This window comes from Coregonus clupeaformis, unplaced genomic scaffold (genome assembly GCF_020615455.1).
Source record: "Coregonus clupeaformis isolate EN_2021a unplaced genomic scaffold, ASM2061545v1 scaf0341, whole genome shotgun sequence".
NCBI classification, from domain to species: domain Eukaryota; kingdom Metazoa; phylum Chordata; class Actinopteri; order Salmoniformes; family Salmonidae; genus Coregonus; species Coregonus clupeaformis.
This window is the reverse complement of record NW_025533796.1, coordinates 301306-417750: the sequence shown is the minus strand read 5'-3', so window position 1 is coordinate 417750 and position 116445 is coordinate 301306. Positions and strand designations below refer to the sequence as shown.

The window sequence follows — 116445 nt, the reverse complement described above, 5'->3', positions numbered from 1 at the left end:
TGGTTCGGGGCCCCACCACCAAGCGGGCAAACATTTTTCCCAAAACCTCCCAACATACAACCTATATACTTATTATGGACACAGTATGCTTACATTATTAGTTATCTTGTTATTATTTTGTTGTTAGTTGTTATTAGTCCCATCCTTCAGCTCCATTCAACACCTCCCATCTATCTCTTAACACCGTCCATATAGGATTTCTATTTGCCATATATATTTCAACTGTACTGTGATGTTTTACAAAAATTCTGAACCTTTCTATTCTCATTGTTTCTACAGATTGTGAATTAAAAATAAATATTTTGCTAAAAGTATTATTTTATTATTGATCGATTGACTATGACTTTTCAGATCACCCAGTAATGCTATCTGCAAGGTTAGCTCCAGGTAAATATTGCAATCCTTTAGCCATTCCTGGACCTGTGTCCAAAAACAAGCTACAAATGGACAGTACCAAAACAAATGATCTAATGATTCTGTTTCTTCGCAGCAAAATCTGCAGAGCTGGGAAGATTGTATCCCCCATATAAATAACATTCTATTGGTAGCAAGAATTTTATATAATAATTTAAATTGAAAGATTCTAAGTTTTGAATCCGTGTCGTTTTCGATCAGTTCATAAACACTATGCCATGGGATCGGGTACGTCAAAAATCTCTTCCCAACTATTTTGCAATCTATATGGGACGGCTGTCAATCCTTTGGTCCTTAAATGAAACTGATAAACTTTTTTATTTATCACAGTTTTCCTTAACCAATTATGTTCTTTAATGCAAGGCCGACAGACAAGTTCCTTACTTTCTCCCCCTTCCACTTTCCTCTTCCATTTTTGCGGTAAGGCTGCAATTATTTGGTTGTAATTTTGGGTAGACCAGACATTTCCATATGTTTTTATTAGCTGCATGTGCGACATAACTCCACCAGTCCTACCGATGATATCATTTACGAAGATTATACCTTTTTTAAACATTTTGTCAAAAAAATCGTTTTTTTTGTCAATTAGTATATTTGAGTTTAACCACAATATTTGTTGCATTATTTGTTCTGTCGTTTCTGGAGGATTAAATTGAAATTGCAACCAACCTTCTATGGCTTGTTTAAGAAATAGTGATATTTGGGAGATTATTTCCTTTTCAAATAACTGAAAGTGAGTGGTTGTAATCTGAATAAAGGGAAAAAGGCCATTCTTGAACATTGGGTGAGACAATCTTACAAATTTGCTAGAGAACCAGTTCGGATTTAAGTATAACTTTTGTATGACTGAAGCATTTAGTGATAGGTCTAATGCTTTAATATTTAATTATTTCTGTCCTCCGAATTCATATTCATTATATAAATAGGCTGGTTTAATTTTGTCTGGCTTGCCTTTCCAAATAAAATGGAATATTTCTTTCTCATATAATTTAAGAAACTGTTCGCTAGGCGTAGGCAAGACCATAAGGAAATAGGTAAACTGGGATAATACTAAAGAGTTAATTAGGGTGATTTTTCCACAAATTGACAGGTATTTACCTTTCCATGGTAGCAAGATCTTATCTATTTTTGCAAACTTTCTATTATAATTTATTGAAGTGAGATCATTTATTTCCTTTGGGATATGTATTCCGAGTATATTCCTGATATTATTGTTGGATCTGATTTTAATAGCTAACATCTCGATGGCCACAATAAATAGATATGCCGATAGTGGACAACCTTGTTTCACTCCTCTTGACAGTTTAAAACTTTCGGAGAAATAGCCATTATTTACTATTTTACACCTAGGGTTACTATACATGATTTTGACCCATTTTATAAGAGATTCTCCAAAATTGAAATGCTCCAGGCATTTATATATAAACCCCAGTCGTACTTTATCAAATGCCTTTTCGAAGTCTGCTATGAATAGCAGGCCTGGTTTCCCAGATTTTCCATAATGTTCTATTGTTTCCAATACTTGCCTTATATTATCTCCAATGTATCTTCCATGTAAAAAAACCTGTCTGATTAGAATGAATAATATCCGACAATACCTTTTTATTCTATGCGCTATACATTTTGCTAGAATTTTTGCATCGCAAACATTTTTAGTGGCCCTCCTCTTGACGGTGGAGACAAAAAAATATGTTTTAATAATATGTTTTGCCATGGGACATAGAGAAAATGTTGCAGTTTTAAAAGCAAGTTTTCTGCAGTTCTACACATTTGGCCATGGGGCGGAGATACATTTTTGCAGTTTTAAAACACATTTTCCTGCAATTCTACCCATTTTGCCATGGCGTGGAGATAAATGTTTGCAGTTTTAAAGCATGTTTTGCCCTGGCTTATGCCATGTTAATGATATCTGAGTGAGAGTGACTAACAAAATCAATGGGGGTGTCACGGTTTCGGCCGAGGCTGCCTCTCTTCCTTGCTCGGGCAGGCTTCGGCGTTCGTCGTCTCCGGAATACTAGCTGCCACCGTTGTATGTTTCTATGTTCGTTTGGTTTTGTCTGGATTATGTACACCTGTTGTCGTTTAGCGTCATTAGTGTCCTATAAGTTCTTGTTGTGTTTGTCAGGTGTTGTGTGTGATTGTTTTCGCTGTCGTGTTGGTGCGCTACTATTTACAGTGCGCTATTGTAGCTTGCCTCCTTTGTGTAGGAGAGTATTTTTCGCACATGTTTAGTGCGCCCTTTTGTTTACGCCTGTGTGCGCATTTCGCCTCCGGGCTGTTGGATCGTGTTTTGAGTGTGCATTACTAAAGTCTTTTGGACTTATCTTCTGCGTCCTGCGCCTGATTCCCACACCACACCCACCTACAGCACCGCTGACAGAATCACACACCATTCAGATGGAATCAGCAGGAGCCGCAGCAGCACAGGAGACTTTGGAGGATCGGGTCCGGGGAGCAGAATGACCAGATCCTTCGGATCGGGACCGCCCTGCAGGATGTTATTAACACACTTCAACGCTGGGAGACCCGAGGGACACCCCCCAACTCCACCTCCCTGCCATCACCATCAGCCAGTCAGCCCATTCCCGCTCCGGAACCCAGGGGAATTCGACTCTCGCTCCCGAGGGCCTACGATGGGACCGCTGCCGGGTGTCAGGGCTTCCTTCTCCAGGTGGAGCTATACCTGGCCACCGGTGCACCCGGCGCCCTCGGGACACGAGAGCGTGTCCGCCCTCATCTCCTGCCTTACCGGCAAGGCGTTGGAATGGGCCAACGCCGAGTGGAGGAGGATAGACGCTACCACCATCACATACGCTGAGTTCTCCCGCCGCTTCAGGGCGGTGTTTGACCATCCACCGGAGGGGAAAGCGGCGGGGGAGCGTCTGTTCTGCCTCTGGCAGGAGAGGAGGAGCGCCCAGGAGTTCGCGTTAGAATTCCGTACTCTAGCGGCGGATGCAGGGTGGAATGAGCGGGCCCTCATCGATCACTACCGCTGTAGTCTCACGAGAGGACGTCCGTCGGAGCTGGCCTGTAGGGACACCAGTCTCTCTTTCGACCAGTTAGTCGACATGTCCATCAGGCTGGACACCCTGCTGGCTACCCGCGGACGTTCCGAGGGGGGTCCGTCCATTTAACCCTCCAGCGCCTCCGAGCCGAGCCCTATGGAGCTTGGGGGCGCTGGCGCTAGAGAGAGGATGGGTCGGAGTACGAGGGGGCCCGTCTCCTGCACCAACTGTGGCCGTGGAGGACACACCGCGGCTAGGTGCTGGGGATGGCCTCCTAGGGGAGAAGACGACAGGCCCCGCACTGGGGAGTCCTTCCAGGTGAGTAGGCGCCCCACTCACCCAGAGCTCTCTGTTGCGCACTTCTGTATACCTGTGCATTTTCCACAGGTAGCACCTCATTCCCAGCATAAGGCGCTGGTAGATTCAGGCGCGGCTGGGAATTTTGTTGATAGGAAATTTTGTTTAGAATTAGGGATTCCCCTTCTTCCTGTTGACGTCCCATTCCCGTTCATGCCCTAGATAGCCGTCCGTTGGGATCGGGCTTGATCAGGAGGTCACGGCGCCACTTAGGATGTGTGCGCAGGGGGTCATAAGGAGATGATCCAGCTATTTCTGATCGACTCGCCTGCGTATCCGGTGGTGCTGGGCATGCCCTGGTTGAGTATCCATAACCAGTCTATTTCGTGGCAGGAGAGGGCTCTGATGGAGTGGTCTGCCCAGTGTGTGGGTCGATGTTTAGGCGTTTCCGTAGGGGCTACCTCGGTGGAGAGTCCAAACCAGGTGCCCGCATTGCACGTTCCCCCTGAGTATGAGGATTTGGCTATTGTGTTCAGTAAGTCGAGGGCGACGCAGTTGCCTCCCCATAGGCAGGGAGATTGTGCGATAGACCTCCAGGCAGGAGCTGCGCTCCCACGGAGCCATGTGTATCCTCTGTCTCAGGAGGAGAAGAGAGCTATGGAGACTTACATAGACGAATCTCTGAGACAAGGATACATACGGCCATCCACTTCCCCTGCGTCCTCGAGTTTCTTTTTGTGAAGAAAAAGGATGGAGGGTTACGCCCGTGCATTGATTACCGTAGTCTCAATCAGATCACGGTGAAGTACAGTTATCCACTTCCTCTGATTGCGACCATGACGGAGTCATTGCACGGGGCGCGTTTTTTCACTAAATTAGATCTCAGGAGCGCGTACAACTTGGTGTGCATTAGGGAGGGCGATGAATGAAAGACAGCCTTTAGTACCACCTCGGGCCATTACGAGTATCTTGTCATGCCATACGGGTTGATGAACGCTCCTTCAGTTTTCCAATCATTCGTGGATGAGATATTCAGGGACATGCAGGGGCAGGGGGTGATCGTGTACATAGATGACATTCTCGTGTACTCGTCTACCCGAGTCGAGCATGTGGCTCTGGTGCACCGAGTGTTGAGGAGGCTGTTGGAGCACGACCTGTATGTCAAGGCAGAGAAGTGTCTGTTTTTCCAGGAGTCGATCTCCTTTTTGGGTTATCAGTTGTCTGCGTCAGGGGTGAAGATGGAGGTTGACCGGGTGTCAGCCGTGCGTAATTGGCAAACGCCAACCACTGTGAAGGAGGTGCAGCAGTTTTGGGGGTTTGCGAATTGCTACCGGAGGTTTATCCGGGGTTTTGGACAGGTGGCAGCTCCCATAACGTCTCTTTTGAAGGGGGTCCGGTGCGTTTGCAGTGGTCAGCCGAGGCGGACAGGGCTTTTGGGAGGCTGAAGGACCTGTTTACCTCGGCTTCGGTGCTGGCGCATCCGGATCCCTCTTTACCATTTCAGGTAGAGGTGGACGCGTCAGAGGCCGGGTATAGGAGCCGTGGCTTTCGCAACGGTCCGGCACGCCACTTAAACTCCGCCCCTGTGCTTTTATTCCAAAAGCTCAGTCCGCGGAGCGAAATTATGACGTAGGGGACAGGGAGCTGTTAGCCGTGGTACAGGCCCTAAAGGTGTGGAGGCACTGGCTTGAGGGGGGCTCAACACCCTTTCCTCATTTTGACTGACCACCGTAACCTGGAGTACATCCGGGCAGCTAGGAGACTGAACCCTCGCCAGGCGCGGTGGAATATGTTTTTGACCCGGTTCATATTTAAGATCACGTACATCCCTGGGTCACAGAACGGTAAGGCAGACGCACTGTCTCGGCGGTATGACACGGAGGAGAGGTCCGTGGAGCCCACTCCCATACTGCCGGAGTCTTGTCTGGTGGCACCGGTAGTGTGGGAGGTCGATGCTGAACTCGAGCGGGCGTTGCGCACCGACCCTAGTCCTCCTCAATGCCCGGAGGGTCGGACGACGTTCCGCTCGAGGTTCGGGATCGATTGATCTATTGGGCTCACACGTCACCCCTCCTCTGGACATCCTGGTATAGGCCGGACAGTGCACTGCCTTAGTGCTAAGTACTGGTGGCCCACGTTGGCGAGGGATGTGAGGGTTTATGTCTCCTCCTGCTCGGTGTGCGCCCAGTGTAAGGCGCCTAGACATCTGCCTAGGGGTAAGTTACTACCCCTGCCCATTCCACAACGACCATGGTCTCACCTCTCGGTGGACTTCATCACTGACCTTCCTCCCTCACAGGGGAATACTACTATACTGGTCGTTGTGGACCGGTTCTCTAAGGCCTGTCGTTTGCTCCCTATGCCGGGCCTTCCTACTGCCCTACAGACCGCCAAAGCTCTATTCACCCATGTTTTCCGGCACTACGGGGTACCCGAGGATATTGTGTCTGATCGAGGTCCCCAATTCACCTCCAGAGTCTGGAGAGCCTTTATGGAGCGGTTGGGGGTCTCGGTGAGCCTCACCTCGGGTTACCATCCGAGAGTAATGGGCAGGTGGAACGTGTGAACCAGGATGTGGGTAGGTTTCTTAGATCATACTGCCAGGACCGGCCGGAGGAGTGGGCACGGATCGCTCCCTGGGCAGAAATGGCCCAGAATTCCCTACGCCATTCCTCCACTAACCTAACCCCTTTCCAATGTGTGTTAGGTTACCAGCCGGTTCTGTTACCTTGGCAGCAGAGCCAGATCGAGGCTCCTGCGGTGGATGAGTGGGTGCGGCGCTCGGAGGGGACGTGGAACGCTGCACACGTCCACCTGCAGCGGGCCCTCCGTCGTCAAAAGGCGAGCGCCGATCTCCACCGCAGTGAGGGACCGGTGTACGCACCTGGTGATCGAGTCTGGCTCTCTACCAGAGACCTGCCCCTCCGCCTGCCCTGTCGGAAACTGGGTCGGCGGTTTGTGGGGCCGTTTAAAGTCCTGAGAAGATTGAACGAGGTGTGTTACAGATTACAACTACCTATTGAGTATAAAAGTATTAACCCCTCGTTCCATGTGTCTCTTCTCAGGCCGGTGGTAGCTGGGCCCACTCCAGGAAAATGAGATCAAGGAGACTCCTCCGCCCCATTGGACATCGAGGGGGCACCGGCGTACTCGTGCGGTCCATCTTGGATTCGAGACGCCGGATGGGGGGTCTCCAATATCTGGTGGAATGGGAGGGCGGCCCGGAGGAACGGTGCTGGGTGCCGAGGAGAGCTGGGTGCCCGCCTCTCCTGACAGAATTCCACCGTAGTCACCCGACGCGCCCTGCTCCGCGTCCTCCTGGTCGCCCCCGAGGCCAGTCGGCGCACATCTGGAGCCGCGCGCGTCAAGGGGGGGTACTGTCACGGTTTCGGCCGAGGCTGCCTCTCTTCCTTGCTCGGGCAGGCTTCGGCGTTCGTCGTCTCCGGAATACTAGCTGCCACCGTTGTATGTTTCTATGTTCGTTTGGTTTTGTCTGGATTATGTACACCTGTTATCGTTTAGTCATTAGTGTCCTATAAGTTCTCGTTGTGTTTGTCAGGTGTTGTGTGTGATTGTTTTCGCTGTCGTGTTGGTGCGTACTATTTACAGTGCGCTATTGTAGCTTGGCCCCTTTGTGTAGGAGAGTATTTTTCGCACATGTTTAGGTGCGCCCTTTTGTTTACGCCTGTGTGCGCATTTTCTCGCCTCCGGGCTGTTGGATCGTGTTTTGAGTGTGCATTACTAAAGTCTTTTGGACTTATCTTCTGCGTCCTGCGCCTGATTCCCACACCACACCCACCTACAGCACCCGCTGACAGGGGGCCCCCTGGAGGTCAGTGCCCCTGGGCCCGGTCGGTATTCGGCCATTATTATTACAAGTATAGATAACTGTCTATACCAGGGGTGTCAAACGCATTCCAGTGTCTGCATGTTTTTGGTTTTTCCTTTCAATTAAGACTTAGACAACCAGGTGAAGGGAGTTTCTTACTAATTAGTGCCTTAATTCATCAATCAAGGGTGGAGCAAAAACCCTCAGACACTAGACCCTCTGTGGAATGAGTTAGCTGACATGGCTAATTGAGTGACTGTCAATGACTGACAAAACAAGAGAAAAACTGCTGTTGCACAACCAAATGTCGAACTTGCAACTTGTGTATTCTTATATTCTAACTCTCAACAGTAAGTTGAGACCCCATCTGTAACGATCCCGGCAGTCTGAGTCGGGTCCTGTCTGGTGACTAGTTTTTCTGTTCGTGATCTCCAGTTTCCCGAGGGTTCGGGAACGCTCCGGGGAGCTCTCTTGATTTCCGCACCTGCATCCCATCAGCAATCTGCACACCTGGTCCTGATCATCACCCTTCTTAGGCTCTGGCCTAACATCCAGTTCCTGCCGGATCGTTAGCCATGAACAGTATGTTTACCAGAGTATCAGTCTTTGAGCCTAGCGTTAGTTTTGTTGTTTTTGCACCGTGTTGGTTTGTTGCTTACTTACCCCCGTTTTGTTCCATCTGCAGTCACCCGTCCGGAACCTTCATCCAACCTCTGCCTGGTGGTCGGCGGCTGCCGACCCAGGATGGGATCAACCACTGCACCCCCAACAACTAATCAACGCCGCCCGCTCTGTTCCCCGGATTATTCAGCATCACTCTTGAATTTGTAATAAACACTCACCTTCGTTTCAACTTACCTTGTCCTGGTCTGCTTCTGGGTTCTGGCTTAGCAACTCGTGACACCATCTGAGTAAAAAAAACAAAAAAAATGTTTTATTTATTAATGTTGTTGAAAGTTCAACAGGTTCACTCCACAGCACTGATACTGAACTAAACAGCCTGATATGATGTAGATCAACTCAGGTGCACAAGACTGTAAGGCTGAGATTCAATCTGATCGTGGGTGACAGGCATTGTGGCTTTTAAAGGCAATTTCCGATTGAGCCGACATATGCAGCATTTACCGTGAATGTGATCTCCGCGAACATTGAATCCCAGCTTAAGTTGCTCTGTATAAGAGCCTCTGCTAAATTACTAATGTAATGTAAAATGAGTAGAGAGGGGGCGGGAGAAAAAAACAAACAGTAAGAGAGAAAGAGTAGCACAGAGAGGGAGAAAGGGCCTCACAGTAAAGATTGTCATCTAAAATGGAGGTGGGATTTAGAGTGCCTGTATTTGATTACTGACTCTCTCTCTCTCTCTCTCTCTCTCTCTCTCTCTCTCTCTCTCTCTCTCTCTCTCTCTCTCTCTCTCTCTCTCTCTCTCTCTCTCTCTCTCTCTCTCTCTCTCTCTCTCTCTCTCTCTCTCTCTCTCTCTCTCTCTCTCTCTACAGTGGTCAGGGCAGTTTATGCTGGAGACGATGATGTCATAACTGGACGTGCGGTCTGATTGGCTCTGGTGGGGCATTGGTGTGATTTGATTGGCTGTGGTGGTCTATGGTTTGGGGAATGGAGAATAGGGAAAACGTCATAAAACTGGCTGGCCACTGGACTGGCAGTACAACAGATATTCATTTTTACTAACACACAAACATGCAGATACACAACAATAACACAACAATAACACAACACAACACACACACACACACACACACGTAAAGCTTGCTAACACCATCTGTTGCCAAAGCCAACTCAGATGACCCCGAGGAGCCCCAGTACATGAGGTGAAAACATGTATCTCTTTCCAGACAGTCTACTGCCGCCCAGTGCTCACATACACAGGCTGTTAGTGTGCTACTGCATAGCTCAGCTAATGTCTGACATATGGGTCATTACAGACACTGTATCTGACACTTTACAGCTACCTGTTACCCCTATACCACAACTTCAGCACGTCTGACAGTAGTGCTCTCTCTCTCTCTCTCTCTCTCTCTCTCTCTCTCTCTCTCTCTCTCTCTCTCTCTCTCTCTCTCTCTCTCTCTCTCTCTCTCTCTCTCTCTCTCTCTCTCTCTCTCTCTCTCTCTCTCTCTCTCTCTCTCTCTCTCTCTCTCTCTCTCTCTCGCTCCCTCTCAATTTCAATTTCAATTTAAGGGCTTTATTGACTCTCTCTCTCTCTCTCTCTCTCTCTCTCTCTCTCTCTCTCTCTCTCTCTCTCTCTCTCTCTCTCTCTCTCTCTCTCTCTCTCTCTCTCTCTCTCTCTCTCTCCCTCTCCTGCATATCTTAGCTTTGTGAGGGACAGTATCATACTCCTACATAGTTTAGATAGTATCGATTCAATGTGTTACAATAGTTTCCTGTTGCATAACTTATGTTTATTGTGTGTGTGTGTGTGTGTGTATGTATGAGTGTGTGTGTGTGTGTGTGTGTGTGTGTGTGTGTGTGTCGTGTGAGTGTTTTTGGCTCACACACTAGTTATTCTATCCATTCCATGTCTATGGTCTGGCAGTTGCACTTTCTGACTGACAGTAATTTACTCTTGCATAGCTGAGCTTTATGTGTGACAATAGTTTGTGTCTGCATTGCTCCTGTCCAATAATTCTGTTTTTGGCTCTAACACTGGTTCTACCCATTCTATCACTTGGGCTTATAACAGTAGTTAGTAGTCATACCCAAGCTTAATGCTGGTTCTTTGGCTCTGAAAGAGGTTCTACCTACAGTGAGGGAAAAAAGTATTTGATCCCCTGCTGATTTTGTACGTTTGCCCACTGACAAAGACATGATCAGTCTATAATTTTAATGGTAGGTTTATTTGAACAGTGAGAGACAGAATAACAACAACAAAATAAAGAAAAACGCATGTCAAAAATGTTATAAATTGATTTGCATTTTAATGAGGGAAATAAGTATTTGACCCCTCTGCAAAACATGACTTAGTACTTGGTGGCAAAACCCTTGTTGGCAATCACAGAGGTCAGACGTTTCTTGTAGTTGGCCTCAGGAGGGATTTTGTCCCACAAAGCATAATATTTCCACCTCCATGTTTGACGGTGATGATGATATTCTTGGGGTCATAGGCAGCATTCCTCCTCCTCCAAACACGGCGAGTTGAGTTGATGCCAAAGAGCTCGATTTTGGTCTCATCTGACCACAACACTTTCACCCAGTTTTCCTCTGAATCATTCAGATGTTCATTGGCAAACTTCAGACGGGCCTGTATATGTGCTTTCTTGAGCAGGGGGACCTTGCGGGCGCTGCAGGATTTCAGTCCTTCACGGCGTAGTGTGTTACCAATTGTTTTCTTGGTGACTATTGTCCCAGCTGCCTTGAGATCATTGACAAGATCCTCCCATGTAGTCCTGGGCTGATTCCTCACCGTTCTCATGATCATTGCAACTCCACGAGGTGAGATCTTGCATGGAGCCCCAGGCCGAGGGAGATTGACAGTTCATTTGTATTTCTTCCATTTGCGAATAATCGCGCCAACTGTTGTCACCTTCTCACCAAGCTGCTTGGCGATGGTCTTGTAGCCATTCCAGCCTTGTGTAGGTCTACAATCTTGTCCCTGACATCCTTGGAGAGCTCTTTGGTCTTGGCCATGGTGGAGAGTTTGGAATATGATTGATTGATTGCTTCTGTGAACACGTGTCTTTTATACAGGTAACAAACTGAGATTAGGAGCACTCCCTTTAAGAGTGTGCTCCTAATCTCAGCTCGTTACCTGTATAAAAGACACCTGGGAGCCAGAAATCTTTCTGATTGAGAGGGGGTCAAATACTTATTTCCCTCATTAAAATGCAAATCAATTTATTACATTTTTGACATGCGTTTTTCTGGATTTTTTGGTTGTTATTCTGTCTCTCACTGTTCAAATAAACCTACCATTAAATTTATTGACTGATCATTTCTTTGTCAGTGGGCAAACGTACAAAATCAGCAGGGGATCAAATACTTTTTTCCCTCACTGTATATAGAATCTGTGGCTGTGTACTGGGAGGCTGGGAGACTGGTTGTGTGTGAGTGTGTGAGTGGGTGTGTGAGCTAACTCATCTGACTTAATTGCATAAGTATGGTGATCAAAGCCAGTATGCTGCCAGTCTAGTAAACTTAACACACACCTGTCAAACAATGCTAATATAGGTCATTGTGTGTGTGTGTGTGTGTGTGTGTGTGTGTGTGTGTGTGTTGTTTTGAGTTGCACAGAACTGTTACTTGATTATGATCACATGCCTCCACCATTCGATGTGGTCCCTGAGGCCTAAGGGAGAGAGAGAGAGAGCAGAGGAGACCCGAAGATAGAGGTAACAACATGAAGATTGAGGGAACAACAGGAGGAGAGATGGAACAACAGGAGGATAGAGGGATCAACAGGAGGAGAGAGGGAACAATAGGAGGATAGAGGGAACAACAGGAGGAGAGAGGGAACAGTAGGAGGAGAGAGGGAACAACAGGAGGATAGAGGGAACAGCAGGAGGAGAGAGGGAACAACAGGAGGATAGAGGGAACAACAGGAGGATAGAGGGAACAACAGGAGGAGAGAGGGAACAGTAGGAGGAGAGAGGGAACAACAGGAGGATAGAGGAAACAGCAGGAGGAGAGAGGGAACAACAGGAGGAGAGAGGGAACAACAGGAGTAGAGAGGGAACAGCAGGAGGAGAGAGGGAACAGCAGGAGTAGAGAGGGAACAGTAGGAGGAGAGAGCGAACAACAGGAGGATAGAGGGAACAGCAGAAGTAGAGAGGGAACAACAGGAGTAGAGAGGGAAGAACAGGAGGATAGAGGGAACAACAGGAGTAGAGAGGGAACAACAGGAGGAGAAAGGGAACAGCAGGAGGAGAGAGGGAACAACAGGAGTAGAGAGGGAACAACAGGAGTAGAGAGGGAAGAACAGGAGGATAGAGGGAACAACAGGAGTAGAGAGGGAACAACAGGAGTAGAGAGGGAACAACAGGAAGATAGAGGGAACAGCAGGAGTAGAGAGGGAACAACAGGAGTAGAGAGGGAACAGCAGGAGTAGAGAGGGAACAACAGGATTAGAGAGGGAACAGCATGAGTAGAGAGGGAACAGAAGGAGGAGAGAGGGAACAACAGGAGGATAGAGGGAACAACAGGAGTAGAGAGGGAACAACAGGAGTAGAGAGGGAACAGCAGGAGTAGAGAGGGAACAACAGGATTAGAGAGGGAACAGCATGAGTAGAGAGGGAACAGAAGGAGGAGAGAGGGAACAACAGGAGGATAGAGGGAACAACAGGAGTAGAGAGGGAACAACAGGAGTAGAGAGGGAACAGCAGGAGTAGAGAGGGAACAACAGGAGTAGAGAGGGAACAGCAGGAAGATAGAGGGAACAGCAGGAGGACAGAGGGAACAGCAGGAGGAGATAGGGAACAAAAGGAGTAGAGAGGGAACAACAGGAGGATAGAGGGAACAGCAGGAGTAGAGAGGGAACAACAGGAGGAGAGAGGGAACAGCAGGAGGAGAAAGGGAACCGCAGGAGGAGAGAGGGGACAACAGGAAGATAGAGGGAACAACAGGAGTAGAGAGGGAAAAACAGGAGGATAGAGGGAACAACAGGAGTAGAGAGGGAACAGCAGGAGTAGAGAGGGAACAGCAGGAGTAGAGAGGAAACAACATGAGTAGAGAGGGAACAACAGGAAGATAGAGGGAACAGCAGGAGTAGAGAGGGAACAGCAGGAGGATAGAGGGAACAGCAGGAGGAGAGAGGGAACAACAGGAGTAGAGATGGAACAACAGGAGTAGAGAGGGAACAGCAGGAGTAGAGAGGGAACAACAGGAGTAGAGAGGGAACAGCAGGAGTAGAGAGGGAACAACAGGAGTAGAGCGAGAACAACAGGAGTAGAGAGGGAACAACAGGAGTAGAGAGGGAACAACATGAGTAGAAAGGGAACAGCAGGAGTAGAGAGGGAACAACGGGAGGATAGAGGGAACAACAGGAGTAGAGAGGGAACAGCAGGAGGATAGAGGGAACAGCAGGAGGAGAGAGGGAACAACAGGAGTAGAGCAGGAACAACAGGAGTAGAGAGGAAACAACAGGAGGATAGAGGGAACAACAGGAGGAGAGAGGGAACAGCAGAAGGAGAGAGGGAACAGCAGGAGGAGAGAGGGAACAACAGGAGTAGAAAGGGAACAGCAGGAGTAGAGAGGGAACAACAGGAGTAGAGAGGGAACAACAGGTGGATAGAGGGAACAATAGGAGGATATAGGGAACAGCAGGAGGAGATAGGGAACAACAGGAGTAGAGAGGGAATACCAGGAGTAGAGAGGGAACAGCAGAAGGAGAGAGGGAACAGCAGGAGTATAGATGGAACAACAGGAGTAGAGAGGGAACAACAGGAGTAGAGAGGGAACAGCAGGAGTAGAGATGGAACAACAGGGGTAGAGAGGGAACAACAGGAGGATAGAGGGAACAATAGGAGGATAGAGGGAAAAACAGGAGTAGAGAGGGAACAACAGGAAGATAGAGGGAACAACAGGAGTAGAGAGGGAACAACAGGAGTAGAGAGGGAACAGCAGGAGGATAGAGGGAACAGCAGGAGTAGAGAGGGAAAAGCAGGAGTAGAGAGGGAACAACAGGAAGATAGAGGGAACAGCAGGAGTAGAGAGGGAACAGCAGAGGATAGAGGGAACAGCAGGAGGAGAGAGGGAACAACAGGAGTAGAGAGGGGAAAACAGGAGGATAGAGGGAACAGCAGGAGGAGAGAGGGAACAGCAGGAGGAGAGAGGGAACAACAGGAAGATAGAGGGAACAACAGGAGGATATAGGGAACAGCAGGAGTAGAGAGGGAACAACAGGAGTAGAGAGGGAACAGCAGGAGTAGAGAGGGAACAACAGGAAGATAGAGGGAACAGCAGGAGTAGAGAGGGAACAACATGAGTAGAGAGGGAACAGCAGGAGTAGAGAGGGAACAACAGGAGTAGAGAAAGAACAGCAGGAGTAGAGAGGGAACAACAGGAGTAGAGAGGAAACAACAGGAGGATAGAGGGAACAACAGGAGGAGAGAGGGAACAGCAGAAGGAGAGAGGGAACAGCAGGAGGAGAGAGGGAACAACAGGAGTAGAAAGGGAACAGCAGGAGTAGAGAGGGAACAACAGGAGTAGAGAGGGAACAACAGGTGGATAGAGGGAACAATAGGAGGATATAGGGAACAGCAGGAGGAGATAGGGAACAACAGGAGTAGAGAGGGAATACCAGGAGTAGAGAGGGAACAGCAGAAGGAGAGAGGGAACAGCAGGAGTATAGATGGAACAACAGGAGTAGAGAGGGAACAACAGGAGTAGAGAGGGAAACAGCAGGAGTAGAGATGGAACAACAGGGGTAGAGAGGGAACAACAGGAGGATAGAGGGAACAATAGGAGGATAGAGGGAAAAACAGGAGTAGAGAGGGAACAACAGGAAGATAGAGGGAACAACAGGAGTAGAGAGGGGAACAACAGGAGTAGAGAGGGAACAGCAGGAGGATAGAGGGAACAGCAGGAGTAGAGAGGGAAAAGCAGGAGTAGAGAGGGAACAACAGGAAGATAGAGGGAACAGCAGGAGTAGAGAGGGAACAGCAGAGGATAGAGGGAACAGCAGGAGGAGAGAGGGAACAACAGGAGTAGAGAGGGGAAAACAGGAGGATAGAGGGAACAGCAGGAGGAGAGAGGGAACAGCAGGAGGAGAGAGGGAACAACAGGAAGATAGAGGGAACAACAGGAGGATATAGGGAACAGCAGGAGTAGAGAGGGAACAACAGGAGTAGAGAGGGAACAGCAGGAGTAGAGAGGGAACAACAGGAAGATAGAGGGAACAGCAGGAGTAGAGAGGGAACAACATGAGTAGAGAGGGAACAGCAGGAGTAGAGAGGGAACAACAGGAGTAGAGAAAGAACAGCAGGAGTAGAGAGGGAACAACAGGAGGAGAGAGGGAACAACAGGAGCAGAGAGGGAACAACAGGAGTAGAGAGGGAACAACAGGAGGATAGAGGGAACAACAGGAAGAGAGATGGAACAACAGGAGTAGAGAGGGAACAGCAGGAGTAGAGAGGGAACAACAGGAGTAGAGAGGGAACAGCAGGAGTAGAGAGGGAACAACAGGAGTAGAGCGAGAACAACAGGAGTAGAGAGGGAACAACAGGAGGAGAGAGGGAACAACAGGAGTAGAGAGGGAACAACAGGAGGAGAGAGGGAACAACAGGAGTAGAGAGGGAACAACTGGAGGTTAGAGGGAACAACAGGAGTAGAGAGGGAACAGCAGGAGGATAGAGGGAACAGCAGGAGGAGAGAGGGAACAACAGGAGTAGAGCGGGAACAACAGGAGTAGAGAGGAAACAACAGGAGGATAGAGGGAACAACAGGAGGAGAGAGGGAACAGCAGAAGGAGAGAGGGAACAGCAGGAGGAGAGAGGGAACAACAGGAGGAGAGAGGGAACAACAGGAGTAGAAAGGGAACAGCAGGATTGGAGAGGGAACAACAGGAGTAGAGAGGGAACAACAGGAGGATAGAGGGAACAATAGGAGGATATAGGGAACAGCAGGAGGAGAGAGGGAACAGCAGGAGGAGAGAGGGAACAACAGGGGTAGAGAGGGAACAACAGGAGTAGAGAGGGAACAACAGGAGTAGAGAGGGAACAACAGGAGTAGAGAGGGAACAACAGGAGTAGAGAGGGAACAACAGGAGTAGAGAGGGAACAGCAGGAGGATAGAGGGAACAGCAGGAGTAGAGTGAGAACAACAGGAGTAGAGAGGGAACAGGAGGAGGATAGAGGGAACAGCAGGAGGAGAGAGGGAACAACAGGAGGAGAGAGGGAACAGCAGGAGAAGAGAGGGAACAACAGGAGTAGAGAGGAAACAACAGGAGGATAGAGGGAACAACAGGAGGAGAGAGGGAACAGCAGGAGTAGAGAGAAACAACATGAGTAGAGAGGGAACAACAGGAAGATAGAGGGAACAGCAGGAGTAGAGAGGGAACAGCAGGAGGATAGAGGGAACAGCAGGAGGAGAGAGGGAACAACAGGAGTAGAGATGGAACAACAGGAGTAGAGAGGGAACAGCAGGAGTAGAGAAGGAACAACAGGAGTAGAGAGGGAACAGCAGGAGTAGAGAGGGAACAACAGTAGTAGATTGAGAACAACAGGAGTAGAGAGGGAACAACAGGAGTAGAGAGGGAACAACAGGAGTAGAAAGGGAACAGCAGGAGTAGAGAGGGAACAACGGGAGGATAGAGGGAACAACAGGAGTAGAGAGGGAACAGCAGGAGGCTAGAGGGAACAGCAGGAGGAGAGAGGGAACAACAGGAGTAGAGCAGGAACAACAGGAGTAGAGAGGAAACAACAGGAGGAGAGAGGGAACAACAGGAGGAGAGAGGGAACAGCAGAAGGAGAGAGGGAACAGCAGGAGGAGAGAGGGAACAACAGGAGTAGAAAGGGAACAGCAGGAGTAGAGAGGGAACAACAGGAGTAGAGAGGGAACAACAGGTGGATAGAGGGAACAATAGGAGGTTATAGGGAACAGCAGGAGGAGATAGGGAACAACAGGAGTAGAGAGGGAATACCAGGAGTAGAGAGGGAACAGCAGAAGGAGAGAGGGAACAGCAGGAGTATAGATGGAACAACAGGAGTAGAGAGGGAACAACAGGAGTAGAGAGGGAACAGCAGGAGTAGAGAGGGAACAACAGGGGTAGAGAGGGAACAACAGGAGGATAGAGGGAACAATAGGAGGATAGAGGGAACAACAGGAGTAGAGAGGGAACAACAGGAAGATAGAGGGAACAACAGGAGTAGAGAGGGAACAACAGGAGTAGAGAGGGAACAGCAGGAGGATAGAGGGAACAGCAGGAGTAGAGAGGGAAAAGCACGAGTAGAGAGGGAACAACAGGAAGATAGAGGGAACAGCAGGAGTAGAGAGGGAACAGCAGAGGATAGAGGGAACAGCAGGAGGAGAGAGGGAACAACAGGAGTAGAGAGGGGAAAACAGGAGGATAGAGGGGACAGCAGGAGGAGAGAGGGAACAGCAGGAGGAGAGAGGGAACAACAGGAAGATAGAGGGAACAACAGGAGGATAGAGGGAACAGCAGGAGTAGAGTGAGAACAACAGGAGTAGAGAGGGAACAGGAGGAGGATAGAGGGAACAGCAGGAGGAGAGAGGGAACAACAGGAGGAGAGAGGGAACAGCAGGAGAAGAGAGGGAACAACAGGAGTAGAGAGGAAACAACAGGAGGATAGAGGGAACAACAGGAGGAGAGAGGGAACAGCAGGAGTAGAGAGGAAACAACATGAGTAGAGAGGGAACAACAGGAAGATAGAGGGAACAGCAGGAGTAGAGAGGGAACAGCAGGAGGATAGAGGGAACAGCAGGAGGAGAGAGGGAACAACAGGAGTAGAGATGGAACAACAGGAGTAGAGAGGGAACAGCAGGAGTAGAGAAGGAACAACAGGAGTAGAGAGGGAACAGCAGGAGTAGAGAGGGAACAACAGTAGTAGATTGAGAACAACAGGAGTAGAGAGGGAACAACAGGAGTAGAGAGGGAACAACAGGAGTAGAAAGGGAACAGCAGGAGTAGAGAGGGAACAACGGGAGGATAGAGGGAACAACAGGAGTAGAGAGGGAACAGCAGGAGGCTAGAGGGAACAGCAGGAGGAGAGAGGAACAACAGGAGTAGAGCAGGAACAACAGGAGTAGAGAGGAAACAACAGGAGGAGAGAGGGAACAACAGGAGGAGAGAGGGAACAGCAGAAGGAGAGAGGGAAACAGCAGGAGGAGAGAGGGAACAACAGGAGTAGAAAGGGAACAGCAGGAGTAGAGAGGGAACAACAGGAGTAGAGAGGGAACAACAGGTGGATAGAGGGAACAATAGGAGGTTATAGGGAACAGCAGGAGGAGATAGGGAACAACAGGAGTAGAGAGGGAATACCAGGAGTAGAGAGGGAACAGCAGAAGGAGAGAGGGAACAGCAGGAGTATAGATGGAACAACAGGAGTAGAGAGGGAACAACAGGAGTAGAGAGGGAACAGCAGGAGTAGAGAGGGAACAACAGGGGTAGAGAGGGAACAACAGGAGGATAGAGGGAACAATAGGAGGATAGAGGGAACAACAGGAGTAGAGAGGGAACAACAGGAAGATAGAGGGAACAACAGGAGTAGAGAGGGAACAACAGGAGTAGAGAGGGAACAGCAGGAGGATAGAGGGAACAGCAGGAGTAGAGAGGGAAAAGCACGAGTAGAGAGGGAACAACAGGAAGATAGAGGGAACAGCAGGAGTAGAGAGGGAACAGCAGAGGATAGAGGGAACAGCAGGAGGAGAGAGGGAACAACAGGAGTAGAGAGGGGAAAACAGGAGGATAGAGGGGACAGCAGGAGGAGAGAGGGAACAGCAGGAGGAGAGAGGGAACAACAGGAAGATAGAGGGAACAACAGGAGGATATAGGGAACAGCAGGAGTAGAGAGGGAACAACAGGAGTAGAGAGGGAACCGCAGGAGTAGAGAGGGAACAACAGGAAGATAGAGGGAACAGCAGGAGTAGAGAGGGAACAACAGGAGTAGAGAGGGAACAGCAGGAGTAGAGAGGGAACAACAGGAGTAGAGAAAGAACAGCAGGAGTAGAGAGGGAACAACAGGAGGAGAGAGGGAACAACAGGAGTAGAGAGGGAACAACAGGAGTAGAGAGGGAACAACAGGAGGATAGAGGGAACAACAGGAAGAGAGATGGAACAACAGGAGTAGAGAGGGAACAGCAGGAGTAGAGAGGGAACAACAGGAGTAGAGAGGGAACAACAGGAGTAGAGCGAGAACAACAGGAGTAGAGAGGGAACAACAGGAGGAGAGAGGGAACAACAGGAGTAGAGAGGGAACAACAGGAGGAGAGAGGGAACAACAGGAGTAGAGAGGGAACAACTGGAGGTTAGAGGGAACAACAGGAGTAGAGAGGGAACAGCAGGAGGATAGAGGGAACAGCAGGAGGAGAGAGGGAACAACAGGAGTAGAGCGGGAACAACAGGAGTAGAGAGGAAACAACAGGAGGATAGAGGGAACAACAGGAGGAGAGAGGGAACAGCAGAAGGAGAGAGGGAACAGCAGGAGGAGAGAGGGAACAACAGGAGTAGAAAGGGAACAGCAGGAGTAGAGAGGGAACAACAGGAGTAGAGAGGGAACAACAGGAGGATAGAGGGAACAATAGGAGGATATAGGGAACAGCAGGAGGAGAGAGGGAACAGCAGGAGGAGAGAGGGAACAACAGGAGTAGAGAGGGAACAACAGGAGTAGAGAGGGAACAACAGGAGTAGATAGGGAACAACAGGAGTAGAGAGGGAACAACAGGAGTAGAGAGGGAACAGCAGGAGGATAGAGGGAACAGCAGGAGTAGAGTGAGAACAACAGGAGTAGAGAGGGAACAGGAGGAGGATAGAGGGAACAGCAGGAGGAGAGAGGGAACAACAGGAGGAGAGAGGGAACAGCAGGAGAAGAGAGGGAACAACAGGAGTAGAGAGGAAACAACAGGAGGATAGAGGGAACAACAGGAGGAGAGAGGGAACAACAGGAGGAGAGAGGAAACAACAGAAGGATAGAGGAAACAACAGGAGGAGAGAGGGAACAGCAGGAGGAGAGAGGGAACAGCAGGAGGAGAGAGGGAACAACAGGAGTAGAAAAGAGAAAAAGAGAGGAGGGGAGGCATAGTTCCTTATCCACAATCACTAGAGTAGGATGAAGTTGTTCTACCTAACAAATAGAGTAGGATGAAATTTCACTAAACACAGATTTGTGATCTGCCATATGGTAGAGATAGGATTTGGGGAGGATAAACTGATCCTAGATCTGGTCAGCTTCTACTACTGTAGGAACCACGTGGTTGACAGAGTTGATTTACGAGAAAAAACAAAGATGCTTATTTACCACCAACAACGACCTTAGGCACAGATGTAGGATCAGCTTACCCTCCCCAAATCTTTTCTTTAGCCATAAGGGGAAAATGGCAAAAGTGGCTTTAGACCAGTGTGAGGGCTCAACTTCATCCTAATCCCAGAATTAGGAACGCTATTAGAGAACAGCGACATCCACTGGTGCAACAGTTGTACTGACTTATTAAAGGTGCTCTGCCTATGTATGCAACAGTTCCACCTGCAGAGGCCTTAATGTCTTTGTTTGTAGCTGTAAAGGAATACAAATCTATAAAGGAAAAATTGAATTTCACAAACCATGAGGATCGAGGAATTTTATAAATAGTTGCATAGAGCACTTTTAAGTGTGATCTAGTGGGTCAAACCTACAGTGCATCTCAATAGTCTAATGAAGTGGCTTGCTCTCACAACATTTGGGAGACTGAATTAGTGATGCACTGGCGTGAGCCTGTGGACGTTGACTGAACTACATCCGCAACTCTCAACCAGGAGACCAGAGACCTCTAGGTGGCCTCAGAGAGCTTTCTAGTGGTCTCTAGCACTGATTCATTATCATCCACAAGTTTAATGTCATATGACAGTTATGTGGAGACAGAGAGACTGACTGACTGACTGACAGGCAGACAGACAAAGACACAGAGAGAAAGAGTGTGTGTGTGTGTGAGAGAGAGAGAGAGAGAGAGAGAGAGAGAGAGAGAGAGAGAGAGAGAGAGAGAGAGAGAGAGAGAGAGAGAGAGAGAGAGAGAGAGAGAGAGAGAGAGAGAGAGAGAGAGAGGAGCGAGAGAGAGGGGGGTAACTTCCACAAAGCTGTGAACCATCTGAGAGACAAGGCAAGAAGGGCCTTCTATGCCATCAAAAGAAACATACAATTTGACATACCAATTAGGATCTGGCTAAAAATACTTGAATCAGTTGTAGAACCCATTGCCCTTTATAGTTGTGTGGTCTGGAGTCCGCTCACCAACCAAGAATTCACAAAATGGGACAAACATCAAATTGCAGAATTCTGCTAAACTATCCTTTGTGTACAACTTAAAACACCAAATAATGCATGCAGAGCAGAATTAGGCCGATACCCGATAATGATCAAAATCCAGAAAAGAGCCGTTAAATTCTACAACCACCTAAAAGGAAGCGATTCCCAAACCTTCCATAACAAAGCCATCACCAACAGAGAGATTAGCCTGGAGAAGAGTCCCCTAAGCAAGCTGGTCCTGGGGCTCTGTTCACAAACACAAACAGACCCTGCGAAGCCCCAGGACAGCAACACAATTAGACCCAACCAAATCATGAGAAAACAAAAATATAATTACTTGACACATTGTAAAAACAGCGCAAACTAGAATGCTATTTGGCCCTAAACAGAGAGTACACAGTGGCAGAATACCTGACCACTGTGACTGACCCAAACTTAAGGAAAGCTTTGACTATGTACAGACTCAGTGAGCATAGCCTTGCTATTGAGAAAGGCCGCCATAGGCAGACCTGGCTCTCAAGAGAAGACAGGCTATGTGCACACTGCCCACAAAATGAGGTGGAAACTGAGCTGCACTTCCTAACCTCCTGCCAAATGTATGACCATATTAGAGACACATATTTCCCTCAGATTACAGAGATCCACAAAGAATTAGAAAACAAACCCAGTTTTGATAAACTCCCTTATCTACTGGGTGAAAAACCACAGTGTGCCATCACAGCAGCAAGATTTGTGACCTGTTGCTCCAAGAAAAGGGCAACCAGTGAAGAACAAACACCATTGTAAATACAACCCATATTATTTATTTTCCCATTTGTAATATTTGCACATTGTTACAACACTGTATATAGCCATAATATGACATTTGAAATGTCTTTATTATTTTGGAACTTCTGAGTGTAATGTTCATTGTTAATATTTATTGTTTATTTCACTTTTGTTTACTATCTACTTCACTTGCTTTGGCAATGTAAACATATGTTTCCCATGCCAATAAAGCCCTTCAATTGAAATTGAATTGAAATTGAAATTGAGTTGAGAGAGAGAGACAGAGAGAAATATTGAATTGAGAGAGAGAGAGAGTGAGAGATTTAATTGAGAGAGAGAAAGACAGAGAGACACAGACAGACACACAGAGAGAGAGAGAGAGAGAGTGAGAGAGAGAGAGAGAGAGAGAGAGAAACGGTTTGGGGTTTTCAAAATGCGAACCAGACGCGCGCTGAGAGAGAAGTCGAGTTGAGGAACGAGAGAGGGAAGAAAGGTCTCCTAGCGCTAGAATAAAAGCGCTCTTTTATTTACCCGTGTGTGTTTTGCAGTGGGACTCCACTATTCAGAGAGGGATAAAACCGCTATAAATGAGGAAAAACAACGAAAAAGAGGGATACAACCAACCAGAAGAGTGAAAATGTTAACATAAAAGTTGTCAAGAGAACCTAAACATTGATCTCCCTCAAACGGTTGGGTTGAAAGATGAATATGGGTACTTTCTTCTGATAATTTTTGGAGTGTCGAGCCAGGAGGAACATTCAGCAGTAGAAAAGTAGACTATCTGACTGACAGCTTGGCCTATAGTTTTGCTTTCTTGGAAGCAATTAAACATGCATGTGTGATACTGTTACGCATTAGTGACGGTTTAACGACACCAAATGGGACTCTTCATCGGGACAGGTGTTGGTTTTGAGCTTGAATCCGTTGTTTAGTTGTTTTTTACTAGTTGTTTAGACATTTGAGGTGTAGTTGCGCACAAGTTAAGGTAATAATTTATGGCACATATTCAGGCCTAACTGTTGTTACTGCCCTAAAATATTTAGATACTTTAGGCTACTGTTTGTCAAAAAGAAAATAAACCTAGAACAACCTCTGTTTAATTCATGAAAAAGCTGTCAACATGGGCAAAACCTGATAGTTATTACAGAAACAGATCGTTAAACCTGATAGCTGTTACAGCAACAGACCATAACTAAGTAGTCTGTTTTCCCCTCAATAACATGTGAAGTAGAGCTGTCAGAAGCAACACAACACGGTTACCGTACCACGCGCCCGAGCAATGCCACTGGAACTGTGTTTTTACGGTTTTCACGGATCCCTGGGGAATACGGCGAGTTGAAAGATCGCGTGTGTATGCGCTCTGTTATGCTGGAGCACGGAATTTAAACGAACTCTAGGGAAATTAAAGCCCAAGTCCCGAACAGAAACAGAAACGACACGAAGCTCTTCCATCCTTTACACAATGGAGCTGCACAAATACCTGCTGCTCTTCAAGTTCATAGTTCTCCTCAAAGGTACGTTTGCAACCAGTGTGAGTTTTCACGTTGTCTATAGAGTCATCTCAACATTTCTAGAGCTGTCTAGAGGGTCATGCTCTGTGCTGAGACTTGGCCCAGCTCTTTACTGTGTTGGCATACAGCTGTTTCCCTGGTTCCCCACTGCTGCTGCTCCCCTGTCCAACTGGATGATATGGTACTCAAGTTACCTACTGGAGCTCCCTCAGTGGACTCACTCCTTATCTTCAAACAACCATGAATAATGAATAATGCATTATATTTATACACAATATGGCTTTTCTCTAGGTCTCAAAGCTCCAAGAACTTGACGTTTAAGTGATTCACCAAAACAACTGCAGGTATCATTCTCTAAGGTACAAAGGCTGAGGCAGGGATATTTAGAAAGCAACATATAGCCTCCCTGTAGGCCTACATCATGTGAGAGATAATGCCCAGCCACTGTCATGGGGTCTAGACCTTTATGGCACGAGAGGTTTTCCACTTTCACCTCTAACCACAGGGTTGCTGGTTCAAACCCCATTTTGACTGCCATCTTAATCACTACATTGGTGGCAGAAGTGGTATCCTGCAGTCTGGCCTTTTTTGCCCTCCTGTCGGGTCTAACTGTACAATATGGTAATTAACTTACATAGCATCCTCAGTGTGTAGGGCTATCTTCTCCCCTGCTGGTTGCTGGTTCAAACCCTGCCCACTCCCATCAATTGCTACACTGGTGCCAGTGGGAGGTTAGACCTCCTAAATTCTATCAGTAATATCCATCTCTCCGGAATTCACCTAGAAGCTGGAGTTATAGTAATACAGTATTTCCATCAGAAGAACCACACTAATTTCCAAGCTTGTTAATGTCGACTCCCCACCTCCCATGTTACCTCTACCATAACACACCTCACTCACTGACTTCTGTTAGACGGCGAATAGAGAAAATACTATTATAGTTTCACCAGAAATGAGTGTTGACACAGTCGATAAGCAGGGAGTAAATTGCTACATTGCTGTGCAGTAAGTGGCCATGAAAAGAATGACGATATGGTATTATTAGACAGGGCAGAATCCCGGTTATCTATTGCAAGGCATGATACAGTACAGATAGGCCCTGTAAGATGTCTTGCTGCTGTTAGCAACCTCCATCCTACTCTAGTAGAGCATGTTGAGCTCCATGGTGATCCTGGAGTGTTCATAAGTATGTCCACAGTGTATAACACTGTAATAAGTAGGCAGTAGCCATCGTACTTAAAGGTGGGGTATTTAGAAGTAGCTTTTTGGATCTATGTATCCATACACTGAGTGTACAAAACATTAGGAACATCTGCTCTTTCCATGACATAGACAGACCAGGTGAATCCAGGTGAAAGCTATGATCCCTTATTGATGTCACTTGTTAAATCCACTTCAATCAGTGTAGATGAAGGGGAGGAGGCAGGTTAAATAAGGATTTTTAGGCCTTGAGACAATTGAGACATGGATGGTGTATGGATTGTGTATGTGTGCCATTCAGAGGTTGAATGGGCAAGACAAAATATTTAAGTGCCTTTGAACGGGGTAGGGTAGTAGGTGCCAGGCACACCGGTTTGAGTGTCAAGAACTGCAATGATGCTGGGTTTTTCACACTCAACAGTTTCCTGTGTGTATCAAGAATGTTCCACCACCCAAAGGACATCCAGCCAACTTGACACAACTGTGGGACGCATTGGAGTCAACATGGACCAGCATCACTGTGGAACGCTTTCGACACCTTGTAGAGTCCATGCCCTAACGAATTGAGGCTGTTCTGAGGGCAAAAGCGTGTGTAACTCAATATTAGGAAGGTGTTCCTAATGTTTTGTACACTCAGTGTTATTTATAAACCCGGTTGAACTATTCTGTATAGGATCCCTGTATGATGTCTAACATGATCTGAGTGAGACCATGTACCAGTCCAGCACAACACAACACTGCTGTCTGTTCAGGCCATGTCTCTGTCTCCTCCTGCTGATCCTGAGGAATGAATGAGGAAGGAATGCATTGAAGTCACCGTAGTCAGACGCTGTTTGTGGTTAGCCATGCATGTAGTGACTGTGTGTGTGTGATGTTGATGGTTTGAGCAGGCCTCCCCAGTGTGTTAACCAGGCATCCCAGGACTGTTAGCTGCTGTGTTATGCTTTACTGAGATGTAGAACACAGGTGTGTGTATGGGGGTACTGGGGAATTCATTCTCCTCTCTCTCTCGCTCTCTCTCTCTCTCTCCTCTACCAATTTCTTCCCAGTCCTTCTCCTACACACTCTCTCTTCTCCCAATTTCTCTTTCTGTTTCTCTCATTGTCCCCTCTCTCTTTCCCTCCCTCTTGCTGTCCATTATATCTCTTTCCTTCTCTGTCTTTCTTTCTTACTCCCACTCTCTTCCACCCCCACACCCCACTAGGGACTGATAGAGATGGGAACAGATAATGATGGAGGTGAGTCAGAGAACGAGAGAGCGAGAGGGGGGGGATAGAGAGAGAAGCCTTGTAATTAAATGAATACTAGAGAAACAGAGAGGCAGACACCTACTGTGGTCATCATAACACGGTCGACCAGAGACGACCAAAGTATGCCAAGATGCCACTGCAGACGTGAAGACAACAAGAGAGTAAGAGGAGAGAAGCAGATGAACAAGAGGACAAAATAAAATGATGGGAGTGAGTGGTAGAATTTAGGTAGATAGTTGAAAGTAGAATATGTGTGTGTGTGTGTGTGTGTGAGAGAGAGAGAGAGAGAGAGAGAGAGAGAGAGAGAGAGAGAGAGAGAGAGAGAGAGAGAGAGAGAGAGAGAGAGAGAGAGAGAGAGAGAGAGAGAGAGAGAGAGAGAGAGAGAGAGAGAAAGAGAGAGAGAGAGAGAGAGGTAGAAAGAGAGAGAGAAAGAGAGAGAGTGTCACACACATCTGTGGTCAGGCTGCCATTCCTCTGTAACACACGTAACACTGTACTGTCAACTCCACTGACCTGTCATCCCCGAATACATCATTCAGTAGCAGTACACACAAACGCACACACACACACACACATAGCAGCAGCAAGAGCATCGCGAGCCGATCGTGTGGTTGAACAGAGAGAGGAATCTGAATCTGGACAGGGTTTGGCTGCATAAATGTTTACAGTCAGTTGTCATGACGATCCATGGTCAGACAGGCTGTGGTACAAACACATATAAACCAGCTGAAAATGGGAGCGGAGGAGAGGAGCAGGAGAGGAGGAGAGGAGGGTGGTTTGGTGGTGAGGGTGAAGAGCCGGGGAGGGGGATGAAAATTGGATGATTTGAGTGGAGAGTGGGGGGTTAAGGTGGCGGGGGGTTAGGAGAGAGGGGTGGAAGGGGCTTGGTGGGACAGACAGTCTTTAAAACATACGAGAGACAAGTGTGTGAGAGAGAGAGAGAGAGAGAGAGAGAGAGAGAGAGAGAGAGAGAGAGAGAGAGAGAGAGAGATGCCCGGCCACAATTAAAGAGAGTTGAAGTGATTAAACAGTAGAGATGAGTTATGATGTCACATCAATGGAAGAGAGGAGCATGATCATGATGACTGTATGGGAGAGGCCTGGCTCCTATAACCAAGGGAATTCATCTGGATGGAGAAAGAGGAGGAGGATGAAGAATAAGATGGAGGGAGCAAGCTGTGAGAAGGAGTGAACATATCCAGTTACTTCTCAGAACCCTGCGGAATCACCCTCTGTTGGTGGTGTGTGTGTGTGGTAGGATTGTATGTGTGTGTGTGTGTGTGTGTGCGCGCGTGTATGTATGCAAGACTTTGTGTATCTGTGTGTGTGTGTGTTGGCGGTTTTTGGTAGCGTGTTTTGTTCGGCAGTGTCTGTCTGCTGGTGAGCTCTGCACTGTAAAAAAAAGTATAGTTGTTTTGTCTAGTAACTGGTTCCACTGCCTTTTTAAGTTTACTAAACTTTTTGATCAAAGTGTTACCTGAACTTAACATTTTTAGTTGGCCCAAACTTAGCTCCAACTTACACAAAAATGTACGCAAAAATTCTGTCAACTTAAAATGACGTGTTTGCTCAAATTGTCTCATGTTCATTCAACTACAAATTGTTATTTGGGCATCTTAACTAAAAAAGGGCTGTGCAACTGGTTACACAAAGACCTTTAACATACAACGTTTTAAACATACATATTTGACATACATGATTACATTGTGCATGTTCATTTATACAGTAATTAATATTCAACATGTCCTCATCTGGGATTTGAACTCACAACCTTTTGGTTCACAGCATGCCAAGCTTCCTGCAACGCCACCATGTCTGTGTCCGTTATCAGCTAATCTGATTATTCTCTCATCATTGATTTGATGTAGGGTTTTCTGTATACTTGTTTCATCTTGTGGTTCACCGGATTCGTCATCATCCTCGAGGGACAGACGAACGACCTGCTAGCTATCCAAGCTAGTCGGTACAGCTAGCTAAGCTAGCTACTCTTTACCAGCAGCATCCTAGTTATCCTAGCTACCACTACATCATCACCGGCTGCCTGCATTTCTTGTGGACCGATGGAGCTCCCTGGTTGTTTCTTCCACCTGTTAAATACCGTGGAGGGCTTCTCCCTCTCTCGTTGACGGATGCTGGCTACGCTCCCTCTGTCCGGTTCTCCTCTCTTCACTAGATGGACGGTAACTTTAGTGTTTAACCCCTCTGTGTCAAAGGACTGAACTTTTGAATATTATTTTCGGGGCGCCTCAAGTGACCTTTTTTACAACATTTATTTCTGATAAAAACTAGTTAATTGCATCCGCAATGGAGCCCAGTTTCATAATATTACCTTACGTCCCTGGTTATGAAGTAATCGCGAAACAACAGGCCTTAATTTAGGGTATTTTTGACCCTACCAGCTCCTATTAGTTCTATTGAGCTCCGTGACACCGACTCGCCTTCAGAACGTTCTATTCCCAGCCCATTGTTCTGCGTCACAATGCCAGCTTCACTATTGTTATCAATGAGACCTGCCTGCGTTAACCCTGTAGGTTTACCTCAGGTAACTTATTATTAACAAGGTTACGGCTACTTGGTGAGCATTAACCCTGTAGGTTTACCTCAGGTAACTTATTATTAACAAGGTCACGGCTACTTGGTGAGCGTTAACCCTGTAGGTTTACCTCAGGTAACTGATTATTAACAAGGTTACAGCTACTTGGTGAGCGTTAACCCTGTAGGTTTACCTCAGGTAACTGATTATTAACAAGGTTACGGCTACTTGGTGAGCGCGCACTCTGTTCACCTGAGTACATGTTGTGGTCACCAATAGTGAGGTGAGATATAGTTTAAGAGGCGATGGCTGGCGGATAGCCATCAAACATTAAACATTTTCTGGTCATGGTTAAACATATTTGTTTTAAGAGAAAAGTGTACAATCTAAACAAAACGCATGTCCCTATCGTCTTTTTCAAGATGTGGCCGATTTAAACAGCCAGAATACATTTTTAAATTAAGAAATAACCATTTTTTGGACGACTTGTTGTTTCTAAATGGCTGCTGGGTAATTTTATATGCATCGAAATCTTTGTTCGTAGGCATCAAATTGAGCGAATGATGCGCAGGTTCACTGAGTTGCAAACCAAATGGGTATAATGGGGTGATTGTTGTCTAATCGGGTGGTCTAGCTAATGGATTTGTAGATCTGATGCAGTTTCTATCTCAGATTATGAGCCTAGCAAGTGTCATGAAGTGTCAGGTCTCCCGAGTGGTGCAGTGGTCTAGAGATCCTGGTTCGAATCCAGGCTCTGTCGTAGCCGGCCGCGACAGGGAGACCCATGGGGTCGGCAGGGATGTAGCTCAGTTGGTAGAGCATGGCGTTTGCAACGCCAGGGTTGTGTGTTTGCTTCCCACTGGGGGCCAGTATGAAAAAATAAATAAATAATGTATGCACTCACTAACTGTAAGTCGCTCTGGGTAAGAGCGTCTGCTAAATGACTAAAATGTAAATGTAATGTAAATGTATACAATGGGGGGAAAAAGTATTTAGTCAGCCACCAATTGTGCAAGTTCTCCCACTTAAAAAGATGAGAGAGGCCTGTAATTTTCATCATAGGTACACGTCAACTATGACAGACAAATTGAGAATTTTCTTTCCAGAAAATCACATTGTAGGATTTTTAATGAATTTATTTGCAAATTATGGTGGAAAATAAGTATTTGGTCACCTACAAACAAGCAAGATTTCTGGCTCTCACAGACCTGTAACTTCTTCTTTAAGAGGCTCCTCTGTCCTCCACTCGTTACCTGTATTAATGGCACCTGTTTGAACTTGTTATCAGTATAAAAGACACCTGTCCACAACCTCAAACAGTCACACTCCAAACTCCACTATGGCCAAGACCAAAGAGCTGTCAAAGGACACCAGAAACAAAATTGTAGACCTGCACCAGGCTGGGGAAGACTGAATCTGCAATAGGTAAGCAGCTTGGTTTGAAGAAATCAACTGTGGGAGCAATTATTAGGAAATGGAAGACATACAAGACCACTGATAATCTCCCTCGATCTGGGGGCTCCACGCAAGATCTCACCCCGTGGGGTCAAAATGATCACAAGAACGGTGAGCAAAAATCCCAGAACCACACGGGGGGACCTAGTGAATGACCTGCAGAGAGCTGGGACCAAAGTAACAAAGCCTACCATCAGTAACACACTACGCCGCCATGGACTCAAATCCTGCAGTGCCAGACGTGTCCCCCTGCTTAAGCCAGTACATGTCCAGGCCCGTCTGAAGTTTGCTAGAGTGCATTTGGATGATCCAGAAGAGGATTGGGAGAATGTCATATGGTCAGATGAAACCAAAATATAACTTTTTGGTAAAAACTCAACTCGTCGTGTTTGGAGGACAAAGAATGCTGAGTTGCATCCAAAGAACACCATACCTACTGTGAAGTGTGGGGGTGGAAACATCATGCTTTGGGGCTGTTTTTCTGCAAAGGGACCAGGACGACTGATCCGTGAAAAGGAAAGAATGAATGGGGCCATGTATCGTGAGATTTTGAGTGAAAACCTCCTTCCATCAGCAAGGGCATTGAAGATGAAACGTGGCTGGGTCTTTCAGCATGACAATGATCCCAAACACACCGCCCGGGCAACGAAGGAGTGGCTTCGTAAGAAGCATTTCAAGGTCCTGGAGTGGCCTAGCCAGTCTCCAGATCTCAACCCCATAGAAAATCTTTGGAGGGAGTTGAAAGTCCGTGTTGCCCAGCGACAGCCCCAAAACATCACTGCTCTAGAGGAGATCTGCATGGAGGAATGGGCCAAAATACCAGCAACAGTGTGTGAAAACCTTGTGAAGACTTACAGAAAACGTTTGACCTGTATCATTGCCAACAAATGGTATATAACAAAGTATTGAGAAACTTTTGTTATTGACCAAATACTTATTTTCCACCATAATTTGCAAATAAATTCATAAAAAATCCTGAAAATTACAGGCCTCTCTCATCTTTTTAAGTGGGAGAACTTGCACAATTGGTGGCTGACTAAATACTTTTTTCCCCACTGTAGTAGTTTAATGTTGGTGGGGCATATTACTCATTTTTTATGTTTCTCCTTAATCGCTATGATAAATAAAATATTTTTACTTGAGTGTACTTTTAACAGAGCTGAGATTTACTTTGAAGTGCAAAGTGTAGCAATACAGATTAAATCAGTCGTTGACATAGACACGGTGGCATAGCAGGAAGATTTGTGTGCTGTGAACTAAGAGATTGTGAGTTCAAATCCAAGGTGAGGACATGTTGAATAATAATTACTGTGTATATGAACATGCACAATGTAATCGTGTGTCAAATATGTAAGTTGAAAACATTGTATGTCAAAAGCATTGTTTGTGTGTGTGTAACTAGTTTCACAGCCTTTTTTAGTTAAGATGTCAAATAATAATTTCTAGTTGAATAAACATATGAGGTAAGTTGAGCAAACACATAACTTTAAATTGATAACATTTTGGTGTACATTTTCTGAAGTTGGAGCTATGTTTTAAACCAACTAAAAATGTTAAGTTCAGGTAACACCTTGATCGAGAAGTTGAGTAAACTTCAAAAGGCTGTGGAACCAGTTACTTAAAGATGACTATGCAGAAATCGCTCTGCCATTTACTGGTTGCTAAAATTCTAATAGTTTGCCAATTTTCAGTTTATGTGACAAAACAAGCAAGTATAGCGTAGAAAATCATTCTACCATCCATAACCAAAAATATTGTATTTTCAGCTGTTTGAAGCTGGTGTACAAAGCCGAAAGTAAAAGATGCAAAAACGAAACTTAAGAATGGGAAGCATAGAAATAGCGCACATAGAACAGATCTACCGCTTTTTAGACTTGCTTTCAATGAGAATGACAGATCTATAACTCATATTTCTATGTGAATTTGGTCAGGTCTCACAACAAGTAAAATATTGCAGCTATAATCATTTTTTACAGTGTGTTGGTTAGGCCTGTATGTACACTATGTTTGTGGTTCTAGCATGGGTTAGGTCCTGTATGTACACTCTGTTTGGGGTTCTAGCCTGGGTAACCGTTAGGCCTGTATCTTCATTGCATTTATATGCATTACAGTTGGGGGTGCTTGCTAAAGTGTACTGGTGTCTGTGAGTCTATTTTAGTGTGAAGGCACTCCACAGGTCTCCTCTCTTTAAATTAAATCATCATAAAGAGTGTAGTGTGGCTTTTATTTTGACAGTTGGCCTGTGTGTTTCCATGTCTGTTTTCTCAGTCACACCCCACCCCTGGGCGAGTCAATGAACTATCCTTCTTCTTCCATTCCTTTGCTTGCTCCGTCGCTCTACCTCTTTCTCTCGTTCTTCTGTACCTCTCTTGCTTTCCCTCTACCCTCTCTTTCTCTCTCCTTCTCCGCTCTCTCTCTCTCTGTCTGTATAAAGGGCAGGTTTGTACGGTATAACAGGGAGCTACTATACTACATCATTTTTATAACCCACAACCTCCCCCCTCTCTCCCTCCCTCCCTCTTTCCCCGTCTCTCCCGCTCCTTTTCCCCTAGACTGAACTCTCTCTCTCTCAATTCAATTCAATTCAATTTAAGGGCTTTATTGGCATGGGAAACATATGTTTACATTGCCAAAGCAATGTAAACTCTCTCTCTCGCTCTCTCTCTCTCTCTCTCTCGCTCCCTCTCTCTTTCTCTCTTTCACTCTCTCCATTTCCCTCACCTCCAACCCCCTCTCTCTAACCACAGCCCTTTTCTCCCTACAACCCCAGCCCCTCTCTCCCCACAACCCCAGCCCTTCGCTCCCCACAACCCCAGCCCTTCGCTCCCCACAACCCCAGCCCCTCTCTCCCCACAACCCCAGCCCCTCTCTCCCAACAACCGCAGCCCCTCTCTCCCCACAACCCCAGCCCCTCTCTCCCCACAACCCCAGCCCCTCTCTCCCAACAACCCCAGCCCTTCGCTCCCCACAACCCCCTCGATCCCCACAACCCCAGCCCCTCTCTCTAACCACAGCCCTTTTCTCCCTACAACCCCAGCCCTTCTCTCCCCACAATCCCAGCCCCTCTCTCCCCCACAACCCCAGCCCTTCTCTCACCACAACCCCAGCCCTTCTCTCCCCACAACCCCAGCCCTTCTCTCACCACAACCCCAGCCCTTCTCTCCCCACAACCCCAGCCCTTCTCTCCCCACAACCCCAGCCCTTCTCTCACTACAACCCCAGCCCCTCTCTCCCCACAACCCCAGGCCTTTCTCTAACCTTCTGTCTGTTGTTATGTTCCCTCAGGTTTGTGTGAGTGTTTCAACATCGATGTTAAGCGGCCTCGTATCTACACTGGTCCAGAGGAGGCCCTGTTTGGTTTCTCTGTGCTACAGCATGACAATGAGGGGGAGAAATCGTGAGTACCAAAGTCTGTATGTGTGTGTGTTTGTCAAAGGTCAAAAAGGGGGTGCTTATATTTGTCCTGTTTCACTGCATGTACAAGTGGGTAACCTGTACGAGTGTGTGGTGTGAAATGTAAATGTGATTTTTGCATATCCCAACTCCCCCTGAGACACCCTCGAAGAGGTCACGGCCAGGGATCAGCCATTATTGATGGCGACCCTGGAGAGATTAGGGTGAAGTGCCTTGCTCAAGGGCAGGCTATCTGCTGCCCTCCATACTATCTGCTGCCCTCCAGGCTACCTGCCTCCCTCCAGGCTACCTGCCTCCCTCCAGGCTACCTGCCACCTTCCAGGCTACCTGCCTCCCTCCAGGCTACCTGCCTCCCTCCAGGCTACCTGCCTCCCTCCAGGCTACCTGCCACCCTCCAGGCTACCTGCCTCCCTCCAGGCTACCTGCCTCCCTCCAGGCTACCTGCCGCCCTCCAGGCTACCTGCCGCCCTCCAGGCTACCTGCCGCCTTCCAGGCTACCTGCCTCCCTCCAGGCTACCTGCCTCCCTCCAGGCTACCTGCCGCCTTCCAGGCTACCTGCCACCCTCCAGGCTACCTGCCGCCCTCCAGGCTACCTGCCGCCCTCTAGGCCAGGGGTTCCCAAACATTTTCACTCGGGGCCCACTTCCAGCATTGGGAACATCCCGAGCCCCCCTACCGAGGATGACTTTGTGTACGGGTGCGGTGATGATGAGGAAGGGAAGGCTTTCCTGGTGCATGGGTCCCATGGTGAGGGTGAGTGGTGCTGTGATGTGTGTAATAGTGCCGGATCCCAATGGTCGATTATCCAGGGTTTGGACCGGAAAAGGAGAGGAGAGCGGGTACGAGGTTCAGGGAGGAGGAGAGGGCCTGGTCGATTAAATTCCATGCGGCACAGGAGTCCAATAGAGCTGTAGAGACAACAGCCAGCCAGTGAAATGGAAACCAGAAAGGGTTTGGCGGAAAATGATGATGATGGAATACTTACGCCTACCCTGGGAGACAGAAGATCACGGGGCCGCCCCTCTGCCCAAGTGGACCCCGGGTTAGGACGCACCGGACACCACTAAAGCTGGTGCCCCTCCTGGCCGCAATAGGGACAGAGACCCAGTTGTCTCCGGCGATGCCTCTCTGCCGCGGAGAGGTGTGTGGACGCTACCTCCATGGGTTCAGGCTCTGCCTCAGGACAGCCAAAGAAGGAGGACGAGGAGAGAGGTAGGTGGAGGCGCTCCCGATGAAGGTTATCCAGACGGATGGCCATCGCGATGATTGCGTCCAAGGATAGGTTGTCATCCCGACACGCTAACTCCGTCTGGACCTCTTCGCGCAGTCCTCTCCGAATAGAGTGCGGAGCACCGGCTCATTCAATCCGCTGGAGGCTGCCACAGTCCGAAAGGTGAGGGCGTACTCTGCAGCGGTCTGGGCACCCTGCTGGAGTTGGGGAAGTCTATCACATCCCTCTCTGCCCTCTGGAGGATGGTCGAAGACTGCCCTGAACAGAGCCATGAACCTCTCATAGGAAACCAGCTCCTCCTCTCCTCTCTCCCAGACGGCCGTAGCCCACTCCAACGCCCGCCCGGTCAGCAGGGAAATGACCGTGGCAACCTTGGAATTCTCGGTGGTGTGGTCTCCCGTCTGATGGGCGAAATAGAGGGAGCACTGGAGCAGGAAGCCACAGCATTTTGATGGAGTACCGTCATACTTCTCCGGAAGGGACAGTCGGGCATCGCTGACCTGTTGCGGAAGGCTGGGTAGGCTGGGGGACTGGCTCACTGTGACGACCCGTGGTAGGAGGCCCTCTGATAGGGGTATGGAGAGCCTCTCTGGTGGTGTCGAGGCGATGGAGAACGCGGAGGACCTCCTCCATGGCCGTACCCAGTTGCTCCAGCTGGTCATGGTGTTGGTGGAGTAGATGACCCTGTTCGTTGACTGTCTGGAAGATGGTTTTATCCTCTGCTGCTTCCATATTGTGAGGCAGTATTCTGTTACGTATACGCCGGGAGTCAGGAAGCAAGTGCAGAAGGTGAGTTTAATAAAGATAAATGCAGATTAACAAAACAAGAGAAGCGTACAGAACATGAATCAAAAACAAACCAATACTGCCTGTCAGAGGAAGGCCCTCAAAATTGTCAAAGACTCCAGCCACCCTAGTCATAGACTGTTCTCTCTGCTACCGCACGGCAAGCGGTACCGGAGTGCCAAGTCTAGGTCCAAAAGACTTCTCAACAGCTTCTACCCCCAAGCCATAAGACTCCTGAACAGCTAATCATGGCTACCCGGACTATTTGCACTGCCCCCCCACCCCCATCCTTTTTACGCTGCTGCTACTCTGTTAAGTATTTATGCATAGTCACTTTAACTCTACCCACATGTACATATTACCTCAACTACCTCAACTAGCCGGGTGCCCCCACACATTGACTCTGCAACGGTACCCCCCTGTATATATAGCCTCCCTACTGTCACTTTATTTTACTTCTGCTCTTTTTTCTCAACACTTTTTTGTTGTTGTTTTATTCTTACTTTTTTTGTTTAAAATAAATGCACTGTTGGTTAAGGGCTGTAAGTAAGCATTTCACTGTAATGTCTGCACCTGTTGTATTCGGCGCATGTGACCAATAAAATTTGATTTGATTTGATTTGATTTGACAGTTTGGGAACCTCTGCTCTACGCTACCTGCCGTCCTCTAGGCTACCCCTGTGTGTGTGTGTGTTTCAATTAGTGTATCTGTGGTAGGATGCATTAATAAAATCCTCTTACCTGATTGGCTGTGTGTGTGTTTGTGATCCAGGATGCTGGTTGGTGCTCCTTGGGATGGCCCGTCCAATACCAGGAGAGGAGACGTGTACAAATGCATCGTGGGAGAGGAGAGGAACTCCAACTGCACCAAAACCAACCTGGGTGAGCGAGAACCACAAATCTTTGATCAGCTTACCCTTTCCTGATCCTAATCTTAACCATTATGGGGAGAAATACTAAACTGACCATAGCTCAGCATCTACACTACCGTTCAAAAGTTTGGGGTCACTTAGAAATGTCCTTGTTTTCGAAAGAAAAGTAATTTTTCTGTCCATTAAAATAACATCAAATTGATCAGAAATACAGTGTAGACATTGTTCATGTTGTAAATGGCGATTGAGCTGTAAACAGCTGATTTTTAATTGAATATCTACATAGGCGTACAGAGGCCCATTATCAGCAACCATCAGTCCTGTGTTCCAATGGCACGTTGTGTTTGCTAATCCAAGTTTATCATTTTAAAAGGCTAATTGATCATTAGAAAACCATTTTGCAATTATGTTAGCACAGCTGAAAACTGTTGTGCTGATTAAAGAAGCAATTAAACTGGCCTTCTTGAGACTAGTTGAGTATCTGGAGCATCAGCAATTGTGTGTTCGATTACAGGATCAAAATGGCCAGAAACAAATAACCTTCTTCTGAAACTCGTCAGTCTATTCTTGTTCTGAGAAATGAAGGCCATTCCATGCGAGAAATTGCCAAGAAACTGAAGATCTCGTACAACGCTGTGTACTACTCCCTTCACAGAACAGCGCAAACTGGCTCTAACCAGAATAGAAAGAGGAGTGGGAGGCCCCGGTGCACAACTGAGCAAGAGGACAAATACATTAGTGTCCAGTTTGAGAAACAGACGCCTCACAGGTCCTCAACTGGCAGCTTCATTAAATAGTACCCGCAAAACACCAGTCTCAACATCAACAGTGAAGAGGCGACTCCGGGATGATGACCTTCTAGGCAGAGTTGAAAAGAAAAAGCCTTATCTCAGACTGGCCAATAAAAATTAAAGATTAAGATGGTCAAAAGAACACAGACACTGGACAGAGGAAGATTGGAAAAAAGTGTTATGGACAGACGAATCGAAGTTTGAGGTGTTCGGATCACAAAGAAAAACATTTGTCAGACGCAGACCAAATGAAAAGATGCTGGAGGAGTGCTTGATGCCATCTGTCAAGCATGGTGGAGGCAGTGTGATGGTCTGGGGGTGCTTTGGTGGTGGTAAAGTGGTAGATTTGTACAGGGTAAAAGGGATAATAATAATATGCCACTTAGCAGATGCTTTTATCCAAAGCGACTTACAGTCATGCGTGCATACATTTTTGTGTATTGGTGGTCGAACCCACTACCCTGGCGTTACAAGCGCTGTGCTCTACCAGCTGAGCTACAGAGGAACTTGATGAAGGAAGGCTATCACTCCATTTTGCAACGCCATGCCATACCCTGTGGACGGCGTTTGATTGGAGCCAATTTCCTCCTACAACAGGACAATGACCCAAAGCACAGCTCTAAACTATGCAATAACTATTTAGGGAAGAAGCAGTCAGCTGGTATTCTGTCTATAATGGAGTGGCCAGCACAGTCACCAGATCTCAACCCTATTGAGCTGTTGTGGGAGCAGCTTGACCGTAAGAAGTGCCCATCAAATCAATCCAACTTGTGGGAGGTGCTTCAGGAAGCATGGGGTGAAATATCTTCAGATTACCTCAACAAATTGACAACTAGAATGCCAAAGGTCTGCAAGGCTGTAATTGCTGCAAATGGAGGATTCTTTGACGAAAGCAAAGTTTGAAGGACACAATTATTATTTCTATTAAAAATCATTATTTCTAACCTTGTCAATGACTACATTTCCTATGCATTTTGCTATATTTCCTATTCAAACTCATTTCATGTATGTTTTCTTGGAAAACAAGGACATTTCTAAGTGACCCCAAACTTTTGAAGGTAGTGTAGGTGATGTCATTAACCATCTCTCTCCTCCTTCTCTGTCTCAGGTGAGAGCGCGTTACAGAATGTATCTAGGAACCTGAAGAACTCTCATCTAGGAATGACCCTCAGTCCAGACTCACCTGATGGATTCCTGGTACGTTTACTGTCCCATTGGCTGACTGGTTGACTGATTGATTGATTAATTGATTGAGTCAGTGGGCTAACATGGTCTTGAGTCTTGTAGACAACATGTGTTTGATACTGGGTTGGTTACATAGCTGTAGGAACTGAGTCAGTCCTGGAGGGATGTGGTGGTGGTGAGCGGAGGAGGTGGTGTGTTTGTTTGGTATGGACTTTTCAATGAGTCAGCTGGGGGTGGCCATGTTTAGAAGGAGATAACATTAGATGTCAAGTCTGTGTGTGTTTGTGTGGTTCAGAATTCCCCTGCTTTATAGGGCAACTTTTCTTACTGTACATTCAAGCACACACACAGACGCACCACACACACACACACACACACACACACACACACACACTCTGGTCCACGTTGTCCTAGCAGACTCTTCTGATCCAGATCTCTCCAGTTCTCTATGGTTACAGCGGAATTACTGGGTGGCTGTGCCAGCAAGCAGCCCCTCCTGTGTGTGTGTGTGTGTGTGTGTATGTGTGTCTGCCAGCAGTTTGCTGCTACTCCAGATGCAGAATCAAACACAGTTCACTAACGCGGGGCCAGCGCACCCTGTTTTTCCGCATGTGTGTGTGATCATTTGTGTGTGTGTTTTAACCCCTGTGGTAGGGTCTAAAACAGGATCGGAATGCGTCTCCAGCCCTTTGTAATGACAGGCCTACCAAAAGCCATAGCACCTCTCGCCCTCCTCTCCCTCTTTCCTTTCTCTCATCCCTCTCTCTCTCTCCATCCATCCCTCTGTCTCTCTCTCTCCCTCTCCATCCATCCCTCTGTCTCTCTCTCTCTCTCCATCCATCCATCCCTCTCTCTCTCTCTCCATCCATCCCTCTGTCTCTCTCTCTCCATCCATCCCTCTGTCTCTCTCTCTCCATCCATCCATCTGTCTCTCTCTGTCTCTGTGTCTCTAGCTGTGCTGGGGCCTTTGATAATGACAGGGTCATGTTTTCTCTTTCTTCCCTCCCTCCTTCACTCTTTTAATTGTTTTATTTTGTCTCCTAGTGTGTATGAATGTTCTTCCTTTTATCCTAGCTCTCCTCTCTCCCCACACTCCCCCTTTCCCTTTCAATCTCTTTAGTTTTAAAGCCAAATAAATAGTATGCTTTGAAGACATAAATATTTTGATGTGACTGTTCTGCCTCACCCCATTCACTACAATAGTGATTACATGGCTTTATTGGTCTGCTGCATTCCAGCTCTGCTAAAATACTAATGAAAACTGCCAACATGTCAACAACTTTTTCACCCCATCCCTCGCTCTCTCTCTCTTCTGCCTCTCTTTCATTTTATCTGTTCTCAAACCACAATTACATGCTTTTCCATGACCTATTCTCCCCCCCCCCATTATCCACAATTCTTCTCCTCCTCATCTCCCTTTCTCTCTTTCACTCTCTCTCCCTCTCTCCACATCTCTCTCTCTCTCTCTCTCTCTCTCTCTCTCTCTCTCCAATCTCTCCCCTTCTCTTTCCCTCTTTCCTCCTCCCTCTCTCTCTTTCTCTCTCTCACTCTCTCAGTCCCCCGGTCTCTCTCTCTCTGTCTCCCCCTCTCTCTGTCTCTCTGTCTCACCCCTCTTTCTCTCAATCTCTCTCTTAGTTCCCCCTCTTTCTCTTTCTTTCTTTCTTTCTTTCTTTCTTTCTTTCTTTCTTTCTTTCTTTCTTTCTTTCTTTCTTTCTCTCTCTCTCTCTCTCTCTCTCTCTCTCTCTCTCTCTCTCTCTCTCTCTCTCTCTCTCTCTCTCTCTCTCTCTCTCTCTCTCTCTCTCTCTCTCTCTCTCTCTCTCTCCCTCTCTCTCTCTATGTCTCCTCTCTCTCCCCCCTCTCTCTCTCACTTTCTCTCTCTCTCCCTCTCCTCCCCCTCTCTCTCTGTCTCAGTCCCCCCTCTCTCTCTCTGTCTCAGCCCCCCCCACCTCCTCTCTCTCAATTGAATTTCAATTCAAAGGGCTTTATTAGCATGGAAAACACATTTTACATTGCCAAAGCAAGTGAAATATATAATAAACTAAAGTGAAATAAACAATAAAAAAACTAACAGTAAACATTACACTCATAAAAGTTCCAAAGGAATAGAGACATTTCAAATGTCATATTATGGCTAAGTGTTGTAACGATGTGCAAATAGGTAAAGTACAAAAGAGGGAAAAAATCAACATAAATATGGGTTGTATTTACAATGGTGTTTGTTCTTCACTGGTTGCCCTTTTCTTGTGGCAACAGGTAACAAATCTTGCTGCTGTGATGGCACACTGTGGTATTTCACCCAATAGATTTGGAAGTTTATCAAAATTGGATTTGTTTTCAAATTCTGTGTGGGTCTGTGTAATCTGAGGGAAATATGTGTCTCTAATATGGTCATACATTTGGCAGGAGGTTAGGAAGTGTAGCTCAGTTTCCACCTCATTTTGTGGGCAGTGTGCACATAGCCCGTCTTCTCTTGAGAGCCAGGTCTGCCTACGACGGCCTCTCTCAATAGCAAAGCTATGCTCACTGAGTCTGTACATAGTCAAAGCTTTCCTTAATTTTTGGTCAGTCACATTGGTCAGGTATTCTGCCAATGTGTACTCTCTGTTTAGGGCCAAATAGCATTCTAGTTTGCTCAGTTTTTTTGTTAATTCTTTCCAATTTGTCAAGTAATGATCTTTTTGTTTTCTGATGATTTGGTTGGGTCTAATTGTGTTGCTGTCCTGGGGCTCTGTGAGGTCTGTTTGTGTTTGTGAACAGAGCCCCAGCACCAGCTTGCTTAAGGGACTCTTCTCCAGGTACATCTCTCTGTAGGTGATGGCTTTTGTTATGGATTTTGATAATTAGCGGGTATCGGCCTAATTCTGCTCTGCATTCATTATTTTGTGTTTTACAATGTACACAGAGGATATTTTTTTGCAGAATTCTGCATGCAGAGTCTCAATTTGGTGTTTGTCCCATTTTGTGAATTCTTGGTTGGTGAGCGGACCCTGACCTCAGAACCATAAAGTGCGATGGGTTCTATAACTGATTCAAGTATTTTTTGCCAGATCCTAATTGGTATGTTGAATTTTATGTTCCTTTTGATGGCGTAGAAGGCGCTTCTTGCCTTGTCTCTCAGATGGTTCACAGTTTTGTGGAAGTTACCTGTGGCGCTGATGTTTAGGGCGAGGTATAGTTTTATGTGTGCTCTAGGGCAACAGTGTCAAGAGGGCATTTGTATTTGTGGTCCTGGCAACTGGACCTTTTTTGGAACACCATTATTTTTGTCTTACTTAGATTTACTGTCAGGGCCCAGGTCTGATAGAATCTGTGCAGAAGATCTAGGTGCTGCTGTAGGCCCTCCTTGGTTGGGGACAGAAGCACCAGATCATCAGCAAACAGTAGACATTTTACTTCAGATTCTAGTAGGGTGAGGCCGGGTGCTGCAGACTGTTCTAGTGCCCTCGCCAAATCATTTATATATATGTTGAAGAGGGTGGGGCTCAAGCTGCATTCCTGTCTCATCCCACGGCCCTGTGGAAAGAAATGTGTGTTTTTTGCCAATTTTAACCGCACACTTGTTGTTTGTGTACATGGATTTTATAATGTCGTATGTTTTTCACCCAACACCACTTTCCATCAATTTGTATAGCAGACCCTCATGCCAAATTGAATCAAAAGCTTTTTAAAATCAACAAAGCATGTGAAGACTTTACCTTTGTTTTGTTTTGTTTGTCAGTTAGGGTGTGCAGGGTGAATACGTGGTCTGTCCCCCACCCTCTTTCGCTATCTGGGTCTGATTCTCCTACAGTCAGTCTGCTGGTGTTTATTGTACATTTAAACTCTGTTTTTCACAATTCTTGACATTTAATCCTAGTAAAGATTCCCTGTCTTAGGTCAGTTAGGATCACCACTTTATTTTAAGAATGTGAAATGTCAGAATAATAGTAGAGAGAATTATTTATTTCAGATTTAATTTATTTCATCACATTCCCAGTGGGTCAGAAGTTTACATACACTCAATTAGTATTTGGTAGCATTGCCTTTCAATTGTTTAACTTGGGTCAAACGTTTCGGGTAGCCTTCCACAAGCTTTCCACAATAAGTTGGGTGAATTTTGGCCCATTCCTCCTGACAGAGCTGGTGTAACTGAGTCAGGTTTGTAGGCCTCCTTGTTCGCACACGCTTTTTCAGTTCTGCCCACAAATGTTCTATAGGATTGAGGTCAGGGCTTTGTGATGGCCACTCCAATACCTTGACTTTGTTGTCCTTAAGCCATTTTGCCACAACTTTGGAAGTATGCTTGGGGTCATTGTCCATTTGGAAGACCCATTTGCGACCAAGCTTTAACTTCCTGACTGATGTCTTGAGATGTTGCTTCAATATATCCACATAATTTTCCTTCCTCATGATGCCATCTATTTTGTGAAGTGCACCAGACCCTCCTGCAGCAAAGCACCCCCACAGCATGATGCTGCCACCCTCATGCTTCAAGGTTGGGATGGTGTTCTTCGGCTTGCAAGCGCCCCCCTTTTTCCTCCAAACATAACGATGGTCATTATGGCCAAACAGTTCTATTTTTGTTTCATCAGACCAGAGCACATTTCTCCAAAAAGTACGATCTTTGTCCCCATGTGTTTTAAACCATAGTCTGGCTTTTTTTATGGCTGTTTTTGAGCAGTGGCTTCTTCCTTGCTGAGCGACCTTTCAGGTTATGTCGATATAGGACTCGTTTTACTGTGGATATAGATACTTTTGTACCTGTTTCCTCCAGCATCTTCACAAGGTCCTTTGCTGTTGTTCTGGGATTGATTTGCACTTTTCGCACCAAAGTACATTCATCTCTAGGAGACAGAACGCGTTTCCTTCCTGAGCGGTATGACGGATGCGTGGTCCCATGGTGTTTATACTTGCGTACTATTGTTTGTACAGATGAACGTGGTACCTTCAGGCGTTTGGAAATTGCTCCCAAGGATGAACCAGACTTGTGGAGGTCTACATTTTTTTTTCTGAGGTCTTGGCTGATTTCTTTAGATTTTCCCATGATGTCAAGCAAAGAGGCACTGAGTTTGAAGGTAGGCCTTGAAATACATCCACAGGTACACCTCCAATTGACTCAAATGATGTCAATTAGTCTATCAGAAGCTTCTAAAGCCATGACATCATTTTCTGGAATTTTCCAAGCTGTTTAAAGGCACAGTCAACTTAGTGTATGTTAACTTCTGACCCACTGGAATTGTGATACAGTGAATTATAAGTGAAATAATCTGTCTGTAAACAATTGTTGGAAAAATTACTTGGGTCATGCACAAAGTAAATGTCCTATCCGACTTGCCAAAACTATAGTTTGTTAACAAGAAATGTGTGGAGTGGTTGAAAAAACGAGTTTTAATGACTCCAACCTAACTGTATGTAAACTTCCGATTTCAACTGTATGTATGTTATGTTACCTTTACAGTTTCAGTTAAAGGAGTGACAATAACCACATCTGTGTGTGTGTGTGTGTGTGTGTGTGTGTGTGTGTGTGTGTGTGTGTGTGTGTGTGTGTGTGTGTGTGTGTGTGTGTGTGTGTGTGTGTGTGTGTGTGTGTGTGTTCCAGGCGTGTGCGCCCCTGTGGTCTCAGGAGTGTGGTACGTCAGTCTTCAGTACGGGGATCTGTGCTTCTGTCAGTGATGACCTGGAACCCAGAGAGACCATCGCCCCTACAGCACAGAGTAACTACACACACACGTGCACGCACGCACTCAGACACACACACACACAAGTACATGCATGCACACACGCACACGCATACACACACACACACACACACAGGCAGACACAAAGAGTGGGTTGCATTTATATACTCGAGCACACACACACATCACAGCTAAATGGTAATGACTCTGTTACAGTAGAGTTCATTTTATGGGGTTTTGGGAGTTATGTGGGTCCTTAGTATTCAATGTTCCATTATGGATCCAGTAAGGTGTTTGTTCTGTTCCTTAGTACTCAGTGTTCCATTATGGATCCTGTAAGGTGTGTGTTCTGTAGTACTCAGTGTTCCATTATGGATCCAGTAAGGTGTGTGTTCTGTAGTACTCAGTGTTCCATTATGGATCCAGTAAGGTGTGTGTTCTGTAGTACTCAGTGTTCCATTATGGATCCAGTAAGGTGTGTGTTCTGTAGTACTCAGTGTTCCATTATGGATCCAGTAAGGTGTGTGTTCTGTAGTACTCAGTGTTCCATTATGGATCCAGTAAGGTGTGTGTTCTGTAGTACTCAGTGTTCCATTATGGATCCAGTAAGGTGTGTGTTCTGTTCCAGGATGTACTACATACATGGACATAGTGATGGTTCTGGATGGCTCCAACAGTATCTATCCCTGGTATGAAGTCCAGAACTTCCTCAGTAACATCCTCAGCAAGTTCCATATCAGCCCAGAACAAATGCAGGTAAGGGTGTTTGTGTTTGTGTGAACATGCGTGCGTGTGAGTGTGCGTGCCGGTATGTTTGTGTGTGCTTTCGTCTGTACATTTCTGTGATCAAATCCTCTCTTGTAGTTTGTTTGTGTTTTCTTGCTAAGTCCCCAAACCCCTCCAGCTGAGGCCCAGAATAGGGATTCTGTTGGTTGAGTCTCAGTCAACTACACAAGCCAGTCCTTTACACTGAAACACAACATAGTGTGGTAATCTGATGACAATGAATGGATGGACTAATGCAATGGGACAAGAGCTGGCCTTGAGGTTTGGGAGAGGGGAGAGGGGAGAGGAAGTAACAGAGGGGTAGAGGTTTGGGGAGGACAGGAGATGAGGAAGGAGAGGGGGAGAGGGGGAAAATTAGAGGAGAGGGGGAATAAGTGGTTTGGAGGGGGTCGGTAGCAGAGGGGTAGAGGTTTGGGTTGAGGAGGGGAGAGGGAGATGGGGAAGGGTAGAGGAGAGGGTAACATGGGGTTTAGAGGGGGGTCAGTAGCACTGTAGCAAAGGGACAGCAGTAGCAGGCGAGGTGAGGTGAAGAGAGAATTCCTCTGGTTCCTGGATGGATTCTCAAATTCCCCAAATCCTCTGTTCTCAGAGGGCACAGGGTTAGTAGTTAAAAGGACAGCTCACCCCAAACACCAACTGTCAGACATAGACACAGATAAACTGTCAAAAATTTAAGCTGAGGTCATGTTCTATCTGTGGATATCCCACTGTATGCTTAACTACATTGGAAAGACAGGCAGGCACGATTGTGTGTGTGTGTGGTTTTGTTTCTAACATGACCGTGTATGGTTGTGTTCAGGTGGGGGTGTTGCAGTACGGTGAGGTTGCGGTCCATGAGTGGTCACTGAGAGACTACCAGACAACACAGGAGGTGGTTGAAGCAGCTAAGAACATCAGCCGACAGGAGGGGCGGGAGACACGCACAGCATACGCCATCCACATGGGCTGGTATGTCTGTCAATCATTCATACACCATTCTCATTGGCTGGTCAATGTGTCAATCATAACTTACTCTGCCCTTTAACATTGTCAAATATTTCCTTATTCTATTCTTCGCTGTGAAACATGGAATCCAGCTGAGGCTGACGGGTATAGAGGGGTCAGAGGTCAAAACTTAACAAACAGCTGTCTAGTATGGACACCTGATATCTCACACCATTCCTCCTTTATTAAACTCATACACATATAGTGTACCACAGCTTTCATTCTCTCACACACAAACACACACACACACACACACACACAAAGTGTTGTTTAACCAACCTTGTGGGGGGACACAATTGATTTCCATTCAAAATCCTATTTTCCCTAACAATTGGTCCCCACAATTGTAATTAAACACACACACACACACACACACACACACACACAAGCAAGGCAGGTAATTGGAGAGTTCCTGTTTTCCAGTATATTTAAAGGTAAATGGTCAGGATGTGAGAAGGGCAGTTTAAAGAGAAGTCAGTGGAAAGGCTGCAGTTTAAAGGCAGTGACTGGAAATACAGGCACCACTCCTGTAGACTGTCATTACCTTTCATCCACATCACCACTACTGAAAACAGACAGCCTTTTTTTACTAATGCTATTAACCAATGTTCCTTCTCATTTTTTTCATCACTGAGCAAATTTCAGGTCTGCTGAGCGCAAACTTGAACGTAGTGAAAACTCTGTGCAACTTCCGGTGTGCGTTTACTGTGAACACTGAGGCTGTACACACTTTAAGTTCATTTTAACAGTGGTCAAGTAGGCTACTGTGGCTATTTGATCATAATGTAGGCCTACCAGAGTGGCCTACCATAAAAAACAATGGAGACAATGCATCCCATAACATTTTAACATGGAAATAGCTGTTCTATCATTCAGCCTACAGTAGCAGCCAATGTGTGGTGTTCAATGTAGACCTACATTCCATGAGACCTTTGGGGAAAAAACATGCAGGGCTTGACATTAACCTGTTTATCCACTTGTCCTTCAGACAAGGAGGTGACTGAAAATGTTGTTGTGTTGTTTGATGCAAGAAACCACTTTACAAAATAAAATGCATTATTATTCCCATACCATAATTACAGAGAATCAGACAAATTATGCTACCCTCTGCCTATTGGCTACTTAGCTTACTCAAGCCTGTCTCAAAATACAACACTGCCCCTTTAAGACAAAAAAAGGTATTTAACTGACTGCTTTTCAAAGATGTCTAGAATTGTACATGTTTTGTGCTCTTGTAGGAAGCAATCACTCCCCTATTGCTAACTACAAATGTTCTATAACTGGGCTAATAACTCACTAACTAGCAAAGGATATGAACAAATGTACAAATGTGCACACATCGCTTTCGCTTTGATCTCAAAACAAGCGCATCTACTCACGACCGCTGATGCTGTCCAATTCAAAGTGAATGGCACAGATCCATATATGGCAATGGTCTATTTGCATATAGGCCTACTGCAGATCTGATTGGTTATGGCGCACCGGTCTATGTAGAGTACTGCCTGAGTCGTGCCTGTCAATGCCACAGTAAAGGGAAACATTTATAGTGTTAACTAACAGGGAAAACTCTAGAAAGTTGAGTGAAGTTCAATCTCGTGCTTCACTGCGTGCGCATATATTTCTCTTGCACGGCAGTCCAGGGGCGCACGCACGCAGCTTAGAGGGAACATTGGTATTAACCCCTGGCCATAAGTGCTGGATCAAACGGTCATAAAACATGTCAGACGGTCTCTCTGTCTGTCTCTCTGTCTGTCTCTCTGTCTGTCTCTCTGTCTGTCTCTCTGTCTGTCTGTCTGCCTGTCTACCTGTCTGTCTGCCTGTCTCAGTCTCTGTCTGTCTGCCAGACTGTCTGCCTGTCTCTGTCTGTCTCTCTGTCTGTCTGCCAGACTGTCTGCCTGTCTCTGTCTGTCTCTCTGTCTGTCTGCCAGACTGTCTGCCTGTCTGTCTACCTGTCTGTCTGTCTGTCTGTCTGTCTGTCTGTCTGTCTGTCTGCCAGACTGTCTGCCTATCTCTGTCTGTCTGCCTGTCTGTGCTGTTTTGTTTCTTGGACTTCTAGTACGAATCAAACACACACAGATGAAAAGACACCAGAGCTGGCACGGGGAGTAAGACTGACGGGGTTGGAAGTTTTAACAACATGGCTGTTAGCTGGGTCAGCAGAGCTGCAGGTGTGGCCACTGTAGTACAGTCTGGTCAGCTCCTACAGCCACTGCAGCTGTACAAACACACACACACACACACACAGTCACACACACACACACACACACACTGGGAGCAGTATAAGACACATACAGGCTAAATGAGTGATATAGGAGAGTAAAGCAGTCTATTAAAAGGGTATCAGCTACTGCCTCTCACTGTGCCGTACACATTTTACCCTGTGACACACACACACACACACACACGCACACACACACATGCTGTGTCATGACCACACACACGTTGTGTCATGACCACACACTCACACACGTTGTGTCATGACCACACTACTGACTATAAAAGTGTGTCTAATTACAACGAGACCTCCCAATTAGCACAACTCTCTCATCTAGCTCCTCCCCCTCCTTTCTCTTCTCTTCATCTCTTTCTCTCTTCTCCCCTTCCACATTCTGGTCTTCTCATATGTCCCTCTCTTTCTCTCTTTTCCCCTTCCACATTCTGTTCTTCTCATATGTCCCTCTCTTTCTCGAATTTCTACCCCTCCTTCATTTTCTCTTTCACCCAGTTTTATCCCTCTGTATTTTCACACGTTCTCTCAACCACATCAGAGCTGGGCTCTTACCCTCCTCTTTTTACTAGTGGATTTCACACTATTCTTTTATTGATTGCTTTCTCTGTGTCTCTTTCTCGCTGTATGTTCCATAGGCCCTGGTCTCCCTGCTCTCCTTAATTGGTCATGTGACTCTGCAGTGCAGTGATTGCTGGTTTATTCCTGCTTTATGCGTGTTTGTAATAAATCGTTTTTAAAAGTGTTTTTCTCTCTTGCTCCACTAGTGTTCTAGAATGTTTTTCTTCAGTCATCTCTCCTCTTCACAACCTCTCCTTGTGTTACTTTTTCTTCCCTCTCTTTTTCCTTTCTTCTACTACATCCTCCTTTCCTCCATCTCTCCTCTTGTGCTGTCTCTTCTCCTCCCTCTCTACTCCTCACCCCCTCTCTTCTCCTCCCTCTCTACTCCTCCCTCTCTCCCCTCTCTCCCCTCTCCTCGCTATCTTCTCCCTCTCTACTCCTCACCCCCTCTCTTCTCCTCCCTCTCTCCCCTCTCTCCCCTCTCCTCGCTATCTCCTCCCTCTCTACTCCTCACCCCCTCTCTTCTCCTCCCTCTCTCCCCTCTCTCCCCTCTCCTCGCTATCTCATCCCTCTCTACTCCTCACCCCTCTTCTCCTCCCTCTCTCCCCTCTCTCCCCTCTCCTCGCTATCTCCTCCCTCTCTACTCCTCACCCCCTCTCTTCTCCTCCCTCTCTCCCCTCTCATCTCCACCCTTTCTCTCTCTCTCCCTCTCTCTCCTCCCTCTCTACTCCTCAGCCCCCCTCTTCTCTTCTCCTCCCTCTCTCCTCTCGTCTCTCAGGCTGGCTGGATAATTAGCAGGCTGTGCAGGGGAAACGGTTGTTTTTAACCAGACTGTTTCTTGCGGTTCACCACATACTTTATATTTAGCTTGGGCCAGAGTTACGCCTGAAAATGACTGAGTTCACTAACACTGGCTGCACTAGGCATCGTGTGTGTGTGTGTGTGTGTGTGTGTGTGTGTGTGTGTGTGTGTGTGTGTGTGTGTGTGTGTGTGTGTGTGTGTGTGTGTGTGTGTGTGTCAAGTGCTAGCAGACACTACCCAAAGCGTCCAGTGGTCAAAACAGGTCACCATCAGATAAACAGGGTGCGGCTATATGTTTGTGTGTGTACATGTGTATGTGTGTACTTGCATGTGTACTAGCATGTGTGTGTGTGTGTGTGTGTGTGTGTGTGTGTGTTGTCGCTGCACATATTTTGTGTTTAGGTTAGATTGTGTGTCATGGTAACACCAGTGATGTGGTAGTGGTGTACTGTAAAAGGGAATGAGCAACTGAATTTAATGACTAGTCTGACTGGTCTGACTAGTCTGACTGTCTGACTGACTGTCTGACTGTCTGTCTGTCTGACTGACTATCTCACTGACTGACTGTCTGACTAGTCTGACTGACTGACTATCTCACTCACTGACTGACTGTCTGACTGACCGTCTATCTGACTGACTGTCTATCTGTCTGTCTGACTGTCTGACTGTTTGACTGACTGTCTGACTGACTGTCTCACTGTTTGACTGTCTGACTGTTTGACTGACTGTCTGACTAGTCTGTCTGACTGTCTGACTGTCTGACTAGTCTGTCTGTCGGACTAGTCTGTCTGACTAGTCTGTCTGTCTGACTGTCTGACTGTCTGACTAGTCTGCCTGACTGTCTGACTGTCTGACTAGTCTGTCTGTCTGACTGTCTGACTGTCTGACTAGTCTGCCTGACTGTCTGACTGTCTGCCTAGTCTGTCTGACTGACTAGTCTGTGACCCAAATTAACTACCTTCCAGTGCATGCATTATAACACTGGCTGAAATAGTACTCACACACAACTACTTCATGTTTCTAAATGATTTCTTTATTCAGACGAAGGGTACTGCTATGGGATCCCCTATGGCTCCTAACTATGCTAATTTGTATGTGGGTTACATTGAGAAACAGTCAATTTTCAATCCTCTCAAAAATGGTTTCTTGCCAAACATTATTATTTGGAAACGGTACATTGATGATATTTTTGTTCTATGGAGAGGTGACTTAAAACAGCTCCAGGCATTATATGCTTTTCTTAACTCTTGTTCTGAGCACCTGAGATTTACTATGCAATCTGACACACGTCAAATCAGTTTCCTTGATCTTCTGATTTTGTGTGAGGATAATGTTCTATACACTGATCTTTACAGGAAACCTACTGATCGTAACAGTTTGTTGAGGGCTGATAGTTGTCACCCGCTTCCCTTGAAAAACAGTTTGCCCTACAGCCAATTCTGTCGAATCAAAATAATTTGTAAAAAATGATCAGATTTCAACCGAAATATGGCTGAGACGCAAAGAAAATTCAAGGAGAGGGGGTACAAAAATGGTCAGATTTATACTGCCATTGAGAAAATTCAAAACAAATCGAGACTTGACCTCTTTCAGGGACAGTCTCGCAAAAAGAAGCATTCTTGCGTTCTAATGACACGCTATTCAAAGTGCTCTGAACAAATTAAGGGAATCGTTCACAAACATTGGCACATTCTAAGATCCGATGACAGTATTCGTAATGTGCTTTTGGACCCTCACTTGGTTGTATTCTCGCGGGGCAGAAACCTCAGAGATCAATTGGTAAACTCGGATTTACCACCCCTAAATATCCCTGCACAACGTCTATTTGCGCCTCTATCGGATGGATACTACAAGTGTAATGGCTGCGGTCAATGCAATGGCACTTACAAATGTAGATCCTTTAGCACTTACAAATGTAGATCCTTTAAACACCCCCAAACAGGGAAACAGATCCCAATCAAAGGTGTTATTACGTGCTCCACTAAGGCAGTTATTTATCTTATAACTTGTCCTTGTGGTAAACATTATGTGGGTAAAACAAAGCGCAAATTAAAAGTACGAATCTCGGAACATCGTAGCACCATTAGGTGCAAAAACTCTACATACCCAGTTGCTGCCCACTTTTTGGAAGCGAACCACTCGATTTCGTCCCTACCTTATATCGGCATCGAACATGTCACCCTCCCTAGGAGAGGGGGTGACCTCGACAACTTATTGTTAAAACGAGAGGCTGCCTGGATCTTTAATTTAAAGACCCTTGCTCCCTTCGGTCTCAACTTAGACTTTGATTTGAAGACATTCTTGTGATTATTGTGATTTTGCTATTCATTGTAAATGTTTGTGGGCCTATGTAGCCAAGTTGTATTACATTTACATTTTTTTACATTTACGTCATTTAGCAGATGTTCTTATCCAGAGTGACATACAAATTGGTGCATTCACCTTATAGCCAGTGGGATAACCACTTTACAAAATGTAATTTTTTTAAATAATTTTTTTTTTTTTGGGGTGGGGTAAGGGGGGGAAGAAGGATTACTTTATCCTATCCCAGGTATTCCTTAAAGAGGTGGGGTTTCAAGTGTCTCTGGAAGGTGGTGAGTGACTCCGCTGTCCTAGCGTCGTGAGGGAGCATGTTCCACCATTGGGGTGCCAGAGCAGCGAACAGTTTTGACTGGGCTGAGCGGGAACTGTGCTTCTGCAGAGGTAGGGGGGCCAGCAGGCCAGATGTGGATGAACGCAATGCCCTCGTTTGGGTGTAGGGACTGATCAGAGCCTGAAGGTACGGAGGTGCCGTTCCCCTCACAGCTCCGTAGGCAAGCACCATGGTCTTGTAGCAGATGAGAGCTTCAACTGGAAGCCAGTGGAGTGTGCGGAGGAGCGGGGTGACGTGAGAGAACTTGGGAAGGTTGAACACCAGATGGGCTGCGGCATTCTGGATGAGATGTAGGGGTTTAATGGCACAGGCAGGGAGCCCAGCCAACAGCGAGTTGCAGTAATCCAGACGGGAGATGACAAGTGCCTGGATTAGGACCTGTGCCGCTTCCTGTGTAAGGCAGGGTCGTACTCTCCGAATGTTGTAGAGCATGAACCTACAGGATCGGGTCACCGCCTTGATGTTAGCGGAGAATGACAGGGTGTTGTCCAGGGTCACGCCAAGGCTCTTCGCACTTTGGGAGGAGGACACAACGGAGTTGTCAACCGTGATGGCGAGATCATGGAACGGGCAGTCCTTCCCCGGGAGGAAGAGCAGCTCCGTCTTGCTGAGGTTCAGCTTGAGGTGGTGATCCGTCATCCACACTGATATGTCTGCCAGACATGCAGAGATGCGATTCGCCACCTGGTTATCAGAAGGTGGAAAGGAGAAGATTAGTTGTGTGTCATCTGCGTAGCAATGATAGGAGAGGCCATGTGAGGATATGACAGAGCCAAGTGACTTGGTGTATAGCGAGAATAGGAGAGGGCCTAGAACTGAGCCCTGGGGGACACCAGTGGTGAGAGCACGTGGTGCGGAGACAGATTCTCGCCACGCCACTTAGTAGGAGCGACCGGTCAGGTAGGACGCAATCCAAGAGTGAGCCGCGCCGGAGATGCCCAACTCGGAGAGGGTGGAGAGGAGGATCTGATGGTTCACAGTATCAAAGGCAGCAGACAGGTCTAGAAGGACAATAGCAGAGGAGAGAGAGTTAGCTTTAGCAGTGCGGAGAGCCTCCGTGACACAGAGAAGAGCAGTCTCAGTTGAATGACGAGTCTTGAAACCTGACTGGTTTGGATCAAGAAGGTCATTCTGAGAGATATAGCAAGAGAGTTGGCTAGAGACGGCACGCTCAAGAGTTTTGGAGAGAAAAGAAAGAAGGGATACTGGTCTGTAGTTGTTGACATCAGAGGGATGGAGTGTTGGTTTTTTGAGAAGGGGTGCAACTCTCGCTCTCTTGAAGACGGAAGGGACATAGCCAGAGGTCAAGGATGAGTTGATGAGCGAGGTGAGGTAAGGGAGAAGGTCACCGGAGATGGTCTGGAGAAGAGAGAAGGGGATAGGGTCAAGCGGGCAGGTTGTTGGGCGGCCGGCCGTCACAAGTTGCAAGATTTCATCTGGAGAGAGAGGGGAGAAAGAAGTCAAAGCATAGGGTAGGGCAGTGTGAGCAGGACCAGCAGTGTCATTTGACTTAACAAACGAGGATCGGATGTCGTCAACCTTCTTTTCAAAATGGTTGACGAAGTCATCCACAGAGAGGGGGGGGGGGGATTCAGCAGGGAGGAGAAGGTGGCAAAGAGCTTCCTAGGGTTAGAGGCAGATGCTTGGAATTGGGGAGGACGATCTATGATCGTATGCTATCCATGTTTTTTGTATGTTCTGTTTATCTGTGAATTAACCAATGCTATTAGGCCACACCCGGCCATGATTACAGACACCTGCGTGTGTCCTTTGACACTATATAAACTAGTGACCCTTAGTGTTTGTCATTATACCCTGATGAAGACAGCTTGTCTGTCGAAACGTTGGTTATTAGGTTATTAAATTATTGCATCTGAGCTACTAGAGTGTGCAGCTTTCCTTTTCTTTTTCTAGTCTGACTGTCTGTCTGACTGACTGTCTGACTAGTCTGACTGACTGACTATCTCACTCACTGACTGTCTGACTAGTCTGACTGACTGACTGTCTCACTGTTTGACTGACTGACTGTCTGACTGACTGTCTGACTAGTCTGTCTGACTGACTAGTCTGTCTGACTGTCTGACTAGTCTGTCTGTCTGACTAGTCTGTCTGACTGTCTGACTGTCTGACTAGTCTGTCTGTCTGACTAGTCTGTCTGACTGTCTGACTGACTAGCCTGTCTGACTGTCTGTCTGACTGACTGACTGTCTGACTAGTCTGTCTGTCTGTCTGACTAGTTTGTCTGTCTGTTTGTCTGACTAGTCTGTCTGACTGTCTGTCTGTCTGGCTCATATATCGTCAAGTCTGGCCTGATTACACCTATGGTTTATTAGTCATTTTAGGGGGTTTTCAGGTTCTGTGTCACTATCCGTATCGTACCCAATCTCCCAGTTTTTCACAAACAGTTCTTGGAAGCGCTCACACACACACACACACACACACACACACACACACACTCACACTCACACTCACACACAGTCTTTGTCACTCTCCCTCTCACACCCAATTTCTGTTTTTCCCAACTGTGTTATTTAACTCTGAGGCGCACTCTAAATTATCTATTATCTTCTTCTAGCGGCTGTTTATTTTAGATGTAGGGAAACTCTGTGTATACTATCTCCGCCAGTGGAGGCTGCTGAGGGGAGGACAGCTCATAATAATGGCTGTAACAGAGTAAATGGAATGGCATTAAACACATGGATGTATTTGATACCATTCCACTGATTACTACGAGCCGGTCCAGCCATTACCACAGCTCGTCCTCCCCAATTAAATTGAGACCAACCTCCTGTGAACTCCAGCCACCCTAATCTTCCCCCTCTCTCTTTCTCTCTTCTAGCCTCACTCGCCCTCCTCTCTTTCTCTCCTCTATCCTCCATCTCCCTCTCTCTGTTTCTCTCCTCTACCTTTCTGTCTTCCTTTTGCACCCACATTCCTTTGTTCCTCTCTTTCTCTGTTCTGTCTTTCCTGCTCACTCACTTGTTCTCTCATCCCTCTTTTTCTTTTTCTCTCCCCTCTCCTCCCTCCTTCCTCACCTCTCTTCCCTCTCTCCTTCCTCACCTCTCTTCCCTCTCCTCTCTCCTTCCTCACCTCTCTTCCCTCTCTCCTTCCTCACCTCTCTTCCCTCTCCTCTCTCCTTCCTCACCTCTCTTCCCTCTCTCCTTCCTCACCTCTCTTCCCTCTCCTCTTTCCTTTCTCCCCTCTCTCCCCTCTCCTCTCTCCTTTCTCACCTCTCTTCCCTTCTCCTCCCTCCTCCCTCCTTCCTCACCTCTCTTTGTCTTTTCTCACACCATCTCTCTTTCTCCCTCCTCTCTCCCTCTCTCTCTCTGTAGTAGTTGAGGTCTGTCACGCGTTTTACGTACTGTGGATGATGATGGTGTTTTGGATTGAACTCTTGAACAATATTTGTATTTGATTGTGGTTTGGTTCAGGGCAGTGGAAAGTGAATGTACATGTAAGCAGTTTTGGTCTTGCTGTTTGACCGTGCTGACATAAGCACTATGATATTTACCTAATGAAGTTTCTTTATATCTCTCTTTCTCCAGTACGGAGGCGTTCAGCCCTGAGCGGGGGGCGAGGGAGGGGGCCACCAAGGTCATGATTGTGGTGACGGACGGAGAGTCACATGATGGGGAGGAGCTACCGGACGCTCTGGAGGAGTGTGAGAAGAGAAACATCACCAGATACGCCATCGCTGTGAGTACACACACACACACAGAGACGCACACACACGCACGCATGCACACACACACACACACTGTTTCATGGAGCACATGAATGCAGCATGCCTGCTACACCACAAACCCGCTAACCAATATGGCAGACAGTCTCACCAACCAACCCCACTCCTGAAACCGCTGTATTGATACAGCTTTTCCACCATATCACCTCGCATAACGTGAGAGCTAGCCATCCTCCCATTCAGCCTCAAACTGGCCTGAAATAATGCCTGTGGTCTTTAAAATAGCCCCAGCAAATCACTAACTGAACCCCTCTGGCTCCTTAAAATACCCCAGTGGGTAACAACAGCTATGCCTTCCTGCCCCACCCTAACCCCCCTAACACACACACACACACACACACACACACACATGCACACACACCGTCAGTGTCTCTGGTGGTGTGGTTTTGGTGGTGTGGTAGAACAGACTCCGGTGGCAGGGTAGTCTGAGACTCCTCCCCAGCCCACAGTAGAAACACTGAGAGCTGCAGAGCCACTGTCACCAGAGGAACCACAATATAAACACTGGGACCTGCAGAGCCACTGTCACCAGAGGAACCACAATATAAACACTGGGACCTGCAGAGCCACTGTCACCAGAGGAACCACAATATAAACACTGGGACCTGCAGAGCCACTGTCACCAGAGGAACCACAATATAAACACTGGGACCTGCAGAGCCACTGTCACCAGAGGAACCACAATATAAACACTGGGACCTGCAGAGCCACTGTCAACAGAGGAACCACAATATAAACACTGGGACCTGCAGAGCCACTGTCACCAGAGGAACCACAATATAAACACTGGGACCTGCAGAGCCACTGTCACCAGAGGAACCACAATATAAACACTGGGACCTGCAGAGCCACTGTCACCAGAGGAACCACAATATAAACACTGGGACCTGCAGAGCCACTGTCACCAGAGGAACCACAATATAAACACTGGGACCTGCAGAGCCACTGTCACCAGAGGAACCACAATATAAACACTGGGACCTGCAGAGCCACTGTCACCAGAGGAACCACAGTAGAAACATTGGGACACTGGAGTGGCTTGTTTGATCTGGCATAACTGGACAGGGGAATGCAAGAGTTCCTGTATTTTTGTTTTCATCCATTAAAGCCTGTTCAATGAATGATATCTTGAACAAGACTAAAGAGTCTAGATCCTTGTGGGGTTAAGTTGTGTGTTTGGTTGAGTTGACTGCTCTGTAGGTAGCCAGATACAGATATTTATGAATTAACTGATCCATGTGATGTTAGGAGTCACAGTGAGTTCATGGTCAGATCACCTTATACTGTAGCCTATACAGCCAACATTTGTAGGACATGTGTTCATCCTGAGCCACCTTGAGAGAGAGAGAGAGAGAGAGAGAGAGAGAGAGAGAGAGAGAGAGAGAGAGAGAGAGAGAGAGAGAGAGAGAGAGAGAGAGAGAGAGAGAGAGAGAGAGAGAGAGAGAGAGAGAGAGAGAGAGAGAGAGAGAGAGAGAGAGAGAATCTCCAGGGAGTCTTGGTGCAGAAAAGTGGTTTCACTGTGAAGACTGCAATGTTTTGATGTTGTTGCTCTCTGTCCTGCTGCTGCCAGTGTGTGTAGGACAGAAAACAGCCCTTTGGGGAGAGCAGAGCAACAAGCTCTCTAAAATAACAGCCTGAGTCATGTTTTATACATCAGCCTGCCTGCCTGCCGACTCACACAGAATTTACAGTCAACGGGGAGGGGTTACAGGGTGTGTGTTTGTCTGTTTGCACATTTGTTTGTGTGCCTGTGCATGTGTGTGTATACATGTGCAGTAGCTATAACTTCACTGTATATTTTCAATACTTAACAAGCTACCTCCCGCCATCTGTATTTCTATCCCTCTCTCTCCGTTCGTGAATCTGAGGACAAACCAGCAGCAGCTGGCAAGACCAACGGAATTTCTCTGCTTCTATAAGATCTTCATGTGTACATTTATAATGTAGGCTTTCTTCACATTACACCCTCCCTCCATCCCTCCCTTCCTCCATCCTTCTCTCCCTCCCTCCTTCCTTCCTTCCCTCCCTCCGTCCATCCCTCTCTCCCTCCCTCCATCCCTCCCTCCTTCCCTCCCTCCCTCCGTCCCCTTTGAAAACAGAGAATTTCCTTAGTTAGGTTGGCAGCCAGAGTGACAGGGAAGGATTCTTGGGATTGGGTTTCTGGGGAGGAATTTGCTCCTTACTGAAGTGTTTAGGCTATTCTGAACTGCAGACTGCAAGCTGTAGGTGATACTATAGCCTCCTCACACTAGAGAGCCCTACCACACCAGTTATCGCTCTCCCCCTATCTGGACCAATTCTTTACTCTCACGGTTTGCTAGAGCAGTATTTCCCAAACATTTTAGCTGACTCCGTTTTTAGACACCCCCTTAGTTAGAACCATAAGTACAGTATCTGTTTTAAGACACCCCCTTAGAACCCTAAGTACAGTATCTGTTTTAAGACACCCCTTTAGTTAGAACCCTACAGACAGTATCTGTTTTAAGACACACCCTTAGTTAGAACTCTACATACAGTATCTGTTTTAAGACACCCCCTTAGTTAGAACCCTACGGACAGTATCTGTTTTAAGACACCCCCTTAGTTAGAACCCTTTAAGGGGTTATACTCTGCACATCTGGCTGTCTCTCTGTACTTGTCCTTGATTCAGTTTCTGTCCTCTACTGTACTGTATGGGGGTGGTGTTGGAAGCTCTCTCTCTGTCTTCTCAGATTATCCTGACTCAGTAATATCTCTCCCTTTTATATAAATGTTCTCTCTCCCTGTGAAACATGGAGGAGTTATTGGCAGAAGACGTAGAGAATTGTCTGTTAATGTTATCTCTCACTCTACCTTTCCCTTTTCCTGTCCCTTACTTTTACCCCCTTCTTTCTCTCTCCATCCCCTCACCCACCTCCCTCTCTCTGTATCTCTTTCTCTCTCCATCCCCTCACCCACCTCCCTCTCTCTGTATCTCTTTCTCTCTCCATCCCCTCACCCACCTCCCTCTCTCTGTATCTCTTTCTCTCTCCATCCCCTCACCCACCTCCCTCTCTCTGTATCTCTTTCTCTCTCCATCCCCCTCACCCACCTCCCTCTCTCTGTATCTCTTTCTCTCTCCATCCCCTCACCCACCTCCCTCTCTCTGTATCTCTTTCTCTCTCCATCCCCTCACCCCCCTCCCCTCTCTCTGTATCTCTTTCTCTCTCCATCCCCTCACCCACCTCCCTCTCTCTGTATCTCTTTCTCTCTCCATCCCCTAACCCACCTCCCTCTCTCTGTATCTCTTTCTCTCTCCATCCCCCTCACTCACCTCCCTCTCTCTGTATCTCTTTCTCTCTCCATCCCCTCACCCACCTCCCTCTCTCTGTATCTCTTTCTCTCTCCATCCCCTCACCCACCTCCCTCTCTCTGTATCTCTTTCTCTCTCCATCCCCTCACCCACCTCCCTCTCTCTGTATCTCTTTCTCTCTCCATCCCCCTAACCCACCTCCCTCTCTCTGTATCTCTTTCTCTCTCCATCCCCTCACCCACCTCCCTCTCTCTGTATCTCTTTCTCTCTCCATCCCCTCACCCACCTCCCTCTCTCTGTATCTCTTTCTCTCTCCATCCCCTCACTCACCTCCCTCTCTCTGTATCTCTTTCTCTCTCCATCCCCTCACCCACCTCCCTCTCTCTGTATCTCTTTCTCTCTCCATCCCCTAACCCACCTCCCTCTCTCTGTATCTCTTTCTCTCTCCATCCCCTCACCCACCTCCCTCTCTCTGTATCTCTTTCTCTCTCCATCCCCTCACCCACCTCCCTCTCTCTGTATCTCTTTCTCTCTCCATCCCCTAACCCACCTCCCTCTCTCTGTATCTCTTTCTCTCTCCATCCCCTCACCCACCTCCCTCTCTCTGTATCTCTTTCTCTCTCCATCCCCTCACCCACCTCCCTCTCTCTGTATCTCTTTCTCTCTCCATCCCCTAACCCACCTCCCTCTCTCTGTATCTCTTTCTCTCTCCATCCCCTAACCCACCTCCCTCTCTCTGTATCTCTTTCTCTCTCCATCCCCTCACCCACCTCCCTCTCTCTGTATCTCTTTCTCTCTCCATCCCCTAACCCACCTCCCTCTCTCTGTATCTCTTTCTCTCTCCATCCCCTCACCCACCTCCCTCTCTCTGTATCTCTTTCTCTCTCCATCCCCTCACCCACCTCCCTCTCTCTGTATCTCTTTCTCTCTCCATCCCCTAACCCACCTCCCTCTCTCTGTATCTCTTTCTCTCTCCATCCCCTCACCCACCTCCCTCTCTCTGTATCTCTTTCTCTCTCCATCCCCTAACCCACCTCCCTCTCTCTGTATCTCTTTCTCTCTCCATCCCCTCACCCACCTCCCTCTCTCTGTATCTCTTTCTCTCTCCATCCCCTCACCCACCTCCCTCTCTCTGTATCTCTTTCTCTCTCCATCCCCTCACCCACCTCCCTCTCTCTGTATCTCTTTCTCTCTCCATCCCCTCACCCACCTCCCTCTCTCTGTATCTCTTTCTCTCTCCATCCCCTCACCCACCTCCCTCTCTCTGTATCTCTTTCTCTCTCCATCCCCTCACCCACCTCCCTCTCTCTGTATCTCTTTCTCTCTCCATCCCCTCACCCACCTCCCTCTCTCTGTATCTCTTTCTCTCTCCATCCCCTCACCCACCTCCCTCTCTCTGTATCTCTTTCTCTCTCCATCCCCTCACCCACCTCCCTCTCTCTGTATCTCTTTCTCTCTCCATCCCCTCACCCACCTCCCTCTCTCTGTATCTCTTTCTCTCTCCATCCCCTCACCCACCTCCCTCTCTCTGTATCTCTTTCTCTCTCCATCCCCCTCACCCACCTCCCTCTCTCTGTATCTCTTTCTCTCTCCATCCCCTCACCCACCTCCCTCTCTCTGTATCTCTTTCTCTCTCCATCCCCCTCACCCACCTCCCTCTCTCTGTATCTCTTTCTCTCTCCATCCCCTCACCCACCTCCCTCTCTCTGTATCTCTTTCTCTCTCCATCCCCTCACCCACCTCCCTCTCTCTGTATCTCTTTCTCTCTCCATCCCCTCACTCACCTCCCTCTCTCTGTATCTCTTTCTCTCTCCATCCCCTCACCCACCTCCCTCTCTCTGTATCTCTTTCTCTCTCTATCCCCTCACCCACCTCCCTCTCTCTGTATCTCTTTCTCTCTCCATCCCCCTCACCCACCTCCCTCTCTCTCTGTATCTCTTTCTCTCTCCATCCCCTCACCCACCTCCCTCTCTCTGTATCTCTTTCTCTCTCCATCCCCTCACCCACCTCCCTCTCTCTGTATCTCTTTCTCTCTCCATCCCCTCACCCACCTCCCTCTCTCTGTATCTCTTTCTCTCTCCATCCCCTCACCCACCTCCCTCTCTCTGTATCTCTTTCTCTCTCCATCCCCTCACCCACCTCCCTCTCTCTGTATCTCTTTCTCTCTCCATCCCCTCACCCACCTCCCTCTCTCTGTATCTCTTTCTCTCTCCATCCCTCACCCACCTCCCTCTCTCTGTATCTCTTTCTCTCTCCATCCCCTCACCCACCTCCCTCTCTCTGTATCTCTTTCTCTCTCCATCCCCTCACCCACCTCCCTTTCTCTGTATCTCTATCTCTCTCTTTTGTTTTTCTACCCTTCCCTCTACCCCTTTCTTTCTCTCTTCCTCTCTCTTTATCTCTTCCCCCCCTCTCTTTCCTCATCCCTTTCTCTCTCACTCCAGGTATTGGGTCACTACATCCGCAGGCAGCAGGACCCAGAGACGTTCATCAGTGAGATCAAGTACATCGCCAGCGACCCTGACGACAAATACTTCTTCAACGTGACTGACGAGGCGGCACTCAACGACATCGTAGATGCACTAGGAGACCGCATCTTCACTCTGGAGGGTGAGACAGCGCGAGGGAGAGTAAGGGGGAGAGAGGGAGAGGAGAGGAGGGAGGTGAAAGTGAGGGAAAGAGAAAGGAGGTAAGGGTGTGTGTGACCTGGAGACAGGGAGTCCCTGCTTTCTTATTTAGGCAGGGAGAAAGTTAGAAGAAAGAGAGATGCTACTCTCTTACTCTCTTTCTTATGAGAAAGAGGGAAAAAAGGAGGGAATGGTGCCACATTCAATCCTAGATGGAATGAAAGAGGAAGGGATGGATAGATGCCACTACCTTTAAAAGGAAAGATGGGTGGGAGCAGCTATCACAACACTTACAGGAATGAGGGAGGAAGACTGAGAAATTATGCCACCCTGAAGTCTGTAGGGAGCGAGGGAGGAAGGGAGGGGAGGAAGGGAGAGGAGGATGAGGGAGGTAGATTCTGTATACCACCTGGGTTCTTGAGTGAGGAGGGAGAGAGAGGGCACTAACCTGTGGCATCTAGATAGTGGGAGATTGGGGAGAGGAAGGAAGGAAGGGAGGGAGGGAATGTATGGAGAAAAGATGGAAGGGGGATACAAATACAAAATAACAGTATTTGAATTGAGGAGTGTGTGTTCATGTGTGAGAGTGGGCAGAACAGGATGCCACATTTAGTCCCATCACAGTATTCATGTGTCAGCCACCTGGCACTGGCAGAACAAACATTAACCAAACATTAAACTTAACTTCCTCTGAGAGTTAGGGTTAGGGTAAGCCTGTTCCGCTTTCACCTCATCAGAGGTCCCAATAGCCCCTCACTCAGTCACTGAACCCCAAACACCACACAGATATGTGGTTGGGCACAGAAACATGAGAGGGTGAGACTCATGACTGCACTAATAAAATAATGTTTGAATGACATGACACAAAGTAGTAGCTTGGCGACAGAGAGGTCTGCTCAACTTGATTTTTGTGTTGGATACTACAGAAAAGGCACTAGAAAGGTTTGTCAAACATTGTTTTGATGTTTCTGTTTCGTCACAGGGACGCTGGGGTACAATGAGAGCTCCTTTGAGCTTGAGATGTCCCAGATCGGCTTCTCCACACACGTTCTCGATGTGAGTCCACCGTTTGTGTGTATGCGTGCGTGTGCAAGAGAGGGAGGTGGGTGAGGGGGATGGAGAGAGTTTCATGTACACTTTACTTGAATTTCTGATCTTTCATTGTACTGTATGTTTATCCACCCCTCCCCTCTCTCCCATGCATGTGTGTTCCAGGATGGGATCCTGTTTGGGATGGTGGGGGCGTATGACTGGGACGGAGGGGTGCTGAAGGAAGGCACTGAGGGGCGCATCATGCCCACCAGAGAGGCCTTTGAGTCAGAGTTCCCCCAGGAGCTCAAGAACCATGCTGCCTATCTGGGTGACTTTACTTACTTACTTTACACTATGTACACTTTACATTACACTGTTTTACACGTAATACTACCAAACTTTACACTGTTTTACACGTAATACTACTAAACGTATCACTGTTTTACACGTAAAACTACTAAACTTATCACTGTTTTACACATAATACTACCAACCTTTACACTGTTTTACACGTAATACTACTAAACGTATCACTGTTTTACACGTAATACTACTAAACGTATCACTGTTTTACACGTAATACTACTAAACGTATCACTGTTTTACACGTTGTGACGTCACGAGAGGCTACACAGCTTTCAGCGGGATTGCTCAAGTAGTGCAAGGAGACAAGGTTCAAACAAAACAAGGATTTTATTATAGGTCTTGGGAAATTAACGAAACTATAACAAAATTCTGTTCTCTTGTGGCTCTTTAAGGGTTAACAGTTCAGGGATGTCTCTTCCACATCCAAAATCATAATTCTCACTCGCTCAGATAACTTTTCCCCAGCCTTACTGTAGTCCACGTTGCAGCTAGTGGCCAACCCAGCAAAAAGTCCTTCCAAATGTCTCTCACGTATTTCCCACAGGTGCATATATCCAAAGGTGAGTATTTCCCAAAGGTAAGTATCTCCAAATCCTTATATTCCTCATGGAAGTGGACGTGCAGCACTCTTGTTCTCCAGAGAGCCCAGGTTGGAGACTGTGTCTCTTCACCCCCACACACTCCCTCAGTGTGTCTCTTCCCTTCCCAAACCTTCAGCTCATCAGCTCCTCATTTGTTTCAGCTGCGTGGGAAGATTGGCCATAGAGGGGTGGAGTTCCCGACCATACCAGCAGATGGAGCCATAGCTGTCTGGGTTTGCAGCCACCTCAGGATGTAACGTCCCTCCAGGACACAGCCTCTCGTGACATCACACATCCCCTCCTCGGGACCGACGTCCTCGTCGGGTAAAGGCAGCGAAGAAGGCATCACGCCGGGAGAGGGCGTCCGCATTGCCGTGGTGCTTGCCAGACTGCTCTCTCTTCAACTCCTCCAACTCTAGGACCAGGGACTCAGCCTCCTGTTGTCTCTCCTTGAGTTTCTTACTGAACGCATCAGCCTTGGTTTTAGCAGAGTTTAGCTTCTGTTGAGCAGCTTTCAGTTCCTTCTCTCTCTCTGCCTCCGCATTCTTCATCTTGTTCTCCAACACCTTGTACTTCTCCTCTGCCTTCTTCTGGACCTCCTTACTACTGCGCAGGGTCTCCTCACACTCCTCGATGGTCCTGCGCAGCCTCTCCCAGCTCCTCCTGTTGCTTAGGGAAGGAGCTCTGTTGGAGTTTAGCCTGGAGGATATCTAACTCTTCTGTCTTCATGTCTAACTGTTGCTTTAACAAACGATACCTCTCAGCGGTCCCCTTCAGACCAGACAGTTCTTTGTCCAGATTCTGTAGCTCCGTCTCTGTGTCGGTCTGGGCACCTGCCATCCCTATCAGAGCCCGGGCGGGAGTGAGTAACTCGGAGGATTGCACCGGAGCCTTCCCAGGATGAGTCTTGCCTCTCCGTTTCCGAGGTACTCGGGTTATCCTCTCCTGAGACTCTCTCCAGAGTGGGTAAAGGCTGGGCAGTCTCGTCCCAATTAGGACAGGGACGGGGAGGGAATCAACCACCCCCGCCGTCGTGTGTATGGTTCCCCGTGTGCTGGTCATTGTAAGTTCAGTAATGGGGTATTCTCTGGTGTCCCCATGGACACAGGAAACTGGGAGGACTTTCCCCGGGGTCAGACACGTTGGGCCCACCAAATCCTTACGCACCAGGGTGGCCCGGCTACCAGAATCCAGTAAGGCCTCCACATCATGGTGATTCACAGTTACCGGGCAGGTGGGGGGTCGATCTGGGCCGCCATCTACGACTCCCAAGAGCGAGGCAAAATGGTGTGTGGGTGCTGAGCTGGAGGACTCCGCAGTGGGCATAGGTTCATCGGCTGGTTTCCCACACTGCCAGGAGATATGTCCCATCTCCCCACACCGGTAACACTGTCGAAGTTTCCCCCTCCTGGTGTACTCTTCTTGGACCCGCCGGGTTTCTGGCTCCCCCTGGAGCCGGGATAAGTCCTGACGTGGCTGGGTTCGAGACCTTGGGGGTCCTTTGGACGGGTTCTTCCCATTTGTGGTGGGGCCGCACTCCTGGGGTCTTTTTTCGGGAAGCATTCAGCATCTCCGCTGTGGCCTGGTACTTTTCCACAGCTTCCACGGTCAGATCAGCCGTGGTCAAGGCCTGTTGACTGATGAACCGTTTTGCCTCATAAGGCAGGGCGCGTAGGTAACGATCCACCACAACGGCCTCCACCACCGCCGCTGCTGTATTCCTCTGCGGATCCAGCCATTTCCTTGCGATTCGGACAAGTTCATGCATCTGCGCCCGAGGAGGTTGGTCTGGTTGGAAGGTCCAGCTGCGAAAGCGCTGGGCCATACCAAACTTTGTGAGTCCATATCTGCTGAGGATCTCAGACTTCAGGGCATCATAGTCAGTAACCTGGTCAGGGCCCAGGTCCCGGACAGCATTCAGCGATTCCCCGGTTAGAAAGGGGGCTAACAGACCAACCCACTGTTGCTTGGGCCAGGCTTCCCTAGTGGCCGTGGCCTCAAATGCATGCAGGTATGCCTCAATGTCATCGGTAGCTCCCATCTTAGATATAAAGTCACTTGCCTTTATTGGGCGGGTATTTTGGACCACCCTCTGTCTCTGCAACTGCAATTCCTCTGCCTTCAGAAGGTTGGCTTTCTTTTGCTCCTCCAAGAGAGCCACGTTTGCTTGCATCTGGGCTTGCTGGCCAGCAACAAGGGCTTTCAATATGTCCTCCATTTCAGTCGGCGGGAAGCCTACGGCCAACTTGGAAAACTGGGTGATCAAACCTTCGGTATCCTCCTCTGACATGCACTATTAACGCTTGAGCGTGCCCGTATTCTCCACCATCTGTGACGTCACGAGAGGCTACACAGCTTTCAGCGGGATTGCTCAAGTAGTGCAAGGAGACAAGGTTCAAACAAAACAAGGATTTTATTATAGGTCTTGGGAAATTAACGAAACTATAACAAAATTCTGTTCTCTTGTGGCTCTTTAAGGGTTAACAGTTCAGGGATGTCTCTTCCACATCCAAAATCATAATTCTCACTCGCTCAGATAACTTTTCCCCAGCCTTACTGTAGTCCACGTTGCAGCTAGTGGCCAACCCAGCAAAAAGTCCTTCCAAATGTCTCTCACGTATTTCCACAGGTGCATATATCCAAAGGTGAGTATTTCCCAAAGGTAAGTATCTCCAAATCCTTATATTCCTCATGGAAGTGGACGTGCAGCACTCTTGTTCTCCAGAGAGCCCAGGTTGGAGACTGTGTCTCTTCACCCCCCACACACTCCCTCAGTGTGTCTCTTCCCTTCCCAAACCTTCAGCTCATCAGCTCCTCATTTGTTTCAGCTGCGTGGGAAGATTGGCCATAGAGGGGTGGAGTTCCCGACCATACCAGCAGATGGAGCCATAGCTGTCTGGGTTTGCAGCCACCTCAGGGGGATGTAACGTCCCTCCAGGACACAGCCTCTCGTGACATCACAACGTAATACTACTAAACGTATCACTGTTTTACACGTAATACTACTAAACTTTACACGGTTTTACATGGTTTTACATGTAATACTACTAAACTTATCACTGTTTTACACGTAATACTGCTAAACTTATCACGGCTTTACACCCCCCCAAAAAAAATCATACCAAATGTGTCTCCAGGCATCTCTATGACCTGTGAAATATTTGAATCCTATGTGAATGTAATGTATTTTGTGGATCTAAATAAAGTATGTGTGTGTGTTTAGGCTACACAGTGTCGTCAGTCATAGTGGGTGACTGGAGGAGGCTGTATGTGGCTGGAGCTCCCAGGTTCAAACACAAAGGAAAGGTAATTCTGTTTGAACTGAGCAACGATGGAGATGTCAACATCGCACAGGCCCTCAATGGAGAACAGGTAGCTAGTGTGTGTGTGTGTGTGTGTATGTGTGTGTGTGTATATACCTCACTGGATGTATCTTTCAATCAAACTCTCACTCCCCCCCTCTCTCTCCCCCTCTCCTCACCCCTACTCTCTCTCTCTCTCTCTCTCTCTCTCTCTCTCTCTCTCTCTCTCTCTCTCTCTGTAGATTGGGTCATACTATGGCAGTGAGGTGTGTGGGTTGGACGTGGACCAGGATGGCATTACTGATGTTCTGCTGGTGGCAGCACCCATGTACCTGGGCCATGGCAACAAGGAGGCGGGCAGAGTCTACATCTACTCCCTCAGTGGGGTGAGACGGGGGGAGTAGAGGGGGAGGACTGGGCTTGTGTCAGAAAGGGGGGGTGAGAGGTGGGTGAAGGTGGGAGATAAAGTTAAGGGAAAGGGAAAGACACATGGGAGACACATGGGACCGGTAGACACATGGGGTGGCGCACAATTGGCCCAGCGTCGTCCAGGGTAGGGGAGGGAATGGCCGGCAGGGATGTTTGTAGAGCATGGCGTTTGCAACGCCAGGGTTGTGGGTTCGATTCCCACGGGGGGCCAGTATGAAAAAATAAAAATATATAATGTATGCACTCACTAACTGTAAGTCGCTCTGGATAAGAGCGTCTGCTAAATGACTAAAATGTAAAATGTAAATGTAAAGGGGATGAGGGATATTAGGAGGGAAGAAGAGGAATGGCTTGGAGGTGCTGACTCTCTCTCTCTCTCCCTCTCGCTCTCTTTCTCTCGCTGTCTCTACTCTGCCTCTCTCTGTCTCTCTCCATTTATAACTCTCTCCTCCCTCTTGCTGTCTCTCTCTCTCTCTCTCTGTGTCTCTCTCTCAGGAGGAGGTGTTTGTGTCTAACGGTACTCTGAAGGCAGAGGATAGGTCCCAGGATGCTAGGTTTGGCTACGCCCTGGCCTCCGTCCCAGACCTCAACCATGACGGGTACACTGACTTGCTGGTGGGGGCACCCCTGGAGGACGGACACATTGGGGCCATATACGTCTACCACGGCCAGGGCATACACATCATCCATAACTACAAACAGGTAGATAAACACATCATCCATAACTACAAACAGGTAGATATACACATCATCCATAATTACAAACAGGTAGATATACACATCATCCATAACTACAAACAGGTAGATATACACATCATCCATAATTACAAACAGGTAGATATACACATCATCCATAATTACAAACAGGGAGATATACACATCATCGATAATTACAAACAGGTAGATATACAAATCATCCATAATTACAAACAGGGAGATATACACATCATCCATAATTACAAACAGGTAAATATACACATCATCCATAATTACAAACAGATAGATATACACATCATCCATAATTACAAACAGGGAGATATACACATCATCCATAACTACAAACAGGTAGAGAAATAAGTGTCACCAGAAGTATAGGTAGAGTCCATCTCTATGAAAAGAAAAGTGAAGATTTGTGTTTAAAGGGATATCATTCCTAGCTATAGTATTTCAATTTACCTCTCTCCACCACTTCTCCACCCTCTTCTCTCCACCTCCTTGCTCGCCTCTTCTTCTCCCTGTAGCGTATCGCAGGGTCGTCCTTGTCCCCCTCTCTGCAGTATTTTGGGCGCAGTGTGAGTGCCAGACTGGACCTGGATGGAGATGGTCTGTTAGACCTGGCTGTGGGGGCCCAGGGCAGCGCTGTACTACTCAGGTAAGGAAGGAGGGAGGAGGGGAGGGGAGGGATGAAGAGGAGGGGAGGGGAGGGATGAAGAGGAGGGGAGGGATGAAGAGGAGGGGTATATTGTCAGACTTGGCTGTGGAGTATTTAAAGAAAACGTGATGATGATCGTCATCATTGAATGATCAATTCTCCCTCCCCTCTCCCCTCTCCCCAGTTCTCGTAGTATAGTACAGATCAACATGAGTCTGTCCTTCCAGCCCCACTCCATCAACATCATCCAGAAGACGTGTCAGAGAGGAGGGAGGGAGTCTGCCTGTCTCAACGCTACAGCCTGCTTCCTGGCTCTGTCCCACTCCCCTGGAACTCACAGCAACAGCTTCGGTAAGGGAGGGGGAGGGAGGGGAGAGAGGGAGGGGACAGGGAGGGGAAGGGGACTGGAGAGAGTGAGGGTGAGGGAGGGGGGAAGGAGAGGGAGAGAGGAGGGGGAGGGTGGGCGGGTGGGTGGAAGGAGAGAGGATGGGGAGGGAGAGGGAGGGAGTCTGCCTGTTAGATTTGATAGATTTGTTATCAACACTAACATCCCCTCCCTCCTCCTCAGAGCTGTCGGTGGTGGCCATGTTGGATGACAGAAAGTTGACAGCGAGGGCGTTGTTTGACGACAGCAACCAGAGACAGACACAGCTGGGGGTCAGAGTTCACACAGGAGAGACTGTCTGCCACAACCTGCCCTTCCATGTGTTTGTGAGTATGACAGTGTCTTGCAAAAGTATTAATTCCCTGTGGCGTTTTTCCTATTTTGTTGTATTACAAACTGTAATTTAAATTTATTTTTATTTGGATTTCATGTAATGGACATACACAAAATAGTCCAAATTGGTGAAGTGAAATGAAAAATGTTTCAAATAATTCTAAAAAATAAATAACGGAAAAGTGGTGCGTGCATATGTATTCACCCCCTTTGCTATGAAGCCCCTAAATAAGATCTGGTGCAACCAATTAACTTCAGAAGTCACATAATTAGTTAAATAAAGTCCACCTGTGTGCAATCTAAGTGTCACATGATCTCAGTATATATATACACCTGTTCTGAAAGGCCCCAGAGTCTGCAACACCACTAAGCAAGGGGCACCACCAAGCAAGCGGCACCATGAAGACCAAGGATCTCTCCAAACAGGTCAGGGACAAAGTTGAAGAGAAGTACAGATCAGGGTTGGGTTATAAAAAAATATCTGAAACTTTGAACATCCCACGGAGCACCATTAAATCCATTATTAAAAAAATTGAAAGGATATGGCACCACAACAAACCTGCCAAGAGAGGGCCACCCACCAAAACTCACGGACCAGGCAAGGAGGGCATTAATCAGAGAGGCAACAAAGATAACCCTGAAGGAGCTGCAATGCTCCACAGCGGAGATTGGAGTATCTGTCCATAGGACCACTTTAAGCCGTACACTCCACAGAGCTGGGCTTTATGGAAGAGTGGCCAGAAAAAAGCCATTGCTTCAAGAAAAAAATAAGCAAACACATTTGGTGTTGGCCAAAAGGCATGTGGGAGACTCCCCAAACATATGGAAGAAGGTACTCTGGTCAGATTAGACTAAAATTGAGCTTTCTGGTCATCAAGGAAAACGCTATGTCTGGCGCAAACCCAACACCTTTCAACACCCCGAGAACACCCTCCCCACAGTGAAGCATGGTGGTGGCAGCATCATGCTGTGGGGATGTTTTTCATCGGCAGGGACTGGGAAACTGGTCAGAATTGAAGGAATGATGGATGGCGCTAAATACAGGGAAATTCTTGAGGGAAACCTGTTTCAGTCTTCCAGAGATTTGAGACTGGGACGGAGGTTGACCTTCCAACAGGACAATGACCCTAAGCATACTGCTAAAGCAACACTCAAGTGGTTTAAGGGGAAACATTTAAATGTCTTGGAATGGCCTAGTCAAAGCCCAGACCTCAATCCAATTGAGAATCTGTGGTATGACTTAAAGATTGCTGTACACCAGCGGAACCCATCCAGCTTGAAGGAGCTGAAGCAGTTTTGCCTTGAAGAATGGGAAAAAATCCCAGTGGATGTGCCAAGCTTATAGAGACATACCCCAAGAGTGTGCCACGCTTATAGAGACATACCCCAAGAGACTTGCAGCTATAATTGCTGCAAAAGGTGGCGCTACGAAGTAGGGGGGGGGGGGGGGGGGAATAGTTATGCATGCTCAAGTTTTCTGTTTTTTGTCTTATTTCTTGTTTGTTTCACAATAAAAAAATATTTTGCATCTTCAAAGTGGTAGGCATGTTGTGTAAATCAAATGATACAAACTCCCCAAAAAATCCATTTTAATTCCAGGTTGTAAGGCAACAAAATAGGAAAAATGCCAAGGGCTGTGAATAATTTTGCGCCAGGATAGTGGGTTCAATTCCTGGGACCATACATAAAACATTTTAAGTATGCACACGACTGTAAGCCGCTTTGGATAAAAGCATCTGCTAAATGGCATATACACACACACATACTACACACACACTACACAATTAACATACACACATGCCCTATCACAAACACACAACCAACATGTATAGGCTACTGCCACAACCTGCCCTTCCATATGTTCACACACTCAATGCCAAAACACACACGTTTGCACACATACTTCACGCCGACCGACACACACAATCTAAACTCAGCAAAAATAGAAACGTCCCTTTTTCTGGACCCTGTCTTTCAAAGATAATTCATAAAAATCCAAATAACTTCACAGATCTTCATTGTAAAGGGTTGTTTACATGCTTGTTCAATTAACCATAAACAATGAATGAACATGCACCTGTGGAACGGTCGTTAAGACACTAACAGCTTACAGACGGTAGGCAATGCTCAGTTGGTAGAGCATGGCGCTTGCAACGCCAGGGTTGTGGGTTCGTTTCCCACAGGGAGCCAGTATGAATAATGTATGCACTCACTAACTGTAAGTCGCTCTGGATAAGAACGTCTGCTAAATGACTAAAATGTAAATGTAAATTAAGGTCACAGTTATGAAAACTTAGGACACTAAAGAGGCCTTTCTACTGACTCTGAAAAACACCAAAAGAAAGATGCCCAGGGTCCCTGCTCATCTGCGTGAACGTGCCTTAGGCATGCTGCAAGGAGGCATGAGGACTGCAGATGTGGCCAGGGCAATAAATTGCAATGTCCGTAATGTGAGACGCCTAAGACAGCGCTACAGGGAGACAGGATGGACAGCTGATCGTCCTCGCAGTGGCAGACCACGTGTAACAACACCTGCACAGGATCGGTACATCCGAATATCACACCTGCGGGACAGGTACAGGATGGCAATAACAACTGCCCGAGTTACACCAGGAACGCACAATCCCTCCATCAGTGCTCAGAATGTCCGCAATAGGCTGAGAGAGGCTGGACTGAAGGACTGTTGTAAGGCAGGTCCTCACCAGACATCACTGGCAACAACATCGCCTATGGGCACAAACCCACCGTCGCTGGACCAGACAGGACTGGCATAAAGTGCTCTTCACTGACGAGTCGCGGTTTTGTCTCACCAGGGGTGATGGTCGGATTCGCGTTTATCATCGAAGGAATGAGCGTTACACCGAGGCCTGTACTCTGGAGCGGGATCGATTTGGAGGTGGAGGGTCCGTCATGGTCTGGGGCGGTGTGCCACAGCATCATCAGACTGAGCTTGTTGTCAATGCAGGCAATCTCAACGCTGTGCGTTACAGGGAAGACATCCTCCTCCCTCATGTGGTACCCTTCCTGCAGGCTCATCCTGACGATGCCATCAGCCATACTGCTCGTTCTGTGCGTGATTTCCTGCAAGACAGGAATGTCAGTGTTCTGCCATGGCCAGCGAAGAGCCCGGATCTCAATCCCATTGAGCACGTCTGGGACCTGTTGGATCGGAGGGTGAGGGCTAGGGCCATTCCCCCCAGAAATGTCTGGGAACTTGCAGGTGCCTTGGTGGAAGAGTGGGGTAAAATCTCACAGCAAGAACAGGCAAATATGATGCAGTCCATGAGGAGGAGATGCACTGCAGTACTTAATGCAGCTGGTGGCCACACCAGATACTGACTGTTACTTTTGATTTTGACCCCACCTTTGTTCAGGGACACATTATTCAATTTCTGTTAGTCACATGTCTGTGGAACTTGTTCAGTTTATGTCTCAGTTGTTGAATCTTGTTATGTTCATACAAATATTTACACATGTTAAGTTTGCTGAAAATAAACGCAGTTGACATTGAAAGGACGTTTCTTTTTTTGCTGAGTTTACATGCTGAAACACTACATTCTGTTGCTATTGACCTCTAACCCTTTGTATGTGTCTGGGATAGGACACAGCTGACTACATCCGTCCAATCAGCTTCTCCCTGCGCTTTAAGATCAACGACACAGAGAGTGGCCCAGTGCTGGACGAAGGCTGGCCCACCACCTTCAAGAGATCGGTCAGTGTGTGTGGAGTGTGTGTGTGTGGTGTGTGTGTGTGGTGTGCTCGTAGCATCCTAGTCAAATTGTATAATGTAATGTACTATTACTGTACATTAACTACTGTATTGCTCTGGCACCTCCATTTAAAATACTGTAAATTGCATCTCTCCAGATTGCTTTCTTCAAAGACTGTGGCGAGGATGATGTGTGTGTCACTGATCTGGTGCTGAAGGCTCATATGGACATCTCTGGGACAAGGTACATCTCACACACACATAGGCACACATAGACACACATAGACACACATGCATGGACACACACGTATAGACACACACCTGATCAAAAATGTTCCTCTCCTTTGTGTGTCCAGTCAACACAATCAGCCAAACAATTACTAAGTCAAGTATTCCTGTTGTATTCATATGTTAATGTTATATTAATGTTGTGTAGTTGTTATATTAATGTTGTGTAGTTGTTGTATTAATGTTGGGTAGTTGTTGTGTAGTAGTTGTATGAATGTCTGAATGTAACTCCTCTCTACAGACAGCAGCCCTATGTGATCCGTAGCCCTCGCAGACGTCTGGCTGTAGAAGTCCAGCTGCAGAACAGACTGGAGAATGCCTATAACACCAGCCTGACGCTGCACTACTCACGCAATCTCCACTTCTCTAGTCTCAGCATACGGGTACGGAACACACACAAACACACACAGACACACTGATTTACAACACACAGATTTACAACATGAAACTGACAGTTTTATTCTCTCTCCTTCCCCTTCTCTCTCTCCCTCCCTCCCTTTCGATCTCTCCATCCCTATCTTTCTCTCTCTCCCTCTCTAGGAGGATGCCCAGTTGAAGATTGAGTGTACATCTCTCAGTTCCAACAGTCACTCATGTAACGTCAGCTATCCTGTGTTCCGCTCCCACTCCAAGGTCTGTCTGTCTGGCATCAAATACATTGAACAAAAATATAAACATGTAAAGTGTTGGTTCCATGTTTCATGAGCTGAAATAAAAGATCCCAGAAATATTCCATATGCACAAAAAGCTTATTATTCTCAAATGTTGTGCACAAATGTGTTAGTTAGCATTTCTCCTTTGCCAAGATCATCCACCTGACAGGTGTGGCATATCAAGCAGCTGATTAAACAGCATGATCATTACACAGGTGCACCTTGTGCTGGGGACAATAAAAGGCCACTCTAAAAGGGCGGTTTTGTCAAACAACACAATGCCACAGATGTGTTGAGGTAGCGTGCAATTGGCATGCTGTTGCCAGAGATTTGAATGTTAATTTCTCTACCATAAGCCGCCTCCAACGTCGTTTTAGAGAATTTGGCAGTACGTCCAACCGGCCTCACAACAGCAGACCCCGTGTAACCACGCCAGCCCAGGACCTCCACATCCGGCCTCTTCACCTGCGGGATCATCTGAGACCAGCCACCCAGACAGCTGATGAAACTGTGGGTTTGCACAACTGAAGAATTTCTGCACAAACTGTCAGAAATCGTCTCAGGGAAGCTCATCTGCGTGCTCGTCGTCCTCACCAGGGTCTTGACCTGACTGCAGTTCTGCGTCATAACCGAATTCAGTGGACAAATGCTCAACTTCGATGGCCACTGGCACGCTGGAGAAGTGTGCTCTTCACAGATGAATCCCGGTTTCAACTGTACCAGACAGATGGCAGACAGCGTGTATGGCATCGTGTGGGCGTGCGGTTTACTGATGTCAACGTTGTGAACAGAGTGCCCCAAGGTGGCGGTGGGGTTCAGGCATAAGCTAAGGACAACGAACACAATTGCATTTTATCGATGGTAATTTGAATGCACAGAGATACCGTGACGAGATCCTGAGGCCCATTGTTGTGCCATTCATCTGCCGCCATCACCTCATGTTTCAGCATGATAATGCAAGGCGCCATGTCGCAAGGATCTGTACATAATTCCTGGAAGCTGAAAATGGCCTGCATACTCATCAGACATGTCACCCATTGAGCATGTTTGGGATGCTCTGGATCAACGTGTACGAACCAAACTGTTCCAGTTCCCGCCAATATCCAGCAACTTTGCACAGCCATTGAAGAGTGGGACAACATTCCACCAGCCACAATCAACAGCCTGATAAACTCTATGCGAAGGAGAGGTGGCACACTGCATGAGGCAAATGGTGGCCTCATCAGATACTAACTGGTTTTCTGATCCTACCTTTTTCTTTTATGTATCAGTGACCAAAATATGCATATCTGTATTCCCAGTCATGGGAAATCCATAGATATGTGCCTAATTAATTTATTTCAATTGACCGATTTACTTATATGAACTGTGACTCAGAAAAATATTTGAAATTCTTGCATGTTGTGTTTATATTTTTGTTCAGTATAGCTAATCACGTTTTCGTTCTTGAGCGATTTTTGACAAATGCATTTATAAAACAATAGTTATAATACATGCAAATGTATTGATAGATTGGTTGATACCCCCCCCCCCCCCCCTTCTCTCTATCAGGTGAACTTCATGTTAGATTTTGAGTTCAGCTGTACGTCTCTGCTCAGTAAAGTCCAGATGAAACTCACAGCTGCCAGGTAACTCACTATAATCCTATGGAGGAATGTAAAGGGATTTCAATTGGGAGCTTATAGAAATTAACCTGAAATTCAGCCTCCACTGATTCCGTCTAACCCTAGTCATAATCATACATACAGTAGAGACAGAAGTACTGTGTGTGTTTGTCTTGTCTGTCACATACATCTCTGTGTGTTCCTGGTTCCCATAGTGACAGTGTGGAGAGAGAGGCTACGCTGGGAGACAACAGTGTTCAGCTCCAGACTGTGGTTCAATACGAACCTGACCTCTTCATCACCAGGTTAGTCTCTCTCTCTCTTTCTGTCTCTCTCTCTGTCTCTCTCTCGCTCTTTGTCTCTGTCTCTGTCTCGCGTTTTCATTCCCTTTATCTCTCTCTTGCTCTCTCTCTAGTGACTCCAATCTGAACCGTTATGAAGTCCACCCAACCAGAACCATCTCAGAGGCAATAGGACCAGAGTTCTATACACACTTCAGGGTAAGCAGTGCACACAATGTATCCGTTTCCATAATATCTTTACTGTACACTCACACACACACACGTCAGACTAATGTGTTCTGTGTGTAGCTGCAGAACCTGGGCTGTTACAGTGTGAGTAACCTGGAGCTGAGGCTGAGCCTGCCCTCTGTAGCAGCAGGAGACAGAGTCTTCATGGCTGTTACTGAGGTCTTCTCGTACAACGTGAGTACTAACCCTCTCTCACTACTGTTGGAACAAACAGTTATTGTCAACATTCTGATTCTGAACTGTGACCTTTGTGGATGTCAGGTGACAGGGGTGAACTGCAGTGTAGACAGTGATGTGTCAAAGCTGAAGGACAGACAGAGAGACGTACGACCACTACATCCTGAAGATATGCAACAGACTGACCTACTGGTGAGAACACGCACATGCACGTATACACTGACGCACATACACACATATGTTCACATACACATGCACACACACACACACACACACACACAAATACCCACATACAAGAAGATGATGATCACATTCACAATCCTAACTAGCTATAAAGTATAAATGATATTCCCAGATGTAACCTGTGCTGTGTGCTGTGTGTAGAACTGCAGCAGGTCGTGGTGTGTGGAGGTGGTGTGTGAGGTACAGCAGCTGCATCGAGGACAGACCGCTCTCATACGAGTCAGCCGCAGGGTCCACGACACCTTCTTCAGACAGGTACGAAGATACACACACACGCACACACATAGCTCTAACTATAAACACACTCACTCTGACTTTGTGTTTCTGCCCCCAGGCTAAGTTTAAGGCGGTGAGGATAGTGAGTGCCTATCGTTTGGCTGTTCAGGAATCTAACCTGGTCACTCTGGGTAGTGGCGCCATCTGGAGGGAGGTGAGAGAATAGCAGGATTAACACTAATGCTGGAGGACTGTTGTTTAGCCTCGTCTGTGTCTGACTCGTTTACATCCAGATAGAGTAGTAAGCTGGTATAGGGTGATGAATATCTGTCTGACTGTCGTTTACATCCAGATAGTAGTAAGCTGGTATAGGGTGATTAATATCTGTCTGACTGTCTCTACTATCAGCCTTTTTGTCTCTCTTTCTCTCTCTCTCTGTCAGACGGTGTTGGAGGTTCTAAAGGGGCGGGCCATCCCCATTTCTCTCTGGATTCTGATTGGCAGCATCATCGGAGGCCTTCTGCTATTGGCCCTCATCATCTTCATAATGTGGAAGGTACACCAATCACATCTCACCTTATAGCACCTCTGTACCGCACACTGCAATAACTTATTTCTCCTCTGCCTTTTTGGTAAAGATAAAAACTTTGGGTTTGCCTCCTTCCTTCTCATCCCTCCTTTCTCCAGCTGGGGTTCTTCACTCGTAAACAGATAAAGGACGAGGAACTCGAGGACTGAGCCCGCCCCTTTGCCACCATGATGTCGGTCAATGGATACAGTATCTGCGACAACCAGAGAACGAGTCCACTTCGTGCCCATCCCCATGGCAACGACCTGCACAGAGACTGCTCCCCCCCCCTCCCCCACCCAGCAATAATAATATACCTTCCCTCTCTTCTAAATCAAACCATACAGAACACACAACCTGTACAGATGAACTGTCGAAACACCTAACACCTCAACATATTTTCTATTTCTTCAGGTCAACCCATGGCTGTAGGGCTCTATTTACACACCTGTTTAGAAACATACAGCAGGAAGGACGTGTACAGGAGACGTTTTCTTCAGAGATGTCCCAGACAGGAAATCATGGTGTACACCATGTGTCAAACTCATTACACGGAGGGCCGAGTGTTCGCTCCAACCTTTAATGAATTAAGGTCGCTAATTAGTAAGGAACTCCCCTCAACTGGTTGTCTAGGTCTTAATTGAAAGGAAAAAACAAAAACCTGCAGACACACAGCTCTTCGTGGAGTGAGTTTGACAATCGTGGTACAATGTGACTTGGTATGATGTTCAATGACTGTTTGACGTCTGCAGAGTAGATCTGCATAAGTAGATACTGTACAGGTATTAACCTGTAATTAGTACCATGTGCTATATGGAAAGCAGTTCCATCATTCAAGAGGGTTGAATGAAAAAGCACTACCTAATAATGGGGGCAACTTTATAATCATGTGAATATATTTGTATTTCTATGAAACGCTGTTACAAACCAAACTGTCTATTTAATATTCAGAAGTCATCATCATGACTTTACATTTTCACCCATTTTATCTACAGTACAGTTACGTTTTTGAGTCAAATTAAAACGGTTGATAAAAAAAATATGTTAATGTTATTTTTGTTTCTTTCATTCATGTTCATTTATACATACATAGGATCATTCATACACATTAACTAAATACACTTCAACCAAATATTGTATTATATCAAATTTCAAAATCAGGCATTTCAGACTACTTCATTCTATAATACAAAAAACACTTTCACACTAGCAGACATTCTTGAACATAAAACTTAAATAATGACAATCTGTACGTCAGGCAAAAAAAGCACCAAGTGAGTCAGGTATATCAACCCAAACATATTTTATTGATGCACCTTTATGTCCATCGTGTTCTCCCTCCCTCCCTCCCTCCCTCCCTCCCCTCCCTCCCTCTCACTTGGTCTTGGTAGAGAAGATGTAGGACTCCAGTAGAAAGATAGTCTCATCCACCTGGTTCTCTGTAGAGTCCAACCTTCAGGGAGTAAAAGCAAGGAGAAGAGAGAGAGATAATAAAGCTACTGTAATGGAGCAGTATTAGTAATAACGGTGTCATAGTAACAAGTATGTAGTAGTACTTGTTGATGTGATGTCGTAGGCTTCCAGCTGTTGTCTATAGATATATAGTATGGGTGTCGTAGTATTAGTATTGTAGTAGTACTTGTTGATGTGATGTCGTAGGTCCTCTAGTTGGAGGTCTCAACTTACTGTTGAGAGTTAGAATAGTAGAATACACAAGGTGCAATTTTGAAATTTGTTGCGCATCAGCAGTTTCTCTTATGTCAGTCACTAAATTAGTAAGTTAGTCTAGCCAGCTATCTAAACTTGTAGTAATCATGGTCGAATTAGTCGCTCTCACTCAGATGTCATTAAAAACTGAAAACATTTCTCTCCACCGTATGGCAAAATGTGTAGAATTGCAGGAAATTAACTTGAAAATGTCAATTTACTCTCTCCTAGCTTAGGGCCCCCAAAAGGCTAGGGCCGGCTCTGACTGCATGTGTGGTTATGGATGTGGCCCCCATCCCCATCCCTGATCTATAGTATGTGTGTAGTCGTAGTAGTAATGCTGTACTTGTTGATATATGATGTTGTAGCTGCTGTCTCTATAGATCTATAGTATGGGTGTAGAAGTAATTATGGTGTAGTAGTAATTAAGGTGTAATAGTAATTTAGGTGTAGTAGTAATGCAGTACTTGTTGATGTGATGTCGCAGGGCTTCTAGCTGCTGTCTCTCGGGGGCAGTGATCATCTCCTCCACCTCTGTCAGCTGTTCAGGCTCCGCCCCACTGGCCTGCAGCGACGCCAGGATCGCCTCGATTCGCTGGGACTTCTCCAGCAGACGCCTGTCAATCAAACACAGGAAGTCTTGTACCAACATTTCAGAGGATTATATACACAAAAAGTCAAATACTTTTTCCATTGTGGTCCTCTATTGTCCTCAAAGTCAATATGCAGACCTAAAGAAATCTTAGCAGGAAACTTAGTGAATAAAACCAAATCTATCCATCCATCCACTTAGGAATCAATCAATAAACTCACTTGTTCTCCTTGGTCTCAAAGAGGCGCCTCTCAATCAGATTAGCCACTGTCTGCAAGTAGTGATGGGGGACAAATGTACAGTTACATATCGCAATATTGTTTTGGACTTGTTCTCTATCTTCTTTTTATATAGTAAGCCAACACATTTTCTGCACTTTTACTTCCATGACTGATCAAAACAAATGTTCTCATGAGCTCTCGTCTCTCTGCATCAGACATATAGTGAGCAATATGTTTGGAACATCAAATTGCAATATCGAATCACATATAGTAACGTGAGAATCGCAATACATATCGTATCGGCACCTAAGTATTGTGATAATATCGTATCGTGAGGACCAACGCAATTCCCAGCCCTATCTGCAAGTCAGTGATCCATTATTAATTGTCAAGTCAGCGATGCACGAAGTAAACAGCAAACAAATCAAATGTATTTATAAAGCCCTTTTAATATCAGCAGATGTCACAACGTGCTTATACAGAACCCAGCCTAAAACCCCAAACAGCAAGCAATGCAGATGTAGAAGCACTACCAGGCAGACTTCCACAACAATGGAGTGTGAATTGCAACACTAAATCTCTCTGCTGTTTTGTTCCTGAAACTATCAAGTTGCAGCACCGTGAAGCACACCGGTGCACATGCACATATATTATATACACACACTCACCGGCCATTTTATTAGGTACACCACCACATTCACAAAAATAGATTGCTCCTACAGACTGAGTCACGTGGCCGTGGCTTGATATATAAAGCAGGCAGACAGGCATTCAGTTACTGTTTGATTGAATGTTAGAATGGGCAAAACGAGTGACCGAAGCGACTTCGAGAGTGGTATGATCGTCGGTGCCAGATCCAGTATCTCGAAACGGCCGCTGTCCTGGGCTTTTCACGCACGACAGTGTCTATGGTTTCCCGAGAATGGACAAACAAAAAACATCCAGTCAGCAGCAGTCCTGTGGGCGAAAACAGCTTGTTGATGAGAGGTCGAAGGAGAATGGCAAGAATCGTGCAACAGGCGGGCCACAAACAGACAAATAACGGCGCAGTACAACAGTGGTGTGCAGAACGGCAACTCGTCGATCCTTGTCACGGATGGGCTATTGTAGCAGACGACCACAACGGGTTCCACTCCTATCTGTTAAAAACAAGAAGAAGCGGCTCCAGTGGGCACGTGATCAACAAACACCACTGGACAATTGAGGAGTGGAAAAACATCCAACGAATCCCAGTTCCTGTTGTGTCATGCTGATGGCAGAGTCAGGATTTGGCATAAGCAGCATGAGTCCATGGACCCATCCTGCCTGGTGTCAACGGTACAGGCTGGTGGCGGTGGTGTACCGCCGCACAATCTGCAGCAACCGTGTGATGCCATCGCGTCCAGCATGGACCAACATCCCTGTGGAATGTTTTTGACTCGTTCTCCTTCCGTATTTCCTCTTTATTTAGACAGTTTAAAATGTACATGTCTAGTTATAGAGGGGAGAGTCAGAAAGAGGCAGGGGATTTAATGTGTCAATATGTGGACAATATGTGTTTGGTAAACTGCAACACTTCCGCTGCGCCTTGCTGCCTCAGGTTTGCAAATAGTTTGTAGCGAGTGCAACATCTTGCATTGCATTCATCTGCAATATCTGCATTTCATCCTGCTGCTCATAGTATAGCTTAGTTTGAATGTGTACCTTGTAGCAGTGTTGTAGCAGCAGGCGGGCAGTAGGCAGCTGGTTGACAGTGTACAGGTAAAAGGTACGTGAAGGGGCGTAGTCAGGAGTCTTAGGGATTTCCTAGGGGGGCAAAACACAGGTGAGCATGATAATGTATGGTTCGTATATTGTGTGTGTGTGTGTGTGTGTGTGTGTTACCTGTAGCTGTACCAGGTTCTCTGACAGCAGTGTGTACAGCATGTCTTTGGCCTCCTTGGCAGGGATCATAGCAAAGTCCTCCACCTGCTTCTGCTCCAGGTGACGTTTCCTTAGCAACAGACGGAAGATCCTAGCAGACCGCGAGCCAAACCTGACAATGGGAAAGGATGAATGAATGACACCCTACAAACTATGTAGCCACCGTGGGCAGAGGCATAATCGGACACAGACCAACTCCGACAAATACAGACACACGTACCTCTCCTGCACCACAGACTCCAATGTAGCTCTCGCCAGGTTGGCCAGGGCTCTTTGTAGATCTGAGTGGTCAGTCAAGAAACAACCACTTACTACTGTATCATGAAATACTGGAAAAGAGCCATTATAAACTCAGCAAAAAAGAAAGGTACTCTCACTATCAACTGCGTTTATTTTCAGCAAACTTAACATGTGTAAATATTTGTATGAACATAAAAAGATTCAACAACTGAGACATAAACTGAACAATCCCACACAAAGGATAACAAAAAAATTTAAAATATTCCCCCGAAAAAAAAGGGGTGGGACAAAAAAAAACAAAAACAATCTCCTGTGTGACCACCAGCTGCATTACGTCATTGCAGTGCATCTCCTCCTCATGGACTGCATCAGATTTGCCAGTTCTTGCTGTGAGATGTTACCCCACTCTTCCACCAAGGCACCTGCAAGTTCCCTGACATTTCAGGGGGGAATGGCCCTAGCCCTCACCCGCCGATCCAACAGGTCCCAGACATGCTCAATGGGATTGAGATCCGGGCTCTTCGCTGGCCATGGCAGACTACTGACATTCCTGTCTTGCAGGAAATCACGCACAGAACGAGCAGTTTAGCTGGTGGCATTGTCATGCTGGAGGGTCATGTCAGGATGAGCCTGCAGGAAGGGTACCACATGAGGGAGGAGGATGTCTTCCCTGTAACGCACAGCGTTGAGATTGCCTGCAATGACAACAAGCTCAGTCTGATGATGCTGTGACACACCGCCCCAGACCATGACGGACCCTCCACCTCCAAATCGATCCCGCTCCAGAGTACAGGCCTCGGTGTAACGCTCATTCCTTCGACTATAAACGCGGATCCGACCATCACCCCAGGTGAGACAAAACCGTGACTTGTCAGTGAAGAGCACTTTTTGCCAGTCCTGTCTGGTCCAACGACGGTGGGTTTGTGCCCATAGGCAATGTTGTTGCCGGTGATGTCTGGTGAGGACCTGCCTTACAACAGGCCTACAAGCCCTCAGTCCAGCCTCTCTCAGCCTATTGCGGACAGTCAGAGCACTGATGGAGGGATTGTGCGTTCCTGGTGTAACTCGGGCAGTTGTTGTTGCCATCTTGTACCTCTCCTGCAGGTGTGATGTTCGGATGTACCGATCCTGTGCAGGTGTTGTTACACGTGGTCTGCCACTGCGAGGACGATCAGCTGTCCGTCCTGTCTCCCTGTAGCGCCATCTTAGGCATCTCACATTACCGGCATTGCAATTTATTGCCCTGGCCACATCTACAGTCCTCCTGCCTCCTTGCAGCATGCCTAAGGCACGTTCACACAGATGATCAGGGACCCTGGGCATCTTTCTTTTGGTGTCTTTCAGAGTCAGTAGAAAGGCCTCTTTAGTGTCCTACGTTCTCATAACTGTGACCTTAATTGCCTACCGTCTGTAAGCTGTTAGTGTCTTAACGACCGTTCCACAGGTGCATGTTCATTCATTGTTTATGGTTCATTGAACAAGCATGGGAAACAGTGTTTAAACCCTTTACAATGAAGATCTGTGAAGTTATTTTGATTTTTACTAATTATCTTTGAAAGACAGGGTCCTGAAAAAGGGACGTTTCTTTTTTTGCTGAGTTTACATAGGTGACTTGTCTCTGCAATATTATACATAGGTGACTTGTCTCTGCAATATTATACATAGGTGACTTGTCTCTGCAATATTATACATAGGTGACTTGTCTCTGCAATATTATACATAGGCGACTTGTCTCTGCAATATTATACATAGGTGACTTGTCTCTGCAATATTATACATAGGCGACTTGTCTCTGCAATATTATACATAGGCGACTTGTCTCTGCAATATTATACATAGGTGACTTGTCTCTGCAATATTCAGCCAATATGGCTACTTCATGGTGTGATAGTGTGTGGATGAGAAACTCAAACAGGTTTCATCAGGGTTGTAAAAGGATACTGACCACATACATTCCTCCTCCACTGTCACCTGATTTCCCCACAAACTCCATCTGAGGAACAGAGAGAGAGAAACATCAGTTTTCCAGCCCCCTAGGCACTGATCCAATGTCAGTCCTGCAATTTCTCTCCTAATGGTTAATGTTGGGATATGGGGGAGGGTAATCTGATCCTAGGTCTGCTTCTACCGGGTCATCCACCAGCAGTGAGAGGTACTGGTCCAAGATTGGTCGGCTGATGCTGTAGTTGGGCGGGAGGGAGCGGAAGATCTCATTGGCTGAGAGGGGCTGAGTGTAGGCGGCGGTCTGTGTGGTGGTGACCTCACTCATCCTCAACATAGTCCTCACTATCTCACTGCTGGTCTGTTGGGGGAGAGAGAGAGAAACTTAGACGAGAAGTTCCCAAACTTTTTCACTCAGGCCCCCCTTCCAGAATTGGGGAACATCCCGCGCCCCCCCGCGCACCACGTCTATTTCTATGGGCACAAGCACTGTTCATGACACAAACTGTTCACACCCCTCTTGTTGGCGGAGAGAAAGGTTTAAAGCTTATTTCCTGCAATTCTACACATTTTGTCACGGGTGCAGAGAAAATGTTACCGTTTTAAAGCACCTTTTCTTGGAATTCTATACATTTTGCCATGTCTAATGTGTATTCATGTGATATCTGAGTGACTCGAACATTACTACAACATCTGTGGGCTAAAAAACCTAGCTAAAAGACGTTAGCTAACATGGGCTAATTGATCTGGACATTTCTGACAAGTTATAAATAGCTCTCTAAGGTATGCAATGACAAGAGGAAAACTGATGATGCACTACCCAATTTGGAAATTGCACCTTGTGCATTCTACTATTAGCACTTTCAAGAGTAAGTTGACAGCCAGTCTGGGACCACTGACATAGACCACCTCCATTACATCTCTCCTGGTCTACAGTGGTCTGAGGTGGTCTGTAGGGGTCTGTCTGTGAGACACTGACCTGGTCCAGTTTGCTGGCTACAGCACTAATGATGGCCTGGTCTCTGAAGTGCTGATGGAACCTCTCAAAGTTCACCTGCCAGTAGATCCCCTCATCACCACACGACTGGAAAGAGAGGGAGGGAGGGGATAGAAAGAGGCACAAGTCATTCAAATGGTTCCATTCCTTATTGAGAGGAGTAAAAGAAGAACAGAACAAGGTTCTCTGATTCTCTATAGCGGCCCAGTATCTCTGAGTGTTAAGAGTAGAGGGTCTGACCTCGGAGTCCATCTTGGCTTTCTTCCCTCCTCTCTGCTCCTCACTGTCATCACTGGAGCGCCTGCGCTTCCCACGACCTGCCCCACAAACACAACACAAGAAGCGAGTGAGTGTATACCAAATATTTACTGAATTACATATAGCAGGAGGTTTACATGTGGGTATGCACAGGTGAAAAGGTACTAAGTGTCATATGAGACAAAGTGTTTGGGGTACCTATTAGTGTGACATGGGGCAGCTTGTAGCAGTCAGGGTTGCTCTCTGCCGTTGGGGGGGCAGTGGAGGCGGGGGCGGCAGGGGTGCCGGGAGTTGCCGGGGTAGCAGATGGGGCTGCAGTTCCCATCTCGGCCACCGGAGGACAGCGCTGCAGGAAGTGAGTCTCCACCAACTTAGAGAAGGCAGAGACCACCTCACTGTACTCCATACTACGACCCTCTACAGAGAGAGAGAAATCATGAGAGAAGGAGAAGAAAATATTGAATAATCATACATCTTGTAATCTCTCTCTCACACACCCTCCATGTTATGAGTGAGTCGGTCAGCTACAGTCTTGACGGTGTTGCTCATGGTCATGTGGCCTCGTTGTAGGACCTCCTCCACGATGAGTTCTCCTGTGTCTCCATACAGGGTCTTAGCTGTGTAGATGTACCGTGGGTACCGCAGAACCCTTAGAACCCGCTCACAACTGGCCCGGTACTCCACTGGGCTCCCGGGGCCTCGCCGGCCCGACCCGAACTCACAAGCACCGTGCTGTACCAACACACACAGAGACTTCTTCACCTGCAGAAGAGACAGGGTCACCACCTAGGTTGAACAATATTTTGTGTGTGTGTGTGTGTGTGTGTGCAGTACCAGGTCCAGTGGTGTGTTGGTCTCATTGGCGATGGTCCTGAGGTTCTGTGCCCCTCCTCTGAGCAGGTGAGTGCCTACCCTCTCCACTACCTCTCCAAAGTGCTCCTGTAGCAGCAGGCCACACAGCCGCACCTCCTGGGCAGTCATCTGCTGAGACAGGAGGAACAGGGGAACAGGCCAATAACACGTTGAGCACCAATTTTTTTGCATTATTACTGGGATCCCACCTTAGCTGACACTAACGACCGGTAACCAAATCACGGCTTTTTAACAACGTTTACTAACAACTTTAACTTTATAACTTAACTGCCATGCTCACAAACCTTTGCAAAACACCCTTTTCAGATCATGGAATGTGTTTTAGGAGAAACCTCGCAAAACAACTTCAGAATCCCAAACACATGCGATTGCCAGCGCCACAACACAACGAACTTCCGCCCTCACAGTTCGGCTTCTTTTCCCAAAGAGTTGCGCATTGCATGAAGGGATGTTGGCGGACTGCCCTCTTTGGCATGCAGGAGGACCGACGTCACTGTTTGTGCTATTCTGGGGAAGATGGCGGAGGCTGCGGCGGTTCCCCCGCATAGGTTCTTCTGTCATTGTTGTAAGGGAGAAGTAAGCCCCAAACTCCCGGTAAGTCAGTCGTTACACCGTGTCTCGAGCATGGCTTTTCAGTGCAGGTCTTGTTCTTTTCCGTCGGTTGACAACCGAACCTGAGTCCAGAAAATAGCAGCAGTTGTTTAACTAGCTAGCTGTTAACTGTAGACGGCTAGCCAGTAGGGCCCACGGCACTTGCTCTAGCTAGCAAACAATGTTGATGTTTGTTGTTGCTAGCTCGCTTTAACAATGTTTAACAAAGACATTGCGTAATTGTTAAATATGCAGATGGCTTGGTTGAATAACCGTACCTGTAGTTACTGAGTAACTGGTGTTATTTGGTGTAATGTTAACCTTATTCGAGGTGGGTTTTCCTGAAATCCTCGAGGTAACGTTAGTTATGTAGCTATCTGGAAATCTGGTGGATATTTCAACGTAATTCGACCAGTCTGGCTACTCATTGGCCTACAAAAGCAGAAGGAATACGGGGGTTTCCTTGGCCTGGGGGGCGTTCAGCAGGACACAGCGGTTTGGAACGTTCAGATATACATTTTTATGTAGAACAAGAAATCAAGTAGGCTCTATTTACGGCATTCTATCTTCAACGTTCGTGAACGTTTGGCAACTGAATGTGGCACAGTTCAGTTTCACAATCAAGTAAAATGTAGAAAGACAATGCAAAATATTTTGACTGCTTGACCCTAATTATTTACCTATATTAATCTGTATTGACTGCGTTCATTCTAGAAGAGAAGTTATGACACTTTCTGTTTTACATTTAGCTAGCTAGTCGTGTAGCTATGTTTGTTATTGACTCGCAGTCGCTGTCTGTCAGTCAGTGTGTCAGTAAGTCACTCTGTCTGCTTGTCTAAACCAGCGTTAGCTAGGATACATCTGTTTAGGTTACTACTGGTCTATGAGAGGCAGGCTGGTAATCCCCTGTTTATTCCCATCCTGCCATTGAAGCTACATCTGTGAGGAGGATGAAGTAGGCCTAGACACTGACCTAAGGACAGTTTTGTGATTTCCCTCTTATTGGGGAAATAGTACTGGGGTGTGGGGGATGCCCGGGGGGGCCAGGACCGAGTTTGCGAAACCCTGATCCTGATCTAGCCTACCCACAGGCTAAATCTGCCTGCTGGTCTCACTGTCTCACACTCTGTCTCTCTGTGCTGCTGAGGCATGTTTCAGCTATGCCCACTCACTGACTGCATATACCCAGTTGATCTGTCTAACACCTCCCCAAGATAACCACCGAAAGAGAGAGGGAGAGTGCCTCAAACATACAAGCAGACCCCTGTGCTTGTCTGTCGGAAGCTTTCTCCTTTCAGGCACAGTATCTGTATGTTTTGACCAGTCAGCAAGATGACAATGGCAGAGGCATAGCCTTCACACAATATTGCATAACAGCAATACAGGTTTTGCACAATTTTGGAATGAGGTTCACTTCAAGTTCAAGTGTCCTTTTGTTTTGTTGAATAAAGCACATGTCTTTGTCGTAGGCCTAATCCCATTGTGAGTGAAACTCAACACTGGTGCCAGGGAAGAATACTTCTTGATGACAACTTCCACTTTACATGTTGTATGTTCCTGCTTAAAGCTATGTTCAAATAGGCTATATCCTGACTCTGCCACAGATCTCTACTAGACATTTCCTCATTCTACAGACAGAAACCCCTGCATAGCCGCCTCATCAGCCCTGAATGAAACACTGTCTGACTCATGTACTCTCTAACTGAGGGTGTGGTGTTGTGTGTTTTTGCAGGAGTACATCTGTCCCAGGTGTGAGTCTGGCTTTATAGAGGAGGTAACAGAAGACTCCAGGTGAGAATCTCTTGTTTCTTATGTCTGTAGTTTTAATTAATCTACCACATATAGGCTAGGCAGAGTGAAGAATGAGTGTGTGTAGATGTTACTAATGCTGTGTTCTGCCTCCTTTGTGCTGTTTCCCTCAGTCTGCTAGAGGGTGGTGCTAACGGGACAGATGACACAGCCACACAGTTTGCAGAGGTTTGAGATGCACTGTGGCCTAGGGGGTACAGGGGTGGGGGGTGAGGTGAGGTGGGATGCAAATGTCTTCTGTGATCTCATCTCTACTAAATTAGCCTTTGTGATCCCATCTTACTTTTACATCCTTTCTCTATCTCTCTCTCTCTCTCCCTTCCACCGTCCCTCTCCATTCCCCCTCCTCCCACCCTCCCTGTTTTCACCCTCACCCCTCATCTCTCTCTCAGCAGCTGTGGCACCTGTTGTTTGTAGAGAGGCCTTTCACAGTGGATGGTGGCAGTCCAGACTCAGAGTCCCGGGTCCCTGGTGGAGGGGTTGGGGTAGGAGCAGGGGGGTTAGGTCTGGGGGGCCTGGGAGGGCTGGGGGGTCTGGGAGGGCTGGGAGGCCTAGGAGGGGGTCCTATCGGAGGGTCAGTCCCTGCTGGGCTAGGGGGACCCCTGGGGGGTCCTCTGGGAGGGGGGGAACACTGGGGGCCCGGTCGCCCCCCTCGCCTGCACAGTCAGAGGAGGTACCGCTCCAGAGGGAGCAGCAGACCTGACCGCTCGCCTGCCGTAGAGGGGTGAGACTCCTCTCCTTACCATGCCATGTTTATATTCTTATTGGTGTTTCCATCAGTCAACATTGGATTTGCAGGATCTAAATGGGTCTTTTTAGTTTTCAATGTTGTACTGATCTCATTCCTGACTGATGTGTGTGCCTTCTCTCTCTGTAGGATAGTACAACAGTTTCTGGCTGGTCTATTTGCCAACTCTGGAGTTCCTGGCTCACCTCCCCTCTCATGGTAAGAACCATCTTCTTACTGCCATGTAAGCAGTGGTTATACATTATCTCTTGTGGATTCCTTACAAATAGTGAGGTGGATCAACATTAATATTTGAATGTTACCTGACTTGTTATGGTTGTGCCTCAGCCAGCACCCCTGGGGACCCTGTCATTTAAACCTAGCCTAAATCAGAACAAATATTGTTGCTGTTCATTATGTGTGAAACATAGGATAGTTACTGAATGTTTCATCTTTACCTGTAATTTGCCGCCTGTGTGTGTGTTAGGACGGGGATGCTACACTCTAACCCAGGGGACTATGCTTGGGGACAGGGGGGACTGGACGCAGTCATCACACAGGTACGCACACACAAACCCCATTCACATTATTTATGTATGGCCACTAACCAACTATGACTTCATACTACGTAGTATTCTATATGGATGTTGGTAGACCCAGAATCCTTATGAAGCTAATGAAAGTTTAGCAGTTCTCTTGTTACTTTCTTTATCTCTTCCTCTTTTCCAGGATGTTTCTGATGCTTTTACTCTTTTATTGTGTCATGCTAGGCTAGCACAAAGTTCACCGTACAAAGGTGAATTGTAAAGCTGTTCTCTTACAGTTCCTGCAGCAACCATTTTGATGTATCTTCTCTGTCTACCTTCATTTGTGTAGTTGTTAGGTCAGTTTGAGAACACGGGCCCTCCTCCTGCAGAGAAAGAGAAGATCTCCTCCATCCCTACAGTCAACGTGTCTCAGGATCAAGCAGGTCAGTCCTTTGCCTCCTCTCCTGCTCCTCCAGTCTCTCCATAGTGCCGTGGCCTATATAGAAGTCAGTGTATAGCTGTGCTGCTGACAGCTGACTCATTGGGGTAAATGAGGACTCCTATCTCTAGCTGCTGTCTCCTGTCCTCTCTGTCCTTGACTTTCTCTTTCACTCTCACACATACATACATCCTTCCTCTCTCTCTCTCTCCCTCTCTCTCTCTCCGTCTGCCTATCTCTGTCTCTCACACATACACATCCTTCCTCTCTCTCTCTCTGTCTCTCTCTCTGCCTCTCTCTGTCTCTCTCTGTCTGCCTCTGTCTCACACATACACATCCTTCCTCTCTCTCTCTCGGCCTCTCTCTGTCTCTCTGTCTGCCTCTGTCTCACACATACACATCCTTCCTCTCTCTCTCTCTGCCTCTCTGTCTGCCTCTGTCTCTCTGTCTGCCTCTGTCTCACACATACACATCCTTCCTCTCTCTCTCTCTGCCTCTCTCTGTCTCTCTGTCTGCCTCTGTCTCACACATACACATCCTTCCTCTCTCTCTCTCTGCCTCTCTCTGTCTCTCTGTCTGCCTCTGTCTCACACATACACACCCTTCCTCTCTCTCTCTCTGCCTCTCTCTGTCTCTCTGTCTGCCTCTGTCTCTCTGTCTGCCTCTGTCTCACACATACACATCCTTCCTCTCTCTGTCTCCCTGTCTGTCTCGTTCTCTGTCTGTCTGTCTCTGTCAGTCTCCCCCTCTGGCCCAGGGCCCACATAGCTGTTGTCTCTCTGTCTCTTGTCATTAACAGAGAGCTACTTGTTACTCTTAAATCATCTCAACCAGCCACTCAGGAATTTGGCATCAGACAGATGCTATGCTTCAGTTATTTTAATGACTGATCAAATGTAACCTCTGCTTCATCATCCCTTCAGTCTTCCCATCTCTATTCCTCTTTCTAGCTCTCTTTCTCTTTCTCCCATTCTCTGTATACTGTAATATGGAGTATTGTTCCTGCGTGTAAGATACAGTATGATCATTTATAACAGGAATGTAATACTAGCTAATAACAAAGGGGTGTATCTGTCTCTCTCCAGACTGCAAAATGGAGTGTCCGGTGTGTAAGGAGGACTTTGCAGTGGGAGAGCCCGTCAGACAACTACCTTGCAACCACTTCTTCCACTCAGACTGTATAGTACCCTGGCTGGAAATGGTGAGGAGGGAGGGAGGAATGAACAAACAAATGAATGGGGTAATATTTAGTAAGAGGAATGATTTGAAGAAGTTTAACTGATTTTCTCCACCCCCCTCTCTCTCTCTCTCTGCAGCATGATACGTGTCCTGTGTGTAGGAAGGGGTTGAATGGAGAAGACCGCAACACCCAGAACCCCCCAGAATCCCCCTCTCTAAACACGGACCCCCGCACACAGGAGAGATGGTCCTTCTGAAATACCCCTCCTCTGACCTTTTAATCATCTGTCCTTCATCCCTTCTCTCTACGAACTGCTGCACACAGGAGAGAAGGACTTTCTGAAGGATATACCTCCATCTCTCTGCCTCATTCCTCTCATCCCTTCATCTCACTCCTCCTTTCTGAATCATCTCATCTACAGTCATAAGATGGTCATCAGTATGGCTCTTCCTGTCTCATTGCCCTTGGAACCATGTTCACACACACACACACACACACACACACACACAAGTCATGATTCGTTAGAAACACAGTACACACACGTCATGATCTTTAGCTGTCCTCTGCCTAATCATGACCAAGTACTTGCCTTTACCCTGCTTCAAACATCAACCCCATCTAGTTTTTTCTACTCTTTTCTCGCTATTCCTCTTTTTCCATCCTTCTGAAAAGCACTGCTGTAATACACTGTTGTCTCTCCCTACCTCTCTACTCCTGGGATGTATCTCAATAGTCTAGAGTGGCTTCCTCTCCTCATCTCCTTAACATCAACTGCACTGAACATGGTGGATGCTCACCAGGATATTTGGTTTTGCCGTTCTAGCTCTCACATCAGTGCAGAAAGGAGACGAGGAGGGGACATCACTTCCGACTATTGAGATGGGCCCCTCCACAATCTACTCTCTCTCTTTCGCCGTCATTCTGGTGTATATATTACAAACAGACTGCATCGCTCTGTCATTTTACTCCTCCGTTGATGAGTTTTGTCTTTTGTTTCACATTTCTATCACTATTTTTTTAATGTAAATACTTTTAGTCCAACAACTTCTGGTTTGAAAGGAAGAAAACAAAAAAGCATATTGAGAATGGAGACTAATGTGAATCCCTGGGTATTAAAGTCTGTGTATATTATTATATATATGATAACGTGTATGATGTATTAATAATTCCAAAAAATATTAAAAACCAGTAACATTGGTCATGATCGGATATGTCTGTCACTAAGAAACCCAAGTGTGAAGACTTAATAGAGAGATGAACATCAGAACCAAATCATTTATTCAAAATTAAAAGGCAAATAGTTTAAACTGCATTAATACATTCTGTACATTATTACTTTACATCATTATCTCTTTATAAACCGTGTTAACGCGATAATGTTAACACCGCTATTAACCCGATTTTAGTTTAGAAACAGTTGTTAGCAGAGAGGTGTAATGGTCAGACCTTCTCAAGCAGCAGCGGTGTCTGATCATAGCGGTGCACCTGGCCCTGGTTTGATCACATGCTATATTCACACATCATTTGAGAGCTTTTCCCAGAGTGATAAAGATCAGTGCAGATAGTCACGGCATAATAGGAACACAACATATTTGGCTGTATTGGCTAAACCACACACACATTTTAAGCTCTGATCAAAGAAATGACAGAGAGCACAATGCTGCAGGGTTCTCTATTAGATATGCTGTATACAGTCAGGAACAGTATGAGGAGGCAGCACATAGGGCTTTGGATGGTGGTGGGAGTCGAGTGTGTAGTGTTGGAAATGTAGCAGACCTGGTAGGTGATGGGTAGTGAGGGATAATGTAGGTGATAGGTAGTGAGGGATAATGTTGCAGACAGATGAGAAACAAGACTGATAATGCTTGATCGTTGGCCATTTTGGAACTAGCAAGTGCAGCACAGGGGTAATGCCGACTTTGACAATGCTTTGGACCTGGCAGTAATGGTGTGTGATCAGTGTGTGTTCCATTCCAGTGTGGTCAGAGTGTGTGTTTGTCTGTATATGTGTGTTCCAAGCAAGTGTGATCAGCGTGTGTTCCAAGCAACTGTGAGCAGGGAGTGGGCCGGAGCACTGGAGGAGATGAAACCCACTGCAGGATCCCACACCTCAAACTGGACCTCTGACGACGACCTACAACACACACACAGTCTCAAGGTAACACACATGCAAACACACAAATGTCAAGTGTTAACACACACACACTTTCACCCACCTGTTGAGCATGGTAAGCACCACTGATCCATCTGGCCTGATGAAGACGGAGCTTTCCAGTTTTGTTTCCTGACTGAAGGACACGCCCACTCTCTGAGACCCCTCCCACAGGAACTTACTGTGGAGCAGAGTTCATTTACTTGTATTATATTTACTTATCAAAACACATACAGATCAGTGATTACTTCAAGTAAGTTAGGAAAGAAGGGTTAATTTTAATAAAGTATTGGTACAGGGCGTCAGACCTGCCCAGGTGGGACAGTGAAGTACCTGAAGTGAGCCATGCTATACAACAGTGTTTCCCAACTCCAGTTCTTCAGTACCCCCAACAGCACACATTTTTATTGTACACCTGGACAAGTACACCTGATTCAGCTTGTCAACTAACCATCAAGAGTTTGTCTGGGGCTACAACAACAATGTGTGCTGGGGGTACTAGAGGACTGGAGTTGGGAAACACTGCAATAGAAGGTGGGACAGTACAGTACCTGAAGTGGGCCATGCTATATAAGGAGGGACAGTACAGTACCTGAAGTGGGCCATGCTATATAAGGAGGGACAGTACAGTACCTGAAGTGGGCCATGCTATATAAGGAGGGACAGTACAGTACCTGAAGTGGGCCATGCTATATAAGGTGGGACAGTACAGTACCTGAAGTGGGCCATGCTATATAAGGAGGGACAGTACAGTACCTGAAGTGGGCCATGCTATATAAGGTGGGACAGTACAGTACCTGAAGTGGGCCATGCTATATAAGGAGGGACAGTACAGTATCTGAAGTGGGCCTTGCTATATAAGGAGGGACAGTACAGTATCTGAAGTGGGCCATACTATATAAGGTGGGACAGTACAGTACCTGAAGTGGGCCATACTATATAAGGTGGGACAGTACAGTACCTGAAGTGGGCCATACTATATAAGGTGGGACAGTACAGTACCTGAAGTGGGCCATACTATATAAGGTGGGACAGTACAGTACCTGAAGTGGGCCATGCTATATAAGGAGGGACAGTACAGTACCTGAAGTGGGCCATGCTATATAAGGAGGGACAGTACAGTACCTGAAGTGGGCCATACTATATAAGGAGGGACAGTACAGTACCTGAAGTGGGCCATGCTATATAAGGAGGGACAGTACAGTACCTGAAGTGGGCCATGCTATATAAGGAGGGACAGTACAGTACCTGAAGTGGGCCATGCTATATAAGGTGGGACAGTACAGTACCTGAAGTGGGCCATGCTATATAAGGAGGGACAGTACAGTACCTGAAGTGGGCCATGCTATATAAGGAGGGACAGTACAGTACCTGAAGTGGGCCATACTATATAAGGTGGGACAGTACAGTACCTGAAGTGGGCCATGCTATATAAGGTGGGACAGTACAGTACCTGAAGTGGGCCATACTATATAAGGTGGGACAGTACAGTACCTGAAGTGGGCCATGCTATATAAGGTGGGACAGTACAGTACCTGAAGTGGGCCATGCTATATAAGGAGGGACAGTACAGTACCTGAAGTGGGCCATGCTATATAAGGTGGGACAGTACAGTACCTGAAGTGGGCCATGCTATATAAGGTGGGACAGTACAGTACCTGAAGTGGGCCATACTATATAAGGTGGGACAGTACAGTACCTGAAGTGGGCCATGCTATATAAGGTGGGACAGTACAGTACCTGAAGTGGGCCATGCTATATAAGGAGGGACAGTACAGTACCTGAAGTGGGCCATACTATATAAGGAGGGACAGTACAGTACCTGAAGTGGGCCATGCTATATAAGGAGGGACAGTACAGTACCTGAAGTGGGCCATGCTATATAAGGAGGGACAGTACAGTACCTGAAGTGGGCCATACTATATAAGGTGGGACAGTACAGTACCTGAAGTGGGCCATGCTATATAAGGTGGGACAGTACAGTACCTGAAGTGGGCCATACTATATAAGGTGGGACAGTACAGTACCTGAAGTGGGCCATGCTATATAAGGTGGGACAGTACAGTACCTGAAGTGGGCCATGCTATATAAGGAGGGACAGTACAGTACCTGAAGTGGGCCATACTATATAAGGTGGGACAGTACAGTACCTGAAGTGGGCCATGCTATATAAGGTGGGACAGTACAGTACCTGAAGTGGGCCATGCTATATAAGGAGGGACAGTACAGTACCTGAAGTGGGCCATACTATATAAGGAGGGACAGTACAGTACCTGAAGTGGGCCATGCTATATAAGGTGGGACAGTACAGTATCTGAAGTGGGCCATGCTATATAAGGTGGGACAGTACAGTACCTGAAGTGGGCCATGCTATATAAGGTGGGACAGTACAGTACCTGAAGTGGGCCATGCTATATAAGGTGGGACAATACAGTACCTGAAGTGGGCCTTGCTATAGAAGGTGGGACAGTACAGTACCTGACGTGGGCCATGCTATAGAAGGTGGGACAGTACAGTACCTGAAGTGGGCCATGCTATATAAGGTGGGACAGTACAGTACCTGACGTGGGCCTTGCTATAGAAGGTGGGACAGTACAGTACCTGACGTGGGCCATGCTATAGAAGGTGGGACAGTACAGTACCTGAAGTGGGCCATGCTATAGAAGGTGGGACAGTACAGTACCTGAAGTGGGCCATGCTATAGAAGGTGGGCTGTTTGTAGAAGATGTCTCGGCTGTGGTCCACGATAATGGGGCTGTCCACAAAGTTCTTCACCCAGTTGGGCCCTCCTCCTTGGTCCAGAGCCAGGTTCCAGTCTGTCCAGCCCACCACATAGTGGTTCAGGTCCTACAGCCGACGAGAAGACAGGGAGAGTAGCAAGAGGAAGAAAGTGACTCATTCACTGTCTAGTTTGTGTTGTTGTGTTACCTGACATTGCATCAGCATAAACAATCCCTGTGATTCTCAGGAGAGTAACTGTTCCAATGCTAAATGAATGGAGAGGGAACAGGTAAGAGAGTCCTGTTTCAGTCCTGCAGAGTATTCAGAGAGAGAAAGACAAAAGAGAGAGAGAGAGAGACAAGAGAGGGAGGCATGGATAAACCGAGAGCACCATTCTAGCTTGTCCCCTAGGGCAACATAACAGAGCAGCAGTTGGAGCTGTAGAGTTCAGTATGAATGTGTTGAAGCAACACTGCAGGATCTGGCACAGAACTGACTTCATTAGGACTGAACAAAGAACAAGGAGACAAAAACAGACAGGGCTCACAGACACACCTTCAATTCATCAGTTTGCCCCTGTAACATTTCACAACCAGTACCTGAGCTACTAGATCATACACAGGAATCTGAAAAAACATTATGAGGTCACTCTCAACTTGTTTTTGTCTGATGTCATGCTGACCTGTTCAATGACTTGCTACAGTAACACCTTCACTTGCACATGTACACCTGTATGATGTCATTCTCACCCGTTAGCCATACGACTTAGAAAGAGTACGTGTTGACGATCCTCATTCTTAGTCATATGACTATCTTACCTGTATGATGCTGTGTGCGTACTGCTCAGCCCTCTCCCAGCTGCCCAGCCGGACCCCTCTGTCTGTGGGGCTCCAGCCAGCGCAGGCCTCCGTGCCAAACAGGTAGTACTCTGGGTACAGGTGGTGGGTAGTGCCCAGGGAGAGCTCTGCAGGCACCAGGGTGTCCAGGTACCAGTGGACTCCAACACCATGGATATACCTGCCAGCACGCACATCACTGAGGACCTGGGGGGAGGAGGAGCATACTTTAATATTGTCAAAATGTACGTTTTCAACATTTCACTATTTCTTTAGGGACTTCTCCCCTTTTCTCATGCATCCGTCTTTCATTGACTCTCTCTACTCTCTGTCCTTGACCCTACCTTATTCCATCCTTTCCTCCCTCCCTCCCAGCCTATCCCGGTTATTTTCTTCTTTCAAAGTTCCTCCCTCTCTCTCACCACTTTAGCCCAGTGTGGCAGTAGCAGTCTGTTGTCGTCCAGGATGAGGAGGTGTGTGTGGGGGTGTGTGGACGTGTGCAGGGCGGGGCCAAGGTCCAGGCCCACCCAATCCCTCTGCTCCTCTGCTGTGAAGCCCAGAGCCTGGAAACTGGAGCAGGGAAAACAGATTACTGTTATAATATAATATAATATATGCCATTTAGCAGACGCTTTTATCCAAAGCGACTTAGTCATGGGTGCATACATTTTACATATCTGGGTGGTTCTGGGAATCGAACCCACTACCCTGGCGTTACAAGCGCCATACTCTACCAACTGAGCTAAAAGAACCTGTAACATGTACTTACTCTATAACTAACTTCATAACCAGAATGCAATAACTAACTAAATATCACTTTTTCCTGTTGTCAATGATGTACAGTGAGGAAAAAGTATTTGATCCCCTGCTGATTTTGTACATTTGCCCACTGACAAAGAAATTATCAGTCTATAATTTTAATGGTAGGTTTATTTGAACAGTGGGAGACAGAATAACAACAAATAAATCCAGAAAAACGCATGTCAAAAATGTTGTAAATTGATTTGCATTTTAATGAGGGAAATAAGTATTTGACCACCTCTCAATCAGAAAGATTTCTGGCTCCCAGGTGTCTTTTATACAGGTAACGAGCTGAGATTAGGAGCACACTCTTAAAGGGAGTGCTCCTAATCTCAGCTTGTTACCTGTATAAAAGACACCTCTCCACAGAAGCAATCAATCAATCAATCAGATTCCAAACTCTCCACCATGGCCAAGACCAAAGAGCTCTCCTAGGATGTCAGGGACAAGATTGTAGACCAACACAAGGCTGGAATGGGCTACAAGACCATCGCCAAGCAGCTTGGTGAGAAGGTGACAACAGTTGGTACGATTATTCGCAAATGGAAGAAACACAAAAGAACTGTCAATCTCCCTCGGCCTGGGGCTCCATGCAAGATCTCACCTTGTGGAGTTGCAATGATCATGAGAACGGTGAGGAATCAGCCCAGAACTACAAGGGAGGATCTTGTCAATGATCTCAAGGCAGCTGGGACCATAGTCACCAAGAAAACAATTGGTAACACACTACGCCGTGAAGGACTGAAATCCTGCAGCGCCCGCAAGGTCCCCCTGCTCAAGAAAGCACATATACAGGCCCGTCTGATGTTTGCCAATGAACATCTGAATGATTCAGTAGAGAACTGGGTGAAAGTGTTGTGGTCAGATGAGACCAAAATCGAGCTCTTTGGCATCAACTCAACTCGCCGTGTTTGGAGGAGGAGGAATGCTGCCTATGACCCCAAGAACACCATCCCCACCGTCAAACATAGAGGTGGAAACATTATGCTTTGGGGGTGTTTTTCTGGTAAGGGGACAGGACAACTTCACCGCATCACAGGGACGATGGACGTGGCCATGTACAGTCAAATCTTGGGTGAGAACCTCCTTCCCTCAACCAGGGCATTGAAAATGGGTCGTGGATGGGTATTCCAGCATGACAATGACCCAAAACACACGGCAAAGGCAACAAAGGAGTGGCTCAAGAATAAGCACATTAAGGTCCTGGAGTGGCCTAGCCAGTCTCCAGACCTTAATCCCATAGAAAATCTGTGGAGGGAGCTGAAGGTTCGAGTTGCCAAACGACAGCCTCGAAACCTTAATGACTTGGAGAAGATCTGCAAAGAGGAGTGGGACAAAATCCCTCCTGAGATGTGTGCAAACCTGGTGGCCAACTACAAGAAACATTTGACCTCTGTGATTGCCAACAAGGGTTTTGCCACCAAGTACTAAGTCATGTTTTGCAGAGGGGTCAAATCCTTATTTCCCTCATTAAAATGCAAATCAATTTATAAAATTTTTGACATGCGTTTTTCTGGATTTTTTTGTTGTTATTCTGTCTCTCACTGTTCAAATAAACCTACCATTAAAATTATAGACTGATCATGTCTTTTTCAGTGGGCAAAACGTACAAAATCAGCAGGGGATCAAATACTTTTTTCCCTCACTGTACCTGCCTTACCTACACATGTAATATAAAGTGAGATGTGACCTGTAGTTGATCATCCGTCCAGCAGAGGGTTCGTTGCCTGTGGTCATGGCCCAGAACGACAGGTTGTATTTGGCATACTCCTCCAGGAACCTAATGGAGAGGAAGGATAATGAATACTCAGAGAGTCAAATTCCTCTGTAAGGCTCCATGTGCCCATGTCTTTGTGTGTAAACTGTATGTTACCCAACATAGTATTTAGCCCAGGTTTAGGTGTGTATACTGTATGATACCTGACATAGTATTTAGTCCAGGTTTAGGTGTGTATACTGTATGATACCTGACATAGTATTTAGTCCAGGTTTAGGTGTGTATACTGTATGATACCTGACATAGTATTTAGTCCAGGTTTAGGTGTGTATACTGTATGATACCTGACATAGTATTTAGCCCAGGTTTAGGTGTGTATACTGTATGATACCTGACATAGTATTTAGTCCAGGTTTAGGTGTGTATACTGTATGATACCTGACATAGTATTTAGTCCAGGTTTAGGTGTGTATACTGTATGATACCTGACATAGTATTTAGCCCAGGTTTAGGTGTGTATACTGTATGATACCTGACATAGTATTTAGCCCAGGTTTAGGTGTGTATACTGTATGTTACCTGACATAGTATTTAGCCCAGGTCTTGTGCTCCTTGCCCCCAGGCTGGCCCTTCAGAGAGCCCTTGCCAGTAAGAGCACCGTTGGTCTTCAACCATGCGGGGGCGCTCCAGGCACTGGCCAGCAGAGACAGTGGGCGGGGCGACAGGGTCTGGGCTCGCTGCAGCAGGGGGATCTGGGATTGGACCAACAACAGGGAAGTGGTGTTGTGAGTACATACATCCCTGTTCATCCATGACTGCGTGGCCACGCACGACTCCAACTCAATCATCAAGTTTGCTGACGACACGACAGTGTTAGGCCTGATTACCAACAACGACAAAACAGCCTACAGGACGGAGGTTCGAGCCCTGGCGGAGTGGTGCCAGGAAAATAACCTCTCCCTAATGTTAACAAAATGAAGGAGCTTATCGTGGACTACAGGAGACAGAAGAGGGAGCACATCCTCATCAACAGGCCATCAAAAGCTTCAAGTTTCTTGGCGTGCACATTACTGAGGACCTAAAATGGTCTCGCCACACCGACATTGTGGTGAAGGTGCAACAGTGCCTCTACAACCTCAGGCGGCTGAAGAAATTCGACCCCTAAGACCCTCAAGAATTTCTACAGATGCACCATTGAGAGTATTCTGTCGGGCTGCATCACAGCCTGGTACGGCAACTGCTCCGCCCTCAGCTGCATGGCTCCCCAGAGGGTGGTGCAGACTGCCCTCCAGGACTATTGCACCCGGTGTCAAAGGAAGGCCAAGATGATCATTAAGGACCTCAGTCACCCGAGCCAGGGCCTGCTCACTCTGCTACCGTCCGACATACAAAGACATTACAGGTGCATCAAAGCCAAGACTGAGAGACAAAAAAACAGCTTCTATTACCAGGTCATCAGACTGTTGAACAGCTTCTAATACCAGGCCATCAGACTGTTGAACAGCTTCTATCACCAGGCCAACAGACTGTTGAACAGCTTCTATCACCAGGCCAACAGACTGTTGAACAGCTTCTATCACCAGGCCAACAGACTGTTGAACAGCTTCTATCACCAGGCCAACAGACTGTTGAACAGCTTCTATCACCAGGCCATCAGACTGTTGAACAGCTTCTATCACCAGGCCATCAGACTGTTGAACAGCTTCTATCACCAGGCCATCAGACTGTTGAACAGCTTCTATCACCAGGCCATCAGACTGTTGAACAGCTTCTATCACCAGGCCATCAGACTGTTGAACAGCTTCTATCACCAGGCCATCAGACTGTTGAACAGCTTCTATCACCAGGCCATCAGACTGTTGAACAGCTTCTATCACCAGGCCATCAGACTGTTGAACAGCTTCTATCACCAGGCCATCAGACTATTCAACAGCTTCTATCACCAGGCCATCAGACTGTTGAACATAACTAGCTGTCTACAAGGTGATGCACACTCACTCACACAAGACACACACACAAGCTATCACACACCTCACGAACATACACGCAAACACACAACGCTGCTGTCCCATGTTATAGAGACATTGAACCAATAGTCACTTCCCGTTTCACACTGTGTATTTAAATACTGTATCCCTAACATAACTTATTCTAATATTTCTACTACTGTACATTGTATTTTAGTTACACTGTTTCAACACGCCGCATATTTATTTACAGTGCATTCGGAAAGTATTCAGACCCTTTCCCTTTTTCCGCATTTTGTTACGTTACAACCTTATTCTAAAATTGATTTTAAAAATGTTTTCCTCATTAACCTACACACAATACCCCATAATGACAAAGCGAAAACAGGCTTTTAGAATTTTTTACAAATTTATGAAAAATAAAAAACCAAAATACCTTATTTACATAAGTATTCAGACCCTTTGCTATGAGACTCGAAATTGAGCTCAAGTGCGTCCTGTTTCCATTGATCATCCTTGAGATGTTTTTACAACTTGATTGGAGTCCACCTATGGTAAAATCAATTGATTAGATATGATTTGGAAAGAGACACCTGTCTATATAAGGTCCCACAGTTGACAGTGCATGTCAGAGCAAAAACCAAGCCACAAGGTCGAAGGAATTGTCCGTAGAGCTCCGAGACAGGATTGTGTCGAGGCACAGATATCGGGAAGGGTACCAAAAAAATTCTGCAGTATTGAAGTTCGCCAAGAACACAGTGGCCTCCATTATTCTTAAAAGGAAGAAGTTTGGAACCACCAAGACTCTTCCTAGAGCTGGCCGCCCGGCCAAACTGAGCAATCGGGGGAGAAGGGCCTTGGTCAGGGAGGTGACCAAGAACTCGATGGTCACTCTGACAGAGTTCCTCTGTGGAGATGGAAGAACCTTCCAGAAGGACAACCATCTCTGCAGCACTCCACCAATCAGGCCTTTATGGTAGAGTGGCCAGACGGAAGCCACTCCTTAGTAAAAGGCACATGACAGCCCGCTTGGAGTTTGCCAAAAGGCACCAAAAGGATTCTCAGACCATGAGAAACAAGATTCGCTGGTCTGATGAAACCAAGACTGAACTCTTTAGCCTGAATGCCAAGCATCACGTCTGGAGGAAACCTGGCACCATCCCTACGGTGAATCATGGTGGTGGCAGCATCATGCTGTGGGGATATTTTTCAGCGGCAGGGACTGGGAGACTAGTCAGGATCGAGGGAAAGATGAACGGAGCAAAGTACAGAGAGATCCTTGATGAAAACCTGCTCCAGAGCACTCAGGACCTCAGACTGGGGCGAAGGTTCACCTTCCAACAGGACAATGACCCTAAGCACACAGCCAAGACAACGCAGGAGTGGCTTCGGGACAAGTCTCGGAATGTCCTTGAGTGGCCCAGCCAGAGCCCGGACTTGAACCTGATCAAACATCTCTGGAGAGACCTAAAAATAGCTGTGCAGCAACGCTCCCCATCCAACCTGACAGAGCTTGAGAGGATCTGCAGAGAAGAATGGGAGAAACTCCCCAAATACAGGTGTGCCAAGCTTGTAGCGTCATACACAAGAAGACTCTGCTGTAATCACTGCCAAAGGGGCTTCAACAAAGTACTGAGTAAAGGGTGTAAATGTGATATTTCAGTTTTGTATTTTTTATAACTTTGCAAAAATGTCTAAAAACCTGTTTTTACTTTGTTATTATGGGGCATTGTGTGTAGATTGAAGAGGAAAACAAACAATGTAATACATTTTAGAATAAGGCTGTAACATAATTTGTTTGGGGAAAACTACCAGTCAAAAGTTTGGACACACCTACTCATTCAATTTATTTTTACATTGTAGAATAATAATGAAGACATCAAAACTATGGAATAACGCATATGGAATCATGTAGTAACCAAAAAAGTGTTAAACAAATCTAAATATATTTTATATTTGAGATTCTTCAAATAGCCACCCTTTGCCTTGATGACAGCTTTGCACACTCTTGGCATTCTCTCAACCAGCTTCATGAGGTAGTCACCTGGAATGCAGGTGTGCCTTCTTAAAAGTTCATTTGTGGAATTTATTTCCTTCTTAATGCGTTTGAGCCAATCAGTTGTGTTGTGACAAGGTAGGGGGGGTATACAGAAGATAGCCCTATTTGGTAAAAGACCAAGTCCATATTATGGCAAGAACAGCTTAAATAAGCAAAGAGAAACAACAGTCCATCATTACTTTAAGACATGAAGGTCAGTCAACACGGAAAATTTCAAGAACTTTGAAAGTTTCTTCAAGTGCAGTCGCAAAAGCCATCAAGCGCTATGATGAAACTGGCTATCATGAGGACCGCCACAGGAATGGAAGACCCAGAGTTACCTCTGCTGCATTGGATACGTTCATTACCAGTCTCAGAAATTGCAGCCCAAATAAATGCTTCACAGAGTTCATGTCACAGACACATCAACATCAACTGTTCAGAGGGGGGACTGTGTGAATCAGGCCTTCATGGTCAAATTGCTGCAAAGAAACCACTACTAAAGGACACCAATAAGAAGAAGAGACCTGCTTGGGCCAAGAAACACAAGCAATGGACATTAGACCGGTGGAAATGTGTCCTTTGGTCTGGAGTCCAAATTGGAGATTTTTGGTTAGAACCACCGTGTCTTTGTGAGACACGATGTGGGTGAACGGATGATCTCTGCATGTGTAGTTCCCACTGTAAAGCATGGAGGAGGAGGTGTTATGGTGTGGGGGTGCTTTGCTGGTGACACTGTCTGTGATTTATTTAGAATTCAAGGCACACTTAACCAGCATGGCTACCACAGCATTCTGCAGCAATATGCCATCCCATCTGGTTTGTGCTTAGTGGGACTATCATTTGTTTTTCAACAGGACAATGACCCAACACACCTCCAGGCTATTTTACCAAGAAGGAGAGTGATGGAGTGCTGCATCAGATGACCTGGCCTCCACAATCCTCCGACCTCAACCCAATTGAGATGGTTTGGGATGAGTCGTACGGCATAGTGAAGGAAAAGCAGCCAACAAGTGCTCAGCATATGTGGGAACTCCTTTAAGACAGTTGTAAAAGCATTCCAGGTGAAGCTGGTTGACAGAATGCCAAGAGTGTGCAAAGTTGTCATTAAGGCAAAGGGTGGCTATTTGAAGAATCTCAAATATAAAATATATTTTGATTTGTTTAACACTTTTTTGGTTACTACATGATTCCATATGTGTTGTTTCATAGTTTTGATGTCTTCTATTATTCTACAATGTAGACAATAGTAAAAATAAAGAAAAACCCTTGAATGAGTAGGTGTGTCCAAACTTTTGACTAGTTCTGTGTATATATATATACTGGATTCTTGACATAGCTCACTCTAATATACACTACATGGCCAAAAGTATGTGAACATCTCATTCGAAAATCATGGGCATTAATATTGAGTTGGTCCCCCCTTTGCTGCTATAACAGCATCCACTCTTCTGGGAAGGCTTTCCACTAGTTGTTGAAACGTTGCTGCGGGGACTTGCTTCCATTCAGCCACAAGAGCATTAGTGAGGTCGGACACTGATGTTGGGGGCGATTAAGCCTGGCTCGCAGTCGGCGTTCCAATTAATCCCAAAGGTGTTCGATAGGGTTGAGGTCAGGGCTCTGTGCAGGCCAGTCAAGTTCTTCCACACCGATCTCGACAAAACATTTCTGTATAGACCTCGCTTTGTGCACAGGGGCATTGTCATGATGAAACAGGAAAGGGCCTTCCCCAAACTGTTGCCACAAAGTTGTAAGCACAGAATCGTCTACAATGTCATTGTATGCTTTATAGTTAAGAGTTGCCTTCACTGGAACTATGAAAAACAGCCCCAGACCACTATTCCTACTGCACCAAACTTTACAGTTGGCACTATGCATTCGGGCAGGTAGTGTTCTCCTGGCATCCGCCAAACCCAGATTTGTCCATCGGACTGCCAGATGGTGAAGCGTGATTCGTCACTCCGGAGAACACATTTCTACTGCTCCAGAGTCCAATGGCGGCATGCTTTACATCACTCCAGCCGATGCTTGGCATTGCACATGTTGATCTTAGGCTTGTGTGCGGCTGCTCGGCCATGGAAACCCATTTCATGAAACTCCTGACAAACAGTTCTTGATATGACGTTGCTTCCAGAGGCAGTTTCGAACTCGGTAGTGAGTGTTGAAACCGAGGACAGACAATTTTTAAGCACTAGGCGGTCCCGTTCTGTGAGCTTGTGTGGCCTACCACTTCGCAGCTGAGCTATTGTTGCTCCTAGATGTTTCCACTTCATAATAACATCACTTACAGTTGACCGGGGCAGCTCTAGCAGGGCAGAAATTTGACAAACTAACTCTTTGGAAAGGTGGCATCCTATGATGGTGCCACGTTGAAAGTCACTGAGCTCTTCAGTACGGGCCATTCTACTGTCAATGTTTGTCTATGGAGATTGCATGGTGGTGTGCTTGATTTTATTTGTATTTATTTTATTTCACCTTTATTTAACCAGGTAAGCCAATTGAGAACAAGTTCTCATTTACAAAATTTTTTACATTTACATTTTAGTCATTTAGCAGACGCTCTTATCCAGAGTGACTTACAGTTAGTGAGTGCATACATTTTTATACTGGCCCCCCGTGGGAATCGAACCCACAACCCTGGCGTTGCAAACGCCATGCTCTACCAACTGAGCTACATCCCCTGCCGGCCATTCCCTCCCCTACCCTGGACGACGCTGGGCCAATTGTGCGCCGCCCCATGGGTCTCCTGGTCGCGGCCGGCTACGACAGAGCCTGGATTCGAACCAGGATCTCTAGTGGCACAGCTAGCACTGCGATGCAGTGCCTTAGACCACTGCGCCACTGCGACCTGGCCAAGATAAAGCAAAGCAGTGCGATAAAAACAACAACACAGAGTTACATATGGGGTAAAACAAAACATAAAGTCAAAAATACAACAGAAAATATATATACAGTGTGTGCAAATGTAGCAAGTTATGGAGGTAAGGCAATAAATAGGCTATAGTGCAAAATAATTACAATTAGTATTAACACTGGAATGATAGATGTGCAAGAGATGATGTGCAAATAGAGATACTGGGGTGCAAAATAAATAACAATATAGGGATGAGGTAGTTGGGCGGGCTAATTTCAGATGGGCTGTGTACAGGTGCAGTGATCGGTAAGGTGCTCTGACCACTGATGCTTAAAGTTAGTGAGGGAGATAAGTGTCTCCAGCTTCAGAGATTTTTGCAATTTGTTTCAGTCATTGGCAGCAGAGAACTGGAAGGAATGGCGGCCAAGGGAGGTGTTGGCTTTGGGGATGACCAGTGAGATATACCTGCTGGAGCGCATACTACGGGTGGGTGTTGCTATGGTGACCAATGAGCTAAGATAAGGCAGGGATTTGCCTAGCAGTGATTTATAGATGGCCTGGAGCCAGTGGGTTTGGCGTTGAATATGTAGTGAGGACCAGCCAACAAGAGCGTACAGGTCACAGTGGTGGGTAGTATATGAGGCTTTGGAGACAAAACGGATGGCACTGTGATAGACTACATCCAATTTGCTGAGTAGAGTGTTGGAGGCTATTTTGTAAATGACATCGCCGAAGTCAAGGATCGGTAGGATAGTCAGTTTTACGAGGGCATGTTTGACAGCATGAGTGAAGGAGGCTTTGTTGCGAAATAGGAAGCCGATTCTAGATTTAACTTTGGATTGGAGATTCTTAATGTGAGTCTGGAAGGAGAGTTTACAGTCTAACCAGACACCTAGGTATTTGTAGTTGTCCACATACTCTAGGTCAGACCCGTCGAAAGTAGTGATTCTAGTCGGGTGGGCAGGTGCCAGCAGCGTTCGATTGAAGAGCATGCATTTAGTTTTACTAGTGTTTAAGAGCAGTTGGAGGTTACTGAAGGAGTGTTGTATGGCATTGAAGCTCGTTTGGAGGTTTGTTAACACAGTGTCCAATGAAGGGCCAGATGTATACAAAATGGTGTCGTCTGCGTAGAGGTGGATCTGAGAGTCACCAGCAGCAAGAGCGACATCATTGATATACACGGAGAAAAGAGTCGGCCCAAGAATTGAACCCTGTGGCACCCCCATAGAGAATGCCATAGGTCCAGACAACAGGCCCTCCGATTTGACACATTTAACTCTATCTGAGAAGTAGTTGGTGAACCAGGCGAGGCAGTCATTTGAGAAACCAAGGCTATTTAGTCTGCCAATAAGAATGCGGTGGTTGACAGAGTCGAAAGCCTTGGCCAGGTCGATGAAGACGGCTGCACAGTACTGTCTATTATCGATCGCGGTTATAATATCGTTTAGGACCTTGAGCGTGGCTGAAGTGCACCCATGACCAGCTCGGAAACCGGATTGCATAGCGGAGTAGGTACGGTGGGATTCGAAATGGTCGGTGATCTGTTTGTTAACTTGGCTTTCAAAAACTTTCGAAAGGTAACAGTTTGGATCTAGAGTGTCACCCCCTTTGAAGAGGGGGATGACCGCGGCAGCTTTCCAATCTCTGGGGATCTCAGACGTTACGAAAGAGAGGTTGAACAGGCTAGTAATAGGGGTTGCGACAATTTCGGCGGCTAGTTTTAGAAAGAAAGGGTCCAGATTGTCTAGCCCAGATGATTTGTAGGGGTCCAGCTTTTGCAGCTCTTTCAGAACATCAGCTGTCTGGATTTGTGTGAAGGAGAAGCGCGGGGGGGGCATGGGCAAGTTGCAGCGGAGGGTGCAGAGCTGGTGGCCGAGGTAGTGGTAGCCAGGTGGAAAGCATGGCCAGCCGTAGCAAAATGCTTGTTGAAATTCTTGATTATTGTAGATTTATCGGTAGTGATAGTGTTTCCTAGCCTCAGTACAGTGGGCAGCTGGGAGGAAGTGCTCTTATTCTCCATGGACTTTACAGTGTCCCAAAACTTTTGGGAGTTAGTGCTACAGGAGGAAATTACTTTTAAAGAACAACCAGGCATCCTCTACTTACGGAATGAGATCTATATCCATCCAGGATACCTGGGCCAGGTCAATTAGGAAGGCCTGCTCGCTGAAGTGTTTTAGGGAGCGTTTGACAGTGATGAGGGGTGGTCGTTTGACCGCGGACCCGTTACGGACGTAGGCAATAAGGCAGTGATCGCTGAGATCCTGGTTGAAGACAGCGGAGGTGTATTTAGAGGGTAAGTTAGTCAGGATGATATCTATGAGGGTACCCATGTTTACGGATTTAGGGTTGTACCTGGTAGGTTCGTTGATAATTTGTGTGCGATTGAGGGCATCTAGTTTAGATTGTAGGATGGCCTTGTTAAGCATATCCCAATTTAGGTCACCAAGCAGTACGAACTCTGAGGATAGATGGGGGGCAATCAATTCACATATGGTGTCCAGGGCACAGCTGGGGGCTGAGGGGGGTCTGTAGCAAGCGGCAACAGTGAGAGACTTATTTCTGGAAAGGTGGATTTTTAGAAGTAGAAGCTCAAACTGTTTGGGCACAGACCTGGATAGTATGATAGAGCTCTTCCGTCTATCTAGACGGAAAATGTTATAGTTGGGGATGGAAATGTCTGAATTTTTGGTGGCCTTCCTAAGCCAGGATTCAGACACTGCTAGAACATCAGGGTTGGCGGAGTGTGCTAACGCAGTGAATAACTCAAACTTAGGAAGGAGGCTTCTGATATTTACGTGCAGAAAACCAAGGCTTTTACGGTTACAGAAGTCAACAAATGATAGCTCCTGGGGAGTAGGAGTGATACTGTGGGCTGCAGGGCCTGGGTTAGCCTCTACATCACCAGAGGAACAGAGGAGGAGTAGAATAAGGATATGACTAAAGGCTTTAAGAACTGGCCTTCTAGTGCGTTGGGTACAGAGAATAAAGGGGGCAGATTTCCGGGCGTTGTAGAAAAGATTCAGGGCATTATGTACAGAAAAGGATATGGAAGGATATGAGTACAGTGGAGGTAAACCTAAGCGTTGGGTAACAATGAAAGAGATGGCATCACTGGAGGCACCAATTGAGCCGGTCTCGGCGTGTATGGGGGGTGGAACAAAGGAACTATTTGAGGCAGTTTGAGAGGGACTTGGGGTTCTACAGTGAAATTGTATAATAAGAACTAACCCAAACAGCAATAGGCAAGGCATATTGACATGGGAGAGAGGCATAAAGCAATCACAGGTGTTATTAGAGAGAGCTAAGACAACAACTGGTAATAGCGATAAAGTTTGGGCTGAGGCTAAACAGAATAAACAGGACAGGGTACCGTGTAAAGGAACAGTCCAGCAGGCATCAGCTGTGCAGCTGAGTGATCATAAGGTCCAGTGAACAGCAATATGTGCGTCCGAGAGCAGTTCAATTTGGTGCTTCAGCACAGCTAGCAGGAAGCACAGTTGTAGTTTGCGTGTGCTAGCGGGCCGGGGCTAGCAGATGGATCTTCGTGGTCGTCGCAACGGGAAGCCTGTTGAAACCACATCAGACGATTTCGTCGGCAAACCAGTCGTGTTGGATCGGCGGGGCTCAGTGTCAACACTAGGAGGTCCCGTCCGGTTGACAGAGAGGTAGATAGCCGGGAGATGGGCCTGAGGCTAGCTCAAGGCTAACTGGTGCTTGCTATGGGGCAATGGTAATTAGCCAACAACAGGTTGCAGCTAGCTGGTTGCGATGATCCAGCGCTAGGATCCAGTGATTCCGGCAGAAAGTCTGATATGCTCTGGGTCGATAGCACGCTGTGCAGACTGGCCGACGAATTGTCCAGGCTAGAGCTAGAGCTGGCTGGTGGATAGTGTAGGCCACGGACAATGGTGAAGACACTAACGTTGACTAATAGCAAGTAGCCATTCAGTTGCAGCTAGACTAGTTTCAGCTTAAGGTTCTTGATGAAAGTTATAAAGAAATAATAGAATCCTTTCCACGTTGGGTGAGGCGAGTTGCAGGAAAGTATATTTAGTTACCTGTCAGCAACAGGTGTGGCTGAAATTGCCAAATCCACTAATTTGAAGGGGTGTCCACATACTTCTGGCCATGTAGTGTATCTGTTGCTGTACATATCATTCTTAGTTTAGCTTGTGTCAATTCCCTCGGTGTACATACTGTACGGATTTCATTTTGATACTGCTACAGTGCTATTTAGGTTGTTAATTGGATTTGGCCGTTCTTGATTTCTTGCCTTTCTTTTTCTTTACATTTTAATTGTTTGACATCTGACTGCATTGTTAGGAGCTAGTAACATAAGCATTTCACTGCACCGCTATAACACCTGCTAAACTGTGTATGCGAACAATAAACTTTGATTTGATACGTTTACGATCTAACAAGTCAAAGGAGAGAAAGAGCTGAAAAAAGAGAGAGAGACGAAAGTAATGAGAGATAAACAGAGAGACTATCTAAACCACCTTCATGTTAGTGTCCTCTGGTGCTAAGGTAAAGTTGTCCAGGTTGTAGTCTCCAGGTGAGTCGGCGTAGGTGTACAGACGGGTTGAGAAGTCACAGCTGGCCATGGGCACCCGCACCACCCTGTACCCAATACCTGGGACACAAAACAACAGCAGGATACACACTTAACTCAGCCTTTTTTTACCAGGTTTGTCCCATTTGAGATAAAATGTCTTACTCAAGTGAGATAGGCAGGACTATTTTAGTAATTATGATTATAGCAATGGCCCTTACTGACCCCCTAACCCTGACCTCTCACCCTGAGCAGAGAAGTACTGTCGTAGTAGCTGGTCCTGTGTTCCTGGGGAGAGAGACAGGATGTTGATGGCAGCTGAGTCTGTCATGGCTCCTCCAAACCCTCTAATCCTCTGGTACTTCTGGTAGGGAACCACAGTCAGCCTGAGAACTGAGAGGGAGGGAAAGGAGGGAGAGAGAGAGGGACGGGAGACAGGGAGGGAGAGAGAGAGGGAGGAACGGAGGGAGGGAAGGAAGGAGAGAGAGAGTGGGTGGTCAGTACAAGTCCTGACGGGCAACAGTGTGTGCAGACTTTCGTCTTGTTTGTTTCCCACCCGTGGGCTAGTGGGGGTTGTTGTTTTCAGCCCAGGCTATTCTCACCTGCTCCAGTGCTGTTCTTCTGTACCTGTCCCTGTCCTCTCTGCAGCCTGCTGCCGGCCTTACTGCTGGTGAAGGACAGGAACTGACCCAGTGGAGGTAGTGTGTCCGACCCAATGCTGTCACAGCGGGTGGAGTTACACTCACACACCACCGAGCCATGGCCAAAGTTACGGGCCACACACTCATCACTGCCTGGGGAGAAAACACACACACACACACACACATAAGGGTTATAGAGGTTCGTTCATAAGGGAAATGAGGAGCCGCTGTGTTTTGAGGATAAATAACGAAAAGGGAAGCTATGGGTCTTGGGTCATCATCGTCAATAAATGACATGACTGACAGTGGGAAATATGCTGATTTAAACCATGCAGAGCTTAGTTCAGAAACATGTGTCATAAAGCTTTATGTATGTGTTATAAAGTAGTTATAAACATGGTCTTGGCTCGCACTACATTTAATTCGACTAGATCTACATTTAGTTTCCATGTGAAAGGGGCCATACAAAACATACTGTACCTCTGGATAGTGTTGCTACTCCAATGAACAAAGCGAGAAGAATGAGTGCTGTTGACAATGTCATGGTCATTCTATCTGTAGAGAATAACAACAACATGCTGACAGGTGCTGTAGCCTACTAGCCCCGGATCATGACTCTCAGTTCCATTACATTACACATACGGAGTAACGTTAGGCTCCTTTAGTCCATTAGCTAGTGCTGTCATTTTAATCCCCATCTGTAACATTCACTTTCACCAGTGCGCATCAGAGAGGTTCGTTCTTACCTAGTTTTTATCAGGATCTTTGACATGTCATAAAGTGCACGTCAAGTATTGAGTCGCATGTCCAACTCATCGATTTTCTCTGCTATATCCGGATTGTCCAAAGTTGTATGGACCTCGATAGTCATATGACAAGCGCACTGTGGTACGTCACTTCGATGTAAATAGTAGTTTACCGCTAGAGGTCGCCAGTGCCAAATACACAGGTTGGGATCATTGCCCACCATAGTAGTGTAACCAATGGGTAACGAGCCTGCAAGGCCACCGAAACTCACGTAGCTAGTTAACTAGCATAAACAGTTCAGGACTATACTTTCCCATGAAATAATCAAGTTGTGGTTTATTTTGATGAAAATAGTGCACGCCAACAGCCACCAACCCGGACCCAACCCACACAGGCGCTGCTCAAACTGACTGGCCCAGCGTTCCCCAGACAGCATCATCACATACAGCAACTAATTTGCATAACACTGTGATAGTAGGCTGAGAGACATTCAAATATGTACACACATTAGCAATAGAAATAGAATCCATGGATTATATTTTTATGACATTACCTTCTTAGACTGAAACACATAATTTAACTGGCTAAACATAAAACATTTATATATAATACACTGAGATATTGTACAGTGACCATACAGATAGAACAATAAGCTAGTGTGGATTAGTTATGAAAATCTTTGGTAACAATATACATTCAGAAAGCATTGAAAGTGTTCAAAACAAAACCCGCTTGCCAAGCGAGCTTCCTAACCGTTAATATATAGTTCAGTGCTCCTAACAGTTCTTTGGGGTCCACCCCCTGACCTTCTGCTGCAATTGACTCAGGTGCTTGACACTTTCTCTTGTAGGTGCACAGGACATCTCAGTGTTTACATCCATTTGTGTTGTATATGTCTCTGTGTCTTTGACTAGCTTTCAGTCCTGACAGTGTCCAGTTCCCTTTCAGTTGACACATCAACATCCCTTGGAGCCCACAGTTTAAAATTTTCCTCCACCATTCTCCTGAAGGGTAACCTAGGCAACACTGGTTGCTTTTTCCTCAGATCACCCTGTTTCCACCCAGTTTCCTATTGCGCTCTGAAACAACCCCAAAGTAAGGTTTGAGTATAAGTAAGGTTATGGTGTTCAATGGAATAATAAGGCCCATTCCACTGTACTACTTCATACAGCACATCTGACAGTTGAATTGTTTTGCAATCTTCTGGTAGTCACTAAGCCACACATTTATTATCCTCATACCTGGGGGTGTCATCTTTAGATCAAACACTGTGGCCCTCCAGGATCTCTCTCTCGCTCTAATCATGTCGACTATCTCCTAGCAAATCCTTTTCAAACTTTGCGTTATGAAGGAAATACAGAGATAAAACGTTTCTTGGTGCTCATCAGCCACTCAACATTAACATAAGGACATCCGCAAAAAAAATGACGCAAACTGGAATAGAAGATTCATCCAGAGTTGTTTGGATGGAAGCAGTGGCTAGCAGCTGAATTGAGGTAGCTAACGTTCGCTAGTTAGGACGTGTCTTTGTTGATGTTTAATGTCAGACCGATGTCAGGCTGAATTAGATTCTGAACGTAAAATAAACTTTACTCTTTAAAAGTAAATGCTCAAGTCCTGTGGTCTTTAGTGCGCTAAGAGCTAAAGACAGGGAAAGTAACTAGCCTAGAAACTGATCATAACTGAAATGTTAGAATGTTTGTGTGGCTCAAAACTCATTGCTGGCATTGGTTGTATGGTGCATTCAATTTGTAGTGTAGTGGTTTTGATGCATATTTGTTTTATATATGTGACAATAAAACATATGTTTATTTTTGCCCCACCAATATTTACATGTTAAAATCACCACTGTCAAGGCATAACACCCCATTCTTCACATGTAATGCCTCCCCACACTTGTTTGCATGGCTTGAATTTGGGCTCAGTTTGCATTTCAACAGGGCTCTCTGCTCTACCCTCTTTTTTCAATGTCTTTAACTGGGAGACCACTGGGTCTCAATCCTGTGCTTCCAAAAGGAAAGCTGCATTTGAGGGAACTAACTGGCTTGTTTGAGCTCTGACTGCAGGCTCAATAGCGACACCCTGAGGCTTGTTGACGATGGCTCTCAGATTGACAGTAAACTCCTGTGGGTCGGCTGTGTCTACAGGTTATTCCCTTCCCTTAACCCTAATAGCCCAGATCTAAAGACACCTAAGAGCTAGAGTTTTGACTGGGACTGGACATACAAGAACATTAATCAGGATGTAATCATGACCCCCAGCAGCTCTTGGGGTAGGTAGTTGGAGATTGGAGCGTAGAGACCCCGTCTGATTTAGAGTGGTGATGACCCCCCCTCCACACTGAGGAGCAACAGAGGGACAGAGAGAGACCCATATAGGGGTGTTGGTGTAAATAACCATTTATTTTGTACCTTTATTTAACAGGGAGTTCCGTTGAGACCAATATCTCTTTTTCAAGGGAGCCCTGCATCTTACAATTACACAACAAATTACACATAGGAAATACACCAGAAAATCAAAATATAAAAAACAATACATGAAATAAAATAAAATCACACTCATGAAAAACAATCACATTCCTCAGCAAAGTGGTCTTCAAAAAACACTCTGAACTGCCCGAAAGGCACCAATACATCCATTTGTAGGGAATTCTGAAGACTGTTCCATACTGTACATGGGGTGCAAAGAAACTGAAAGCAGTTTTTTCTAAGTCTGTAGTAACGGACGGAATTTCCAGAGTTAGCCATCCCTATGATTGGGTATGGCAACTAGATATATGGGTAAGTAATGATGTCAGGTAATGTGGGGTATAGTAACTACTTCTATGGGTAAGTAAAAATGTCAGTTTCATGTGGCAATGTGGGAGTTTTTGCAAAAGGGCTTTATAAATGAATAAAATGCAGTGTTTCAGCCCCCCTCTGTCCCCCCAGCCTGTAGCCTCAGCTCCTTCAGCACCTCAGCTCCCCTAGTGGCCGTCCCTCCTCAGTGCTCTCTCTCTTAGTCCACACGTACCGCTGCCTCAACTTGATCTAAATCAACAACAAGGAGAGACACACTAGTCACACATACAGAACGCCTCAAGTTTACTTACATATCTTACTTAAAATGTCTTATGTTAGGATTAGGGGAGGGTAAGCTGATCCAAGATCTGTTCCTACAGGCAACATGTACCTGGCGCCCACTATCTATCTGAGGAGGAGGAGCTACCTTGGAGAGGAAGTTTTCATTGGTGGTTCTGAAGTTACTTGGCCAGTTGGAGGCCTGGATTGGCTGGTCAAAGCGGGAGGCGTGGTAGGAGGAGGGCAGCTGCTCCTTACAGTTCTTCACCCACAGGTGGGCTATGCAGAGGAGAGGAGGAGATTATCATCACAATCATTATTATTTTCATTATTTTGTGTGTGAGTGAGTGAGTGTGTGTTACTACCGTCTGGTATGTGTAGTACTAGCCATCCCTGTGTGGAGCAGTAGTGGACAGTATGACAGAGAGACATGGTCTTCCCACTTCCCTTCACCCCATCTACACAACCAGTCAAGGTCAACACCAACACAGTTCAACACAATACAGGTAGACAACACTGGTCATAGAGCGGTACGGGGATGACTGTGTGTATATTAAATGTGTAAAGGTACATTGAGGTGGTGTCATGGAAATTCTACACAGGGACACTCGAAGTCAATCTTAAATGAATCATTCTTTACTATCAGCGCGCTGGAGAGGTTCCAACCAACTCAATGCACAGAGTACACGTGTCTATCAGGAGCTCTCCCGGGGCAGTCCCCTTTAGTTCTCTTATATACTGCAGACAAGTCATATTTGCATGATTTAGCTTATTTATCATTCCTAATTAAATAATCCTTAATATTTGCTTTATTCAT

General features: G+C 46.7%; 4 protein-coding genes across 8 annotated transcripts; 2 read left to right on the top strand and 2 right to left on the bottom strand.

The window, feature by feature from the left end:
* The first annotated feature begins 22679 nt into the window (after positions 1 to 22679).
* On the top strand, positions 22680 to 78410 carry LOC123484508 (integrin alpha-10-like). Its single transcript, XM_045214937.1, has 30 exons — positions 22680 to 23725; positions 33446 to 33557; positions 36364 to 36473; positions 38363 to 38451; positions 44018 to 44132; positions 44725 to 44852; positions 45682 to 45830; positions 55654 to 55804; positions 61566 to 61731; positions 62731 to 62804; positions 62964 to 63108; positions 66951 to 67099; positions 67272 to 67415; positions 67954 to 68160; positions 68700 to 68830; positions 69015 to 69181; positions 69399 to 69541; positions 73150 to 73260; positions 73416 to 73501; positions 73787 to 73928; positions 74086 to 74178; positions 75750 to 75826; positions 76018 to 76107; positions 76218 to 76302; positions 76393 to 76506; positions 76594 to 76701; positions 76894 to 77007; positions 77087 to 77182; positions 77411 to 77524; positions 77656 to 78410. Exons 1-30 carry the CDS (start codon positions 23674 to 23676, stop codon positions 77704 to 77706), a joined length of 3513 nt encoding a protein of 1170 aa, XP_045070872.1. The 5' UTR covers positions 22680 to 23673; the 3' UTR covers positions 77707 to 78410.
* A 490-nt stretch (positions 78411 to 78900) lies between these two features.
* Positions 78901 to 86665, bottom strand: LOC123484506 (DNA-directed RNA polymerase III subunit RPC3-like). 3 transcript variants are annotated; one of them, XM_045214931.1, is made up of 14 exons: positions 86552 to 86665; positions 86229 to 86378; positions 85892 to 86156; positions 85593 to 85811; positions 85377 to 85453; positions 85119 to 85223; positions 84327 to 84500; positions 84140 to 84191; positions 82179 to 82239; positions 81920 to 82070; positions 81740 to 81841; positions 80057 to 80106; positions 79711 to 79860; positions 78901 to 78989 (listed from the first exon to the last, which is right to left on the bottom strand). In XM_045214931.1, exons 2-14 carry the CDS (start codon positions 86373 to 86375, stop codon positions 78911 to 78913), a joined length of 1632 nt encoding a protein of 543 aa, XP_045070866.1. In that variant the 5' UTR covers positions 86376 to 86378; positions 86552 to 86665; the 3' UTR covers positions 78901 to 78910. The 3 variants fall into 3 exon arrangements, with proteins under 3 accessions (XP_045070866.1, XP_045070865.1, XP_045070867.1); XM_045214930.1 differs by having other exon boundaries at positions 86229 to 86375; positions 86552 to 86664; XM_045214932.1 differs by having other exon boundaries at positions 85892 to 86126; positions 86229 to 86375; positions 86552 to 86664.
* An 89-nt stretch (positions 86666 to 86754) lies between these two features.
* LOC121543172 (E3 ubiquitin-protein ligase RNF115) lies at positions 86755 to 92737 on the top strand. Its single transcript, XM_045214936.1, has 10 exons — positions 86755 to 86861; positions 88591 to 88649; positions 88781 to 88835; positions 89063 to 89171; positions 89223 to 89391; positions 89545 to 89613; positions 89882 to 89954; positions 90271 to 90364; positions 91446 to 91561; positions 91677 to 92737. Exons 1-10 carry the CDS (start codon positions 86784 to 86786, stop codon positions 91794 to 91796), a joined length of 942 nt encoding a protein of 313 aa, XP_045070871.1. The 5' UTR covers positions 86755 to 86783; the 3' UTR covers positions 91797 to 92737.
* Positions 92738 to 92801: 64 nt separating this feature from the next.
* LOC121543171 (lysosomal acid glucosylceramidase) lies at positions 92802 to 112700 on the bottom strand. Of its 3 annotated transcripts, XM_045214935.1 has the most exons (12): positions 112569 to 112700; positions 112303 to 112377; positions 111784 to 111975; positions 111407 to 111574; positions 111129 to 111262; positions 100347 to 100519; positions 99741 to 99830; positions 97672 to 97819; positions 97232 to 97456; positions 96376 to 96539; positions 93757 to 93873; positions 92802 to 93674 (listed from the first exon to the last, which is right to left on the bottom strand). In XM_045214935.1, exons 2-12 carry the CDS (start codon positions 112370 to 112372, stop codon positions 93569 to 93571), a joined length of 1587 nt encoding a protein of 528 aa, XP_045070870.1. In that variant the 5' UTR covers positions 112373 to 112377; positions 112569 to 112700; the 3' UTR covers positions 92802 to 93568. The 3 variants fall into 3 exon arrangements, with proteins under 3 accessions (XP_045070870.1, XP_045070868.1, XP_045070869.1); XM_045214933.1 differs by having other exon boundaries at positions 112303 to 112700; XM_045214934.1 differs by having other exon boundaries at positions 111428 to 111574; positions 112303 to 112700.
* Positions 112701 to 116445: the final 3745 nt, after the last annotated feature.

Bases quoted from the DNA above. Each gene is read 5' to 3' on its own strand.
- LOC123484508 (XM_045214937.1), top strand. From the start codon at position 23,674: ATGGAGCTGCACAAATACCTGCTGCTCTTCAAGTTCATAGTTCTCCTC. The intron at 38,452-44,017 runs GTACGTTTACTG...TGTGTGTTCCAG, and splicing joins ACTCACCTGATGGATTCCTG to GCGTGTGCGCCCCTGTGGTC. The intron at 67,100-67,271 runs GTAGCTAGTGTG...CTCTCTCTGTAG, and splicing joins AGGCCCTCAATGGAGAACAG to ATTGGGTCATACTATGGCAG.
- LOC121543171 (XM_045214933.1), bottom strand. From the start codon at position 112,399: ATGTTGTTGTTATTCTCTACAGATAGAATGACCATGACATTGTCAACA. The intron at 111,976-112,302 runs GTACAGTATGTT...TTTTCTCCCCAG, and splicing joins AGTAGCAACACTATCCAGAG to GCAGTGATGAGTGTGTGGCC. The intron at 93,675-93,756 runs GTGGGTGAAAGT...TGTGTGTTGTAG, and splicing joins GTGCTTACCATGCTCAACAG to GTCGTCGTCAGAGGTCCAGT.
- LOC121543172 (XM_045214936.1), top strand. From the start codon at position 86,784: ATGGCGGAGGCTGCGGCGGTTCCCCCGCATAGGTTCTTCTGTCATTGT. The intron at 89,955-90,270 runs GTACGCACACAC...TCATTTGTGTAG, and splicing joins TGGACGCAGTCATCACACAG to TTGTTAGGTCAGTTTGAGAA. The intron at 90,365-91,445 runs GTCAGTCCTTTG...GTCTCTCTCCAG, and splicing joins CGTGTCTCAGGATCAAGCAG to ACTGCAAAATGGAGTGTCCG.
- LOC123484506 (XM_045214931.1), bottom strand. From the start codon at position 86,375: ATGACTGCCCAGGAGGTGCGGCTGTGTGGCCTGCTGCTACAGGAGCAC. The intron at 82,071-82,178 runs GTACGTGTGTCT...TCCCATTGTCAG, and splicing joins GAGTCTGTGGTGCAGGAGAG to GTTTGGCTCGCGGTCTGCTA. The intron at 79,861-80,056 runs GTGAGTTTATTG...TTTGATTGACAG, and splicing joins TTTGAGACCAAGGAGAACAA to GCGTCTGCTGGAGAAGTCCC.